The sequence below is a fragment of the Homalodisca vitripennis genome, chromosome X (genome assembly GCF_021130785.1).
Source record: "Homalodisca vitripennis isolate AUS2020 chromosome X, UT_GWSS_2.1, whole genome shotgun sequence".
In the NCBI taxonomy this organism is placed as follows: domain Eukaryota; kingdom Metazoa; phylum Arthropoda; class Insecta; order Hemiptera; family Cicadellidae; genus Homalodisca; species Homalodisca vitripennis.
Genome location: NC_060215.1, coordinates 47,700,559 through 47,844,737, shown reverse-complemented (window position 1 = coordinate 47,844,737; position 144,179 = coordinate 47,700,559). Strand labels below are relative to the sequence as shown.

Below are 144,179 nucleotides of genomic sequence, written 5' to 3'. Positions count from 1 at the left end.
CTTTATTACAATGTCTCTAGTAAGGTGTTGTTATTAGCTGGCAACACCACTCTGTTCTCTTGCATAGAGATCTACAGTTAACTCAGTCTGCAGTACATGATTTGTTTAAAGTTGCCCCATACTGGTTCAAGGGTAATAGGCTAGTTCTAAATAAAACTCAAATGCAGGAAATTGTATTTAGCTCAACCAAGGACTGTCCACCTTATGATTCAATTAAGCTTATTAGTTTTTTATTGGATCTTAAGCTAACATGGGATGAACATGTAAACCATTTCTGTATAAAATATATAGGGTGCTGTATTTGGGACAAATTACACTTGAATTGACATCCTGTTATTTTATACAAGCTTTCGATGCTTTTTTCAGAACCATGTCTTTTTGGCATTAGGTTATTGGGCCATGCATTAAATATTAATAAAATTCTTCTTTGGTAGAAGAAGTCTATAAGGTTCATTTCCAATACAGGCTACAATGATCACTGTAAACCTCAATTTGTACATCTCCTTGTCCTGACTGTTGATAATTTGTATATCCTATTGTACGTCTCCAATTCAAACCAAAATTTCGAAAAATTGTAAAGAAATAGTTTATTAACAACCCATTTTATTCAAACTGTGAATTCATTGAGACTGGTGCCGACACGATGTTAATGTGCCCTTTAACGGAAAAATCATAGCTTTTGCGGACGATATTGCCTTTCAATACATACAACGATCATGGCAAATAATTTTGGAAAGTATTAAAGTAGATTTACAGATACTAAGCTCATGGTGTGAAATAAAATTATAATTAACACTAACCAAACTCATGTTGTCATTTTGAACTTAAACAGTTTTACTTTCAAGATACATTGAAATTTCACATTTAGGCCTCTTTCGATGAAAATGTTTCTTCGAAACAACATATTAATCAGTTACATGCACAATTACGAAAGAGCGTAACAACATTCTAATTTTAACAAAATCTCTTCAATGACGAACTTCTCCGAGCTTTATATTTCTCTTTAAGACATTCAAGATTTATATATGCCATTGAAGTCTGGAGTACGGCTAACATATTGTACTGCAACCAATAGAACTAATTCAAATATATTTTTTAAGAATAATTACACGTAAACCTCCTACATAATCTTCCATACCTTTATTCCGATTAACTAATATCCTTCCTCTCAAACACCATTTCATATTTAGTTTTGAGAATATTCTACATCCTCCAGTTTTGAGAAGTAGAAAAGATGTAAATAAACCATTTCAATTCTACACTCATGCTGAAGCCAAATCTGTTTAAATATACTTTTATTTTTATGCATCCAAAACTTTTAATACGTTACCTCACAGCATTAAAACTCCAAAACCTTAAACATTTTACAAAAAACAAGTTAAAATATGGCTACTAGAAAAAGAAGACAAAGATTCTGCACTGAAGTTTGACGTTTTTTTAATGAAAGTTTTTTTTTATATATTTATGCTGCTGTATTTTAAATTGTTATTATAGTACAAACATGTACTAATTGCATTGTAGAATACTTTATTTCTTGGGTTTGTAAATATTATAATGTTAAACTTATTATATTATTAGGCCTAGTATTCGTTTATAAGTGATTTTTATTTCGTTATAAACACTGCAGTGGACCGCCCAGTTTTAAGTTTACTTGGATTGTAAGAGACGTTTTTTATGCTAGCCATCTTTACTGGATGCGATGGCAAGAAATTCATAGCCCATGTGTGATTGCACATAAAACTATGTCAAAAATGAGTGGAATAGACATATTTTAATCTTTTATTTGTGTAAACTAATTAAAAAAGGATGTTATATATAAAAGATCTAATAAAAGAAATAGTATACTTTATTTATTCCAAATAAAAGGTACATACACTGATTACAATGTGTTACGCATAATAATATTACTATATATTGCTTGATAATTACAATAGTAATTGCCTATATATTTATATCGTGTATATATATATATATATATATATATATATATATATATATATATATACAGGGTGTATATTATGTCTGGAAACACCCAAATATATCCTTTAATAATTTAAATATAAATTTGAAACCTCTTACAATCGTGATAGAGATTGGGCATCTACTTTTTGGAACAATGTTTTGTTATGTCACACCAACGGGGTCGTCCTGCCGAGGGTATCGTGAATATTCTTAATGGAAGCCTATACCTTGTGATACATAATTTTAAAGGTAATAGCTTACTGAATTGAATGCCACAAACCGCATCTCAAGGGAATTATTCTATCAGAAAATAGAGCATTTTTAGTATTGAAAATTTACTGATGTTCAACAATGTAATTTTAACATGGTTCTTGCCACAAAATGTGTTACACTAATTTTTTAGCATTTTTTTAAATGTTCAATTAAATAAAACAAAAATTTCATTTTAAGCTGGTTCTATTAGCACAAATTTGCCAGTTTTTATTACAGTACAATTATGGAAATACTTATGTTATTGATTTCTTATTACAAATAAAAAATAATGTATGCTGTTAGAAAAGTCTTACAACAAACGTTTTACCTGCATTTGGTGTCAAAGCAATTGTTCGAACTGTGTTCCTTCTACGGTTTGACAATGAGCCAATCTTGTGTAAAATGATTCGACAGAGTTGCCTAACATTTCTTCAGTTATCAAAGCAATCTCCTCTATAATCCTGTTTCTTAGGTCTTCCAAATTATGAGGCTTTCTTCTATAAACATTGGATTTTAAATGACCCCATAGGAAATAATCGATTGGTGACAAATCCGGAGATCTTGGAGGCCATTCGATTTCTCCTCTTCGGCCAATCCATTTATGAGGAAACCTTAAATCCAAATACTCTCTTACCTGTCTCCCATAATGGGGTGGAGCACCATCCTGCTGAAACCATACATTATCAAAGTATTCTCCTGATGCAATTTGAATAGCTGGGATTATTTCATTTTGGAGCATATTGTAGTAAAGTTCGGCATTTAAATTTCCATTGATGAAAAAGGGTCCAACAATTTTGTTACCTAAAATTCCACACCATACGTTCAGTTTTTGTGGTTGCTGTGAATGGGACTCAGTAATCCAATGTGGGTTTTCACTAGCCCAGTAACGGCAATTGTGCCTGTTAACATTGCCATTTAGGAAAAAAGTTGCCTCATCAGAAAATAGTATGTTGGTCAGAAAATCTCTATTGTCATCACATTTGCGCATCACAAGTTCACAAAACTCAACTCTTCTGTCGTAATCATCCTCACTTAACTGTTGGACTAAATGAACTTTAAATGGTTTGTATTTATTAATTTTCAAAATCTTACTCACAGACATAGGGTGCATATCATGTTGCTGTGCAGCTTTTCTGAGCGATGTATGTGGGTCTTCAATAAATGTTTGCAAAACATCTAGTGCATGTTCTTCATCTGTTGCAGATTGTATCCTACCCGACTTTGGCCGATTACGTACACTCCCTGTCATTTCAAAACGCTCAATAGTTTTTGTTATTGTTGAAACACTTATGGGATTCCTTTCTGGGAAAGTGTCATTAAACAAATTACAAACTTCCCGATAAGATCTTTGACGATCGCCATATCCTCGCATCATCAACAGAGTAATTCGTTCTCTTTCAGACAATTCCATTAAAATGCCAAATAAAAACTGAACTACTGTAATTAGATAACTTGTTGACAGCAATGCTTCAGAGACACTGATTAACTCGACAGGAATGATATGACCTTTGTCCATTTGTAATTCCCAAGCTTAGACCTGTCTAGTGAAAGCTCCATGCTCAACAAACTGAAACCTGTAGACCAGATGATTAATAACACAATAATGTTTCTCATAGGCTAGTGACCTTTGTCTCTTTAAACCTTCCTGCTGACTGGAAAACACCAAGTACAGATTCATAAGTAATCAGAGAAAGTGACTCATAAGTTTTATTCATTGTAATAAAAACTGGTAAATTTGTACTAATGAAACCAGCTTAAAAATAAATTGTTTATTTTATTTTAATTGAACATTTAAAAAATGCTAAAAAATTAGTGTGTAACACATTTTGTGGCAAGAACCATGTTAAAATTGCATTGTTGAACATCAGTAAATTTTCAATACTAAAAATGCTCTATTTTCTGATAGAATAATTCCTTTGAGATGCGGTTTGTGGCATTCAATTCAGTAAGCTATTACCTTTAAAATTATGTATCACAAGGTATAGGCTTCCATTAAGAATATTCACGATACCCTCGGCAGGACGTCCCCCGTTGGTGTGACATAACAAAACATTGTTCCAAAAAGTAGATGCCCAATCTCTATCACGATTGTAAGAGGTTTCAAATTTATATTTAAATTATTAAAGGATATATTTGGGTGTTTCCAGACATAATATACACCCTGCGTAAACATTACAATACAACTAGTATATCACTTATAATCATAGAAGCATATAAAATATTTTGCCTCAATTCTCTTTACATATAATTATTGAAACACATATTTAGTAAAGATGTGAAGCATTAATCACGTTTTACCCACGAAAGTTGATTTATATCCCCATCTATACCAAAGATAATAATCAAAAAGCACTAAGAGTACATTATTCGCACAATTGGTTGACTTACCGAAGAACTAATTACATATTATAATAATTACTTTTATTAAACTTAATGTATGTACCAAATATTACTCGCATATTACTTTTAATATGCAGTATCTCCTACAACGAGCCTGCAACTTGCACTATTTCCAGGATAACAGAAACAATGCATTTAATTAGCAGTCCAGATGGGTCTGGTAATAATAGGCGGGTTTTGATTCTGTTATTATTAGGCATATATGCATTCTACTACTGAACTTGTCTGTTTTAGATCAACACAATAAAATAATCGTATTAAACGCAGTACACAAGCTATCTAAAGTCTTAAGCAGGTTATGTTGCGTTCTGTCCATCAATGCACAACGTTATGTAAGATGTTTAATGTTTTCTTAAAATAAATTTACTTGCAAAAAGAAGACATAGCTAGTAAACACATAAAAAACAACTTATCTATGACAGTAGTAAAATATATTAATAAGTTTTTAATAGTTAGAACTTTGAGGATAGTCTTCTTGTGAGAACACTAAAAAACCGTTCAGCAAGAGTAAACTAACCTATTCTACTAAATAATTTCGAAAGGCAACTGCAACAAATAATATGTCTTGTTTAATATATTCTTATATTTTAATATCTAGGTAGATATAATTAATAAAGTTAATTTTACATACACTTTATAGTATACTAGGAAATTCAATCTATTTAAATTACTGTTCTAGTCGTTGTCAGGCCTTTAGTATGTTTGAAATAAATAAATTGGAATAAGTTGGGAGTCCATCCAACAAATACACCACTAGCTTACATTTCTTTGCTAAAGTTCCCCGCCTAACGAGGATGTTCAACCCTGTCCTATCTGGTCTTGTGGACTTCCATAGGGAGTCCATGCAACAAATACACCTCTAGCTTACATTTCTTTGCTAAAGTTCCCTGCCTAACGAGGATGTTCAACCCTGTCCTATCTGGTCTTGTGGACTTCCATAGGGAGTCCATGCAACAAATATACCTCTAGCTTACATTTCTTTGCTAAAGTTCCCCGCCTAACGAGGATGTTCAACCCTGTCCTATCTGGTCTTGTGGACTTCCATAGGGAGTCCATGCAACAAATACACCTCTAGCTTACATTTCTTTGCTAAAGTTCCCCGCCTAACGAGGATGTTCAACCCTGTCCTATCTGGTCTTGTGGACTTCCATAGGGAGTCCATGCAACAAATACACCTCTAGCTTACATTTCTTTGCTAAAGTTCCCCGCCTAACGAGGATGTTCAACCCTGTCCTATCTGGTCTTGTGGACTTCCATAGGGAGTCCATGCAACAAATACACCTCTAGCTTACATTTCTTTGCTAAAGTTCCCCGCCTAACGAGAATGTTCAACCCTGTCCTATCTGGTCTTGTGGACTTCCATAGGGAGTCCATGCAACAAATACACCTCTAGCTTACATTTCTTTGCTAAAGTTCCCCGCCTAACGAGGATGTTCAACCCTGTCCTATCTGGTCTTGTGGACTTCCATAGGGAGTCCATGCAACAAATACACCTCTATCTTACATTTCTTTGCTAAAGTTCCCCGCCTAACGAGGATGTTCAACCCTGTCCTATCTGGTCTTGTGGACTTCCATAGGGAGTCCATGCAACAAATACACCTCTAGCTTACATTTCTTTGCTAAAGTTCTCCGCCTAACGAGGATGTTCAACCCTGTCCTATCTGGTCTTGTGGACTTCCATAGGGAGTCCATGCAACAAATACACCTCTAGCTTACATTTCTTTGCTAAAGTTCCCCGCCTAACGAGAATGTTCAACCCTGTCCTATCTGGTCTTGTGGACTTCCATAGGGAGTCCATGCAACAAATACACCTCGAGCTTACATTTCTTTGCTAAAGTTCCCCGACTAACGAGGATGTTTAAACCTGTCCTATCTGGTCTTGTGGACTTCCATAGTGAGTCCATATAATAAATCCACCTCTAGCTTACATTAAATTGTTAACGCTTTAATTATTTTTCAATAATATGAAGCTTTATTAATTTTTTGATGTGATTATTACACACAAAGAGTGATGATGGGACATATTCTCAGAAAGGGTCCGCATTTTTTTCATAACTTAGCATGCAATACTAATTTTTCATAAGCCCATTAAGCCTTTTCTTGGATTTTTCTATTCATTTTGACCTTTTCATGGAATGCCTGTTATGTTGTCTTCTGAAGTATGCCTTCCAATTGCTGGCATGTAAACCATGTTTCCAGATTTAATTACAGCCCACTGTCGATTAATTTATTTTCTTATTCTATTTTAACAGTCACTAAGTTTTGCTTGCTCTTTGTAGATGCATTTGATGACTTTTCATTTATTAGTATAAGTTTTATATATTATTTTGAAATGAATACCTGACATTATTTCTTTCTTTGGCATTTAATTGAAAATAAAACATTTTTTCATAAACAATTTCTTCCGCTTATTTCAGCCCTCCATAGCTGACTATCTTTACCTAAAAAATTTGTTTTCAGTACAATAATGAAATGAAAGCTTCCTCATTAGTTTTTAATATTATCAATTGAATGCTTTGCTAAAAATATTGTTCATACATTTTCTAATTTTGAGACAAAGTAAAATGTACGGTTGTTTTTTAATTATGAAATATGTGATAGTTATTGTTATTGTACGTAGATGCCAAACATGGAATGATCTTAAATTATTTTACGTATAAAAATATAAAATAAACTACTTTATATAACTAACATTAATCGCTTATGATCAAATAGTATTATGATCGATAAGTGATTATGTTATTAAGTGAAATCATAAAATCAGTAAATAAACAAGAAAGTATCCAATTCAATCTCTTCAAATTTTATTATGAACCTTATATTTTAGTCTTAAATACATTTAAAATAGTGTAGACTAGTTGTTTTATGCATCACTTACTCTTTTGAAGTATTACAAACACGTACTCTGTATACACATTTACTCAATTCATAGGGTATTTCCAATAATCAACCGATTATCATGCCAATAATCTGGAAATATGTTCGTCTAAAGAGATAAAAAAGAGTCTACTAATAACTCCAAATTCCAGGAGTGAATTCTGTGACAGCGTGTGATTCCAGTCGCTGCACTTTGAGGAAGGTAGACTGGAACTAAATTCAACATTTACATTGAATCAAGCCTTCAGACTATAACTACGTTAAGTGTAGAAGACATGGTTGCTCCACCGCTCTTAGAGATCGTGTCTAAAACATCGTAGTGCACTCAATCGTGCACCTATGAGACAATGAGAATACCTCTTCACCTAGAGTACACTATATTCAGTCACAACTATGTAAATAGGTCATTTTGAGCTTCTACGTCGCGTAATTTTTTATCTCTTCAGGATTACATGGCTTCAGATTCCAGGAGTCTAGTCTGAGAGCCCCTCCTCAGCACCCTTCAATATAATATTTCCCACAACTTGTTCTGTATTGCACGTTAAATACTACAAAAGCTTATATCCCGATTAATCAGAATAAAGCCTTGGTTTGTATCTGCTATGTCGACAGAGCAATATGTACTAGTATACATCCACTTTCTCTAATAGTAATACAGAGTAAATAACAATGAATTAACATATATAGTGTGATGTAAAAAATATTATTATTATTATTATATTATCTGGTCAAAAATATACTTTAGATTCACACAGTAAATACTAAAAATAATGATTATATTTTATCTCTACTACTAAACATAATTAGAACGACTGGTGTAAGTTAAGATTTTAGCCATTTGTGACTTAAGTGTTTCAACATATTTTGGTTTAAATTTTTCAACAAATGCATGCCCTTGTATAACGATAAACTGTTTGACTTGAATATCAACAGTGAAAACTGTTCAAGCAACAGAAAGAAAACGATGATATGATTTTGATAATCCACTTTAGAATTTAATATTTTATTGATTATTCATTGTAAAACTTTGCATTTAGCAAAAAGGTATTACACGTTTAAAACTAATTTAATGTTATATTATGATATTAAAGATAATACTAAAGACCTTTTTTAGCAATAATTAATTCGTAACAATAATGCACATGGCAATAACTTATGTAATTATTATTATTAATAAGTTTCATTGTACTTAACTAGTTGCATTCAGGTCATACAGTAGGCCTACTACTATATATCAGAATGTGTTTAACAAAATTAAATAATTGCTTAGTTATAATATGTTTGTGAAGAGTCTTAAAACTATCCTAAAGTTATTCTAAAAAAACTATTACAGGTATTACTATTATATATTATACCATTATTATTATACTATTAATATATTATAATACTATTATATTATATTATTACATCATATAAAAATGCCTTTTTAATTGTGGATTTTTAAATTTAAATAAAAAGGGACGCTTTTTATCATTGGTGTTTCAGGCTTTTTGCAGGCGACGAATTAACTTTCTTTTCCAAATGTTGATTACATTCATTTATAAATTTTTATGTAGTAGATATGTAATTTATATCTAGAGTTACATTGTTTTATTATAAAATGGGATGGACTAATTGTGAACGAAAAAACATTATGCGTGATTATAGAGACAATGCTAGGTCAAAACCTCGAAAATCTACGGTCGTTTGTTCAGCTCTTTAAATATATATTTTATTAAATATATATATATATATATATATATATATATATATATATATATACGAATGTTATACGTGCATTTAGTATTGCTTAGCACTAATTTTAATTTTATTTCTTACTGAAGCCAAAATTTAATTGGTGTACTTTACGTTGTTGACTCTTTATAACATTGGGTTTTATATGTTTATTATAGGCAAATATTGAACTGTTCTTGTCAGCATTAATCCTGATAACATTCGAGTGAAATCCAGTGAACGATTGCCATTAGTCATGGTTACAATGACCCTGAAAATTATATGGTTACTACCAGAGTTTGTTAAATGATTTGAGGGCAAGTTGTTCTAGGTTAATTGATAAATCATGATTTTTAGCACAGTTTTAATTCACTAGAGGAAACTTTCGGAGAGTCTTTACTTTGCCTTATGTGTTTTGATTTCTTCATGTGACAGTGATTCGACAGAGTTTCGAATGTTTAGGTGGTTGAGATCTTGGGCTCTACTGAAAATACTTCATGTGACACTTGTTCGGCAGATTTGGATTGTGTAGGCAGACGAGATCTCAGGATATACTTAGATATGTTACTTTCTCAGACACACCTGTCAGAGAGATTGGAACATGTGTGCAGCTTGGATTATAAGCGCTACTTCATGAGCCTTGGCAACATTTGAAGCGGATTGGCAGTTTAACACTTTCGGTCGTTACCTTTGATACTTCTTTGGCCAACAGAGCGCATGGACGAAGTAGACTCGTATAAGAGGAGATTTCAACCTCAAAATGAGAAAGGATTACACAAGGATAGGCAAGCTTCCATGATTATTATGAAAACCAATAACTTACAATCTCAGTTGAATTTTGATTAACAGATTCTGATCCTATTTTCCATAACCATGGAACTACCACATATGCCGAGGTTTAGCTGGTTACTCCGGTGATAAATGGGCACTAAGTATGGATTTCTTTGGTCCCGTGGAGAGTCGTGAAATAGTATGTCCAAACATATTTCTACTAAAAACATATACATATTGAAACGTAAAAGTAGCACATGTAAGTAAAAAAGGTTAATAGAGGAGTATACAATTTGAGACACTACTTTGAACGTAAACAATGAAGAGGAATATTTTTACGAGTCTACAATTAATTCCATGTCTAACTTAAATTTATATGGCTGGATTAGTCAGTACTAGTTCTAAGTTGTTAAGGTTTTAGACTTTAAGGGAAAACACATAAGGATAAAACCATTCTAATAAGCAACTAACCTCTACACATGCACTACACGTTAATATTTTGTTATAGTCACCAACTGTCAATTTTCTGGAACAAAGTGTCACTGACTAGTTACATTGATTCTTCGCACGTTAGAAGAATGCAAATTACTCCAAATAGTAAAATCTTCCACCCATGTATGACCAGGTACGTCACTGGTATATCAGAATTGAAGATACGTCATGGTCACTGGAAGATAATCTAACTTCATGTTACTTTGCAGAATAATTCAACTTTAAGTTTAAAGAGCAGTTTTGGAGCTCTTAAGGCGAAGAGTGAAACAGTTTGAGAGATTTATTAAGTCCGCAGTTGTGTTAGTGAAATTAGTTATAACGTAATATTATGTATCCCAATGATGATTTTAATTGGAAGGAAAGATTTTTAGTATTCCATAGTTTATTTTTAAATGGTTTAAAAGTTAAACAAAATTTGCACTGGCTATTGTATCACGTTTAGCGCGTGAAGGAGCTTTTCTGGTTCGAATAAATTGTATATCACACAACATACTTCAGTTTACCTTGTAGCCACGGTCAAATATATATATATATATATATATTATATATATATATATACATACTTCGTCTTAGAAGCCTACTTTAGTCAATAGTTTACTTTTGGCCTTTGTTAGTTTCTTCCGGTATAGGTGTTGTCCGATGCCCTTGTACCGCTTGCACTGATGCCCCGGTCAAAAAATTATAAACATATATGGAGAGTTTTGTCTATTAAAAAGCATCTAATTCCACTCATAGTAATAAATTTCGAATTGAGGTATTTCCGGTTCCGATAGTCTGTTGAGAGCATACCACAAATGTGTGTAACATTTAAATTTTATAGGAAAGCGTGAAGTTAAAAATCAAAGTAAAGTCTTCATGTGTTTATACTCTTCTTTTAGCCCCTATTAATGGTTAATTTTCGTTAAAACCTTTAATTTGTCTTTTGAGGGCTACAACCAACACATTTATTTATAATTTCATCGTTCTAGATCAGCAGGACTTTGAGAAAAGTAGTTATTCTAAGGTTTTCTATTTTAATTCAAACTCTAAGTAATGTTGAAATATTTTGTCCATTGAGGTCTCGAGACACATACCTGTATGCGTAGAAAGGTCATCGTTGAAGATCATACTAAAGTTGAAAAACCAAAGTATAGGTCATCTTTACTTCAACCCCAATTGATGGTTATATCTGAATTAAAATGCGTTTTTTATGTTTAAATCATATATGGCCCAAATTTCAATTCTATGAGATATCCAGAAATTGAAGATTTAGTAAAGAACAAGTGCGTGAGTGAATTACTGAGGTCTGTGCCTTTAACATGTAAATATACTTATTTAAAGATTTCTTATCATCTGTATGTATGCTGTAAATAGTTAGTACATTAATATTGTCTACCTTCTACTATATATGGCATCAGTGACATATTCAACCATTTACCTTATTTGGATACATTAAATTAGTTTCATTTGATATTGTGGGGTGATTATTCACAGTAGCCGTAGGAACAAAATGGAGAGTCCTACGACTAATATGGCTCAATCAATGAAACATTTTCTGATTTAAAATTCTTAGGTAGTTTGTAGCTTATACGAAGTATGATAAAAACATTCGGTGAATGATTTTGTATTTGAAAAAGTGATGAACTTACATCAATTTAAACTCCTATAAAATACGCCTTGGCTGGAAATACACTCATTCCAACGGTTAATCCATAACTATCCAGTGCTAAATCGAGTAAGTATGGAGGATTTGGACAGACAGGAACACTTGTTTCGTCCAAAAACTTGTGAAAGGAAAGCGAAGTCTGGCACGGTGCATTGTCGTGATGTAGAGGAAAGCCATTCGCCCATGTTATGATCTCTTTGTTCATATGTCGTTTCGCTAACGTTGCAGTACGCCCATATACAATTTAGAGGTTGCAGTTGCTCTTGATTCGAACTCTAATTACACTATGCCATCACTATCGAAAAAAACAATAAGCATGACCTTGAAGTTCGATTTTCACTGACGTGCCTTTTTATCGCAAGGATATGCACTGGTTTTCCATTGGAAACTCTGTATTAGTCTCAGGGTCATATGGATAGACCCAACATTCATCTCGAGTTACGATTTTAGCCATGACGTCCAAATCTGCTTTTAACAATCCTTCAACTCTGTGTAGACTGGCGCACGATTTTACTTCTGTTTATCACCCAAAAGTCTTGGAACATATTTTGTACTCACTTGTCTCATTCGCTAATTATTGGTTAAAATGCTTGAATGAAACTGTACAATATATTATAACTTATGATACATAATATTATGACCTTCTGATAGCTTTCGAATAATCATTCGCCTATTTAAACGAACCTTAAGATTTCGTGAACACAGTTTGTATAAATATATATGATTGAGTTGAGTACAGTTATTGAAAATATTCTAATCAAGTTAGATCACAACTCTCAGCTATATCACGCTTAACAAACAATTGAGAGGGATGTATACTAATATAAGATTTGTTGCATTAATATTATAATCCAAGCAGTAACTATGGACATCTGTTTGAAATTAAAAGATAAATTTTGAAGGCTGTATCGTTATATAAAATTTTAGATTTACGTGAAAATCGCATGGTGGTTTAGCTTTGCATACCTCTCTGCAATCCTCTATTTTGCTTGAGGCAGGCTTTGTACTCTTCCTTCTCTATGCAGGATTAGGACATAGGCGCCTCCATAGTACTCCTGACGTATCCATTGCGTGGCTTAAATGTCCGCATAAAAAAGGACAAAAATTCTCTTCTCTGAGGCTATAGGCATTTTGCATAGGTTATACGTACTATTAAAAATAGATTTTTGATCCTACGATAACAACCCTTCGGAATATTTTCCAAAGCTTGCATTATGGCATGACTACAATGGCAGTAGGCCGAAGGCGTACAGGGGGTTTAAGTACCCTCAAGCTTATTCAACTGAAATTACTTTGATTGAAGGCTAACTCTTTTGTGGATGTTAGGCCCCTCACGCTATAATCTGGCCGGAGTGCTTTCGGAAGTTTGGTAGGTTCCCAAATTTGAAGTCCGTAACTAAAACGTGGTGTTGCTGAATTTGTGCTTGACATTAGCAGGTGACATTGTTAGTAAATAACTTCGACACTCTAAAAGGAGTGCTTAAATACTGTCGTAAGCCGGCTGAGGAATCATAGATATAATTCTGCAGCTTTGCTTTACGGTATTAGTGGCTGACATTTTTCTACACGGAAAAAACTTCAGATATATATTTTGTATTATATTATATATATATACGTATATATATATATATACGTAGGACAATAAGAAACTATTGCATGTTAGAATCGGGTTAATAGTTTATTTTTCTGTATCTGCTTGGCCTACAACAAATTCCAACCATTAAATCAACACTCAGAAACAACTATCATCGTTGCTTACTATAGCATCTTTTGCAGTTCTAGGAGATTCCAAAAGTCACACAGATACGTTTATTGTTTTGTATACACCATACTCAAGATGAACAGTAACGACTACTACAAGTAATGGGCCTTACAGGTAGGTAGGCCTAGTATTCGTTAATAAGTGATTTTTTATTTTGCTATAAACACTGCAGTGGACGGCCAAGTTTTAAGTTTACTTAGATTGTAAGAGACTTTTATTGTGCTAGCCATCTTTACTGGATTCGACGGCAAGAAATTCATAGCCCATGTGTGATTGCATATAAAACTATGTAAAAAATGAGGAATAGACACATATTTTATTCTTTTATTTGTATAAACTAATTTAAAAAGCATTTTATATATAAAATATATAATAAAAGAAATATTATACTTTATTTATTCCAAATAAAAGGTACATACACTGATTACAATGTGTTACGCATAATAATATTGCTATATATTTCCTGATAATTACAATAGTACTTGCAATTAAAATGGTTTATTTTAAGATATGTTATTCAATCTTATTAAATAAAGAATATGTAGTATATATATATATATACTTTATACTTATTTATATATATATATATATATATATATATATATATATATATATATATATAGGATCTGTAAGAACTAAAATAAAAAAGCATATCATATACGTAAGACAGTACTTCTATAACTAAATTGAAAAAGCATATTATATACAAGCAACATGGTGCATTCATAACACATTGTTATAGAAATATATTATACATTATATATTCTTAAAAATAAGTAAGAATATTTTATACAATTTGTTACGCATACGATTTGTTATATATTGGCTGATAATTACTCCATACTCAAGATGAACAGTAACGACTACTACAAGTAATGGTCCTTACAGGTACGGTAATAGAAGAGTATTGCCTCTTATAACTGGGTTGTATACTTCTATTGCCGGACTTGTTTGGTCTCGAACACCAGGATAGGCATCCAGCTATTGAGACACGTCAACAAGTTTTCTATACTACATGTAAGGTATGTGCTATATAATACGTAGTATATATGTATAATGTGATGTTAGGTTAGCCTGGGCGGCTATAATATATTTTCATAATGATGAATTTATAATATTGTTTAACACTTTTTTAATGCACACACGCAATATTTTTAATAAAATAATTATAAAACATTAGTTGTAGATTTTATAAATTTTTTTCAATTTTTTAAAGATCATTAGTGTAAAAATATTCAGAAAGCTATTTATGTTTATCTAATTCTTGGTCTACCTAGAGATGAGACGACTGTCTTTAAAATTATTAAAAGCTAATTGTAATAACTTTGAGCATAACCCGAGTTTCTACTTACGTAGACTGTTTTACATCCCCATCTACACCTATACTAAAATTAATAATCAGAAAGCACTAAGATTACGTTCATCGCGTAATAAACTGACTGATTCAAAAGCTAATTACATATTATAGTTACTAATAGTTACTTTTCATAAACAGAATGTATGTATAAATTATTATTTAAATTAATTCGAATCATAGATCAAATTAATCTGAATAATTAAATTTGAATCGCTTATACTGTTTTAATATAATGATTTTGTCAATTTTGTTCTTTATGCAACGTTTTCCTCGGTCCTTAACGTATCAAAAATATGTATTTACGAATAACACTAATGTAAAACTACATTTATTTCTTCTCTTTTGTTAGAAACTACGTATTTTACTTATTTGTAGTAGGTCCTACAATGAGTCTGCAACTTATACTATTTCCAGTTTAACAGACACAATAAAATCAATTAGCAGTCCCTATGGGTATGGTAATAAATAAGATACTTAGATTCTGTTATTATTAGACACATATGTCTTCTTTACCGAACTTGTTTGTTTTAAAACAATATAAGAAAACTCACACAACATCTGACTAACGCAATAAACAAGACATATAAAAAAACTTCCGGCATGACTGGTGACAGTGATATTTGTTCGTCCTGCAATAAATCAAGAATCAACAATAATTTATTTTCCTCAAATGTAGGTATAAACAATACATTGCTTACAATAATTCCTTTCTACCAAAACATTCTGAGTTCTATGCCAAAACTTTACCCACGCAAAAGGAAAACAATAGGGCCTCAAAAGCAAGCCTGTTATGAGGTTCCTTCATATTTAATAGCATAAACTGCTGTCATCAGAAATAAATAATGGTACCATACTCTTTAGATATAATCAGTGCAGTCTTAAATAACAATTTGTCTTTGTAAAACTCAAACTAGACCCAAATAGAAAAATAAAATTTACAAAACAATACAATACAAACAATTTATATAACAGATACAATGACCAAAAAACAATAAAATTTAATGATACTTTTATCACCTAAGAAGTTATATTTAATTCAGCAGATCTTCTATGTTGCTTATGGTAAACAGCAATTTTAAAATGCCCTTCTTAAATTTGTTAAATCTTCTTTCATTTTTTAAATCATATTGTCGCAAGTTGTACATTTATGGTGCAATAAACATGTAATTGTTTTATAAAAGGTTATGAATGGTCTAGGGACATAAATATTTTCCCTACTTCTTAATTGATTTCTAAACATATTCAACTTTTGTGGGGAATTACCACTCTGCTTGTAAAATACTACCATACTTTAAAAACAAAATGATGTCTTAATGGTAGAATTCTCAAGCTAAGGTACAATGGCGTGATGCTCAGAAACTGTTTTTCTTGTCATAACTCTAATTAGATATTTTTTCTGGATTATCAATGGCATAAGGTTGCTGATTTAAGTTCCACCCCAGCATACCAATGCATACTCTATTCTACTTTGTGCTAACGAGAAGTAAACAGATCTTAAAATATCTGGAGGACAGATATCTCTCAAAATATACATAGTTCTTATAAAATTATTTAGTTTATTTTTTTTTAATTTTAAATTTGTCAAAAATGAAGATAAAGCAGTGCTATGTGATTTTGTTTGTAAAAATTTGTTTCACCGTGGTTGTTTTCATTTCAGTGAAGAGGAATATGAGTGTATGAAGGTGTTGGCTGAAACATTTAACTGGGTCTCTGAACCATGTAATGTTAGGTTAGCCTGGGTTTTTTTCAATCTGAATTGATCTGTTGACAAACTTATTAATTTAGTAAATCACTGGGAACATTTAACTTAATGATAAACTTGACAAATTAATTTATAAACAAAATAGGCTACTAACATATGTAAAAAAACAAACTAATACTAAGTTTGGCATTATAGGTAAAATAGATATCGATGACAGTGTTATTCAACAATCGATTGATAAATCGAACGTCTTGGTCAAATCGCTAATTCTGGATTATCGAAAATTTTGTTTATCTGTAAAATCAACTGATGGCAAATCAATCAAACATCATGACTATAACACTTAATTTTTTCCTCTACCTAAGAAATTATTTTGTAATGACAAGATCAACGAAGTTGGTATACAGTTTCCCGGAGGAAATAAAAAATGCCTCAAAGCCCGCTAAAAGTGTTCTTATCGTAGGTTTAAAAACTTGTGATGTAAAAGGCCTGGACCCCAATAAAATCATGGCTGTTGAAAGACGTAAGTAGCTGATTATTTCTAGATTGGTTACAGATGTGATGAAAGTTAACGTGTTAAATTATTTGACTGAGTTTAATGGGGGTGCTAATTATATAGAACTAAAACCTAAATTTAACATTTATAAATCATTTAAGGTATTTTTTTATACGTATAATTTTTACCTTTTAAAGAATGTTACTGAATAAAATTATAATATGTAGTATATTTGTATGAACTAAGCTGAAATAGCATATTATATACAATCAACGTTGTGTTTTTATAACACAGTGTTATATAAATATATGAGCTTTATTAATTTTTAAAGTGGTAGATATATTAAGTACAATGAATTACGTATAAGATTTGTTATATATTAGCTGATAATTACTCCATAGTCCAGATGAACTGTAACAACCACTCCAAGTAATGGTCCTAACAGGTACGGTAATAGAAGAGTATCACCTGTTATAGCTGGGTTATGCAATTCTATTGCCGAACTTGTTTGGTCCCGAACAGCAGTGAAAGTTAACGTGGTATTCGTGGTTTTCAGCCAACTACTGAGACACATCAACAAGTTCTCTATACTACATGTAAGATATATGATATGTTGTAAACTTTAATTACAATATCATTGCAGATCTGCTAAATTGTGGATCAATATGGATACGTTCTTTGCACTCCTGGAACAATGTCTTACATAGTTACTTATATGTATGTATACTGCTAATGGTATTAATTAAAATATTATCTTGGTTAAAACCAGCATTGACCCTCTGAGTTTTCTAATATTCTAAAGGGTTTTAACATTTTCAGCTCAACAACTACGCCCACTAGAGGGAATGCTTCCCTAAAACCTTTAAGACTATATAAAAAATCTTTTTTAAGTCTAGTACTAATTTACTAAGTTTAACTTTCACAACTTGAGCCAAGGCAAGAATATTAAACCATCTAGAACATGACCTACATCGTAAATGTTTCAAACTTTAAACCAGAATAATTTTTAAAGTGTGAACCCTTCGTGGTCAGATTTATGGTATTGTACTCTGCTAATAAAGACCTTTAATTTGATGTACTACTCGACGTATACTCTCTTTCAGATTTTCTTCTGACATGCGGGCAACCCCCTTGACATGCAAAAATCGGTAGGTAATTCAAAAAGTACATTTATACGAACAGTGATGATTCTCCAAGTTTTATTGCTTTACCTGTAATCGTTCGGGATTTACCAAGAAAGTGCGGGACTTTTTTACATACTGTATAGTTGTTGTAATGAATAGGTTTTAGGCAACCAGTAGTAAAGACGTTTATGGAATAATACCTATGCTCCTAAAAGAAGTAGTATGTGTTTTGGGACCTATGCTGAGGTTTTTTTGAACAATTGTTTGGTGAAATTGATTTTTACTGATGTGCGTAAAGTAGCAAGAACAGTTTCTATCTTTAAAACAGGGTCCCGATGTGAGATTGCTAGCTAGCATGCTATATCGCTGATCTTTGTTATTGCCGAAGTTTTTGAAGCCATCATGTGTACACAGTTGTGTAATTACTTTCAGTAGCACAATCTTCTTGTCCCTGGCCAGTACGGTTTCAGAAGTGGTAAATATACAGTTCTTACTGTTGAGACCCTTCTGAAAGTATTCTTAATTCCTTTGAATTAAATCAGTCAACCTCTGTCTAGCTCTGCGACCTCTCGCGAGCATTTGACTGCATATCGTATAATATTCTTTTTCACAAATTAAATAAATATGGCCTGGGGGACGGTGCACTCAGAGTAGTCAGATCCCATTTAGAAGATAGAACCCAAGTTGTTAGCTGGAACGATGTTTGCTCTAACCCGAAAATTGTCAAACAGGGCTCTGTTTTAGGTCCTCTACTTTTTGTAATTGTAATCAATGATTTGTATTATAGTGTCTCAGGCAAGATGTTATTTGCTGACGACACCACTATGTTCTCTTGATTATAGGTCTTCAGTTGGCTCAGTCTGTATTACTTTATTTTTTTAAAGTTGCCCCATACTGGTTCAAGGGTAATAGGCTAGTTTTAAATGAAACTCAAACGTAGGAAATTATATTTAGCTCAACCAAGGACTTATGATTCAATTAAGCTTATTGGGTTTTTATTGGATCTTAAGCTAACATGGGATGAACATGTAAACCATTTCTGTATAAAATATATATGGTGTTGTATTTTTGAGAAAAATTACATTTGAATTGAAATCATGTTACTTCAAACAAGATTTCATTACTTCCTTTCTTAGCCTTGTCTTTTATGGCATTAGGTTATGGGGCTGATCTTAGTTATGCATTAAATGTTAATAAAATTCTTCTTTTGTTGAAGAGATCTATAAGGTTAATTTCCAATGCAGGCTACAATGATCACTGTAAACTTCTCTTTGTACACTCTAATTGTCCTGACTGTTAATTTTTTTGCATTTATATACGCATATTGTACGTCTCCAATCCAAACAAAATTTCCAAGAATTTTTAAGAAATAGCTTACTAACATCCCATTTTGTTTAAACGGTAAATTATTTGAGACTGATGCCGACACGATGACTGTATTTTAACATAACCTAAGACATAGGCTAATCAATTACTGCAATCCAAACTTAAATACTAAGGCAGTACCCGGCGGAAGAATCATAGACATAATAAAGCAGCTTTACTGGACGGTTTCAGTGGTGTCCGTTTACGACAGACCTAATGGTAAAGACTAGAGAAAGACGTTAGGGAATATTGCTGACATTTTTCTGGATTAACCGAACAGCATTGGAATATACGTTTTATGTATACGACAATAATGGACAATAACCCAGCTAGAATCTGGTTAATGGTTTACATTAATCTAACTGCATGGCCTTCAATGTTTTTTTTTATTTGAGTATTAGTTGCAACTTATTATAGTACTTCAAATTTATTTTGTATTTTGTAATTATAACACTGGTGTATATACCATTATACCAGTTTATACAGTAGTACCAGTTAAAATATTACTAAAAGAATGTTTAATATAATGATGCTATGAAATACTAGACTAATAACAATAAATACGTACCTATGTCAAACAGTTTAAGTTGTAGTCGTGCACTACTATAGTTTCAAATTTTAATAAGTCATTTTCTGGTATCGGTGTCAATAAATAAATCGAGGATTATCCATCTGAAGTCTTCATAGTTTACAACTCACGAACATAGTTTAAACGCAGTGAATAAATCAATAGTTCGAGACAAACAACATTTGATAGGCCTATCACACACAAAATATTAAACATACTATAACATCATGGCTGACAGAAGACAAAACAATAAAACCGACACCAGAAGATGACTTATTAAAAGTCGAAACTATAGTAGTGTACGACTACTGTTTGAACTATATGACTAAGGTACGTACTTATTGTTATTAGTCTATCCTTAGTTCAGGACTATACGAGTATAATATGGGAAATATTAAGATGTAATATGTAAACGTAAATTTTTAGTGGAAACTTTTGTAATCATATGTATACATTGTATTTAAATTATTGTAATCTCAATGTTTAAATTAAATTTTTGAACAACTTTCAATTGTTAATGTATTAGATAATGTTGTCACATAGTGTTGTACAAACAACGAATTTATGTTTAACCCTGTTTCTTGTTTCAATATTTATGGGAAGATTTCATCCCATTGTCCTCTTTCAGATTTAGTTCGAAACCTGCAGCAAATACATAACAACTTTCGTGTTAGTAAGACGTATTCCTTTTATGTTATAAGTACATCCATGCAATTCTTATTTGTTCGATACTTGCTATGTGATGGGAACAATAGTGATCCTCTGAATTCAACTGGATTTAATTTATCTCTTGAAATAATTTTTTATTATAAGTTCTTTTCGGTAATCCATTCATAGTGTTAAAATGCAGGTATAAACATGTCCAGTCTCTACAACTTAACACCACTTGAAATATACCCTTACCTACTAATATGTCCAGAGAAGGCAGTCTGGTTGCAATTCAACATAATTTCTTACCTTTTAAAGAATCTTTCTGAATAAAATTATAATATGTTGTATATTTATATGAACTAATTTGAAATAGCATATTATATACAAGCAACATGGTGTATTTATAACACATTGTTATAGAAATATTTTAAAAAGAGGTAAATATATTAAGTACAATGAATTACGTATAAGATTTGTTACATATTACCTGATAATTACTCCATACTCGAGATGGACAGTAACGACTACTCCAAAGTAATGAGCCTTACACATACGGTAATAGAAGAGTATCACCTGTTATAGCTGGACTATGCAATTCTATTGCCGAACTTGTTTGGTCCCGAACACCAGTGTAGGAATCCAACTACTGAGACACATCAACAATTTCTCTCTACTACATGTAAGATATATGATATGTTGTAAAAACTTTAATTACAATATCGTTGTAAATCTGCTAATTATAAATTAAACACCTAATTTATTTTTTTATTTATAGCTGTTAATCGCTTAAAAACATTACAATACAACTAGTATATCACTTATAATTAGAAGCATATAAAAATTAAAAAGCATCCTATAACTATAACACAGTGTTATAGAAATATATTTTACTTTATATATTCTTAAAAAGAAGTAAGTATATTTAGTAAAATTTGTTACGCATACTATTTTACATTTTCTGATAATTACTCCATACTCCAGATGAACATTAACGACTATTCCAAGTAATGGTCCTTACAGGTACGGTAATAGAAGAGTATCACCTGTTGTAGCTGGGTTATGCAATTCTATTGCCGAACTTGTTTGGTCCCGAACACCAGTGAAAGTTAACGTGGTGTTCGTGATGTTCAACCAATTACTGAGACACATCAAAAAGTTCTCTATACTACATGTAAGATATGATATGTTGTAAACTTTAATTACAATATCATTGTAAATCTGCTAAAATGTGGTTCAATATGGATACGTTCTTTGCACTCCTAATATTTCAAACAAGGAAATATATATCATACATTTTGTAATACCTTTTCAAACTTGTTTTAGGTATGATTAGCGTGAAACATATTCAGTATGGTATTATTATGTTTATTTAATGTATAACATATAAAACATGGAATATTGATATACATATATTTATATATAACCTAATCAATGCTATCAAATTATTTGCATAACTAGACATGGGATAACTATTTGGTAAAGTTATCAAAAAGTAATGTAATGGTACCTTTGATTGTTTTGGTATAAAGGGATAAATTGTAATAATTTTTAGCATTAACAGGGTTTTTACTTACTTAGATTGATTTAATTCCTTACCTACCCCAAAAATAATAATAAAAAATCACTAAGATTACGTTCATCGCACAATCAGTTGACTTATTCAAGACCTATTTACGTATTCTAATAATTACGTTTCTTATACTCGATTTATGTATCCAATATTACTGGAATATATCTTATAGTATTTACTAGAATGATTGTGTAGATTGTATTCTTTATACAATTATCTCTTCATTTCTTAACTTATCATATACATACATTTATTTCACTATTGTTGGAAAAAGATGTATTTAAATAAAGGAGATTTCTTGTATATGTCCCTATATTGATTCTTCCACTTTGATTATTTCCAAATTGACAGAAACGTTTAATTTTGTTATCAGTCCTAATGTATATGATAGTAATAGCTGAGTTATATTATGCCATGAACTTCATAATGATGTTACAATAGAGTAAACCTAACATAATTCTCTATTTTCTTTTATCATCACAAATTCTTTTGCACTAAATAATAATAGATCAGGAATGTTTAGTATATTCACTAATGAGTATGTTATATAATGTTATTAAAAGTATAAGTTTTAAGTTATAAATAGTAAGTAAGACTATAATACTGTTAGAATTAGTTAAATAGCCTCTATTGCTGTAACTGTCTGGCCTACAACAATACAGTGCATTCGATTATGTAAGAAACAAAACAAAAAACCTCTTTCTAAAAGTACAATATAATATGTATTAAATATCTTCATCCTTATTACACCCGACTCTAAGTATCAGGAAGGCAAAGCTTTATTGTTATAACCACCTGGTTTACTCAAAATGTGTTGAACTCTGGACATTTGACTAGCAACTTATTCTAGTCCTATTAATCAAAAGCATGTGCGCAGTAAATGATAAATGGTGTTTAAAACCGTTTTTCATTATTTTTAACTTTTCATAATTATATGTATAGTCTCTGAATTATATTATTGTTTTGTCTCTTTATAAATATACTGATTAAACAACTTTATTGTTTTGGTGACTGGACATTGTTAAGTACACGAATCGCACAGTGTTGGACAAATTAAAAAAATGTTCAAGAATCTTCTTGATGAGAAGATCTCAGCTGCTCATTCTATTTCAGTTAGTTGTTTTCATTTAGTCCAGAACCAGTAACATAAACATAACAGCTATCGCCTAAGAGGGTGTTACCTTTCTGCTTTAAGTACAGTAGAATCATATATTCCGCTTACCTTAGCATCGCAGTTGTGAACAAATCATTGCACTCTACTGTTTAAGCTGATTCGACTTAACATATTTAGAAGGAAAATGGTTTTGTAGTATTTGTAGTTAAAGCATGCGCTTTTTATTTTGATTTCAAATTAAAATACCGACATTGAGACGAACTGTAGAGATATGTACGGTAGTAGTGGACTGGAACCCTGTTAGAATCAGGTATCCAATCTGGTATTGCTGTAATTGTCTGGTCAACAACAACAAATGTCCATGCTATCATTTCTGAAAGAACAAAGTTTGTTATAGAACATCAATTATATGTTTTTTATACTTTAATCCTTCTCGTAATAACAGAATCAAAATTCAGAATGCAATCCTTTTTTATACATGAGTTTTATTTCAAATTCGTTAAATACTTAAGCCATTTAAACAATAATTAGTAATTAACCTAGCATTATTCATATATCGTCCATTTTGTGTTCCTTTCTCATATAAAACACATTATAACCCTACTGTATTCACATCTTTGCTTAAAATGCTCATCCAGCAATATTAGATTACATTTGGGTTGTCAATTTTAAAAAGATAAACATAGTTCGTAAAACTCACAACTTCTCATACACAAAACTATTTATAATATGTATATAACGTTGTTGTAATCTGTCATTATAAAGATAATTATTAACATGTTTTGAGCTTTTCCTACCACTAAAAACTTATTTTATTCCTATTGTTCGTGTTTTCTATTTTGTTTACCATTAAATTATGTTGGTATCCAGTTCTTCGTTTGAAGGTTATTTTTGATGAAGAAGGGATTATTAAGGAAACAGGATTTTCCGAACATTTGCCATTGTTCAGTGAAACAAGAAATCAGTAACACTACGTTTCGAGATCTGCAATCTGATCTCTTCTTTAGATAAAGAACTAACCTAATACATAATTACAAACTAGGTTAAAATAAAAAAATCTTACCAAAGCGTTGTGGCACGCCTAAGTCAGAATCACAACCACCATGTTGTTTGTCAACTTCACGAACTCTATAACCATGCACTTAATAAAAAACTATATAAAACACTAATCATTATAACTGAACTACGGAATACAGGTCACAATACGTCTTCATTCGTCTACTAACCACCTACGACTCTAAGATCTCGAAACGTAGTGTTACTGATTTCTTGTTTCACTGAACGATGGCAAATGTCCGGAAAAATCCTGTTTCCTATAACACAGTGTTATAGAAATATATTAGATTTTTTTATTTTTAAAAGAGGTAGATATATTAAGTAGAATGAATTACGTATAAGATTTATTATATATTAGCTGATAATTACTCCATACTCCAGATGAACTGTAACGACTACTCCAAGTAATGGTCCTTACAGGTACGGTAATAGAAGAGTATCACCTGTTGTAGCTGGGTTATGCAATTCTATTGCCGAACTTGTTTGGTCCCGAACACCAGTGTAGGCGTCCAACTACTGAGACACATCAACAAGTTCTCTCTACTACATGTAAGATATATGATATGTTGTAAAAACTTTAATTACAATATCATTGTAGATCTGCTAAAATGTGGATCAATATGGATACGTTCTTTGCACTCCTGGAACAATGTCTTACATAGTTACTTATAAGTATGTATATTGCTAATCGTACTGATTACAATATTAATTTGGTTAAAACCAGTACTGACCCTCTGGATTTTAAAATATTCTAATGGGTTTTAACATTTTTAGCCCAACAACTACGCCCACTAGAGGCAATGCTTCCCTTGATCCCTTAAGTCTATATAAAAATATTTTTTAGGTCCAGTATTAATTTACTAAGTTTAACTTTCACAAATTGAGCAAAGGGAAGAATTCTAAACCATCTAGAACAGGACGTACATTGTAAATGTTTAATTTGATGTACTGTCTAACTCTGCGACCTTTCACGAGCATTTGACGGCATATCGCCTTATATTCTCTTTTCCAAATTAAATAAGTATTGCCTCGGGGTAGTGCACTCAGACTGGTCAGATCCCCTAAGTTAGAACCCTGATTTTTAGCTGGAACGTTGTTTACTCTAACCCGAAAATTGTCAAACACGGACTCCCACAGGGCTCTGTGTTAGGTCATGTACTCTTTGTAGTTTTAATCATTGATCTTTATTACAATGTCTCTGGTAAGGTGTTGTTATTAGCTGGGGACACCACTCTGCTCTCTTGCATAGAGCTCTACAGTTAGCTCAGTCTGCAGTACATGATTTGTTTAAAGTTGCCCCATACTGGTTCAAGGGTAATAGGCTAGTTCTAAATAAAACTCAAATGCAGGACATTGTATTTAGCTCAACCAAGGACCGTCCACCTTATGATTCAATTAAGCTTATTAGTTTTATTGGATCTTAAGCTAATATGGGATGAATATGTAAACCATTTCTGTATAAAATATATAGGGTGCTGTATTTTTTAGACAAATTACACTTGAATTGACATCCTGTTATTTTATACAAGCTTTCGTTGTTTTTTTTTCAGAACCATGTCTTTTATGGCATTAGGTTATTGGGCAATGCATTACATATTAATAAAATTCTTCTTTGGTCGAAGAAGTCTATGAGGTTAATTTCCAATACAAGCTACAATGATCAGTGTAAACCTCAATCTGTACATCTCCTTGTCCTGACTGTTGATAAAATGTATAAATATATCCTATTGTACGTCTCAAATTCAAACCAAAATTTCGAAAAATTGTAAAGAAATAGCTTATTAACAACCCATTTTATTCAAACTGTGAATTCATTGAGACTGGTGCCGACACGATGTTAATGTGCCCTTTAACGGAAAAATCATAGCTTTTGCGGACGATATTGCCTTTCAATACATACAACGATCATGGCAAATAATTTTGGAAAGTATTAAAGTAGATTTACAGATACTAAGCTCATGGTGTGAAATAAAATTATAATTAACACTGACCAAACCCATGTTGTCATTTTGAACTTAAACAGTTTTACTTTCAAGATACATTGAAATTTCACATTTAGGCCTCTTTCGATGAAAATGTTTCTTCGAAACAACATATTAATCATTTACATGCACAATTACGAAAGAGCGTAACAACATTCTAATTTTAACAAAATCTCTTCAATGACGAACTTCTCCGAGCTTTATATTTCTCTTTAAGACATTCAAGATTTATATATGCCATTGAAGTCTGGAGTACGGCTAACATATTGTACTGCAACTAATAGAAGTAATTCAAATATATTTTTTTAAAATAATTACACGTAAACCTCGTACATAATCTTCCATACCTTTATTCCGATTAACTAATATCCTTCCTCTCAAACACCATTTCATATTTAGTTTTGAGAATATTCTACATCCTCGAGTTTTGAGAAGTGGAAAAGATGGAAATAAACCATTTAAATTCTACACTCATAATGATGCCAAATCTGTTTAACTATATTTGGAAAATATTTTATTTTTATGCATCCAAAACTTTTAATACGTTACCTCACAGCATTAAAACTCCAAAACCTTAAACATAAAAAAACAAGTTAAAATATGGCTACTAGAAAAAGAAGACAAAGGATGTTTGAGATTCTGCACTGAAGTTTGAAGTTTTTTTAATGAAAGTTTTATTTATTTTTTTATATTTATGCTGCTGTATTTGAAATTGTTATTATATTACAAACATGTATTAATTGCATTGTAGAATACTTTATTTCTTGGGGTTGTAAATATTATAATGTTAAACTTATTATATTATTAGGCCTAGTATTCGTTAATAAGTGATTTTTTATTTTGCTATAAACACTGCAGTGGACGGCCAAGTTTTAAGTTTACTTAGATTGTAAGAGACTTTTATTGTGCTAGCCATCTTTACTGGATTCGACGGCAAGAAATTCATAGCCCATGTGTGATTGCATATAAAACTATGTAAAAAATGAGGAATAGACACATATTTTATTCTTTTATTTGTATAAACTAATTTAAAAAGCATTTTATATATAAAATATATAATAAAAGAAATATTATACTTTATTTATTCCAAATAAAAGGTACATACACTGATTACAATGTGTTACGCATAATAATATTGCTATATATTTCCTGATAATTACAATAGTACTTGCAATTAAAATGGTTTATTTTAAGATATGTTATTCAATCTTATTAAATAAAGAATATGTAGTATATATATATATATATATATATATACTTTATACTTATTTATATATATATATATATATATATTATATATATATATAGGATCTGTAAGAACTAAAATAAAAAAGCATATCATATACGTAAGACAGTACTTCTATAACTAAATTGAAAAAGCATATTATATACAAGCAACATGGTGCATTCATAACACATTGTTATAGAAATATATTATACATTATATATTCTTAAAAATAAGTAAGAATATTTTATACAATTTGTTACGCATACGATTTGTTATATATTGGCTGATAATTACTCCATACTCAAGATGAACAGTAACGACTACTACAAGTAATGGTCCTTACAGGTACGGTAATAGAAGAGTATTGCCTCTTATAACTGGGTTGTATACTTCTATTGCCGGACTTGTTTGGTCTCGAACACCAGGATAGGCATCCAGCTATTGAGACACGTCAACAAGTTTTCTATACTACATGTAAGGTATGTGCTATATAATACGTAGTATATATGTATAATGTGATGTTAGGTTAGCCTGGGCGGCTATAATATATTTTCATAATGATGAATTTATAATATTGTTTAACACTTTTTTAATGCACACACGCAATATTTTTAATAAAATAATTATAAAACATTAGTTGTAGATTTTATAAATTTTTTTCAATTTTTTAAAGATCATTAGTGTAAAAATATTCAGAAAGCTATTTATGTTTATCTAATTCTTGGTCTACCTAGAGATGAGACGACTGTCTTTAAAATTATTAAAAGCTAATTGTAATAACTTTGAGCATAACCCGAGTTTCTACTTACGTAGACTGTTTTACATCCCCATCTACACCTATACTAAAATTAATAATCAGAAAGCACTAAGATTACGTTCATCGCGTAATAAACTGACTGATTCAAAAGCTAATTACATATTATAGTTACTAATAGTTACTTTTCATAAACAGAATGTATGTATAAATTATTATTTGAATTAATTCGAATCATAGATCAAATTAATCTGAATAATTAAATTTGAATCGCTTATACTGTTTTAATATAATGATTTTGTCAATTTTGTTCTTTATGCAACGTTTTCCTCGGTCCTTAACGTATCAAAAATATGTATTTACGAATAACACTAATGTAAAACTACATTTATTTCTTCTCTTTTGTTAGAAACTACGTATTTTACTTATTTGTAGTAGGTCCTACAATGAGTCTGCAACTTATACTATTTCCAGTTTAACAGACACAATAAAATCAATTAGCAGTCCCTATGGGTATGGTAATAAATAAGATACTTAGATTCTGTTATTATTAGACACATATATCTTCTATTACCGAACTTGTTTGTTTTAAAACAATATAAGAAAACTCACACAACATCTGACTAACGCAATAAACAAGACATATAAAAAAACTTCCGGCATGACTGGTGACAGTGATATTTGTTCGTCCTGCAATAAATCAAGAATAAAGAATAATTTATTTTCCTCAAATGTAGGTATAAACAATACATTGCTTACAATAATTCCTTTCTATGCCAAAACTTTACCCACGCAAAAGGAAAACAATAGGGCCTCAAAAGCAAGCCTGTTATGAGGTTCCTTCATATTTAATAGCATAAACTGCTGTCATCAGAAATAAATAATGGTACCATACTCTTTAGATATAATCAGTGCAGTCTTAAATAACAATTTGTCTTTGTAAAACTCAAACTAGACCCAAATAGAAAAATACAATTTGCAAAACAATACAATACAAACAATTTATATAACAGATACAATGACCAAAAAACAATAAAATTTAATGATACTTTTATCACCTAAGAAGTTATATTTAATTCAGCAGATCTTCTATGTTGCTTATGGTAAACAGCAATTTTAAAATACCCTTCTTAAATTTGTTAAATCTTCTTTCATTTTTTAAATCATATTGTAGCAAGTTGTACATTTATGGTGCAATAAACATGTAATTGTTTTATAAAAGGTTACGAATGGTCTAGGGACATAAATATTTTCCCTACTTCTTAATTGATTTCTAAACATATTCAACTTTTGTGGGGAATTACCACTCTGCTTGTAAAATGCTACCATACTTTAAAAACAAAAAGATGTCTTAATGGTAGAATTCTCAAGCTATGGTACAATGGCGTGATGCTCAGAAACTGTTTTTCTTGTCATAACTGTAATTAGATATTTTTTCTGGATTATCAATGGCATAAGGTTGCTGATTTAAGTTCCACCCCAGCTTACCATTGCACACTCTAACTTACTTTCTGCTAAAGAGAAGTAAACAGATCTTAAAATATCTGGAGGACAGATATCTCTCAAAATATACATAGTTCTTATAAAATTATTTAGTTTATTTTTTAAGTTTTAAATTTTTCAACAATGAAGATAAAGCAGTGCTATGTGATTTTATTTGTAAAAATTGGTTTCACCGTGGTTGTTTTCATTTCAGTGAAGAGGAATATGAGTGTATGAAAGTGTTGGCTGAAACATTTAACTGGGTCTCTGAACTATGTAATGTTAGGTTAGCCTGGGTTGATGATGATAGTTTTTTCAATCTGAATTGACCTGTTGACAAACTTATTAATTTAGTAGATCACTGGGAACATTTAACTCTATGAAAAACTTGACAAATTAATTTACAAGCAAAATAGGCTACTAACACATGTAACCAAACAAACTAATACTAAGTTTGGCATTATTAGTAAGATAGATATCGATGACAGTGTTATTCAACAATCGATTGATAAATCGAACGTCTTGGTCAAATCGCTAATTCTGGATTATCGAAAAGTTTGTTTATGTATGAAATCAACTGATGGCAAATCAATCGAACATCATGACTATAACACTTACTTTCTTCCTCTGCCTAATACCCTTAATGGTTGTGAAAAGATCAACGAAGTTGGTATACAGTTTCCCGGAGGAAATTAAACAATGTACCAAAGCACACTAAAAGTGTCCCTATCGTAGGTTTAAAAACTTGTGATGTAAAAGGCCTGGACCAAAATAAGATCATGGCTGTTGAAAGACGAAAGTAGCTGTTTGTTTCTTGATTGGCTACAGATGTGATGAAAGTTAACGTGTTAAATTATTTGACTGAGTTTAATGTGGATGCTAATTATATAGAACTTAAACCTAAATTTAACATTTCTAAATCATTTAAGGTAGATGTACATCCTGATTTGGCTTTCTCTACCTTTAATACCGGCTTTTGAACAACCGCAACTCTTGTACGTGGACTTCTTCCGAAAAGTAACAATAATGATGTTTTGTCTGATACAAGGGGATATGGCACTGAAATCATGGAACATTTTCCAAAAAAGTGATTTTTTTTATTAACGTTATTTTATTGTTTATAATGTTAAAAACAATAAAAAAGTGTCAAAAAAATAAAAAAATAATTTTTTTTCGTTTTTTAGGCGATTTTTTGAATTGTGGAACAGGCTCTTGAAAAAGCCGGTCGGACAACTTTTTTCAACAATATGATATAACTTGAGTTGTAATTGTTAGATTTTAATGATTTCAACGTTAAATTATAGGATATAATGTCCTCTAAATATTTTTAGGTAGCTTGATAAGTATAGTCCAATAAATAATAAATATTCAAGCTAATTTCGAAAAAATAATGTAAAAATTGATAAAATTTTTTATATTTTTTATATGTCTTTTTATCATCATATATGACTAATTCTACCTAAATATGTACATAAAAACAGCCCAATCATATAAAACATTTCAACAATGTAGCTCAAATAGTTTTTCAGTTATATCAGTTTGTATAGCAAAGATTTTTAATAAATCGAATTCGCTTGGATCGCGTTGCAAAGTAGCCTCAAACTGTAGTTAGAAAATATTTGTCACTCAAATATTTTTTTATATGCATGTAAATATAAACACTATTATGTAGGCCTATTTTTATACATATATATATATATATATATATATATATATATATATATATATATTATATATATATATATATTAATTAGAAACTAGGAAATTGTTAAATCCTAGTGCCTGCCTTTATTGGTCAGCTGATGAAACAAATAACATGAAATATTCAGAGTATAAAAGAAAAGTTAGACAAGCCCAAATGCGAGAGGAAGAGAGAAGAAAAGAAATTGAGGGACCTACCTATGGAGCTGGGGAGTTTTAAATAATGCATGTTTAGCAATGTAAGTGCAGTATGCATGTTAGTATATGTACGTTAGGCCTAATTTACAATAATTTTCGTTGTGTCACAATTACATCTTTCCTTTGTTTGAACAAATAAAATTGTATAACCACCTGAAAGTGTTGCTAATACTTTTATTTATTCCCCATAAAAGTGCAACAATAAAAAAAGTACATACTGTATAAAGTAATATGTTTGACTATAACACTCTAGTAAGTCATAAAACCGTGGTAAATTTTCAACGCGCGATTCCCGAAAATCGTTATTAATTTTTAAATTGATATATCTCAAAAACTATTTGTACCACATGATTCAAATTTTTACCAAGGGTTTAGGGTATTGTAATCTACATATTTAGGTAGAATTATACATGTATGGTCATAAGGACAAAAAACATGATTTTTTATAAATGTCAAATCAAATTTTTAAACCTAAAATATTTTTTAAAATGACACCACAATTTTGTTTATTGAGATAAAATTATAATTCTACCTAAATATTTCAAGGCAGTTGTAAGCTACAAAATGATAGTTTATTTGTCAAAATCTATCTAATCAGTATAACTGGAGTTATATCAAATTTTGGTAGTTACCTAAAAATTTTACAAAAAAATTATATTTAATATATGTATAAAAATGTTTTTTTTTTTTTATTTCGTATTTGTATATTCTTATACTCAAGAAACACACATGCCAAGTTTCAAAGGCCTAGTGATAACCTTATTAAAGTTAGTAATTTCAGTGCCATATCCCCCCAGGTCAGAAAAGCTTTGAACTCTTGACACTTACACCTATACTAGACTAACAAGTATTAGAAGATGAAAAATTTGTAAGTTAGTACTTATTAGAAGATGAAAAATTTGTAAGTTAGTACTTAAACTCGCTTTTTGTTCCCACACAATCCATTCTTATTTAGTCGATACTTGCTATATGATGGGAACAATAGTGATCCTATGTATTCAACTGACTGGATTTAATTCCTCTTTAAAATTATTTATTGTTATAAGTTTTTTTTTTTTTTCAATAATCCACTCATCGTGTTAAAATGCAGGTCCACACATGTCCAGTCACGACGTCTGAACACCACTTCTCAGAATATACCCTTAGCTATTAGTATGTAAGAAGAAGGCAGTCTGGTTGCAATTCAATTTTTTACCTTTTAAAGAATCTTACTGAATAAAATTATAATATGTAGTATATTTGTATGAACTAAGTTGAAATAGCATATTATATACATGCAAAATTGTATTTTTATAACACATTTCTTTGTTTGAAGGTTATTTTTGACCTTCTTGGTTCAGTGAAACAAGAAATCAGTAACACTACGTTTCCAGATCTGCAATCTGATCTCTTCTTCAGGTAAAGAACTAACCTAATACATAATTACAAACTAGGTTAAAATAAACAAATCTTACCAAAGCGTTGTGGCACTCCTAGGTCAGGAATCACAACCACCATGTTGTTTGTCAACTTCACTAACTCTATAACCATGCACTTAATAAAAAACTATACAAAACACTAATCATTATAACTGAACTACGGAATACAGGTCACATACGTCTTCATTCGTCTAGTGACCACCTACGACTCTAAGATCTCGAAACGTAGTGTTACTGATTTCTTGTTTCACTGAACGATGGCAAATGTCCGGAAAAGTCCTGTTTCCAAAAACACAGTGTTATAGAAATATATTAGCTTTATTTATTTTTATAAGAGGTAGATATATTTAATACAATGAATTACGTATAAGATTTGTTATATATTAGCTGATAATTAATTACTCCGTACTCCAGATGAACTGTAACGACTACTCCAAATAATGGTCCTTACAAGTACGGTAACAGAAGAGACCTCTCGCGAGCACTTGACTGCATATCGCATAATATTCTTTCTCTGGGGGACGGTGCACTCAGAGTAGTCATATCCCATTTAGAAGATAGAACCCAAGTTGTTAGCTGGAACAATGTTTGCTCTAACCCGAAAATTGTCAAACAGGGCTCTGTTTTAGGTCCTCTACTTTCTGTAATTGTAATCAATGATCTTTATTATATTGTCTCTGGCAAGATGTTATTTGCTGACGACACACTATGTTCTCTTGCATAGAGGTCTACAGTTGGCTCAGTCTGCATTACTTTATTTGTTTAAAGTTGTCCCATACTGGTTCAAGGGTAATAGGCTAGTTTTAAATAAACCTCAAACGCAGGAAATTGTATTTAGCTCAACCAAGGACTGTCCACCTTATGATTCAATTAAGCTTATTGGGTTTTTATTGGATCTTAAGCTAACATGGGATGAACATGTAAACCATTTCTGTATAAAATATTTAGGGTGTTGTATTTTTGAGGCAAATTACACTTGAATTTTCGTTATGTTACTTTAGACAAGTTTTCTTTACTTCCTTTCATAGCCATGTCTTTTACGGCATTAGGTTATGGGACTGATGTTAGTTATGCATTAAATATTAATAAAATTCTTCTTTTGTTGAAGAGATCTATAAGGTTCATTTCCAATGCAGGCTAAAATGATCACTGTAAACTTCTCTTTGTACACTCTAATTGTCCTGACTGTTAATTTGTTTGTATATATATATATATATATATATATATATATATATATATATATATGCATATTGTACGTCTCCAATCCAAACCAAATTTCCAAGAATTTTTAAGAAATAGCTTATTAACATCCCATTTTGTTTAAACGGTAAATTATTTGAGACTGATGCCGACACGATGACTGTATTTTAACATAACCTAAGACATAGGCTAATCAATTACTGCAATCCAAACTTAAATACTAAGGCAGTACCCGGCGGAAGAATCATAGACATAATAAAGCAGCTTTACTGGACGGTTTCAGTGGTGTCCGTTTACGACAGACCTAATGGTAAAGACTAGAGAAAGACGTTAGGGAATATTGCTGACATTTTTCTGGATTAACCAAACAGCATTGGAATACACGTTTTATGTATACGACAATAATGGACAATAACCCAGCTAGAATTTGGTTAATGGTTTACATTAATCAATGTTTTTTTTATTTGAGTATTAGTTGCAACTTATTCTAGTACTTCAAATTTATTTTGTATTTTATAATTATAACACTGGTGTATATACCAGTATACCTGTTTATACAGCAGTACCAGTTAAAATATTACTAAAAGAATGTTTAATTATTTTTTTTAGGGAGAGGCAGGAAAAATGCAATTACGCACGCAGGTGGCCAGCCTGTAGTGTGGGACTCCCCTAAAAACGGGTTTACCCACTAAAAAACCTCCTCTACTCTTTAGGATTCTAACCTGGGATTGTTTATCACATTACTTCAGGCTAGACCTAAATTTGGCTTAAGCCGCTCGGTCTAGGGATCTGGGCCACTTCGCGGTCCAGATCGGGTTTCTTTTCCAGGAGGATGCCCCGGACGAACTGTGACAAACAATCCCAGTTCCCCTCATCCAGCATTATCTTTTCGCAGACCGTATCCAGCGAAAAAACCCCGAGTTTCCTTAAGGTCTCCAGGCGGGGCCTTTCCCAACGCAGACAGCGGAAGAAGATGTGTTCCGCGTCGTCGGGAACGCCCGGGCAGTAGATGCAATCCAGTGAACCGGTCTTGCCCATCCGGTTCAGGTACGACTTGAAATAGCCGTGATCTGTCAGGAACTGCGTGAGGTAGTAGTCCACCTCGCCATGCCGCCTTTCGACCCATGGTTGAACCTGCTCGATGAGTCGCGCAGTCCATCGTCCTCGGGTTTCGTGCTCCCAGCTGTGTTGCCACTGCTGGAAGGTTCGGGCACGCTCTTCGGATCTTGCTGCGTCCTTGCCGATCTCGCCTTGTCTCTGATAAATCGTCTTCCTCTCCCCTGCCAAGAGCTTGACAGGGATGACTCCGGCAACTACCAGGACGGCAGGCTCGGATACTGTCCGATAGGCGGAACACACCCGGAGCGCAGCTTGACGCTGAACCCGGGCGAGTCGCAACCTATAACATTCCTTAGTAAGAGCGCCTGCCCACACCTCTGCCCCATAAAGGAGCACGGACTGGACTGCGGACATCAATAACCGTCTTTTGCTGGACCGAGGACCCCCGACATTGGCCATCAGCTTACTAAGATAAGAGACCACCTTAGCAGCCTTGTCCGCTGAACGGAAGATCTGGTCTCTCCAGCTTAACTTATTGTCCACCATGACTCCGAGGTACTTGGTGGCACGCGTTGACTGGACCACTACCCTTCCCACTCGCAGCGGGACGACGGTGTCAATTCTCTTCTTTGTGAGAATCACGATCTCCGTCTTGCTCAGAGCAAGCGAAAGACCGTGACCGGACATCCAGGCGTTGACCACTCGCAAAAAATGAATGAAAAAAGAATGTTTAATATAATGATGCTATGAAATATTAGACTAATAACAATAAATACGTACCTATGTCAAACAGTTTAAGTTGTAGTCGTGCACTACTATAGTTTCAAATTTTAATAAGTCATTTTCTGGTATCGGTGTCAATAAATAAATCGAGGATTATCCATCTGAAGTCTTCATAGTTTACAATTCACGAACATAGTTTAAACACAGTGACTAAATCAATAGTTCGAGAAAAACAACATTTGATAGGCCTATCACACACAAAATATTAAACATACTATAACATCATGGCTGACAGAAGACAGAACAATAAAACCGACACCAGAAGATGACTTATTAAAAGTCGAAACTATAGTAGTGTACGACTACTGTTTGAACTGTATGACTAAGGTACGTACTTATTGTTATTAGTCAATCCTTAGTTCAGGACTATACGAGTATAATATGGGAAATATTAAGATTTAATATGTAAACATATATGTTTAGTGGAAATCTTTGTAATCATATGTATACATTGTATTTAAATTATTGTAATCTAAATGTTTAAGTTAAATTTTTGAACAACTTTAAATTGTTAATGTATTAGATAATGTTGTCACATAGCGTTGTACAAGCAACGAATTTATGTTTGACCCTGTTTCCTGTTTCAATATTTATGGGAAGATTTCATCCCATTGTCCTCTTTCAGATTTAGTTCGAAACCTGCAGCAAATACATAACAACTTTCGTGTTAGTAAGACGTATTCCTTTTATGTTATAAGTACATCCATGCAATTCTTATTTGTTCGATACTTGCTATGTGATGGGAACAATAGTGATCCTCTGAATTCAACTGGATTTAATTTATCTCTTGAAATAATTTATTATTATACGTTCTTTTCGGTAATCCATTCATAGTGTTAAAATGCAGGTATAAACATGTCCAGTCTCTACAACTTAACACCACTTGAAATATACCCTTACCTACTAATATGTCCAAAGAAGGCAGTCTGGTTGCAATTCAACCTAATTTTTTACCTTTTAAAGAATCTTTCTGAATAAAATTATAATATGTTGTATATTTGTATGAACTAATTTGAAATAGCATATTATATACAAGCAGCATCGTGTATTTATAACACATTGTTATAGAAATATATTAGTTATATTTATTTTAAAAAGAGGTAAATATATTAAGTACAATGAATTAAATATAAGATTTGTTACATATTAGCTGATAATTACTCCATACTCGAGATGGACAGTAACGACTACTCCAAGTAATGAGCCTTACAGGTACGGTAATAGAAGAGTATCACCTGTTATAGCTGGGTTATGCAATTCTATTGCCGAACTTGTTTGGTCCCGAACACCAGTTTAGGCATCCAACTACTGAGACACGTCAACAAGTTCTCTAATCTACATGTAAGATATATGATATGTTGTAAAAACTTTAATTACAATATCGTTGTAGATCTGCTAAAACTGAATATATTTTTTCTATATTTTCTGATAATTACTCCATACTCCAGATGAACTGTAACGACTACTCCAAGTAATGGTCCTTACAGGTACGGTAATAGAAGAGTATCACCTGTTATAGCTGGGTTATGCAATTCTATTGCCGAACTTGTTTGGTCCCGAACACCAGTGTAGGCATCCAACTACTGAGACACGTCAACAAGTTCTCTATTCTACATGTAAGATATATGATATGTTGTAAAATCTTTAATTACAATATCATTGTAGATCTGCTAAAACTGAATATATTTTTTCTATATTTTCTGATAATTACTCCATACTCCAGATGAACTGTAACGACTACTCCAAGTAATGGTCCTTACAGGTACGGTAATAGAAGAGTATCACCTGTTATAGCTGGGTTATGCAATTCTATTGCCGAACTTGTTTGGTCCCGAACACCAGTGTAGGCATCCAACTACTGAGACACATCAACAAGTTCTCTATACTACATGTAAGATGTATGATATGTTGTAAACTTTAATTACAATATCATTGTAGATCTGCTAAAATGTGGATCAATATGGATACGTTCTTTGCACTCCTAATATTTCAAACAAGGAAATATATATAATACACTCGCCTTCGGCTCGCTGGGGGCTACGCCCCCAGGCCCCCATGATGTACGCTTGCAAATTCGGGGATGAGCGGTTAAATTCACGCTTGCAAATTCGGGGATAAGACAGATTTGGTGATTGTTAAAATTCGGACATGAGGTCATGCCAGGAAATTCCCTGGGGGGGGGGGTTTAATGTTACTGGGGGTTAAGACATCAGGGGGTTATCTGGTTATAACAGGAACTTCCCAAGGGGGGTTAAGAGATTTGGTGATTGCTAGAATTCGGACATGAGGTCATGCCAGGAAATTCCCTAGGGGGGGGGGTAATGTTACCAGGGTGGTTAACACATCGGGGGGTTTAATTTACTCAGGAGATTATATGGTCATACAAGGAAATTCCAGGGGTGTTCGGGGAAATTCGCTAACGCTCAGCCAATTCACGATGTGCTCCAGTAGACGTATACTAGTCAGTCGTTTTACTAATTTTAACCAAAGTTTTGATTTAAAGAGCATTTTACGGCTTAACCGTTAGAGATACGACAAAAAGTGACTGGACCTTTCTTGTCGGAAATTTAATTTTGTTTTTCGATTGTGACCTCAGATTTGATCTACGACCTATGGTTTAGTCGGTACAACGCTTGGGATAAAAGTCTGCACCGGTCAGCTGTTGTGTAAACAGATTTAGTGTAAATAAATTTAAAACTGCCTTTATTAGATTATTAAGTTGATCAGGGGGTTTGTTTTAATCAGGAGTGCATCAACCAGGAAATTCCCGGGAGGGGGGTTAATGTTATCGGGAGTTATTAGAACGCGTGGTACTTTTCTGGAAAATGTGTGTCTGTGCTACGAGAATATGTGTACAGTAATTTTTATCAAAATAAAACGTTGATGAGGGGGTTTATATTACTTCGGAAATTTTCATTCCATACCAGAGTGTTGATAAGGAATCACTATTTCATTTTAAAAATCACTCTGTCCCTATCTACTATTGAAGCTTCACTAACGCTCAGCCAACTCCCGATGTGGAGGGGGGGGGCTATAGTCACTCGTTAACGGAGTAATAAAAGTCCAATCTGGAACCAGCATGAATCGCACTAATTATAGTTGCAAAATTTAAAACACCTAAAATTGACGACAAAGAATTAGCCATTTATAGCATTTATCAGGCTTACGGAAAGATAAACGACAGAAAGCTACTGGAGCTTTTTTGTAGATCCTATAAATAGCTACTTACAAAAAGTTTTACATTTAAGCTAGGACCAACAGTTCGGCCACTATCGAGCACGAAAAGTAAGTTTTTAAGTGAAATTTACAATATAATTACGTTTTACGGCTAAATCATGGAAGATAGAGTAAAAGGTCACTGGACCTTTTGTGTAGATCGCATTATTTTGTATTAAAATCAAATTTTTACTCTGGGCTAGAACTAATGTTTTGTCTGAAATAGAGCCCAGAAAACAAAATCTCACGTAAAACTCAAAAAATCAAAACTTTAAAACGCGTTATGCGGCCAAACCGTTGAGGATAGGGCAAAATGTTACTGAACGTTTTTTGTAGATCACGTGATTTTCTAAATCGACATGAAAATCTGATTTGAGCTACGACCAACCGTTTAGCCGCTATCAAGCCCGGAATGTAAATTTGTAGGCGAAAATTTCCAAATATTTTCACTTAATCGCGTTTTGCGGTCAAACTAATGGAGATATAGTAAAAAGTCATTAGACCTTTTTTGTAGATCATATTATTTCATAAATCTAACCTTTGTTTTATTTTGACCTCCGACCAATTGTTTCGCCGCTATCGACCCCAAAAACAAAGTTTTCACGTGAAAATTACTAAAAAATTGCACATAATCACGTTTTTCGACCAAACTAATGGAGATAGAGCAAACAGTTACTGGACCTTTTCTGTAGATCGCAAAATTTGCTAATTTGATGGGCCAATCAGATTTGAGCTACAACCTACCGTTCGGCCGGTATCGAGCTCGAAACTTTATTTTAAGCGAAAAAATCTCTGGAATGTCAAATGTTCAAGCGTTTTGTCGCTTAACCATGGAAGATAGAGCAAAAAGTCACTGGACCTTTTTTGTAGTTCACTTCATTCCTGACCATGAATTTTTCGTCAGATCCGAGCTAGCTCGAACGGTTCGCCCGCTATCGGGCTTACAAAAAATGCCTGCAGGGGTGAAGAATGCGCGATTTTTTGGGAATTGTTTTGAGGGGTTTAAAAGTAAAAAAGTCCGGTTTTCAGACTTTTCCTCCGGGTCATATTGCAAAAGGCATGCCAAATTTCAAGTTTCCAGCACTTCTAGAACTATGTTAGAATTTGTATCTATATATCAGTGAGTGATTCAGTCAGTCAGTTTCACATGCGGCTGTATAAGTATTTAGATTTTGTAATACCTTTTCAAACTTGTTTTAGGTATGATTAATGTGAAACATATTCAGTATGGTATTTTTATGTTTATTTAATGTATAAAATATAAAACATGGATTATTGATATACATATATTTATATATAACCTAATCAATGCTATCAAATTATTTGCATAACTAGACATGGGATAACTATTTGGTAAAGTTATCACAAAGTAATGTAATAGTACCTGTGATTTTTTGGTATGAAGGGATAAATTGTAATAATTTTTAGCATTAACAGGGTTTTTACTTACGTAGATTGATTTAAATCCTTACCTTCCCCAAAAATAATAATAAAAAATCACTAAGATTACGTTCATCGCACAATCAGTTGACTTATTCAAGACCTATTTACGTATTCTAATAATTACGTTTCTTATACTCGATTTATGTATCCAATATTACTGGAATATATCTTATAGTGTTTACTAGAATGATTGTGTGGATTGTATTCTTTATACAATTTTCTCTTCATTTCTTAACGTATCATATACATACATGTACAAATAAAACTTACTCGAAAGAACATTTATTTCACTATTGTTGGAAAAAGATGTATTTAAATAAAGGAGATTTCTTGTATATGTCCTATATTGATTCTGTCACTTGCACTATTTCCAAATTGACAGAAACGATTAATTTTATTATCAGTCCTAATGAATATGGTAGTAATAGCTGAGTTATATTATGCCATGAACTTCATAATAATGTTACAATAGAGTAAACCTAACATAATTCTCTATTATCTTCTATTAACACAAATTCTGTTGCACTAAATATTAATAGATCAGGAATGTTTAGTATATTCACTAATGAGTATGTTATATAATGTTATTAAAAGTATAAGTTTTAAGTTATAAATAGTAAGTAAGAATATAATAATGTTAGAATTAGTTAAATAGTCTCTATTGCTGTAACTGTCTGGCCTGCAACAATACATTGCATTCGATTATGTAAGAAACAAAACAAAAAACCTTTTTCTAAAAGTACAATATAATATGTATTAAATATCTTCATCCTTATTACACCCGACTCTAAGTATCAGGAAGGCAAAGCTTTATTGTTATAACCACCTGGTTTACTCAAAATGTGTTGAACTCTGGACATTGTTAAGTACACGAATCGCACAGTGTTGGACAAATTAAAAAAATGTTCATGAATCATCTTGATGAGAAGATCTCAACCGCTCATTCTATTTCAGTTAGTTGTTTTCATTTAGTCCAGAACCAGTAACAAAAACATAATAGCTATCGCCTAAGAAGGTGTTACCTTTCTGCTTTAAGTACAGTAGAATCATATCTTCCGCTTACCTTAGCATCGCAGTTGTGAACAAATCATTGCACTCTACTGTCTGAATACTTAAAGTAAACTAGAAAACATTTGAAGATAAATCATTTTAAGCAGGGGTGCGAGTTTCTACTCTCCTGCTGATCCCTCTTTATCTATTCAATTTTGATGTATTCGTTGTGTCATATGATGTAGAAACATTAGTGTCTGTTCTGGGTCAGCTAGTTACATTGCGTTCAAATCATCATATTTTATTTTAAGCTGATTGAACTTAACATGTTTAGAAGGAAAATGGTTTTGTAGTATTTGTAGTTAAAGCATGCGCTTTTTATTTTTATTTCGAATTAAAAGAACGACATTGAGACGAATTGTAGAGATATGTACGGTAATAGTGGACTGGAACCCTGTTAGAATCAGGGCATCCAATCTGGTATTGCTGTAATTGTCTGGTCAACAAGAACAAATGACCATGCTTTAATCCTTCTCGTAATAACAGAATCTAAATTCAGAATGCAATCCTTTTTTTATACATGAGTTTTATTTCAAATTCGTTAAAAACTTAAGCCATTTGAACAATATTAGTAATTAACCTAGCATTATTCATATATGTCCATTTTGTGTTCCTTTCTCATATAAAACACAATATAACCCTACTGTATTCACATCTTTGCTTAAAATGCTCATCCAGCAATATTAGATTACATTTGGGTTGTCAATTTTAAAAAGATAAACATAGTTCGTAAAACTCACAACTTCTCATACACAAAACTATTTATAATATGTATATAACGTTGTTTTAATCTTTCATTATAAAGATACTTATTAACATGTTTTGAGCTTTTCCTACCACTGAAAACTTATTTTATTCCTATTGTTCGTGTTTTCTATTGTGTTTACCATTAAAATATGTTGGTATCTAGTTCACCTAGTATTTAGATTTGTTAATTTTAGTATTACAACTCATGTATGTATTCTATGGTACAATTATTAGACAACTTAATAGCTATCTATACGGGAGGGTGTTGTCCTTCCTTAGAACAGATGTAACCAATATTTGGTTTGTTTTGGAAGCGCTAATCAGAGAAGAACCTTTAAATTCTGCATCCCAAATTTCCAGTTAGTTAGGATGTGTTTGTTTTTTGTTATTTTATTCGAAGCTTTTGCCTTTATTAAAATACATGTCTGTCTTGACAGGTACAGTCCTTTTAAGATTTCATAATTTTTACGGAATCTTCTTTATAGATCATGATGTATAATATATATAAAAACTTGCATTGAACCTAAATTTATAAAGCATTATATTCATGTGATATGTTATTTTAATAAATAGCTCTCAGGATTAACAGTTTTGTAGAACATTTCCAATCCAATAAATTTGTGAGTTTATGTATATATATATATATATATATATATATATATATATATATATATATATATATATATATAACTACTTTAATATAAGGTAAATAATTCTTTTGACACTTTTCTACGCGTAAAACTTTCAAAGGAGTGCCTGCTAATTGTCGCTATCCAGAACAACAGTAACGACTACTGAAATGCGTTTTCCTCACAGGTATGGTAATACGGGTAATAATAACGCACGTTATAGTGTGGTGAGAATCTTCTATTACCGTTCTCGTTTGTTCACAATCACCGGTATAGTTATCCACATCTACTGAGACACGTCAACAAGTTATCTACGCTACAAGATACGGCATGTGTTTTGTTATAATTGAAATTGCTGCAATATAATGGTTATTCTATGAAGAGATAGACTAGTTGTAAGTCTATCATATCGTTTTAGTCAGGAAAGTTTCAGTACTATAGTTTAGTTTCCTACTTATTCTATACTGGCTAGGACATTACTCGAAGAATACTCGAAAACTCCTCAATCTTCAACTGAGTACGCTTTGACACAGTGATAGCTGAAACCTGTTGTCTATCTGTGTTTGAAGGTAAGAACAAATGTCAGAACAGCTTCACTACGTGGAGTATCTACTCCTTTGCTCAAACCAAGCGCATATCACAGTGTGGTGCTCCGACGCCTTGCAGCCAATATAATTAAAGGGCCACATAGTTTTTGAAGGGGAAATCCGATTTAACTCTGAGAAGTATCTCTGGACTCAGACTACGGAGAGAACCCTCTCTAGTGAGCAAGAAAACCACTAGAGCTCGACCAGGCAAGGAAGACTTCCTTCCCCGGGTAGTATGAGCAATAGGTGCTGAGAGCTGCCTTGGTATGTGGCGAACCAAAGTAAACCACACTGATGTATTTTTATGAGTCAAGGATTGTCGTATTTTTCGGTCATTAGAGAAATCTCACACATGCAGATTTATTTACCGATGGGCACTGCTGCCACTTATTGATCTTGGTCATGAGACCTGTCATACTAGTCTCATTTTCTCTTATTCTTGTCTCTTGAGCGCGAGCTTGTTGGGGCCTTCAGAATATGTAAGAGTCTGCTTATTAGGGCTGCTCAGTATAATATATTTTCTGGGTCTTTATCTATGTCCTGGGGTATGGCTTCTTTTTTGTGATCGTTTCTAAAAGTTTGTCCTTTCTCAGATATTTATATGTCTATCCGAACGCCTTTACAAATATCGTCTTTGTCATATATTAAAATGATACAATAACACTCGGAAATCCTTTTACTTTTGGAAGCCATATATAATGTTTGTTAAGTATTCATCATTAACTAAAAATGTTTGTAAGGAAATAAAAATCCCTGAAACAACTTTTCCTCTAATTGCAAGATGTTTGCCTGCTTGTGCTAAAGAAGCGTGATTTACAGAATAATAATTTGCTCGTCCAACAAAACTAGGTAAGAGTGCGAGGTCATCTTTTAAAAACAAGGAGGCGGATTAAAGACCCAAGTACAGTAGGGCCTTGCCATGTTTGTTTTTACCGTCTATTCTACTCAGATTATGATATTTGGAGCTGTTAATTGAATTTATGATGCCTCCAGCAGATGCCATTGTCGGTATGCACATAGTAAAATCTTTGAGCAAATACATTCAGAATTTAGCTGAAAATATATAGGCATATTCTTGATCTTGCCATTGAACTAGGCTGGCTTTGAGGTGCGTGGGAGATATGAGTGTTTACGTCTTACTATACAAATGCGATGGACGATGTATGTTGCAACGATCTCCCCTAGAGGAATTATGCAATTGTCCGGTATCACTCAGTGGAGAAAGGGGTGGTCCTTGCCAGCGCGCTGTAAGGGTATAGGGTAACCTACGATTAATACTTCTTCTTCTTTAATGAGGGGTGAGGGAAAGGGCGCCACCTTGTTATAGGACAGGTGACAGGCAGGGCTCCAACAAGGAACAGTACCCCTGCTCCAAGGAAAGTACCAATCAGGCTCCCTACTACCATACACTAAAGCTATGTTTTGTCAACCAGGCCTTTGGACTACACAGATAGTTGTATTGAAATATTCTGAATACAATGTTCAAGATAGACCCCTAATACTAATACGATGTTATCTCAGTCTAGTTACTAGGACTGAAAAAAAGAAACAAAACACTCCAATTTTTGCAATAAACTAATCATTTAATGTGCAGAACCTGTATGGCACTATCACGAGTAATCCAGCCTTACTGTAAGTAAATGCGTTTAGACAAAAAAAATATTAAAACAATATGGCGAAGATACAATGTTACCACTTATTAGAGAAAATTACAAATATGGCTAAATGAACTCTATTTATGGTAGAGAGCGCTCCACTTCTTCAAAACAACATGCAATTTTCAATAAATGGCCTAGACATGTAAATAATAGACGACACAAGTAAATACACTAAAGATACACTATAATGCACTAAGGTGTGCAGTTAACGTCTGGAGGGAAGCGTTGAATCAAATTTTAAAGGCTCCTTCCACAATACAAAGGCTGCTGGGCCATAATTAGACATCAGTCCGCGTCCGATTCACTAATCCATAAGAGCACTCTGTGAAATAATCCAAGTCTTGTACTCACCAACTGGGAGTCACAACGCAAAAGGCCTACTACGTCCGGTCCAGACCGTGGCGCAGAAGGGCGCGGCGCGGCGCGACGCGAGCGGATCCGCGGTGCGGTGGTAGTGGTAGGTGTAAGGCGGCACGGCTAGGAGCAGATCACAGTGTCGGGGCAGTGCAGGCTGGAGTACCCACTAGCGGCTCGGCAATAAGTCCACCAGGCTCCGGGCGCAGTCCAGAGGTGTACCAGGACAAAATCCCAAAAAAAGCCCTTGAACACATTCACTCAAAAATAGTTATGGGCCCATCAAGCTTCTTATCGATAGGTATATATCATATAATTGGTTAATTTTATTATGAACATATGAAACCTTAAATCAGGGAAATGATCCAAGTTGACAAGTGTAGTATCATCCAACCAATTAAAATCAGTTATTTTTCTTATAGTTGGTTAATTAAATTACTAAAATTAACATATAAGATAACAACAGAAATAAATTCAAGTTTCCTTTGTTATAAGAATAGTGAGATCATATCAATTTATACAACTTATCTTTGCCATTTATATTTAATAGCAATATTTAAATTCTGTCATCAAATTTATTAGGAATTTTAAGTAAGTCCACCATGCTCGCACAGACAAACGTTCACCTCGCTAAGGGATATTTACTTCTCATGCGTGGGTGTTTGCTTCTACGATGCTAGGAATTTTACTACGTTAGGATCCATATCCCTGAATGAATAGCCAGCAGATCATGGGTCTTCATCTTAAGGATAACACGGTAATATAAAGCGCAACAAGTGCTACACCTAGGGTTGAATCCTTATAAAATCGTATCCTTATAAAAGTTTTATAAATCGTGTTCGTTTATCGTAGCCCAATTGTTAACAAGGTATTTGGAGCCTAATATCTACCAGCTTAATAAAAATCACATAATTTAGCAAAGCAATTTCAGAGTGAAAATTAGGAGTTATACAACCGGAATATTAAGTTAGCAGAAATTAACTTAGAATAGAGAATATTGAAAAAGAAACCATTCCATCAATACTAATGTGTTGGAAGAGTTCTGGTAGAACATAGTGCTGTAGCTTTTGGATAATAGGCCGGATGATTACAAATATAGTGAAGCAAAACACCATGTATATTTGGCCTTTGGTTTTGCTATAGTAAATTGAGATATAATAATATCTGGAAGACACTGGGGAAAATGCGTAATCACACTATGACTGAAAAGTATGAGTCTTATGAGTCCAGAGTCTTCTTACTTGAAAAAAGAGCAACTTGGATAATTAATGGACCTTTAAGTTCTTGCAAGAGAGTCTTTCTTTTAGTAAGAGAAATCACAAATACCCCACCAAGCATGGGGGTGACCTCCGCACTCCAGCACACCGTCTTGGACTCTCAGAGAGGGAAGTATCTCATACTGGAACCCTTTACTTCAACAAATTTTCATCTGAATTAAAATAAAGTAAAAAAATTAAATTTTAAAGGTGCCCTGAAAAAGTATTTATTGAACAATTAATTTTTCAGTATTCCTTTCTACCTGGGGCTAAAGATTATCAGTCTTAACTACTGCAGTTCTTAGTATGTAAGTCAAACGTTTTGCTGTTTGTTCTTTAGTTATAAATTGAGATTCTAATTTCTGACGTCTGGGTCGTATATATTGCATAAAATATATACATATTTCGAAAAATAAATTAATTGAATTCAGTTATTGGCATTGAAGGAATCTATTGTAAAGTCAGTTACTTATTGCCTCTTCACGAAATAACTATTTAATCTGATTACTCAACAAATTACTGTTTTTATAGTGGACTGGGAGCCGAGAAGTTGTCAGTGAGGATTGCATCTCGAGTTGGCAGAGATTGAAAAGCAGTGTTTTCTCATCACCGTTGTAGAAGATTAGACCTTTCGGATTATTGAGGTTACTTATAATTCAGGCTGAGGTAAGTGTCAATTTAACCAAGTTATTATATTTCCATGTTTATTTATTGTGATCCACTTTGTTGTAAATAAACACTTGTCACGTCTAGGTTAAATGTATAATTTCTCCAAAATTTAGTTTAATTTTTGAGAAAATTAACAGTCCTCTTTATATTTCTGTGATACCTCTTTATTTTTAAGTATTGAGAATTCTTATTTTGTTTTTAATTTATTAATTTTTTTAAACTTTATAGGTACTGTATTGCATATAAGTAATCCTGGAATAGCAGTTTTATCAAAGTTCACTACCATTATCGCTACCATCATGGATAATGGTGAATCTTCACATCTATACTTTCATTATACATATTTTTACAGGTATCCATAGTTATATACATGCAAAAAGAACGAGGCCGATGGTTCAAAACATTGATAATAAAATCTTAATGTTAATATTGTCACAGTACAGCATTACAAAATTCACTCTATTTTGGTTCATAATTGTTCCATGAATACATGAACTCATTCTGTAGTGTGACATTGCTTGACTTGGATTGTATCAGTGAAACATATGTTCGAAAGGACAGGAAAAACACATTAATAATGTAAATAACTCAATAAATTTTCCAAAGGTTTTAATAGTTGTTCCTAATAGTGCTAGAGGTGTTAATTTGATAACTAGGAACTATGACGTGTATTTGTTATTATTATGTATTTTTTCACACAAGTATAGATGAGAATTATAAATTTGTTTTTATAAAAAGATCAATTTGTTAGCGTAAAGTTATAAGAACTCGTGAATAAAAAATAAAAGCCCGTTTTATATGTAATTTTGGAGTAATATTTATTTATATTTTCTTAAGTATGCGAAAATGTAAGTCACTACTATGTCAGAATATGACAGACATTATAACAGTTTTAGCATTGTTTCAGTTAGTAGAATCGACATATAAACACGTAACTTGCGCTGCACTGGTTACTTTCACAATGGCAGTTGCTATGTATAATAATTTACCACTTTGCACAGCTAATAGCCAACTATTATATAATTGCTCTACAAGCGTTTAACTATTTCAAGTGTATAAGCTCGGATTTCCCAAGAGTTAGACTGTGTTGATTATATTTTTGATGAGAATCCCTGTATCTTAAATTTAATTAATTCTAGCACCTCTTAGATACACCATATCATGTAACTAATGTAGTCTGTTCTGTATTATATGTGAGATTAGTATATCCCTTTGAAAATTTAAACAAAAGCCGATGTTTTTAAATTTATGAACGGTATGTATCTCATGAAAGTGGTCGATCTGCTCTGAAGTCAATATAATGTGAATAGTTAGAATGTGGTTGACTCTCCTACATCATGCAGTCCAAGTACTACTAATATAAGCTCTTACAGAAAGTATATACTTCAGAGTTGATAAGTGAGTTTTTTATTCCACAGGAAACACACAAACGCATAAATGTGTTTTCGCCACAATTCGCTTACCAATGGCTCCTCTTCATAAATATTTCTCATTTCACTCTCCTTTAGTAAATTTAATTTGTGAAAATCATCAAATAAATATAAAAATTCCTTGCATAGTTTTCTATATATAATCTATCAAACTGTCAGAGTGGAAGTCAGCTTCTTTGAATTTATTTATTTATTCCAACGAGAGTGGTGTGTTTAATGCCATTACACATTGTGTAGTACATACATAGTAATACAGTAATATACGTAGAAAAATACTTCGATATGTTGCAGTCTCGGGTACTTAGTTTGCAAAGGATAGTTTAGTCCCAGAAATATTAGCCACCAGGCCAGTCCTTTGAAAATTAATAGATACAGTTTTATATACAGTTATAAATTCGTCAAAAACAGTTATGTTAACAAAGAACTCACTTGTTCTATTAATATTCCCCCTACTTAGTATACTACTTAGATTGTAAGGCGTGATAAATTATCTAGACTATATTGGTGAATAACATGTCTCTTTTCCGTAAGTTCAGTAAATTTATTTGGATTCTCCAAGCCAAGTGTCCATTATATAATGCAGTGCGACGCTACTGTGGTTGCTCTTGGAATGAAATTGTTTGTATAGCCATGTATGTTTGTTAGTTCTATAAAAACTGTTAATGTAAAAGGTTCTGTTAGAAATTGTTTAATGTTTTTATAATTATGATTATATTTATTAAAAATTATATAATTTTTAATGTGATTTAGTTATCTCATTCCATCCCAAGTTATCGTACGATGAACAATAAAGATAAATCCAAAACGTCTGCCTCAAGACCAAAACTAACAGAAATGTCGTTCTACTCCACGAGTTTTTATACCTTGTTTAAAACTAGATGTTTCCAGTAATCTTGAATTAAGAATTTGTAGGTTTTAATGCTATATTCGTTAAACTGTAACTCAACATGATAGGTTTTGAATCTATGTAAGCTCCTTCATGTAAGTTTAGAATATGAACTTAAAAATAGCTAATGTGCAGGGTTGGTACTAATAGAGTAATGTATAAAATATCAAGTCTCTACCTACCATAGCTTCTTAAATATACTTTCCTAAAGATATAAAAACTTACAGGACAACGCTAATAAAGTTTACGGCAAGACCTTTCTTAAACCCACTAGGTGAGTAACTTTCACCTTCACTGTCTTCTCCTTTCCTTTTCAGTTACCTTCTTTTGACTTTCTTCCTCTTGTTGTCTTCCTTGCTTCTTTATCAGTTCTTGTTACTCTCTCAGAATTGAATCTCATTAGCCCTGAAACCGAAAATTCTCCAGGTCGAATGTCTTGCCTATACAAAATATTTAGTTTTCTTTCTACTCCTTCACTAAAACCAATTATTGCATATGATGTCTCTAGTTTAAGTGTATTGAGTCCTACCAACACAGTTTTAGGAATCCTTTGCCATATTGAACTATTAAAGCTTTCGTTCGGGGTTTCCCATTATAACAGCGTTCAAGCAATTCTTCCTTGGGTTTAATTTAGCAATGTCTGTAAACGAGTTTTATTTCCTCTCACACAGATTCAGGCATTGGATTACTGTGTATGTATTGTTTTCCTTCTGCTTTGGCTTTGTTGAACTTGCAGCAAGAGTTTTTTCAGGAAGACAAAGGTTGTGTTGTGTAGACATTCGATGAAAATAAGTGGGCCAGATTACTTGTTTCATTGATTTTAAACTGTCCATACTAGTTCTTACTGTTATAGCAAGTCTGCAGCTGATCAATCTGCGGAGATTGATCAGCTGCGTATGCGGATCTAAGAGTCGTCCTTTCTCACATTAAACGTTACCATCAATGAGCACATAATTGCATAAAAAGCGCACTTTATTTCATTGTCTTTCGGTTTTATTTACCTCGAAGGGATCATGGTACACCATATTTTATTCAGTCGTCAATTCTAAAAATAGCCGATTCAGGATCGATTCGTATTTTGTAATTGTTGTACTCTATTATTAATACAGATTCGCCAAAAACTCGGTGTGGTGTACTAAGTCTCAGAATTCCAATACAAAAGACCCATCCTTCACCGTCACTGCCTGTAGATCATGGAATTACTCAATAAACAAATTGAGAGCCGGGGACGGTTTGTGGTAGAGCTGAGACAAAGATACGTGGACCGGATACTATTTGAATCGTGGCTGTGTGAATGGAAGAGTGGATGGAATACTGTGTTAGTAAAGTTTAGTTAGATAAGCCTTTTTTGCACTATTAAGATTATTTTTGTTTAAGGGGTTAAATGTAAGAAAGGACCATGTGGTCCCAATTTCGCCTCACTAAAGAAGTGTTTCTATTTCTATTCTATATTTCTTTATCACTAAGAGGTTTTTTAAAGTTTTTTTCTGCTTTCTTATTCGTGACCGACTCTCTTTTGGACGTGTCCAACACATCTGGGTTTTGTAATGGTGAAGTCATCGCCATAAGGTTTGCTTTCCATTACAGCAGCAAATACTGCTGATAACCCTTGGAATCACCGTCACCTAAATACTCTTTGTACCGTAGGCTTAACTTCTGCCCGGAACGATTGCAAAGGGCGGTACCGTAGGCTACTTCGATACCATCGCTTGATCCAGAGTAATTAGCATTACAATCTTTCTATGTTCTGCAAACTTTTCAGAGGAAGGTGTGAGATAATAGGTAAAAAAAAAACAAGATGAAGTCATGTCAGAAAAGTTTGACATATATGATTTAAATAAGTGTTGGGTTTTTCTGGTCAAATAAGAAAATGAAATAAAAGAAGATTTTTAATTCGCAGCTGTGAGTGAAGATGAGGTTAAGTCTGCTATGAATTAAGTTTGTAGTAGAGCTGTGGGGATCGATGACATTTCTATACACATGATTAAGGCAGTGAGTTCATAGGTACGAAGTCGTATTAGGGGCTATTGCTCATTTAGTAAATAAATGTTTAGGGACTGGCGTCTTCCCTAAAGAATGGAAGAAAGTATTGTTCGTGCGCTGCCTAAAGTTAAAATCCCCAAAACCAAGCAGAAATTAAGACCCATCTCCATATTGCCGGTAATTTCAAACATTCTAAAAAAGATACCAATAAAACAGGTTATGCCTCATATCCAAAATCAAGATATTTTACCAAAATGAATGTCTGGATTTAGAAGAAATCGCAGCACATATCCTACCCTCACAAACTTGTTTAGTGATTTCAATGAAGCTACAAATAAAGGCAAATGCAAAGGTCTTTTGTAGTAGTATATTGTTCCCAAGCCTTTGACTCAATCAATCATGAAATGCTTCTAGCCAATATGAACTATTGTGGCTTTTTGAGGGTTTGATTTCATAAATAAGATCATGTCTTGCAAGAAAGACAGGAGGTCACAAAACTTTGTAATGACACATCTCAACCTTTTATAATTGCGTGATGTACCTCAAGGCAGCTGCGTCTACCCGATTTTGTTTAACTTGTATTCATCAGAATTCCCGCTGTGTGTGCAAAGATGCACCGTCCATTTTCATGCAGATGATTGTCAGCTGCATTTAGCTTATTAACCGGATATGAAACGGCCCTATCAACATGATCAATCAAAATATGGACTCAGGCTCAATATAAGCAACAGCACATTCCTGCATATTGCTTTGCACAAATCTGTTACAGGCCATTAGTAAGAGCGGAATGGCGGTGGTACTCGACGAGGCTGAGTTTGCGGGTATGCTGCACGGCCGTCTTCTACCGACGCACATCCACACAACGGAATTACGATTGCAGTAAGTAAACTCATTCTCACATGAAAATATTTTATTGTGGTAATATTTCTATTTAGCACAAAATTTAGTCATCTAGTTATGCTGTCTGGGTTCCGATAGCTCCTATAAAATTGACAGTTTATGTTTGTTTACTTTTTGATAAGTAACACTTGTAGAATTTTAAACAAGTAAAACAAAATATTTTACTCTTCTTTAAATACAATTTCAAAACATAATCTAATGATAATGTATATAATGAAATTAATTCAATTAAATACTTAAATGCAGTACTGTAGAATATATGAGGTAATATTTGGTCCATAACAAAGTATTGGCAAAACATGTTTTACAAAAAGTTTAAGTTTTAAAACAGGAATAAATGTGACCAATCAGGACTATGATTGAATTAACTGGTTTTGACAGTTTAATAATAGAAGTTAACTTAGTGGTTGAAACTCTATTAATGTGAATTTTATGTGTTGAGTTGTAAAAGAACATTAGACTATATGCCATATTGGCAATTGCAACATTATGTAGCAGCATATGTATACTTTTTTGTGGACCCGCTTTTGTGAAAAGCTTAGAGTAATAATAGATCTAAACACTATGAACTCCACATGACTTAAATTAGTATTGGGAAAATAGTGCTCATTAAGGTTTTGTTATAACAATTTAAGTATACTATTTTAAAGAAGGTCTTGCTATTATTGGATTTATTTGGGTAATGTCGGCATTTATTAAAATTTGTTACACTGTTTATGCCAGTATTTAATTCCAATAACTTTGGTAGCGTCAAATTTTCCATGTTTTGGCTAGTGCTATCAGTATAACTATTTTACTTACATGGGAATTATAAAATCAGGCCGAAGCCAGATTAGTGGACGCTCGGCTCTCTCAACTTGACAATGACTATTGACAGATTTATAGTTTATCATTGTATAATAGGATTTATTTTATTATATGTTTTATCATTCCTGTATGCCAGCATAACAGCTCGTACCTTATGCAATACCTTACTAACGATAGCAGAAGAATACACAATACCATATATGAAGAACAACATAGACGTTGTTCTTAGTTGTTAAGAAATTCAGTTTATATGCACCATTTATTTATGCACGGGTAATGATACAACAACACTTTACAAATCACAAATATTTAGCAATAAAGGTTTATCGTTATTAATAAGTTCAAATGCATTTCTAATTAGATATTTGGGTTCGTCACGATTTTGCGGTATTGAAGCATACACAGTCTCCTTTATACCAAGTTCACAGTGAAAAATCACATGGGGTCAGGTCTGGCGCGCGCAGGATAATCTATTGTATCACGGCTACCAAATCCATTCATGAAATGTGTTATATAAAAAATCTCGAATTTGGATACCGAAATGTGCTGGAGCATCATCTTGTTGCCAGATGAGCGAATTAATATTGAAAACAGGATTGTTTCTGAGCTTGGGAACTACTAATTCTTGCAGCAACCGTAAGTAACTTCTGAGTTAAATTTCCTTGAAGAAAATAAGGACCTATTAGTCTAGTACTCGAAATAACTCCACATGACACGAAGCACATGAGTTCTACTTGGATTACATTATGAGGATTTACATCCCACAAGTGCACGCAATTATGCCGATTAACGCGTCCATTTACTTAGAAACATTCCTCATCACACCACAAAATTGATCGCAAGAAATTTAGAACAGCCTCTGAGCGGATAATTATTGTCTCACAGAATTCCGATCGCCTATCGAAATCATCCTTGTGAAGCGCTTGGAGTAAATATGGACGGTATGGCTTAAATTTTAGTCGATTTAACATTCTTTGCATGCTTTTTCTTGATATTTATAGTTCAGCAGATGCCTTGCCGGGACTGGTTACAAAAGCTTGAGCAACTGTCTGCAGGTTCTCTTCGTTGCAAATTTATCGTGGACGACCACACTTCGTGGCTTCCTGAGTTTTCAAATTTCTTATTTAACTTCTGCTTATACTGTCGAGTGGGTATCATGACACCTGGATATTTACCACTAAATTCTTCAATTATTATATCAGTATTTTTGTTATACTTCCACCACAACTGAAGGATGTAAACTCGTTGTTGGGTTGTAAACATTTTAAAAACACACACAAACAAATAACAGATGCAAAGAGCTTCACTTTACACTAGCCACTCGAACAGGCAACCATGAACTTACTCCGTGTTCCTGTAAACTTAACATTGTTACCAACCTACCGAAACAAAATATCCCAGTTTATGGGGAAAATGACGTATGTACTATACTGTATATTACCATTTATATTTTAATATCACATTATACTTTTTTATTTAACACTTAATAATTTTTATTACTACGTTCATATATTTAAGACAACAACAAATGTATGTAACTTATTGAAGAATAATAAACTCAACTATACTTTTATTTAAATTGATTCAATATTACGTTTAAGAAATGATACGTAAGTGTATATCTAAATGTTTTCCTTGTTTTATTTCAGGCACTTTCAATTTAAAATTTAACATGCTTTCTTATTTCAGGAGCCATGTTGCATAATAAATGACGGAACTTTTGTTAGATAGATTTCAAAATATTAATTATTATATTAAATTACGATATTAAATGGTTATCACAATTCAACTCATAATAAAAAATATATTAAAATTATAGTGGTATAATTCAATTCACTTTCAAAATATTGAAATGAAAAATGTTTCTACTCTAGGATCAAACACAATTTAGATAACCGAGTTTTCAACAAAATTGCAAGTAGAGCTACACAAACTGATCCCATTAATTTCTTACTTAATAACTTCCAGAACTTTTCATAAGCCAAACAATATTATTTTTTAAGGATACCTAACTCCTTGAAAATGAGGGTTGCTAATTCAGTGCTTTGTCTGTATGTATACGTTAAATAATGACACCCCAACCGTTAAAATAATACAGTAAAACCAATCAAATATTGAAGATAAGTTACCTATGTCTTATTATCTTTATAATCTCCATGTGATTATAATATAGGTTCGAATCCGAATTTAAACAGTGGTAATCTGGTATCTGAATTACCCTTTACATTGTGTTAATTTAATTATTCTCCAAGTAAACTTTCTTATATTACTTATATAACATTATTTCTAAATTCTCTATAGGAGTTTAGAGAGTAGAACATTTATGTGGAAGTTGTATTAGTTAATCTGGAAATGTGCACTGCATAATTTAAAACAAGGCATCTGTAAAACATATACTTTTTGTAGAACGATAAGGAGAATTCCATCCCGGTACGATATCGCACTGAGGGATGTGGAGGAAGATGAAAAGCTGCACATACACTACAGCTGGACACTGTTTGATGCTGTCAAGCATCTTTCTCGACCGGTAAGTGGAGGTGGTATATTCTGTTAGATTTGAGAATTTAATGTATACCGACAGAGAATCAGAATCACACACACACACAAAATCCTGAAATCAACTTTTAATTTAATTATGGCATTAAGTAGATTGAATAATAGAGCATATTAATAAAATTAATATTTTCTCAATGGCTGAGCTTTTGCTTTGACCGATTATCTGCTTTATTATAACATATTTAATAGCCTTCAACTTGATATAATTCAGTAATAGGCTAATAGTCATGATTCTTTCAAGTTATTCACATTGCACCTAAAGTTACTTTTCCTTTATAACACATTTTGTATGGTCAAATACAATATGTGTTTAACTAAAATGTTACTAAATACACATTGTATGTTTTAAAATAAAACTGAGAAGTATGGGAAACTGTTCTTTAATTGTATGTTAAAATAAAATAACCAAAATGGTATTTAAGCAGTGCCTCAATATATAATGCCTTAATACAATTACTACTCTACTTTGACTGAACAGGATTGGATAAGTGTAGTAAAAATGTATTCCTTATCATCACTTTATAAAAAAAAACAACCGTAAAACAATGTTTGTCATTTTACAAGCTATATTTTCCTTGTGTTATGAAAATTCTTTAACATTTTAAAATTATACAGTACAAGTTCGTTGGTCACATTGGTACGCCATTTTACTTCAATATAACGGACCGCCTTTCAAACTTTAATTTTCAACTCACCTAAAAATAATGGATTTTTGCAGTATATAAAAGAAATTAATGTTATGAAAATGAAGTTGGAAACCAGTATTTCTACTATAAACCGTATTGATATGTCAGTTCTCACAAAATCTACCCACTTTTCCGATTGAACTGGCAATTTAATTTCTACTCGTTCCCTCTCAATCAAGTATAATAATATTTACCTTTAGTAGTTTATTATGTTTTTTATTGGATTTTTGTGGTCTGAAATTTAACACTAAATGTTGAAGTAAACCGAAAAAGTCTTCATAAAGTTATATTTAATATTTTAGTATTTATGAGTATTTTCACTCTTATATAATATGTAAATAATACATGTTAAAGTTGTACTTATTTGCGACGTGCATGATAAGTACGTTATATTGTCCCTATAGGGAGGATATAACATCAACTTCTTTGACTCGGTGTAGGTAACATATACCGATAAATTATAAAAAGTTATTTCTTAAAGAATGCCTTTGTACTTTAGAAGTGGTTGGGTCAAAGATTGTATTTCAACACTGTAAATGTTTATGAATACTTGCCACCTAAAGAAATTTAATCACGGTTGGTTGATTCAGTTGCAGCCGACTGGCGTGAGATTTCCTCGAGCAACGACGACCGAAGAAATTAGGGAAGCCCCATGCTTTACACAGGGCCAGCACGTCTGGGAGATGGACTGGCCATCTGAGACTCGGGGCAGCCGTGCTGTGGTGGGTGTGGCTACAAAGGGTGGTCTGATGTACCCCGTGAAACGAAAGGTGAATTACTAGTAACAGCAATACATGAGTTACCTTTCAACAATGTAATAATTTCCCAGCTGGAGCTCAAAACTGATTTTAATTTTCAATCTGCATGACTAAACACAGTTTCAAATTAGTAACATATTGGTAATTTTCTAAATATAATTTTGTTTATGTATAAGATTTACATTTCAGAATGAATTGAGAATGACATGAGAATGTATGAGATATTTCAAATATCTTCTTAAACATTTAGTAACATTATTATTATTAACACATATTAATATAATAATGAAAAATAAGGGTCTAGTGATGATGATAAGAAATATTTAGTTTTATATACCATATTAATTTGTAAATTAATGAATTTACTTGACACCAGTTATTGATGGGCAAATAATCCACGCAAGATTGATTCGTGATATGAATATCAAGTAACGTAATTGTACTTGTTTGTGTTACGTTTGTGTATGACGTACCTCAATGATAAAATATTAAATAAAGTAATGTTATTAGTACTAAGCATGGTAATTCAATCTGGTTATCTTTATTTATTGTTAATTTTATCATGTAAACATGACTTAATAAGGGAGAATGTGTTGAGAAAAGAACTAAAATGTTAATTATGAATATCCTGCAGGCAGATGGTGAACATTCCAAATATAGATCCTGGGGATGGGATCTGGTCACCACCAAGCTTATGATGGACGGCTTTGTTCACGATGGCAGTGGTGATAGGTGTTACCCCCTCCAACAGGGTAACATCGTGTACGTTGTCCCTGATAAGTTCCATGGTGAGTATAATAGTTGTTATCTCTTTACAAATATTATGAATTCAAACCATTTAAATATTATCCATATTCAGAAAAATGTTGCTGTTTGTATAAACATGCCCAAAGAAATTAAAATTGATGCTTCTTAAGAGTGAAAATACTGTTTTAGTAAAAAACAATGTGCTGTGTAAATGTTGTAAACTCAGTAAATAAATATAAAAATAATTGCAGTGAGACAGCCATTGACAGTATGACAATCTGACATGATACAAATGGTTACAGTCGTGTAATTAACGAGAATTGCTACATATTTATAAGACTAAACACAACTATATCACTAATATTACTGTTTCGTTACAGTTGTGTTGGATATGTCTGACGGCACTTTGTCGTTTATTGTGAATGGCAAATGGCTGGGGATAGCGCTCAGCGGTATGGCCGGGCACTCTCTGTACCCTTTCGTCACCTCCAGGCGAGCTAATTGCCGTATCTGGCGATACCTTAAATTGTAATTATGATCTATTAAGTAAGTATTTAGTATAAGTCTGAAAAAAATTACGTTCACAAATTTTAGGTTCGAAAAAATTAAACTAAGAGGAGAGAATGAGATTATGAAGGAGACTTGAGTTAATAATTTTTATAACGAAAGGTGAGTTCATCAAATGAGTAATTCCGGTAGATAATGATTGTAGTTTTTACAATCGTGTCAATTTTATTGCACCTTGTAAAAACTCCGCCTCAGAAGACAGGAAGTCCCACTGTACCAGAGTGTCAGATCTGTGATGTATAAATTTATGGTGTTGTCATGGAGGAATAGTCTACTTGGACTTCGGAAAATTCTAGACGCTAGAGATCGGGTTAGGGCTGCGGCAGATCGGGGTAACCCATACAATTAAAGGGTTTTGGTTAATAACTGTATGAATACAATTAGGGTTACATAATTCCTAAGATAAACAATAATTATTTTAAGAAAAAATGAGTGTCTAGTTTTAAATATTTAATCTTGTAGGAAATTATTATCACATTTCTTTTTTATAATAATAATTTATAATACAAATTTCAGCAAAGATATGAATAAAGCACTCAAACATGATTTTATATCAACGAGGTACGTTTCGTATTTCTCTCGAATAGTCAGAACCTCTCAGACACAAACTTGAGTCATCTCTTCATCTACTTGTACGGTGAACAGAGTGGTTTAGATTATATATGGAATACTTAAATTTACTAAATTAATATAATATTTAATTTTGACATTGAAGACATTGAAATCGTAATATTTGGTTATCAAAACTAATTATTGCCATTTTCTAATGAGATGAACGCATCTCGTGAGAAATAACTATTTTACAAACTTCTGTACTTCAGAATGTTATAAAAATAACAAATATAAATGTTACAAATAATGTTGAAATTAGCACCTGTTAGCACTTTTTTACATTAAGTTAGCCCTTGCAATCCCTTACAATCTCTGTACAACTGTAAATGGGTCTGACGGTTTTAAATATCATTATACTAAAATTAGTATACATTTATAAGAATGAGAGAGAGCTACTAAATACACTTTACATCGTTACTCGTTATTAGTTAATATAAACCACATCCGATGTTCTTGGAACTAAATTCTTGGTGGATTAATAACCTAATTGGCACGCGTATTAATTTGTTTCCGTTCCTGCCGTTTCTGCTGTTGAGCAACATCTCGCGCGCCTTGTCCGTAAGTAAAATGTATATTTTCGTATTATAAATTATCTCTTTCATACGAAAATATAATTTTGAATGTAATATGAAGTAAAATAACTTACATTGGTTTATGTTTTATTTGGCAGATTAATATTGATAATAGTGTGTTTATGTCCTTCTGACGAAACCACGTTAGCATGAATCTTAATTTGTCTCGATAGATGGCTAATATTGTCGTGATTTTGTTTTTGGCGAGTTCAACCGAGTTTCTTATTTTAAATACGAGTCTCTGAATCTGATTTCAACTTCTATTTTTAGACTTCTAGTTTACTAATCTTCACTTTTTCCGACTACAGCTGCAATGTCGAGCCAAGATGCTGAGTTTTGAATAATTATTAAGTTCGTATGCAAAGTTCCCATAGAACATGGGAACCATTAAGCCACACCCATGATATAATTTAGTTCTTTATCGCCCGCTCTATTTGGCAGTAACGTGGCAATACATTACTTTATTTTTTAAATCTAGAAGTGGTGCTTTTATGTTAATTTGCCATAACTAAACATGTAAGTAAAGTTTGCAAATCAAGTATGCATTACTGTGACCTCAGCGGTATCCAATCCCACGTTTTTCGTCCATTCGGTCCAACTACAGTTTTTATGAACCAGGCTTACAGAATATTTCCCAGGCATTGATTACCGATTCGTCTTTCACCACATTCTTCAGTCTAATTAGCACATCTTCTCTTTTTTATATTATTACTTCAAGCATCTGTTAGAAATAACGTTGTAGTATAACAGTTTAGTAGTTACCTATCATATTCATTCCTATCGCTGCTATGTTGCTGTACTTTCCTCAATATTTTTTTAATATCACAATTTGATTACAAATATCAACATATGTAAAACGATTAAACGGAAAATAGCTGTTTCGTCTCAGTCGTAAAAATAGCTAGATTTCGTTATAATAGACATATTATTAATTTATTCTCATATAATTTATATGTACTCCGTAGCTCGAAAACCATGCAAGATACAAAAAATAGGTCAAAACAAAAAGTTTAAGAAATGAAGGCTACAAAGCCAACAAATATTTTTTTCTCAAATCAAATCAATCAAATTTTTTATTGTCGTAGACATTGTACATGCATAGACACTGTCAATAAGCCGAAATACTACGTCACAATATTTAGAAACAAATTATAGTTTGAGCTAACTTAAAATATAATGAACCAGTTAAAAATTATACACTTTCTTACACATTACAACATGACTTTTTTGAAACTTACTTAAACGACAGTGCTGAAAACTAATTTTATCTTTATTGCGGGTATTGTATGAGTGTATATTTTCATTTAGGACCATGCCAGGTAGTATTTTAAAGGAATAGACAGCCAGTTCAAATATGTAAAGGTTAATTACTGTATTTATTTTTAATCTTTTAAAAATAGATAATCTAAGGGATAAGATGGAGTTGAACCGTCAATTATTCTAACGATTTTTTTTGGAATTTTAAAATTTCTATAATTCTTGAAGAGTTGCCTCACACAAGTAAGCAATACTTAATTATTGATTGGAAGAAAGCAAAGTAAGCCATTCTAATATATTGAGATGTTACACAATTTTTCAATTGTCCCAACAAGTATACAACTCTAGATAGCCTAGTTTTGATATAGTCTATATGAGTACTCCATGCAAGCTGATGATCAACACTTACAACTAAAAACTTAGTACTAGTAACTGTTCCCATTTCCACTAGTTCTTCATAATATGGCCTTAAAGAAAAAAAATTATATTTTCAGTTTTATTTTTGTTTAATACATAACCGTTTTAAGCTCTAAACCAGTTTCCCGATTCCTCCATTGAGTTAATTACCAAATTTTTTAAGTCTAGGAGGCTACTGGAAACATTTACAAATGACGTATCATCAGCGTAAAGAAGAGTACTACTAGTAACATTGTGAAGTAAATCATTAATACTAATTAAAAATAACAAAGGTCCCAGGACAGATTCCTGGGGAACACCAAATCTCAAGTAAACTTCTTGTGACTGGTCACCATCAATGCACACTACCTGCCTTCTATTCCTAAGATAAGACTCAAAGAGTCTCAGAGACACACCTTGGAAGCCATAGAAATGCAACTTTGATCAAAGGTCTGAATGGACAACAGTGTCCAAGGCCTTACTCAGGTCACAAAAGGTGACCTGAGCAAAGGACCTTGCCTCAAAGGCCTGCAGGATTTGTGATACTAACTCTGCAATAGCATCCAGAGTACTCTTACCGCTCCTAAAGCCAAACTGAAAACTGGACAAAATATAATTTGTTTCTAAAAACAATATAACCTGGTTATAAATTATGACTTCAATAACTTTTGATAGTAAAGGCACAAGAGACATAGGACGATAGCTTTCTGGTTTATCTTTGGGTCCCTTCTTAAAAAACAGGACAAACTCTAGAAATTTTAAGCTCGTCCGGGAAAATCCCTTCTTGTAACATACTATTTACACAAATTGCTAAAGAAGTTGAAATGCTTGGAATTATTTGTTTTAAGAAATTATTTGACATGTTGTAAAAATCATTACTGTTAGTTACTGACATGTTTAACAGCCTTTAAGACATCGTTTTATGTAACAGTTTTCCACTCAAACACACACATATTATCAGGCCTATAACTAGAACGTCTTAAGCTTACATTTGTGACAAGATTTTCAGCCCCTATAACGGGCTGTGTAATATCTCTTTTGATTTTTTCTACAGCATCAATGCAAAAATTATTAAACACATTTGGTTCAATCAATGGTTTGCTTTCATTTGAAAGATCTTAATTAAAGCCCAAGCTTTCTTACACTTATTTTTGCTTCACTCTATCAACTTACTATTATGAGCAACTTTAGCAGCAGAAATCAAGTCTATAGGTACTCTTTTTTTTTAACTGACCTTTTACTACTGTGCTTCCTGTGTTTTTAAACAGATAGTCAAGAGACAACAATTTTTCCTTCATTGTAACTAGTTCAGGTGTGTACCAATTACAATTTGTTTTTCTACTACCTAATTTAGATTTATGAGGTTTTAATTGTAAGAAAAAATTAATAATATCATTTAAAGTTGAGAAAAAATATGTAAACATTGTTGCTGCATTGCAAAAAATATTTAGGGGAAAGGAAATACCAGTTGACTAGATTCAGTTTCTCTATTATATTATAAGCACAGTGCTTGGGTAGCACCTATTTAAAACAGTTATTTCTCTCAAAGGAATTACTTGAGTCTTCCAATGGCGCAAAATGATCTATGGCCTTGAGTCCTATAACCAAGCCATCATGGTCGGAATAAGGGATGCTCTTAATATTACACAATGTTCCATCAGAGTTACAGTTAACAAAAACATTATCTAGGCAACTGTTACCTCTCGTTGAACTAGAGTTTAAGCAGTAACAATTAAACTGCCGAAGTAAGTTGAGGAAATCAGCAACTGTCGCCTTTGTAGTAGTTATATCAAAGTCTCGTTAGTTTTGATTTCTACTTTAGATTGTATTGGCAACACTGAGTTTATTTGAGCAGAAGTTTTAGGTTTTGTGCTTTAAACAAATTTACTGATAGTGCACAAGATACAGACACTTTTATATTTGTAGTACTTTACAAAAAGCATGGTAGTTACTTGCCTTTGCTACAAGAAATATGATAATGTACAATGGAATATGAATGTTTACACATGTGACTTTTGTGCCTGCAATATAACCAAACTTTACCCTGTTGTGTTGGTTGAATAAATACACTTTATGTTTGTGTTTTTCTTTTAGATAATGCGTTGCATTTTAAGTGCCATAATGAGTGGTAGTGATGAAATTCAAATTAATGGCTCTGAAGTCAACAGTGAAAGGATAACTAAAAATATAATTGTTAGGAAAGTATGGAAGATGGGATGAAGAAAATGAGAATAGTCAAGCATGAGATTGATAATGATTGTAGATGTAAGCGCCTTACATGTTTTGAGAGAATTGATGAAAACCAAAGAAAGAACATTATTACAGATTTTAAAAACACAGTCTCACAATAAGCAATCGCTTTATTTTGCTAGCCTTATCTCCTTTCATTAAATAAAACTGGGACGATCTAGGAAGCCTGAAATTACTGGTCAATTTAATGATAGAAGCTATACTTACAAGGTAAGAATCAAAGAAGGGGACAGAGAAAATGATAAATCCATTTGCTTCAAAGCAGAGAGTTTAATGCACGGAATCAGAGGAAAGAGATTGCAAAACATCCAAAAGGCGCTTAAGGACACTAGGAAAGCTCGCACTGATAACAGACGTAAACATGACCACAAACATTGCAGAACTTCTGAAGATATAAAACACAGTGTAATAGACCATACTAAGTCTTTAATACAATAGTCAACCATTATGGTATTAAAGACTATGGTATTAATACCCAAGTCTTTTAAATGTCGATCTTGTCACCAAAGCCTTTCTAAAGCCAAACAGGTTTACCTACCTGATACTTGAACATCAGCATAATATGCGAACCATGTATAAAGCGCTTAGGGCTAATGATAAATGTGTTTCCTATGAAAATTATAGACTAATATATGAAACCAACTTTAACATTTCATTCGGATTTACAAGGAGTAATACTTGCTCAACCTGTGACAAGTATCAGGTTAAGTTAAAAGTTTCACATATGGAACTACAAAATATGCATCATGTAAGTGTGGAAAATACTGTAACAAATAAAAATTTTAAGAAACCAGAAGAATATTCATACGAAGTTTAGAATAAGAATTCATTACCATGGATTTTCAGAAAAACCTTTCTCTACCAAACCTCAACACAAACACGTTTATTACCGTCATCAGTTATTTTTCTACATATTTCATATTCAAAGCCTTACTTCAGTTGATACAGTATTTTATTCTTATACACAGATTGAAGGGAAAAAAGGAGCAGATGAAGTGTTTTCCATACTTAATCATTACATTTTTATAAATATTGAATCTAAAGTTAAACATTTACACATTTTTTTGTAATTCGTGTTCTGGGCGAACAAAAATTACACCTTCATTCGGTTCTGTCACTATGTCGTCAATGCATTGCAAAAATTAGACTATATTAAAGTAGTATTTCCAATAAGAGGACATTCCTTCTCATTGTGTGACGTGCACATGGTAGTAATAAATAAAAAATATGCCGCTACATTGCCGGAAGATTGGGTAGAGCTAATAAGGGATTGCCATGTAAAACATTTCCCTTTCGAGGTTTCCGTGACAGATTTACCTATTTTTCGTAAATGAACCCATTATCCCAAACAACACTCAAGACTTGTGGAACACAGAGCCTCCTATACTGGATACTGGCAGTTTTCTCCCTTGATTTTAAAACAAAATCTGAGAAAGTTAACCCTTTAACTTCACTACCATGATATGATGATAGTTCGTTTTATCTCCCAACCCAAAGGCGCTTTGGTAAGTCAGAGTGTATTTTAAATCTTGATAGTAATACAGAAATACAGTAAATATTATTCACTCTGTTTGCTATACAATACCTTTCCATTGAATGATTTTGATTATCAGAAGTATAGTAATCAGATTTATACGGAAAATTACTTTTGCAGACCTTGCTCCAGTGAGGAAGCCTAAATACGATGACCTCCATAATTTAAAAGTTTTGTGGACCCAAACCAAGTAATTTCTATGGTGAACTTCCACAAGAACACTAAATACTGTTGAAAATTTGTTCTTATTAAAAAGCTCGGTGGCTGAATAAATGACATTCATATTTTTGGTTTTTGTTGTAATTTCCTTCTTCTATAAGCTCTACATACTTTTTTCTAATAAATATAGAATTTTACTTTACAAAATTCAACCCTAAATTAAACCACTGACACTGAGACATATGTTCCTATTAGATCCTGATTAAAAGAAAAAAATATCTAGGTAGTAATTACTATGTTTAAAATGACATGCAAGGATAGCTAGCCTTATTTAACAATATATGAAAAACCCATCTTTCATTAGATAAGGTCTGGCACAAATGATATATTTGGTTTGGATGGTTTTTTAAGTGAATTTGGGTAATTTACTAGTTGGAAGTGATTTCAGTATATCGTTTACAAATCAAGAATATGCGGAAATGCATTTTGTGTACAGTTTCTATGGTAGCAATGCTAGTGAGGCTCAAAGGGAGTACACTACCAGATATTCTGGTCAGCGAGTTCCCATTACACAAGTATTTGCAAGGCTGCATCAGTGTTTGGTGGAACGAGGATCTGTCCACAAGGAGAGGAGTGAGTTGAGGGCAGCAGCCTTGGATTTGAACACAGAATAAATATTGGACAGAGTTAGACGAGACCCGGAGATTAGTAGCAGGGATATTGCAGGTGACATTGGCGTGAGTAAAAGTACAATTTTTAAAGTTTTACAGAAGAATAAATTCTACCCCTGTAATTTTACTAAAGTGCACAGCCTTGAACCTAATGGTTATGCTGTTAGACGAGACTTTTGTCGCTATTTATTAAATTGAACAAAATATCCATTTAAAAAAAATTATGGGGAGACGATGCTCTTTTTACAGAAGACAAGGGGTATTTAACTTTGACAACATGCATTCCATAAACGGAAAAAAATGTTGCATGGTTATTTTTTTATATTCCTACTGAAAACCCAAAAGCTGCAAGAGAGCAGAAATTTCAAAGAAGATTTAGTACTAATGTTTAGGCAGGTGTGATTGGCGATCGTTTCTTGGGACTTTTCATGTCCAGATAATTTTAAATGGAGTTATGAATCAAATGTTGAATATGTTTAACCTTATACAATGCTAAGATAATATTTATAAACAACATTTGCGCTCCTCCTCACTTTACTATTGACGTCCGAAATTGGCTAAATGCTATCTATCCAACATGGATAGACAGAGAAGGTCCTGTACCTTTGCCTGCAGGATCTCCTAATCTCAACCAAATGGACTTTTATTCTTTTATGGATTCCTTAAGTCTGAGATATATGCAACACCTGTAAATAACGAAGAGTAAGATGAACTTTAGAATAGGATCCAAGCTGTAGCACAGAATCTTAGGGAAAAGCTAAGCCATAAAGTGGCTGCTCAGTAATGAAAAAGAGAGCCAGAGCCTACATGATAGAGAACTGAGGACAATTTGAAAATAAACTGAAATTGAACTATAAACTGGAATGTAGTTTTTTTCAATAAAAAATCTATGTCTGATTTATTAATTTGTATGTCAATTGTTAGAGATGTAATAGAATTTGTGTTTTGCTAGTAAAATGTTTATCATATCGTGTTTTACACTATTGAAACTTATCTAACTATACTTAAATTATTACAAATTAAACAATGTATCACATTTTCCAAAATCACAGGTTTTGAAGTAGTTTCTATGACATTTGATAGTCTCTAGCATGTTTATAAAAAATTGTGAATGTCAGCTTTTTCTTTTAATGTTTTCAAAAAATGAGAACTTCCCAGTTTAAGTCGATTTAATTAAAATTTCTGGAGATTCAGACCCATTAAAAACTATCCATATCCACCCAAAAATTAATTTAGAAAACAATGGTGGTAAATAAATCGATAAAATGTATCGAAATGGGATAAAAAGTTTACATTTCTTATAAAAAGTTTATGTTTTTATTAAAAAAACCAAAATAATTTTTCGTTGGGTATGTGTGAGTAATAAAAACTTTTAATTTCCATATTTGAGTCACATTTATGTTTTATTACCACCCACAAAAAATTTATATTAGGTCATGGCCACCTTGAATAAGGCATTGAGGTTAAAGTCAAAGACAAAATACTCTGTTCTGAAAAATCATCATGATTTGACTATCTCCTTTTTGCTTTGTGGTCTTCAAATGTTGTAAGCTTTTTAAGTGTTTTCATTCTCTATCTTAAAAATTAACGGAGTTGTAAATTTGTTGATATTTCATCAGCCATCATATCGTTAAAATAATTATCATCAAGTTGGATAATCATTGATCTGTTTAAACCGAGACATTTAAAATATGGATTTTTATACGAAGTTTCGATTTTGTAGTCTTCTCTCTAGTTGTAGCAATTTATATTGCAAGTTTTGTAAAAATGTAAGGTAGGAGTACACCAAACCACTTGGCATATAATAGGCTTCCTCGAGGTAGCATGCAAAATATATAATATATCTCATTTAATTCTAGATATGTTATGCAGGCAGATAGACAGACTGATAATCACACAGGAAAGAAATGTTAACATACAAATTACGCTCAGCCAAATTCAATGGTTATACACGCACCACTATTGACCACATTTTTCAAAATTCTATGTAGACTCGAAGGTTTATGCAAATCGTTCTTGAGATATCTTGCCACATCATAATTCAATTTTTTGTTTATTATTGTTTTATAACAAAAATATTTATTTAGTCAGTTGTTAAAAATTCATATTACATTATGTAAAAATTAGTGGGATGAACAAATTTTTTCTAAATTTTAATTTTTTGTAGTGTACGTTGTTACTTAGTTTAAAGAGGGAATTAAGGAGGGGACGCTGCTTTAGCACCCCCCTGGAATAAGCACCCCCTCGGGGCTCTGACGTCACGGCAGGGGGGTGCTAATTCAGCACACGGACACGGACCAGGCACGGAATTAGCACCCCCCGGCTACAAGGGGGTGCTAAATCAGCGCATCAATGAACATGGTCGAGGCCCTGAATTAACACCCCCCTGTTCCAAGGGGGTGCTTATTCAGCGCATGGACATGGCTCAGTCACTGAATTAGCACCCCCTAGCATTCAACCAGCAAAAAGGGTATTTATCTTTTACATATTCAATTCAATCATAAATATAATAGTTGTTATCTGGATTTTTGTGACGCTGCCTCTTATAAGCTACTATCTACGATTGTTTTGCAATTTCCGATGAACGATTAAATAATATAATAATCAAATATGGCTACTTTCTCTTAAAAATTAACCATAGACTTAATATTACATAATAATGCTCCGACTAACAAGGCTAATAGACCTTAGAACTCCTCCCTCTCATACGCATTGTCATATTTGTGTAATAATTTTCACTCATGACTTTGCTTTCTTAATTTGTTCTATATATCACCTATTTAAAATAATAAATTAAATCATATCCTTCATTTATTCTATTTCAGTTTATTCTTTCAGTTAATATGTTTGTAAATTTAATTAACGCACTGCTAAATATATATTTAAAAAAACATAAAATTCTCGTCGATTCTGAGTCGATTTTTGGAATATTACGGAAGGTAAAATGTAATTATGGTTTTTTATACACAATTAGTCTAGTATCTTTGCTGTGTCATTTTTTATTGTACAGGTATTGAGTACTGGGCGTCCATACCAATGAAAGATCTAGTCTACTCATAGTCTAGTTAAGGGTATTCACTGAGCATTAACAGTTCAAACTTAACCCAATCGTGAAAACTCAATGAAACATGTTTCTACATATAATTAAAACTATGTTATTTGTATATGAATCCATAATTAAAGTATTTTATTTCATTTAATAGCTTCACGGAAATGGAATCTTCTTTTTTTAGTTTAATTAACTCAAATGTAAAAAACCATTACAACAAATAATTTTGTAAACAATTTAGGCTCGTATTTTAGGCAAAATAGTTCACTGTCACACAGTATAGAATTTTTCTCTGCGGCATTTTTGTTTCATATTTAATTTTAATTAAATTTCAAATTAGGTTTATAGAATGAAACAGATGAAGTATAAAATTACAGTTTTTGACTTGTCATTTATTACAGAAATAATTTTTCAGTACCTGCCCATAAATAATTACTCGTAACCATCTGCAGTAAGAAACTAGATTATAATTTTTTTATCTTATGCACTATTATGCGTATAGTGAATCATCCTGCACAATGGAACAGCTACATAGACTTAACACTACACAAAAATCCGTAGAATGGTACTCACAAAAATATCTCAAGGTTACGCCCATAAGTATTACTATTGCTTACGTGTAAAATATCCTCTATAGAATCATTGCCTAACTATTTTTCATGATTAAAGGAATATATTATAGAAACATCAAATACATTTCACATGAGGCTACAACTTGAAGATAAATTATTAGTTTATGAACTTAACACTGTGATAAAAAACTTATGGATGAGGCATTGGTAGCTAAGGATGAAGTATATTAATCCGCAAAGGTTTCTTCCTAACTAGTTAATGTAAAAAAATGTTTGGTCGACTTCTGTCCATCTTACTTCTAGCAGATATATCCCTCTGGTAAAGGATTATACCCTCGATTATATTACTTTTTCTAACGGTATCGATGATAATTAGTGTAATATTACGAGAATGAATAATAGAATTCATCTTGGGACTTTTCATATTAAGTGATATCAAACTATTACATGTAAAGTATTCCCACATATATGTTTTGTTGCTCCTTTTATGAGTAACCCTATTTTTCAAATGTGGATCATAAATCTTTTATTACCTACAGTACTTTAGGAAAGGAGGGATCGTGATTTTTAATTACTTAGAACATCAGTTCAAAAAATCATGGAATGTCGCATTGACATTAAAATTGGAATATTTTCCAATGACCATACTTTATTTCATCAGTAGTATGCCATTTTTTTAAAGACATGAAGGAGATGTCTATGACGTACCAGTTTATTCTAGAAAAAATTCCGTACGAAGGGGCGGGTATCAGCTAGTAAACATTTAAAAACTTGAACCTCGTTATTTTTGCCTTAACATTGTTGCTCGTTATATATTGGCCGTCTACCAAATATGAAATATACAGAGTGAAATCAACCTGCAAATATCGATTGTAGGACTGTAGGTCCACACATAATTTTTGACGAAGCTGACGAAACCCGTGCGTGCACTACCGACCCTACTTTTCAAACTGATGTGGCCGTATCGAGTGGTTGAGTAATAATATCGATGTTATTCTCAGTTGTTATTCCTATATTAATACATAACTTATTATGTATAGTGAATTTGTTTGATGAAATTTCCTAAAAAATATAATAAGAAATCAAACAATGTTTGAGTGTACAGGCCCAAGGTGTAGCATATTATACTCTCTAGGTAACGGATACTTTTACACGAGTAAAGAGAAAAGATAAACTAGAACACGGTAATGATGTATGGACAAAAACTGAAAATCATCGCCCTTTTGTATGCAGTTAAAAGAATATTTAACTATAGTGTGTTAACATTTAGTCAGACGTGCACTTCTAACCCCATGTATCTGGAAGTGTCAAACTTAAGAATGAACATTCTTACAATATTGTAAAAAGAAGAGTGAAATCTCAGTGAAGTCTTTAATAAAGCGTCTATAAAAAGGTAAAATTTAAAATTACACTTCAGCTTAGCTGTACTTTTATTTTAAAGGCTATTTATATCGGAAAGTGTAGGGAATTTTGTTACACTCTAATTTTCAATTCGTTGTAATTTTTATAACTGATTTGTAAACTAGGTAGTAAACAGATGTATAGAAGCATAAATATTACTTCATTAATAATAAAAAAATACTACACAAATATACATAATATTTCATTTTGTATACAGTAAACTTTTATATTTTTTTAATGTTTTATTTTCCGGGTAGAACAAAAATCTTCAAACCTCGGTTAGAACAAACTTAACAACTGCAAACAAATAGCAATCTTTACTGGTACATTTAAGCATCTACGTTTAAACACCGTAATCAATAGCATATCTACAAACTCCGTATAAATTTACAAGCCCAAAAGTAGGTCTGATGTCTTCCATTTAAAAACAAAATATTAAATAGACATATAATAAACTACAAAGACATTTTTAATTTTTGGGTCTAGGTAATCAACATGTATTAGAGTGTTTTTTTCTGACGTCTCAATCAAAAGAAACTTTGTTTAGAAATAATTGAGAATATTATGACCACAGTTCAACAATGTAATGTTAAAATCACTTGATTAGAGCAGCTAAAATCAAAACAGCTGATTGTTGCAGCCCACATTCAGTCATATAATAAAGGCGGATATTGTTTGGTAATTGGTTTTAAAAAACAGTAATTGGTTTTAAAAAAACAGTAATTGGTTTTAAAAAACAAACTTTCTCCCTTATTTCACAACCAACTTTTAAAACTTGGTATCGTTAGATTTTTTATTAAAATTGTGTAATAAATTTAGATATTTTTTTTACCATATATCGCTTTTAAGATATTTACGCTTAAAGATCTTTTAGAAATCACTATTTTGAAAATAAAGCTTGTAAGAAATTTAAATTTTTGATTTTCCTTAAGGTTATAAAGGTATATACAAAATTTTAAACCTAAACAATCCATCAAATATAAATAGTAAAGTAAAAAAGACAAAAACAAAACAAAATTGTGGCTATTAGAGTAATTATTGAGTTTTAGAAAGGTGAATATGATTGTTTTTGCATTTGGTCCATGAATAATGTCTGAAAATATTGGTAGAGATTGTGGAACACTCTCTATAATAATTTTATGTACAGAGTGTCCTGTAATTCTTAGGACAAGTCTATATACCGCAACTGCTCAGGTCATGGCAAACGCATTTCAGAATATGGAAATAGATCTTTGGGTGCTTAGTTTCCTATCCGATAGTCTGTATGTGTTTTTTATATACAAATTCGCTTTAATACCTTAAAACGAATAAAACAAATCCTACCTAATTTGGATCAAATATTTGTGGTAATAAGGCCAGTTATAAACAATATTCATTAATACTTTCGAAAATGGCGGCCATTAAATCTGATTAACTTTGAATGTCTTAAAATCCAGCAGGTATACAAGAATAAATCTGATCGTGGATTGTATCACAAATCTAATTACTCAAATACTATTTCAAACTAATAATAAATAACTCATTAAGAGCATCTTTACTGTAAAAAAAAAAAACATGGTTCGTGAAAAATAAATTAATATCAACTTTAGAGTATCTTATCCCTATTTCTTTTATTTTTGTGATATATTATGCAAAACATTTGAAATACATGTTTCAGGCCTATCTAAGGATAGAATACAATCATATATATTTCATGTTTAATGAATTTATTTTAATATCTGTTGTTTTAGGACATATTATTTACGAAAATTTTAGTCAAGCGACAATCAGATGTATTTCCAATAAAACCGCTTATCTTTGATTTTGTCATCTATAAAAGCATTATTGTCTGAATATTACTGTACGAATTTTCTTGTTCTTTATTATTCTTAATATATAACAGATAACCTAGTCACTTTATTTAGTTTTTTCACATATATTGTGAATAAATTGAAGCTTTATGATAAAATACAACAGTTTATTATTGTTAATTAAGACATTTGTTTTTGTCCTTCATTGTTCATAAAAGGCGTTCATTGTTGATACATTTGCAATATCTCTAGTAGATTTTAATTTATTAGAAAAAAAGTTGCTTGGCAACAGATATTAATGTATTTCCTGTACTTTAAATGAAGGGACTAAGATGTGAGCACGATTGGCATAAGATATTCTGGAGCTGCCGTTTACTCGATTTTTGTATTGTGACCTACTCGTTGAGATTTTCCAAGATATTCCATTTTTAACAACAAAAAAACGCACACTAACCGACAGAGGGGAAATTAAACAATGTAGATCCATAATACTCAGTATATAAATGTATGTTTTTGACAGCAATAACGCTTTTGAAAATACGGTAGTATATTTATTGCTACGTGTTTTAACATTGTTTTCAACTTTTTTTTTTTAATTATAGTTGAACTAACTGATATGGATATAACTGAATGATATTTATTCTTATAGATATAAAATAATATTTAAATTGTTTGTCAAGTGTGTTTGAATTATACTATTCAGTTTAGTTATTAGTTAACAATAGTATAATTCAGTTTATGATGCGTCCTTAAAAATAATTGGCTCTTAGCCGTCGCAAAATTACAATTTCACGGTTCTAATTTTCCCGCTTTTGATTGGTATTCGAAAAATTAAAATAAATAAATAATTGTTTTTAAAGTGGTTAATAGGTTGATATAATCTCTGACCATGTATATTTATTACACATGCCGGATTTACGCAATATCAGTTCCTCTTGCGTTGTTCGTACCACGATTTCAAATTAATTTTACTTTAAAATAAACCTGTATTTGAATGCCTAGAACCTAGTTTTTTACTTAAGTATATTGATGCATAGTATTTTTTATAATTGGTAATGAACTGTTTGTTTTTGAAATTTTAAGTTAAACCACAGCAATGCAGTAAATATACTCATTGCAATATATATATATATATATATATATATATATATATATATTATAATATAATAATTATATATATATATATATATTATTTTATTTTATTGAAAAAATAAATCGCAATATGGTTAAACGTTTATTACTATATTCCGTTGGAGTAATTATTCATCTCATCAATACGCTGATTTAGCAGCCCCCAGATTCAAGGGGGTGCTAAATCAGCACATGAGCACGGTCAAGGCGCTGAATTAGGACCCCCCTATTCGAAGGGGGTGCTAAATCAGCACATGAACACGGTCGAGGCGCTGAGTTAGGACCCCCGTATTCCAAGGGGGTGTTTATTCAGGGCCTGGACACGGCCACTGTGCTGATTTAGCACCCCCTTTCGTGACGTCAAAATGACGTCAGTAGCGAGGGGGTGCTATGTCCAGGGGTGGTGCTAATTCAGGCGCACCATTAAGGAAACCTAGTTATATATATAGAGTAAAGAATATTTTGGAGGTGTGAGGATGCTTCTCGCCAGAGGCTCTTCGGGCATTTCTATCCCGAAAATGAGGACCACGGATTAAGAACCGTTTCCAGGATGCATAAATGTACAATTTTGTGTTATATTGACATAGACTAAAATCATTTTAACTGCATCCTTAGATTAATTTTTAAAAGTTATTACATTCTTGGAAGGCTTGGAAATCGTTTGATTGAAATATATTCAAATTGTGATCTCTGATTCTAAAATCTTTTTGATTCTTTTAAAACTTGGAATTCTTGCATTTTCGTATTCTAGGCGAGTAAAAAATATATGCTCTAATTTTTCTTTATTACCTAAAGAACATTTCAATCATAAGGTGTGAAATATTTTTCGGTTCTGAAAAGATTACTAATTGTTTTTGCATATCCGAATTTATCTTTGCAGATGTTATTTATTTCAAATCTTTTTAATATGACATTTTTATACCCAGAATATTTTTGTATTGAATTTACAACTGTTTTGTACCATTCAGCTTTGTTTTGACTTTAAAATATATGTATTAAATTTTGAGGAATAAAGTATTTTTTGAAGCTCTGAAGTGATAAAGTGGAATATGATATTGTTCTTTTTCATTATCCTCCGAAATAGCTTCTTTGGCAAAACTATCCACATCTTCACTGCCCATATATAATATTTGTATATATGCTTGTATTCTAGCTGTATCCACAATAGGTGAATTGATATGAATTAAATATTGAAGGGTAGGATCGTTATGTCTTTTTCTATAGAAAATTACTATATTACTCTTACTAGGATTTAATGCTATGTATAAAAGTTCAAGAAAGTTAAGCAATTTATTAATGCCTTTTTGCATGTGACTGTGCACTGACTCATAACTGTTATGTAAAATATAAAAGTAAGTTATCTCTATATTGCGCAAATGTTATCTGAGATGATCAGATATGATTTATGTTTGATATATACAAAGAAAGTAATACAGAGCTTACAATACAGCCTTGAGGTAAGCCTCTGTTAGTTATTCTTGTAACATTCGTTCGGTTAAAAAACAGCTTTTTATGAATAACCCAGTACACTATGAATTTTGTTGGGGTGCCTAGGCTAGACTTTCTATCCATTAATGCTGGTATTGAAACATTGTCATGAGCACTGGATATGTCTAATGCTGTAGTGACTGTAGTCACTTATAATGAAGTGTCACTTGTACTAAGTGACTCCTGTTTCATTACAGGTGTAACTTATAAAACTTATTAGATAATCATTACAACCTTTCATTTTTCTAAAACCATATTGAGTGTCAGGAACTAAATTTAATTTTCCTTCAAGCCATTCTAACCTTATTTTTACCATTGAATACATAACCTTGGCAAGACACGGTATCAATGGTACTGATCTGTACGATTCTTGCAAATTTCTATCTTTATCTTGTTTAAGTAAAGCGATAGTCCGGAAATGCTTCCATGCTAATGGTATGTCTATGTCCTCATTCCTAATATTATTTAAAATATCCATTTTAGGCATTAATAATAGATTAAAAATAAATTCTGAATATCGTTAGTTCAAATGATTGTAAAAACTGTTATTGTTGGGATAAAATTCCCACATCAATAATAAGGTTAGCAAGTCCCTTTACAGTTAAAGCCATAACTTACATTTCAAATTGAATTTTTATACTGGAACCTTACCCACAAATATACCTATTATAAAGCCACTGTTAAAAAATGTAATAATGGTAAGATTGAAAACTACCATCCAACAGCCCTTTTTCAACTTCCTTTAAAAGAAGGCAGTTTCCCTTAAAACTATGGATGTTTGAAAAAATGAATTACGAAATTGTGAAAAATTCTTACTTCGTAATGGTAGGAGCACCCAGATGACAGAGTTTAATCTGGTCACAAATGTAATGAGGGCTGAGCACTAGGCACATTTTGTGATTTGTCGAAGGCCTTTTACAGTGTAAACCATGAGCCATAACCACCTATAACAATAAAAATATTGAAACATTTGAATTTACTGACAAATCATATTTATTTTTCAGTCCTACTTAAAAAAAACAGATTTCAGAAAAAATTCAGACGCTCAGGGTAATAATGTTTTCTCAAACTGGATACCGGTGACTGCGGTGTGCAGCAGGGCTCTACATTTGGTACCATTCAATTGTTAATGTTTATAAACGACCGACCTAAAAATAATTAATGAATAATGATACTTCTCGCAGATGATTCTCCTTGTCTGACAATGGATACAATCAATTGTCACTGAAAAAATCTACTGAGAATTCTATCACTGAAATTTATTGTTGGTTTCAAAACAATGGTTTCAAATTTATCAGTTCTTAAATTTGTACAAATCCCATTCCAAAATTTATGCTTTTTATGATATTAGATTACCAACTGGAGATATTTGCGCAGTTTCTAAAATAACTTTATTTCCATGAACACTACTGAATTACCCCCCTTAACTGGTTAGTATTCAGATTAATATGCTTCAAAAAAGCTAAGAAAATCGCTATTTGCGATGAAGATTATATCTGAGGTGACAGACAGAAGCCAGACCACATTAGCTATATACCATAATTGTTTTATTTATATAATTAGGTATAGTATTATCCTTTGGGGAGAAACCTCAAATATTGAATAAATTATCCCTCTTAAAGAGAATGTATGAGACTATTTCTTGAATAATTATTAGAAAAATTAGTAGGACTAAATTATAGAGACTCGTGCAGAGACATCTATAAGACAAAATATGATTTATTCCTGCATTATACATTTTATTTACAGAAACTCTTCTCAATCATGTCCACAAACAATTGATATAAGACATAATATAAATAATGCCCTGACTATGCTGGAATAAGCTCCATATTACATGGAAATTATACTTCAACAAATTTGTTTTATTAATCACCAAAACATCGTTGTTCCTCATTGCAGCTCGATTATATAAAGTTGAATAATTTGGTTTACATTTTCATTCCTAAAATAACCCCACTACCACTTTAATAATATGTACTACTGTTTAATATATAATTATTGCTACTGATATTTGCACCATTTATTAATTTTAATTACACATGCTCTTTACGTGTCATATATAACAGGAGCAAAGCTCAAACCATGTATAATTGTTATGTATAATTTCGTGTAAATTATTTGATTTTATATTGCATGTACAATTCTACCAAAACTTTAATTTCATTTAAGTTTTTATTGTATTCAGAAAAGCGAAGGAATTTTACTTGTGTATGTGATATTACTCTTATTGGTTTTATATTGAGTGAAGTACATTATTTATTTAATGTAAGTTATTATTTCAATTTGTCAGTCGTTATTAAGTTACATTTCACCACAAATTAAAATTAAATCTTTATCCCGTATGCTACAACTTATAAACGATGTCATACCTATAAAAAATGTAATCCTTAAAAAAAGTTTAAAATTAAAGACGTTCATGTCTTAAAAATATTATTAAATAGCCAGTAATTTCAAGATGTTATATGTCTGTCTAGTCACTAAGAATGTGCATGACTAACAATTTGTTAATCAAGATAATATGGAATATATTTATGATCTTTGGTTTATACCATTGTATTCCACTACGGTGTAAATTAGATTCCTTCCAAAATACAACTATTTAAAGGATTGGGGTGTAATATATCGTTTCCGTAAATTCTCCATTACAACTTTTCTGTAAAAATGGAAATAGATCGTCTTATTTCATGTGCGAAAACCAACAATTGGTTTTCTAAAGAGAAGGGATATGAGAGCGTATGACCCGGGGGTTTTTGATCTCGAATTACAATTACACTGAATACATTTATATGGCAGATGTGGTATTTGGGTTGTTAAACTATAAATTGCTAAGTTTACCAAAATGTTTTTGTGCTCTATTTTTTTTTATTGTTTAAACAAAATACCATAAAATAATTTCGTTATTTTGAATAAGCATATTTATTATAAACAGGTAATACCTGTGAGTTTTCACTATTTAGGTATACAATTAGATTATGATTTTAAACCTGAATTATTTCATGATTTCATAGGAGAAAAAGAATGATGAATATCTTGATGAAAATAATTTGTATTGTTTAAACAAATTGTTAATAGGCGTCATTATAGAGGGTATAATGTCACCTTTTTATCACAATTTTTAAAATGATTAGTATCTTAAATAACAAATGTACTTACTACATATATGGAGTTCTTAAAAAATTTGAATAAAGTAGGCAATTTAATATTTAAGGAATATAAGACATTAAATGAATTTTAAGAAATAGAAGTGTAAAATTGGAAATTTAGAAAAACTTTTAGATCAATTCGTATTTACAATGATTTCAGGGTTGCAGGAATTAAAAAGCTTTTGCCTAATATATGATAAAAATATTAGAGAAATTAATAAAAATTGATAACTTCGATCAGATGTGACTGTAAAAAGGATAATTATAAAGATATTATGCTAGTGGTAGGTCATTTAGTATCAGTAAGCAAGTTATTTCCAAATTGTATAGGGCATGAGCACCATATTCTTCATTATCTTCCTGTTGCCGGCATCGCATCTCCACCACATTTGTACAATCCTCATTGCTGAGACAGTGAGACTGCTTACAGGCAAACTGTCAAGAATGTGCGCTATTGTATCCTGCCATAGAGTCATAATGGAGGTAGGAGTTCATCACCAGTAATGCCCAGTAACTTCCTCCACTTTGCATATCTTCATTTAAGCAATAATTTATCAGAGGAAAAATATACTCACTTTTTGAATTGCTTGGCAGTCACAAGTAGTATGCTCAACAGCATGATCTGTGTTATTTTTAACGAATGACTACTGAAGGATCAAGCAAATTTCCTCATCAGCTAGAGTGTAGCATGTACCAGAGGAAGAGAGATATTGCTAATTATGCTGTATTTTTCTAAGACGCATTGTTTTATCTTCAGCAGCTTTACCATCTTGAGATTCCTGTGATTTATTCGCCTCCCATTATCTGTAATTATTTCCTTATCTTCAACTTATATCAGTCCACTAAACCTATTTGACGTCGGCACATTGAAAGATGTAGGATTATCACTAATTGGTGTAATATTTTAGCAGATGTGTCTGTCCATGTTTTTAGGGTTTCTTGTTTTTTGACAGGTTACCATGTATATTTTCTACCTGAAGAAATTTTGCTTTTTTATCTTTTCACCAAATGCTCCAGTTTAGCCTTCAAGACAACCTTTGCTCTTCATGAGCTTGTTTGTATAAGCTAAGTTCTTTGTCTTCTCTTCTTCTACCTGAAGAATTATGTCACCTTTGAAGGTGTTATATATTTTATTTATTTCCTGCAGAGAAAAGATCTTATTTTTTAATTCCTGTTTCGTTTTATGATTTTTTTCAGTTAAACAAGAAATGTAATTTTCCATTTTTTTAATTGTGTCTTCTAATTCTTGTTTAGTTTCTGATATGAACTGAATGAATTGATTTATTTCCCAAATATATGTACAATATTACAATCCAAACTGTACAATTAACTTCTAAATTTTTATTACATTTCCGAACGGAGTTTGAAATGAGAACAAAGAATAAACATCATAAGAAATAATCATTATAGAATAAACATGATAAAAATAACATCATGTATAAAACATTGTCCTCGGGAATGAGCCTGCATGGGCTATGATGCCTGTGCGCAGACTCGAGTTGCTCACGCCTGACGAAATAACGGACTGGATATAAATAAAAAAATGAATATAAAATATAATACAAAATAATACACTATTTTATACCACATACATACATACATACACACATACATATCTACATATGCATGCATACACATACATACACATACATACGTGAATATGGAATTAATATATTAAAAGGAAAAAACCGTGTAATTTTAATATGTACCTGTTTTAAAGAATTGAATATTGTTAATTTTAAAAACATTTACGTATTAGCAACAAGGGTAAATAAGCAGGGTCACCGCAGATTATAATGGGGTAGTGATAATGAATAATGATGGGACAGGAGTGGTGGCTGTTCACATGTCAAACTGTCCGCCCGTAGTTCGTAGACAACACTGCCTCGGCCTCCTCAGTAGACAATGATAATAACCACTGGGTAACTTTCCTTTTAAAAATAATTGTAGAAATTTCATTGAAAAAACTAAAATTTGGAAACTGTTTACTTATATTTATAAAAAGCACGTGAGCTAGATAGTATGAGTTGGTGTTTGAATAAGATTTAGTTAATTGCAGTGGTAGAATTCCTGTTGATCTAGAATAACGTGTGTTATGGGTGTGTTGAGTTCTTTCAAATAAATCATCTAAATATTTGTACATGTGTATTAAAAGAAATTTTATAAAAAGTTGTCTTATTGTAAACATTTTAGTTTCTTGAAATAAAATGGATATTGAAAAACTATGACATTTTTTAAAAGCTATTTTCAAAATTGATTTCTGAACCGTAAACAGAGGATCAAGATTTGATTTATAAGCTGCCCCCCAAGAAATTATCCCAAATGCAAAAAGAGATTGCACGTATGCATAATATACCATTTTCATTTCTTGAACAGCAAGAATATCCCTAAGGTTCTTAAAGGCAAAGATATACTTTCGGGTCTTTTGTTTGAGATATTCAATATGATCTGACCATTTCAAACGGAAATCTATAATAACGCTAAGATATTTATACGAGTTAATTTTTTCGATTGCTTCGCAATTACAGGTACTGTTACTATGACTTCCACAATTATGTATGATCAGATTTCCTAAGACATAATCCGATTGAGGATTCAAAGAGATTGGCATAAATTTTGTTTTAGTTAATTTAAGGAAAGAACATTCTGATCAAAACACCTTTTCAGTAACATTAAATCGCTTAATGTTTCTCGTCTCACATCCGCCCATATATTTACTTTCAGAAAAATAATTGTGTCGTCGGTAAATAATGTTATTTTTCCGTTTAAATTTAGCTTGGCAATATTATTTATATATAATAAGAACAGCATTGGCCCAAGTGTACTCCCTTGAACTACACCGTAGTCTACATTAATTGCATCACTACTAACATTACAAATTGAGACATATTGTTATCTATTGGTAAAATAACTTTGGAACCAAGTAAGGGCCATGCCACTAACACCTAATTGTTCTAATTTGTTCATTAACTTATTTCTATCAACAGAGTCAAAGGCTTTTTTAAGGTGTAAAAAGATTAGCATTGATTTTTTGTTTTCTGAGATTGCATTATTTAATTCTTTATTTATATCAAACAATGCATCCGAAATACTCCTGTCGTCTCTAAACCCATACTGACACTGAGAAAGTACATTGTTTACCTGGAAAAAGTGTACGAGCTGTCCCTTAACTACCTTCTCCAGTACCTTAGCAAAGACACTCAAGAGGGACGGAAGTTGTTTTTATCAGTAAAGCTGTTTGACTTGTGCAAAGGGTACACTGTAGCTAACTTAAAATTATCAGGGAATATTCCCTGGGTAATACTTAAATTGATCAAGTATAGGAGTGGTTTCATAAAAGTGCTTAAATTGTCCTTGAGGACCCGTGCTGAAACGCCATCATGACCCAGGGCAGAAGTAATTTTATCGTTAGTAATGTTTGAATTTGTCGGCAGTAACTTTCGTATTGGAAATGTGTCCCTGGTTTGCACCCTACCCGCCAATTCATTTACTATTCCCCAAAACATTTTAGAGTCTTTTCTGTTTTCAGTAATTTTAGAACGATAATATTCTCTCTTAGCGTGTTTTAATGAAGTGCTTAGAGTTTGTCTATAGTTGTGGTAATAATGTTTTAATGACACATTAAAAGGTTGTTTTTTAATTCTTTTACTTAGCTTATCCCTCGCTCTTATTGAACAAATCAATCCCGCAGATATCCAAGGCTTCAGCTTCTTAGATCTAGTAGATATTTTATTACTTAACTTTGTGGCATTCTCGATTGATTGCTGTACTATATCGTTAAATAGCTTGGAACAAGTATTGACTTCCAAGGACTCAAGTACGGGATCCCAGTGGGCACGTGTCAGGTTGTCAGCAAGTAACATTCGGTCTACGTACGTAGCTGTATCAGTCTGTTTCAGAACTGTTATAGATAAAAATAATTCTGAACTTCATTTTTTTCGGTAGTTTCGATAGTAAACTTCCTGCTTCAGTGGCCAGGGCTAGAGAGGTATCAGGTCTAGTTCATCACCAGATTGTAACCCATCAATGTTTTCTATCAATTCACTCATACGTGAGTGATCAAAATTTGTGTTACATTTGTTGCACATCGGCCTTAAGTTCTCTTCTTTGCAGATTTGTTTTTTCAGAATCAGTCATTGTATACATTTTACATGTAACTATAAGTTTCATGTACCCTTACATAATACAACTTTTGACCTGACATCTTTGCCGTATATCCCGCATAGATATCTATTCCTCATTTTACTTTAGATTATTTTTACTGAGATATGATATTCACAAATTACTACTTATTATTTTATTTCGTTATACAATTATTATTTATTTAATCATTAATAATTGCTATTTCCCGTTAGTTTCTTCTTACATCTACTTCAATTCAGTGATAAACACAAATAATATTACATATTGAGTATTAACCTTAAGTATTAATTTAATATAATCAGTTTAATTAGAATCAAAATGTCCTTCGAATCAATGCATACTGATAAGCGGTTCAGGCAGATATATAAATATCAGTATTTAGTGACAGGAAATAAATGACATCTAAGTGAACAGACTGCAGGCTGGTAATGCCCAGGTACAAGCCATTATCAGTCAATGACCTTGAGCCAATTCACCCTTTAATTACTACTGGAGCTGTCTCATAAAAACAGGAACAGCTGATTGAATAATGAAGGTTAACCTGCAATTGACGTGAGATACCAAACTGCCTGTTACTACTGGAGTCACCCAGTAGTCCACTTTCTGTTAACAATCAATCAGTAATAAGTTATTATTATTATTTTGTTTTATTTGTATATTGATTATTTTTTATATAAATTACAAGTTTATTATTAATAGTGAGTGTTTAAGTTAAAAATTCAAGCTATGGACCGTCCCAACATATTTAAAATTGTTATTACAATAATGTATATAATCGGGTCTGGTTCGATTGCTCCACCGATAATTGGCCCAACGACCCAAACATTATTTTAATTTTAAATAAGAGGATCGTTAGCCCAACGATCAGTGGTGTAATCGGACCTATTTGTTTGATAAAGCAAAACATAACTTAAACGGGTCGCTGGACCAACGAACCTTATTTATAATTATTAAAATAGAAATTTCACAATCAAGGTTCGTTAGCCCAACGATTCAAAATGTACTTACATACAGGGTGTACATAAAGTCCTGCACAGGTATAATATTTTCTGAACGATAACAGATAAATCAACCAGATTTGGTACATCAACACTACACCTAAAAATCTACTTTTTGAAGGAACTATCAGTATTCTGTAATATCATGGGGACGTCCCGCAAGGACTCAGAAGGAAATCTTAAATAGGAGCATAGGTCAATATGCGCATCATTTTAAAGGGCTTATCTAGCAGAGTTTAATGCCGCAAACCGCACTCAAAAAGATTGATCCAGTACAAAATGGCGGCCATCATACATAAAACAGGCTCGTGTTGCTTTAAAACTCGATCTTTATCAAATCAAACATTATTTAGAGTGTCAGCGAAAACTCTTGGAAAGTTACGCATAAGTTGACTATAGTACAAGAAGCCTTTGTAGTTACCCTCTATGTAACAGTGAAGACAGCAACAGTGTGTATTGTGTTCGGGGGGTGGGCGTGATGACACTGTGATGTGGCCTTAAAAGCGCTTATTGCTAGGTCGCTTCTATATGATTTGATAACATCTATGTTGTGCAGTTCACACCACGTCGAAACGATGCTTACCCTATTAAATTCTTAAAATGTTTTGGTCTTGCTGTGGAAAACTGTCTTCAGACAACAGATCTTAAACCGGAACAATATTGTGACTGAGAGTAGCTTTCCATGGTTAGACCGAAATATTTCAAGAATTTCGTTGGGTAAGGATTATTTTTTATGGTAAATTGGCAAAGGCATATATTAGTTATGACACCGGCCGTGTAGAACTAATCCTTTCCTATCTTTTCTGATGTAAATTAACTGAAAGAAAACCACCAGGCTCAATGAAAACAGAATATAATCATGTCAACACATTGACTGCGACTCCATGTTACGGTCGACAGTTGTCACTATTCTCATCAGCTATCACAGCGTAAAAAGCTACAACGAAGACGCCAAAGAAAACATCTACTTCAAATTAAAATTATTGATAATTATAACAAGGTTTGTCACGGAGAAACCAATTAAAGTTTGCATTTTTCAACTTGGAAGAAAGCTGAGGAAGACACCACCAAAAGAGTAATCTTGACTCATGGGTAATTAAAGCTCTAGTAGTGGTCAGTTGCATGTGAAACTTGAATTCTTTTTGCGACATCACTAATAACATTGTATTTGTAATATAGTACCACAAATTACTCTATTCTACCTATACCTAAGAGCCTAACAGTTGCATTACGTTTTTAGATTGGGTTTTATATTACGTTTTTTTTACCTTTCATTGAATTTCCGGTATAAGATAATGTAATGCCTTCTCTCACATCCCATTAAAAATCTACATTATTTGTTTAACGGCTTCTATTTTAAAGTTGGCATAAAATTCTCAATTCAGTTTTGATGATTGATATAGTGGTGATTACCACACTAAATAATATTGATTAAATATGTAAGCAATTCTACTAGACAAATCTTGTAATACCTAAACTGTAACCGATTCTGAAACCAATACATCCTCCTATGTGTCACAATCGTTAAATCTGTTTTGCATAGCATTTACACCGAACCAAAGTGACTCTTAAGGCAATGCATTGTTTAACCCTCTCCCATTGAATTACCGCAATGCTCTTCTAGTGCTACTGAGCTGAAGACTGTTTAAGTATATCACATTCCATTTTTGTAGTTCTAACAAAAAAACTCTTACATTCCATATACTGTTTTAAGGTTTATTAAATTCTCTGTTATTTTTGGTAATATTATAAAACGATTAGACTCATGAGGTTCAAGTAAATAAAATAATAATCTACATTTTCATATAATATTGAAATTTGTGTGTATTGTTCATATTATAATTAAGATTATATGCTAACCTTATTTTATGATATGAATTACTGTAAACTTAAAACTAATATTATTTATTGTTATTGTGAAATATCTACTCCTTTTCACTATTTGTAGTTAAAATTGACAGTTTTACTGAAAGGAATGTCTTACTTGTAAAGGATATATACCATATGTAAAATTAGTAGGCTAACCATTTTATTCCCAGGTATTTTTGATTTTGTCTTTCGTTACATATAACAATGGTTAATTCAATGGTTCTTGAAGTTAACTTTGTTTCTAAAATCTTCTAGATTTAGTTTTTAGTTCCAGTTATTGCCTTCCACCTTTTAGTTTTTGTCATATGAGGTGTAGATAGCTTCTTGCCTTTGAGACCCTGTTAGGTGAACTTTAGTTACTTACATCTGTGGACTGAGGAATTATTCATAAAAGCAAAAGCTGGTTGCCCGCTTCTTCAAAGTCCCGGGAAGTTTTAGTGGTTTCTAGCTTGTGTAAAAGGTCCTTGTACTTCTGGAATTAATAATTTAGGCTCTTCCAATTCAGTAATAAACTGCAGCAAGCAAACCGCAAATACGTTTTACTAAGAATAATGTTAAGAATCTAAATATGTATATCTCTTTCATCAACAGATTTCTATATATACTAGCATAAGCATATACAGCACAGTCAAAATGTCAAGAAAACAGACTTGGCTGGCTCTTTCAAGCACATATGTAATTCCTGTGTTATATTGTGTATTGCAGGATCTTTCTTTACCTTGCGTTAACTTTAGATTTCCAAAATGAACGTTTATATGTATTTTATATTTATAAAACTAGCTGGTTTCAACTTATTTTAGAAATATTTTGTGACAGGAAAACCTGATTTCGGTGATATACTGTTTCTAAAATTTATTATAAGTAACGGTGCGAACATATAACACTTTTTCTGAATTTAGTTAAAAGATGTTTAACTATTTCCAATTTCTTGTTCTTTGTTTTTATAACTGTGACAAACAGATTCATTTGAAAAAATTTTCTTTGCATCAACTTGCCACTATTTGTACATTAATATATGGTAAATAAAAAGGTTTTCAATTTATTTTAAAAAGTGAATAGAACAGGCAGCATAATAGGTAGTTGGTGTAACTGAGCTTGTAGTCACAGGTGGAAGGGGCTCAATGTGAAACCATCGAGCTACAGGCAGGCCAGCTCTTGCCATTTCACAGAAGAATATCATTGACTTCCTACAGCAAGTATCAATTATCATCTTCCAAATTGATAGCAAAAATATTCTGCTCAGAGGAGAGATAATTCTTTATACTGAAGCTTGTCAGTACCATTATTCCAGGTGCATAGTTGAACGATGTTTCACTGTCTCAAATCGATTGTGAGAGGACGGATTATTATATAATGGTTTCCCCTTAAAATTAATAGTTGAGAATTACTAAAATATGTTTTCATGCATTTTTAAATAGACGGTGTGCCATAATCTGGAGTTAAATTCTTGTGTTTTAAAATGTTAATGTACCTAATTAAGTTCATAACTTTAAAGGTAAGCCAACACTTTGATAGAAACAAAGCTTAATTATATTTCCCATTTTGAAGTGGCATATTCACAATAGATATAGTAAATAAAGTATATATGTAAATCATTTTATTTTCATATATACTTTCACAATAAATTCAAGGTTAATTTGTGAGGCCTTTTGGAATCAAAGATTCCATCGTCAGGTAACTTCACAAATATATAAATATTTACATGTTTCTAAATAATAAACATTAATATAACATAATAATTTGGAAATATTATGGTTAGCCAGTAAAAAATATTTAAAAAGAATTACATTTTAATTTTATTATTAATTGAGATGAGAATATAATTGAATATTCAATTGGTCTGACTTCACTATTGATTTTTCTTGATTCTTGTTTAGTAAAATGTTTCCTAAGTGTTCAAGTGTGTTGTGTTTATAACTTATTTGAATAATCGTAAATGTTATTAGAGATAATATGTCCAGATTCAATGCCGTGTTTTGCAATAGCAGATTTTTCACAAGCAAATTGTTCTTTATGTTCCTTTTTGTTTAGCCAATGTACAATGTATCACTGTTGTTGCATTTAAATTCATAAATTCCTGATTTGTTATTAACGAGTTTTTGTCTTGTAGTTCATAATTTTTGTGATAAGTTATTGTTTGTTTTGTAAGTGATAAGTTTTCTGTTATTAATTTGAAATCTTACAGTACAGTATGTTGTACAAATGAATACTTATTTCTTGTCTTGAAGAGGTAATAATGTTGTTCTAGATTTTCTTGCTTTTTTTTATTAATTTGTGAAGTATGTTGTCGATAAGTTGTCTGGTGTAACCATTAAATAATTAATCATTAAATAGCAATATCTTTTATGTAGTTTATTCTTTATTATAGCTGTCAATATTGAGTGGTTTATTAGGAAAGTCTGTAAATCATCGAATTAAAACTACTCTTTTGTTGAAGTGAGTGGCTAGATTCATTAGCAATAAATCTATTTGTATGCTTCGATTTCCTGTAAATATAAAATTAAAATTTTGTTTGGTCTCTAATGACTAAAACATCTGAAAGTGGTATACTATTGTTTTTTCAACTTCATGTATAAATATAATTTTAGTGTATAATTAATTTAGGGTCGAGGTTAAGTCTAGAAGGTTTTCATTGTTATTAAGTATTGCAAAATATCATCAATGTATGTATCGTATCCATTTTCTTGGAAAATGTTTCATTTTATATTTTGCCATAGTTTCAAAATAACTCATAAAAATATTTACAATGAAACATGAAAGAGGATTTCCCATTGTTGGAGCAAGGGCCGCCTCCTGTCGAGATCAATTAGGAAGAATTTAGGGCATTAATCTCAAGTTATGTCCCTTCAAAAGAATGGGAAGCCAGTTCTGAACCAGCCTCTCCAGTCAAAGCAGGTACCCAACTCCAGCAGTAATTTCCCGCAGTAGACAAGACCCAATGAACTACCCTTGCACCCCTGAACCTTGACATTTGCAGTTCTTCCTCCTGGGGGTTTTGAATTTTACCACAAAAAACTAATTACTTTAACTTTTTTAATTTTCCTCTTGTTTATCACTAGCTATGTGCAAAGTTTAGTATATGTAGCTTTACTAGATCTAGATATAATAAAGCACACAAAATAAGTACAAAATGGCGGCTAGTGGCTGAATTACAAATTTCTTAACCTATTTTTACAGTAAATTTTAGTTCGAAATGATAAGTATTTTCACCCACATAAGTATGTCGCAACCTTTTCTGAACACCCAGTACTAACGTACTTTTTAACTATGTGTGTACTTCATATAGAATATTTATCTTACATGTTTTTATATACTTACAGAAGGTTGATTTATAATGCACATAAAATGTTTTAATTATTCTTTTTTACCAATGTGATCATGTTTTAGTCTTACAGGTTTAATAGTTTAATATATATAGTACACACAAGAGGATGAATTTTAAGCCATTTATTTCAATATGTTAATGGGTATTTTTTATACTTATTTTAAATTTAACATTCAATTTTTAATCACAAAAATCTTAATATTTATTACTACTTTTACTGAATTATTTTGATTGTAAGCAAATCAACTTGTTTATTTGAATGCTGTATATAATGGTTTTGAAATTTAATATTACAATATAGGTAACAGTAAAATTATTTAATTTGTAAAACTAACAATTGTATAAGTACTTTTAGTAAACATTGTTTTTATTTTTTGCAATTAAATATTGTTAAAAAAAAATCAGGAAAAAAAAGAAAATTTTAAAAACTAATTTTTTTGCTAAATAGAAATACTGTAATTCACCACTACCATGTGACATTACATTTACGTTATTGAGAGAGATAGATGGAATATCACTACTATCACTATTAGGAATGGTTGCAGCAAAAGTTTGGATCTTTTCAGTTATCTACACTCCTTGGATATGATAGGTTTGGTTATAATATGAGCAGGAGATGGATGGTATTAGATATGAAAATATGTTTCCTGAAGGAAAGTTGTAATAGAAATAAATAATAACCATAATGATTATGCACCATTGTTTAACAGATTTCATTTTACATGCTCTAAACTAGTGTAAGAAGGGGATACTTATTGCTGAGTAAATTATAATGTAAATTAAAATCTGAAATTTATAAATCATCTTTCAAAATTACAATAGTAAACATGAAATTAAAATTAATTTAATAAACAGCAGACTTGTTAAATTGTCATCAAATTTTAATCATATGCTTCATAAGAATGAGAAAGCAGTTCGTAAAGAAGATTGCCATTGCCGATAAGTAGAGATACTAGTCTGGTGAACTGAGAGCAACACTGGCACTGTAATGTGGAAGTGGCTAATGGGAGAACTGAAATATGGAATTTATTGTACTAGTGGCCCCTTTTAATGAGGGCAGGTGACTTTTGTAACATTTTATAAGTAATGATGCATTAGTATATTCTTAAATATAATATAAAAACAAACTACTTTAATATAAATATTTAAATCTGTTGGTTTTTTTTAGTTGGTGCTTCAGGATATTGCAGATACTACAGATTTAGATTTGCACTACATTGAATTAACTTACTGAATTGCAAATGGTATCATCTTTTTACTGATAGGATATGTAAGTTTTTACATTCCTTTTGCTACTTTTAAATGTTTAATTATTAGTAAGCCAATATCCAATGTTGATACCAGCTAAATAACATCAGCAAACTTACCTAAATTTAAGATTCACTTATTTAAATGTTCTCAGTTGGATGAGCCAGGTCTTTAACTTTGGTAGTTGCTATACTAAACAAATATGTGGGCTTACCTTAATTTAGGAATCAAAAGAAAAACAATGACTGTCTGAATGTTTTCTTCATCCCAAGAACTCCTATTCTGGTTGATCTTCAAACCATTTCACGAGTTGCTATTTGTGTTATCTGGTACTTGCGTCAGGTGATCAGGCAGGGAGTTAAAACAGATGGTTCCCTTCAAAAAACTAAGGCATATTACCACTTAGTTGGGTGCTAAGGCATAGAGGATATCACTTGCTATGCAACTTGGCTCCCTTGGAAAACATTGTTTATGCCTACTAAAGCTGTTTCGACGTTGTTTCATCTCTTCAGACAAAGATAGACAGCAGATATCAGTTGTCACTGTACTACAGCGTACTCAGCCAAAGATTGAGAGCTTTGCTCTCTCTTCCAGTACCATCCCAGCCATTAGATTTAAAATCCATAAATTTCAAATTTGAATAAATTATTTTGATAAATATTTACATAATACTGTGCACAGCATGTTTTAGTTAACTTTACATAAGGTACACATATTTTATCCCTGTCTCATGTTGAAACTGTGCACATAACTTCTCAAATTAAGTTATTAAATAAATACTTTTAAAACTAAATAATCAATTAAAAATATATAAAAAAAACAACTGTTAAAATCTTAAACTTGACAAAAAGTGGTCTCCAATGGTCAAAGAGGTTGGCTTCTGCCATAATGTGGATAACCTTCTTTTCAATCAGCAGAACACCATCATCAGTATTGAACTGCAACTCCAAAACACAATGCCATAATTAAGGACAGCTTTCATATAATTTTCCGGAACCAATTTATAGTTTCCAAATTTTAGTTTTATTAGTGAAATTTCTACAATTATTTTTAAAAGGAAAGTTAACCAGTGGTTGTTATTATTGTCTATGGAGAATACAGAAGCAGTGCTGTCTACAAACTACGGGCGGACAGTCTGACCTGTCTACGGCCACCCCTCCTTCCCATCATCAGTCCCATTGTAATCTGCGGCAATCTTACTTATCCTTAATAAAAAAAAAACCATTATTTTTTGTTTCACTGAACGAAGGCAAATGTCCAGAAAAATCCTGTTTCTTTCACAATCCTTCCATCGTTAAAAATAAACTTCAAACATAGACTCGACAATTTATTCTCATCAACTGGTCTGGAAACTACAACTTGACATTCTTCAAGATCCATATTTTCTATCTCCAGCCAAATTAAGTGATGGTCCGAAAAAGGACAGACATCGGGTAAAAAGAAAGGTGAGTTTCGTACATAGACCTAAATCATGATCCCAATTTCCCAAAGCCTACAGTCAAATCCCACATGGTGATAAAATATCGCTAACATTTCTGACAAATAACCGACATGATTTGGAATCACAACAGCAATAGCTACTCTAGAAAACTGGGTGTTAAGGCACTGACTGATCCTGATAATAATATTTAATGTACCAGTATTAACGTGAAAAAACAAAATTATTATATTTATGTATGAAAGACACAAAATAAGCATGATTATGAATTCAGTGGATTCATCCTATTTTATTCTAGTAGCACTACCAGCATAAAACATTAAATAAAAATAAGCAATAATTACACTGTCACTCAATTCCCAGAGACACTAAATCTCTAAAATAATACCTCTTAGTATAAAAATAAACACAAGTAAAAATCAAGTTAAAATTTCTTATTTGATTATTGAATAAAAGTTAAGGAGCCGTATTGAATGTAAAATCGAACTGCTTAAATTGGTTTATCACCAAAATGAAAGTAGCTCTACCAGGGGTAAGTGCAAAATAAAAAATGTTGTAACTGAAGCCCTGAAATTCTCTTCCACTCTGACTTAATATGGCATTTATACAAGGTAATTCAAATTTGGCTTTATAATGAATACTCTGAAGTCATTCAGAATAACCATTTTTGACTTTGACAGAAAGATTTCTAATTCTATTAAAATTATATTCTAGGACTTTGGCTATATATCCTGCCCTGTAGTTGACAATAATTCAAATATATGAGAACAGGCTAATGCACTACTTTGTTAAGATGTACTTACCAAATGTAGAAGACGGTCGACTTAGCATGAAATAGCTGGTGTGACTCTAGACTTGCAACCGACCTGCCACATTCCCAGGCCTCGCTACTGAACTTCCCATTTGCTACACAACTGTAATGCACTCCCCACATCACTGTCTGGATGGAGGTTACCTGGATGGGGGTTAAACCCACCCTATGGGCTGATTTTGTCAACTTAACTTCCCTCAAATTTTGACCCGTTACAATCTTGTAAAAGGTTTGAATTTTAGTTATATTTTCCCTTAACTTATGAGTCAGCTAATTCTTGATAAAATATCTCAGTTTTACTGATATACATTTTTTTCTTCTCATCAAACATTTCCTCAACTTTTACCTAACTATTTGTCAAAGTAAAGTATATTTACCAGTTTTAAATGAACTGAATGAAATAAAAAACTAATATAGAAACAAAGTTAGGACTTAAAAGTCCTCAACAAAACCAAAGGGATTTGGTTTGTATTGCAAATCTTTTTGCTTGCATTCTAAACAATTAACGCTTTGAAGAAGTATTTATTGAGGCCTATGCACCACAGGTAGCAGCAATTAAATTGGGGAAAATGTAAGGCTGTGATTAAAGTCCTGTTACAGTTTATATATATATATATATATATATATATATATATATATATATATATATATATATATATAGAGAGAGAGAGAGAGAGAGAGAGAGAGAGAGAGAGTAGTAGTAGTAGTAGTAGTACGCTCACCCGGGAAGTAAGAGATCCAGGTTCTAGTCGCGGTAGTGCCAACATCATTTTTTGTGATTTAATCTTTTTTGAAATTATACTTATTATCTGAACAGTATGTCTGAATACTGGTTTTGAAATATATGTTAATGGAGTTAAAAATATAAAAACTCTCTGATATATTATTAACAAAGAACCTTCAAAATTTAGTAATATCGTTCATTTTTTGTTGCAGTGAAGCAGGAATAACTTTTGGCATCATTGAAGCCCCGCAGACCATCAAATACCTGAAGATACCATTGTTAGCCAGTACAAAATTGCTACAATAAGTGTAATTGTTTTTTTTTTACTTTTCAGTTAAAGACATTTTTTTATAATACATTTTAGTAACCTTGAATACGGGTCCTTAATTTCTAAAATAACATGTTGGTAAAATTAATCATCATCATCATCATCATCATCGTCAGACGTTTCCGTTCTCACGGTCGTCGTACACAGCCTCCTCCACTTTAGTCTATCGTTTCCAGGTCTCCTCTTCATCCACCTGTATTTTCTGTAGTCCCCTTCTCTCTATGTCTTTCCACACTTGGTCCTCCATCTTCCTCTCGGTCTTCCTCTTGGTCTTCTTTCCTCCTTCCTCCTTCTCCAGTGCTATTCTAGGCATTCTCTATTATCTCCCATCCTCTTCACATGCCCCATCCACTGTAATTCTTCTTCCTTCCATTGTCTCTTGCAGTGAAACTACCTTCAATCTTTCTCTAGTTATTTCGTTCCTTATTCTATCTCTTCTTGTAGTCTTCTCTATCCCTCTTAAAAATCTCATTTCTGCAGCTTGCAATCTGCTTAAATCATTTTTAGTCCACGTCCACGTCTCTGCTCCATATAATAAAATTGGTTGGAAATAAGATTTATACATCAATACTTTTGATTCTTTCCCAATGTTCCAACTCCACACAATCTTCTTTACCATATTGAAAAACTTTCCACTCTTCCATATTCTGTTTCCTATCTCTTCTCTTATTGTGCCCCTATCTGTTATGATACTTCCTAAATAACAGAATTCCTTCACCTTTTCAAGTCTTTTTCCTTCAACTAACACGTCTTTGTTATTTCCATCCCTTCTCTCTACTTTCATTACTTTACATTTTTGTATGTTCATCTCTAAAACCATATTTCTTCGCCACTTTTTGCCCATCTTGTTTAACTCTCGTTCTAACTCTTCTTCCCTATTTTCCCATATCATTATGTCATCCGCATATGCTATTGTCTTAAGTTCTTCTGCTCCTCTGTTTCCTTGTACTTCTAGAATAATTTCATCCATTATAATATTGAAAAGGAAAGGTGACAATATGCTTCCCTGCCTTACTCCTCTCTCTGTTTTAAAAGTATCTGTATATTTTTCTTCAATTCTTACCCTGTTTTTACATATGCCGTACAGGTTCTTTATTCTTTCTACTATTCCCTCACGCAATCCTCTCTTTCTCATACTCTCCCCATATCCTTTCTCTCAGTACCTTATCATATGCCTTCTGTAGGTCTATAAACGCTACCATTGTATCTTTTCCGTATTCCCACCTCTTTTCTAACACTTGTCCTCATCACAAAAATAGCATCCACCGTTTGACCTACCTTTCCTAAAACCACATTGCTCCTCTCTTCCTGTTTCTTCCAGTACTGGTCTAATTTTCTGCAACAGTATTTTTTTCATAAATTTTTTTGTGTATGGCACAACAAAGTTATTCCCCTGTAATTCTCGCATTTTTGCTTATTGCCTTTCTTAAAAATCGGCACTATTATTCCCATTTTTCCCAGTCTTCTGGTATCTTCTTTTCCTTCCAAATCACTCTCATCACTCTGTACAACCATTGAATTCCCAATGGGCCCGCCCGCCCTTTATCATCTCAGCCGTCAGCTCGTCTATTCCCGCAGATTTCCCCTCTTTCATCTCTTTAACCGCTTTTTTCCAATTCGCACATACTAAAATCCTCTTCATCTTCTGTCTCCTCTGTCATATCTCTTCTTTCCTCTTCATTTTCTGTTCCTTCCAGTAGTTCCTTAAAATACTCTTTCCACGTCTTCAAAACCTCTTTCTCCTCCCATTTGATTTCCCCTGAAACATCCACCACCTTAGTCAACATTTTCTTTAGGTTTCGTCTTGTTCCTTATCACCCCATAAAAAATCTTCTTATTTCCTTTGAAGTTTGATTTCAGTTTTTCTTCAAAATCCTTCCATGTCCTCTCCTTTGCCTCCTTCATCATCTTTGCTGATGCCCTTGCAAGTCTCTTCCATTTATCCCTCTTTTCATTTGACCTATCCTTAAACCATTCTCGCCAAGCTCTATTTTTGTTTTTAACTGCTTCAGCAATTCTTTCATTCCACCAAGGGGTCTCTTTATCCCTTCTTTTACCTGAAGTTCGTCCACATGTTTCTTCTGCAGCTTTGACTATAGCATTCTTGAAATTTGTCCATTCCTCCTCTCCTGTTTTGACCTCCCCCTTGGGTATCGTTCCTCTAATGTTATTTACAAACTCCTCTCTAACTTTCGTATCTTTTAACTTCCATGTCTTGATTCTTGTTAGTCTTTTGCATGTATCCTTTCCAAACCTCATTCTTTTGAAAATCAGCTACCACCAGCCTGTGATCTCCTCCCATACTTTCACTGGGTATAACTTTTACATCTGCCATGTATGGCTGCAGGCATTCCTCACTAATATATAATCTATTAAACTTGGCTGTTCACCATTCCAATTGTATCTTGTGTATTTGTGGCTATCCCTTTTCCTTGTTCCAGGTGTTCCCTATCACTATATCATTCCTTAAACAAAAATCCAGTAAATTTTCTCCTTCTAAATTCCTTGTTCCTACTCCATAACATCCCATTACCTCTTCATATCCTTGTCTAAACTTACCCACTTGTGCGTTAAAATCCCCAATTATTATTGTTCTCTCTTCTTTTACTTGTCTTTCCAGATCCTCTTCAAACTCTCTCTTCTCATCGTCCGTGCATCCTGTTTGTGGTGCGTATACCTGTATTATGTCCATTATCTCCCCCTCCATTCTGACCGTAACCTTAATAATTCTTTCACTTACCACATCCACTTTCATCACTCTGCTTGTCATCTTTTTGTCCATGACTATAGCTACTCCATTTCTTCTTCCAATTTCTCCTCCAGACCACCAAATCCTGTATCCCTGTCCCACTTCTCTACTTCCACTACCTTTCCACTTTGTTTCACTGATTCCCATTATGTTTATTCTTCTTCTCTTCATCATCTCTACTACCTCTTCTAACTTGTTCCTAAGCGTCACAACAATTTATTGTACCAAATCTTAACCTTAAACAATTGCCGGTCGTTGCCGTAAATTTCCATCCTAACTATAAACTAATAAACTATAAACTTGGTAAATTAATAAACTCAACAAATTAACTGTGTTAACTTTTATCAGCTGGCTATACTCTAATATCTTCAAATTAAGATTGATTTATCAAATATCCAAACTTGCAATATCCAAATTTTTGTACATCTAAAAATGTTCACCAAAATGTTTAATATTCAATGTGGTTCATTGTTTTCACTCCATACACAGTGCAAAGTTGTATGTGGATTTCTGTTGCTGAATACCACTTGCCTGTGAAAAATCATGTAACAGTATATACCTCACACTTTGATGAATTTTCGATGACAGAAAACGTTTTTAAAGTGACAGAAAACGTTTTTAAAGTGACAGAAAACTAACTAGTACAAGGACAGCCTTCATTGTACCACGGCTAGATGTCAACTAACCAGTCATGCTACTCCCTCCACTTCCAATACAGTAAACAACACAGATTACATTCTTAGCAGCCTTCAAATTAAGGCATTGAAAATTTAAGATAAAGTTCTTTTTTTCTTTTACAGGTTAAATGTGTTGGTTTGTGTTTCTGCTCATGGCAGAATGCTATAAAATATTCCACAAGAGTTTCTTAACACTCTTTTTTTATTTCTGTAAAATTAGTTATTACTTTTATGGATTGGTTAAAATGCGGTTATGCCTAACCGAACCATAAAAACTGTGTACGTTATATCTTGTCTTTTAATTTCTTTGTGTTAAATAAAAAATGTTGTCTCTTAAATGCAACATATTTATATACATATATTTACATTTATATACATTTTTATATTTGTGTTCAAAATAGTCCTCTATGGTGTACAGTCTAATTTTAACTTATTAGATCAGCCACTGTAACATTGCTGTTAATTGACTGTTCAAGTTGTCTTAGTGTTAAAATTGTTCACAACAATATTATTTAAGCTGTACAAAATTCATTTTAACCCTTTACACTGAAGTTTTTTTTTACCCGCCTGCCCTCTTAAATATTTATTTTGGTATATTTATAATGAATAACAGCTGTCTACTAAACAATTCATTATATCTATACATACACTTATATTTGATGATTTAAAATTCTTAACTTAACTTATTGTTTAAGCTATAAACAATAGATACACTGAAAAGTTTTGTATATCACCATGGTATGATATCTCTCAAAACACTCTAATGGATGGAGTCAAACATTTTTTGGGCATGATTTAAAGTAGTGCAAGGTTTCTCTTATTTTTCCTTGTGTCTTCCTATTGCTACAGACAGCACATTCTTTAGTTTTCTTTATAGGATAAAGTGCAAGGAAATGAGGTTGTTTATTTAGCCTTTCTTCCTTTTCCACTGATGAAGGATGACCCCACTTCAAATTCATGGTGTTGCAGATATTCCCAACAAGTTGAGTGATGAGGACCTCTCTAAATGTTCTGTGTTGGATTGTTTTCTTCCTGTGGTTTTGTTTATTCATGTTGAACAAAAGAAAACTGTTAACCATTGCCATTGCAACCTCGTGTCGTGGCGACCGGAAGAGGGCACCTTCCAGAGGAATAATAACCGTGGATCCGCCACTAGATTCCCTCTATCCAAAACCTAACCAGCTTTGATGATTAAATATTAACTAATAATTTTGATATAGTTCCGAAAGGTTCCCTAACAATTATATCAAGTCCCAGGCCACGTACACTCACTTTACCCGTCCGCTCTACCCGATCGCTGCACAACGACTCTGTGCACAACCTCCGGTCTCAGCCTGATCACCTAGCAGGAACCATCCTACCAGAACCTGTCCAGAAGAATTCCGGATGGTAGGAGGCTCCTATTGTTTGAGCTAAGGGCTAGAGGTCGGCGCAGCTGGCTATCACGTTCGCGGCTACAGAAGGATTACGCGCGCCAAATTCAAATCTGTAGCGGCACTCGCCGCATCCTCCCCTCCTTCTCCGAGGAGTTCGAAGGCTTAGCCATTAAGAGTGGTAGAAAGGGTGAGAGGAAAGTTATCTGGAAGTGGACCTATATTGTTCAACTTATATACGTCTGACTTCCCAAGTTGTGTTCAAAGCTGTGCAGCTCACCTGTACGCAGATGATTGTCAGTTGCGCTTGTCATACGAGCCTGGCTCCATTGATGAGGCTATTGAGAAAATAAATTCCGACCTAGTGAACATCAACACTTGGTCGGTTAACAATGGCCTTAAACTCAATATAGGTAAGTGCATTGTCCTTCATCTTGCCCAACACAATCTGGTGCAGGCCCTTGGTCAGAGAGGAGTGAGAGTAAGGCTCAGTGGGGAGAGCCTGTCTGTCTCTGAGTCAGTCAAGACTCTCGGAGTTGTGCTTGACAGTAAGCTCACCTTTTCTGATCATGTCACTCATGCTATCCAGCGTGCCCTTGGTAGGCTGAGGGGTCTGTACAGATTTAGAAGTCTGCTGCCAGAATCCGCTAAGCTCCGGCTTATGAGTTCTCTTGTTCTGTCTGTATTTTATTACTGCTATCCTGCATACGGCAACAGTATCTCTAGGGGAGACACAGATCGGATTCAAAGACTGCAAAACTCTGCAGTTCGATTCATTTTCAATTTGAGGCGCTTTGATCATGTGTCACCCTTCCGAGATGCTGTCAGTTTGTCCCCCATGGAAAATGTATGCAGGATCCTGACATGTGGCATGATCCACAAGGTGCTTGCGCTGGGTGAGCCGCGGTACCTGATCGAGAAGCTCCAATTTCGGGAGGAGGTCTCTCAACGCAGTGTCCGCCATGGTGACCTGCTTCACTTTCCCAGAGTCAAGCATGAGTTTGGGAGGAGGAGCTTTTCTTACTTTGGCCCAAAGTTGTACAATGACCTCCCCCAGAACCTTAAACAGACTTCTGTTACTGTTTTTAAAAGTAAACTAAGAAAAATGATTGTACAGTAATTTATTTGTCTTGTTTGGGTGTTTTTTTTTAGTCTATAGGTTTTAGTTTTTATTTTTATTTCCCAGTATTGTAAATAGTGTAAGATATGACAAGAGTTGTTCTGTAAAGCAGTTGTTATACTGAGAAACGTTTGCAATAAAGGCATTTTTATTTATTTAAGTGAACCAGTTATAGTTAAAATGAGCCAAATATCTTAAACTAGAACACAGGGCTTACAATTTTCAAAATACACTACCATGCAGAAAGGCGGTGCAGAAACCGCGCCCGTTCTCGCTGAACAGCTCCAGTCCTCAACCACAGACAATTTCAACCCATAAGTGGAAAGCAACTAAGATCTATCTATCACCAATATGTCACATACCTGCTATATACTTCTAACACTTCCAAAGTTAAGGTTGGGCTACTTTAAAAAGTTTAATTAAATTATAGAAGATAATCTAGGTCAAAGGAATCAGGATTCTGGATACCGTGTTTGACTGAGAATCACAACCTTCATTAAGCCCCATCACCAGACTCAGATTTCCCTCCAAAAATAGGCCAAGTAGGAAAGGAGAAGATAAGGATAATTTTTCTTGTGTAACTCATTAGAATATTTCTTCCATCGTAGCTGGCTATTATCCTAGTCCTGTACCCCTTACTTCCCTCCCCCCTCCCGCAACGGAAGACAAGCCTGCTACCAACAAGCCAATCCACCGGACGCAGAAGGAGAGGGAGTGAAAGGTCCCCATGACCTCTCTGGAAGAACATATACAATTGTTTTGTTCATTTTCTTTCAATATTTGAAATACAGGAAAGGTGGTGAAAAGATGATATGGCCATTGGAAAAATAAATCCAAATCTAAATGATGAGGTCTCCTAGAGACTACAGTCATAAGAGGCAAGGAAAGAGGAGAATTGATCTTCTAACACAGTTATCTAGGGTTATCTACCCTATTAGTTTCTCAAGATTGTTTGGTGACATATGGCGAGTAGTTTTCCCTAAATGGAGTGTTCAGATCGAGAAAGGATGGGCCAACAAACAATAACTCAAGAGAAAAAAAAACTGTTGGCTCAGAGTTATGATAAGTTAGTAGGCCAGGATAGGATTGGTAATAACCATTAATTTGTGGAGAGGATAACCACTCTATATAACTAACACATACAAATAAATATACATATAACTGACCATTATAAGGTCGTAACACGCATGCTCGAAAAAACAAAGTAATATTTATCAACGAAAAACCATACACGAACACTAAATTACACAGAGATAAACATTTATAGCAATAAATAACGATTGACTAACTGGCGTGAGTGCTTCACTATAGCATTAGCCTAGTTGTATATAGGAGAATACTTTGTTGAAAAGTCGACTATAGGGAAATGCTAAATAATGTCGGTTCTAAAGCATTTATCGATACAAATTATTCTCTATCCCTAATTGCCTTAAGTTATAACTTAACAAAAAAATAAATGAATAGGATAGAGATAGTTAAAGATGTATTAATGAAGTGTGTTTGGGGTTGCGCATAGGAGGCAATGAGACTGTCGCTGCTCCCAAAATTAATTACAGAAAAAATATATAAATAAATGCTAATTCATGGAAGCTGTAAATACTTCAAACAAACAAAAATCTAAACGGCAGATCTCATAACCACCCATCCCCGTGTAAGTGTATAGTAGACAGTTTGGGCCAAACATCAGAATTGCCAAACCCAACAATCTATTGTCTCAGATTCTGGCAGTTGTTTCAAATCTCATCAGTTCAAAAACATGTGCGATGAGCTTGAGATTAAACACATTAGGACTTCTCCTTATTACCCGAAAAGTTCGCACGCTGAAAGTGTGAACAAAAATATCGGAGTTGCCTTGCGAATTTTCCACCACAAAGACAATACTCAGTGGGATGAAAACCTACATTATTTTCAAACCGCCTTTAATTCTTCTAAACACGAGAGCACTGGCACATCACCCTCTGAAATATTTTTGGGATACACTATCCGTACTCCTTTGGAAAATAAATGGAATCTTGACCAACTTCTAGAACCTAATTCTGAATCAAGAAACATGGAACAGAGATGGAGTAAAGCTCTAGACAATCTGATCCGTGCTAAGGATAAAGTATCCAAACAGTATAATAAAGGTCGAGCACAGGTTCCCTTTAGAGTGGGTGATACAGTAATGTATCGACTATTTAACCTGAGCAATGCACCCAAACACATCTCAGGTAAGTTGCAGCCTATGTGGTCTAAACCTTTGGAAATTGAGACCTTTACCTCCCCTGTAACAGTTGCCTTGCGTGACCCAAAAACCAAGAAATTTGTGAGGTCAGCACAAGTATCCCATATTAAAAAGTGCATTCTCCCAACTCCACAACAATGATCTGCCACTAGATATTTCCTCTATTCCGAAAAAGCCATTGTGATATTAGGTTTAATTTGAGTTTATTTTCATTCTTCTTTCTTATTACACCTTACAAAATAACATTTAATTTTCTTCTTCTCCTCTTCTTTGGGACCCTGCATTGGTGGCTCTGCCTGACACCGAAGTGGATTTGGCTAAGGAGTTCACCTGCGTGTGCTCTCCTCTTGCTACCTGGTGTTGGGTTTGGCAATTCTGATGTTTGGCCCAAACTGTCTACTATACACTTACACCAAGCTCACTTGGAATACATGCGTGCAAGAAGAAAACTTTATACAATAAATAAGAGCAAGTGCCACAGGTGGGAAGAGCTTGGAAATGGCGTTAACACCCATTGACCCATGGACCCATGGGGTCTGGGATACAGGATAGTAATACGAAAGTATGGATTTCTATCACCCAGCCACATGTTGGATACTGAAAGGATAGAACACGTCGTCGTCACTCTCTTTCCATTTCCTTTTATGAGAGATTTGGAAGTGCATGCGGTGCCGGTTCAAGGCGTGCCACTGTTTACAAAAGAAGAATTAAATATAGCTGTCAGAACACTTCTAAACAAGAAAGCTCCACTACCAGATATCATACCCGGTTAAGTGCTTAAGGATGCTGTAGAGGTGTGCCCGGAAGTGCTCCTGAGGATGTACACCTGTGCTTGGAGCAGAGCGTTTACCTAAAAATATGGTAAAGACAGCGTCCGGTCTTGATCACCAAAGGCAACGGGGACCCAAGTTCACCATCAGCGGACAGGCCTCTGTAAGCTCCATGTTGCAAGGAAGCTATTGAAGAAAACTCTCCGGCCACACCTGATAAAGGCGATCCATGAAGCTGGTGACTTCTCCGCATGGCAGTATGACTTTAGACAGGAGATTTAACCATTGGTGCCATCAAAAATTACATGTGGCACAGCAGAGGAACCACTACTCCAGGGGGATAGAACTGCTGTTCCCTCTGGATCTCAAGAATGCTTTTAATTTGGCAAGATGCACTGACATACTGGAGGCCTTGGAGAAAGATTTCAGGATCCCGGAGTATTTCTACTCATCATGATGCAAAATTACCTGAAAGATCTGCAGCTGGTCTTTATAGCATCATAATATGAAGAATGAAGGAGGGAGGTCACAAGCGGGATTGCTCAGGAGTCCATCTTGGGCGCTCGCCTGTTGCTCGTAGCATAGAAGATGCACAGTGCACAGTTGGTAATGGTAATGCTACGAGTGAGCTTCGAGAACATGGGTTAACATTAGCGACTGAAGAGACTGAGTAGGTTCTGCTCTCACGGAAAAGAATTCCTACAGCCATCCAACTCTAAGTTTGAAATGTTGAAATACGAAGCCTGCAGTGAAGTACATTGTTGTGTACCTGAGTACTAAGCTCTCATTTTGGAAGCTTTTCACGTATCAGAGACAGCTACCAAGGTTTACAGCAGCATTGAGCAAACTTATGGTGAATATCGGGGGCCTGACCACAGGGCAAGAGCGATCCTTTATGTCGATTACTGCCTCCATCCTACTCTATAAGGAAAGGAAAGTATCGAAAGAGAATGCTTCTGTTCAGAGAAAAGCCGCTCTGAGGGTCGCTAGCTCGTATTGCAAAGTCTCTGAGCCAGCGGTTCAGGTGATCGCAAATGTAATGCCCATTGATTTAAAGGCGCAAGAACATAAGTATGTTTTTGACAGTACCGGTAAGGAAAACCTCGGAGTTGAAGTAGCAGAGCGATTTGCAGAAGTTGTGAGAATGCAGAAATGGCAGTTTGCTGGATTGCTGAATCCGCAGGAGTTGGGCAAAAACGTTGATCGGTATCATCACAAAGTGGACGGAGAGTGTAAATATCTCATTAAGATCTCTTGACTGCAGATGTTTGGTATATATATATATATATATATATATATATATATATATATATATATATATATATATATATATATATATATAGTCTCTTAGAGCAGTTTCAAAAGAAAACTACAATTTTTGTATGTACAATATTTCGTTGTAATTAACAACTTTGTCAAGTACACTTTTAAAACATACACAGAATAAAATAAACAAACAAAAGCCTTTCCACTAGTAAAGGAGGACTTGCCAAGTTCATTATTCAACAAGAGTTTTTCTTTAGTGGACTTTGGCTGATTTAAATATTATTGAAAGAAAAGAAGATGAACCTTAATTGAATTATGACCGTTGGCGTACGAGCTCCTCATGCAGAGAAATGGGGTGATCAAGACAGGCGGAGAGAATGAGTGGGGGCAGAGCCGAGCAGTACCGATAAATACCGAAAATTCGTCGACTGGTCAAAGCCAAGCAGTGCCGACAAACCCTGAACATGCGGCTGATAGCGACCTCAGTTCGGAACGGTCCTAATTTCTATTATCTTACGAATTAATGAGTCGTTTTATATCCGAACATATCTGCAAAACATAGAAATTATATCGAACTAATTATATTAATACCTATTGAACTTTCTTTATAACTCCAAAGACACTTTACAAAATGTGAGATGGTGCACAAGGAATAAAATGTCATAATTTCATCATATTTTGCTTATAGGCTTAAAACGACGGTAAATATATTTTTTGTGCTATTGGAATACATTCAAATTATTAGGGCAAAAGCAGCATATTATAATGTGGAGTTCTTAATTGGTAGTGAATAAATTAATAATTACGCTACAAAATCTGTATTAAGAGTTATGTAACAGCTGTAATAAACTAAGGGGATTAAAAAAGAAACTTTCGACTAAATATTCAACCAAAAACCTAATTATAGAAATATGACAAAATCAATGACAACTACCTGACTTAAATACCTAACATAGCACGTGACATCATTAATAGATACAAAATTGTCCTAATTATATTATATTACTGTAACTGACAAATTCAGTTTAAAATCATATTATATGAGTATATGTTTGGTTTACAGTTTTGAACACTTATATTTATGTAAGAAATATTACACTTATATTACAGAAATATTTATGTAATATGTAATATTTATGTATAGATGATGAAAATAATTTAGTCCTACTGATCTCTAATGCTACGAATATACAGATTTACGATACAAATAAAATTAAACTAATTTATATAATTTATTGAAGTAAACATTGTGAGTAAATATTCAACCAAAAACATAATTATAGAAGTATGACACATTAAATGACAATTACCAAACATAGCACGTGATATCATTAATAAATACAATATTTTAATAACCTCAAATTATTACGATCAAGTTCTAACTTATAGCAGCAATAGCTCTCTGTCTGTTTGTTGGATATATTGAGAATGAAAAATAAGCTATAGACTTGAAATTGTGCATGCAACTTCGACCAAGCCTGATATGTGTCATGTGTCGTCTGGCGTACGCAATTATAATGCTGACCTGATCTACAGTGCATGGCAATTATCGAATAATTTCTAACTAATAGTAATGTAACCTACAAATTATATTTATTTGATTAAGGCAGTTGGAAAATGCAATGAACCAATTATAATGTTACAAAACAATTTTATTGGTTTACATTTTAATACAAAAGATGCAATTAAAAAACTCAACTTAATTGTTGATTTTGTATTTTGGAGACCCTGAAGATCATTATTTAACTACTATGCTAAGAACACAAGTCTCGAATCTTTTGAAAAGTTTAAATGTTTGCAAGCATGAATGCTTACAATCACATTTGAGTAACTAAGAAAATTAAAAAAATACAATTAAATTGAGAATTCACTTGTAAACAAACAAATTTCTAAATTTTGCGAGTAGGGCTCTTTTTAATCCTCCTGGATGTTTAAACCACCCTCGAATGTTTTCTAGCTACGCCACTGAATGTAACGAGGTTACTTTGTTACATTATACTTAAGTCTTTTTGGGTCTTTCGATACTCCGTTGTATTGGTTTATTTGTATGTAGACAAGATTAATTGCCTGTCATTAATTACGTTGTAAAATCAAGGTTTAATGAAATAAATTTAATTGCTCTGCATCCTGCAGCATCCAGCTTTGAAAATGTAATATATATGTATGTTGTACCAAATTACAGAAAGGTGTTTAATTCAGAGTAGAAGCTAAAAACACAGTGGTACATTTTAAGAGGTTTATCACATTGATTGCCTGCAATTTAATTGTGCTGCATCCTGCAACATCCAGCTTTGAAAATGTAATTTAAATATATGTATGCTGTACTAAACTACGGAAAGGGGTTTGAAAATACAGTGATACATTATAATAGGTTTGCCAGGTACTGAACTAAATTAAAATCAGAGGAGTACGGAGCGAGAATGCGCGGACTGCTCATTCCACTATTCCAACGGGCTATCTGTAGTTGGCAGGAGGGGCCCCTCAATCCCCACTCTTTCTCTCCGCCTGCCTTGATCACCGATCACCCCATTTCTCTGAGCTCGTCCGTTGGCGTTAGTTTCTTCTTGATTGTATTGTTCGAAGTTTTGTGCGTGTCGTTAGGCTTACAAATTAACATTAAATGATTTAATTTGTTTAAAAAATGTAATGGTCTAAATAGTTTAATTATTGTTTATTAGTCTACTGTCTTACAAATATGTAGTGTGATTTTGTGCTGATGTGTAAAATTGACATTTAATAACTCTAGTAATGAATTTCACCAAATATGGCTGCCAAGAAGAGTGGTAGTTTATTAGGTATGTATCCCATTATTAACCAGAGTAGCAAATTATTATTTTTATGTTATTTCCTTACTGAAACTTAAATTTCCTGCCAATAATACTACGTGTAATGGGGTAAAAAGCCTAATAATAAAATTGTAGAACATTAAAAGTGGAACTACTTTCCTCGCGAGAAGTAACATTCATTCTATATCTGCACCATGATCGTGCTCGAGCCAGATATGTAAGCGTCGTAGTGATGGGCTATTTAGGCAATTACTTTTTTGATTACTAATTTGGAGTAATAATAAATTTTAAAAATACTACTCTTACTAAAATGAGAAAATATTTGGGTATTTATTTACATTAGCGTGACCATGGAAAATGGACTTTATTTTCATGGGTTGGGCATTTATAGCCAAGTATTATTATCACAGGTGCATATGAACTGGGGGGAAAGTATATTATTGTATTATATTGATGCCTTTCGGACATTATTGCGTTAAGGAGCAGGGGCATCGCGTGATCTGGGATTCGACTTTTGCAAGCTCGAGTATTTTTTTTTTTTAAGAGCAAGCAGTGCGCAGCATTGTTGACAGGATTAACGTATAAGTCCGCATCAAAAGGTGTGCCATTACCACTACTGAACTAGGAGGTTAAGAATAGACGCGGAGGAACAACAGTAGTTCAAAATGGCGTCCCTTCTTTATTTGAGAAGGCGCGGAGTAATACCAAACTGTCAAATATGGATAGTGTTGCCAGAGGTACGATAATTTCATTGATTTTACGATGGGTAGTCATTATCGTACCATGAAAGACTTTTGACAAATTTATACAAGTTAATTATAAAATAATTTATTATACGAACATAACATACTTTTTCATTAAATGTGTTTTGTATGATTATTTTATATGAAAGTACGATAATTTCTCGATGTTGGTATGATAATCGGTTTTTAAAATCTGGCTATGCTGAGTTTGAGCAGACGCGGAGTTATAGGAAACTGTCAAAAACGGAGTTTTCAGAGGATTTAAAAAAATCGTAGCTCCTTTGATTTTCGTTGCCGACGAATATTTTCTTCATTATTGTTTTCAGGGGGAAAAAATGAACATACCTTTCCATGGTCAAGTTAATGTAAATTGATACCAATATTTGTTCATTGTATGAACAATACTTAGCAAAGTAATTAAGTTTTATGCACACATACAAATTTTACAAAAAGTAAAAAACTATGACTCAATTCACATTATTTTTGGTTCTATGTATTAAAAACACATTTAAAACAGTAAGATAATGTATGTAATCTTTGGCTTATTTCGGTACATAAAACATCAATATCAATTAACTGTGTTTTAGACTACATTACACCACACCTGCTCAAATACAGAATTCATATGAAACTCAGGTTACATACAGCAGAATAAAAACTAGAATGTAAGCAGGATATAAAATGTATCTGAGAGTTTTTTTTTAATGTTTTGTAAAAATTCTGATTTATTCGAATACATCATGTGAATCTGTACCATACATTAGCGATGGCAATTGTTTACAACAGTGATTTCTAGAGAAAAAAAATATTAAAATAAAAAGATTAATAAGGAGCAGTCCTAGTAGCCCTAATAATATGAATTATTTAAATGAGTAGCCTACTTATTTGAATATCTCACAGTAGGCTTATTTGATGAAGTTTTTCAATAAAAAAATATTAGCTACTTGAATATTTCATTACTAAACCCCCGAAGACTGCCAGATGAGAGTCATTCACTTTAAATCAAAGTGTCAATCTAGACACTGTAATGGGAATGGCTTGTCATGACTCACAAACAAAAACACCTCTCTTAATTTGTTAAAATTTTAATCTAGGTCTCCGTGTTGTTTTGTTGAGTGACGAGAAGCGCTTGAAAAATTTGTGGGTTTACACATTTTTAATTATTTATTTTGTTTATTTTCTTTTAAGCCTTAGCGTTAGCTATACTGGCTTCGAAGTACACTGTTTTATCGGTAAATTACACTGTTTATTCGTGTCTATACATGATTGGACCTCCCAAGGATTTCAAGGAAAGGTTTGTGCATGAAGTGCCACTTTTGCTTAATGAGAATCTCTATAATTTGGTTCGCTCAACACAGACAAGTGCACAATTCGTTATGTGGCTCCACACTTTATTGCACAAATCCTCGGCTAGAACAACCTACGGCTGTGTAGTCTGGTAGTGTGTGACAAAGTGAACACGTTCTAAAATTAGGATTCACTTAGTGACTATGTAACATAAGCTACACATTAGGTAGGTTTCCACGTTCCAGTGTTATATATAAAGAAAACTGAAAACAAGCTAGAAATTAGGCCTTATACTGTAGTTTTATGTTTTTATTGAAAATATATTCTACATAGAAAACTAAGTAGGTAATGTAAATAATGTTCTCTTCACTCATTATTATAATATAATGAGTGATAAAATTTGGTCAGCTGTAACTTACTCTTAAATACTAAAAAAGATTTTAGTTTTAACTGTTTAACGGTTGGATGGTCAGTAGTGCTGATTATGGTCTTCCTGGATTTTAAGCACAATTGCCATTCAAAAATTTGTTTATTCTTTGTAGTTGCTGTAGAAATGAAAGATTTGTAAATGAAAGGTAAACTTTGATACCACTAATAACATATTTTCGATAACCTAATGTAATCCTACTTAAATCACGTAAGCAGTAGATGAGGACAGAGTCTCCGCATAATAGAAAAGTAATGGGAAATTGACTATAAATATTGCAGAATGTGTGTTGTGTGTTATCTTCTCTAAGAAAAATCGTGGAATTTATGTCTTTTTGGTGACATGCAATCAATATAATTGGCCCATTTGGCGGCAGTACGCATATGCAACCTGTCTTTGTGAACAACAAACATTATTTTTAAACTTAATTATATTCCACTTTTCTTTATTTTCAGTCTGTAAATATGTTGATTATCTCATCAAATAATATGTATGTTCTTTAATGTACAATGGACACGATTAAATTTATAAATATATGATGTTTCATAGGGGTTTTTAATTTTAAATTAAGCTCGCTGAAGCTCTTCTCACCTGAAGCAACAGAGACTGAAAGGGTAAAAATATTTGGAGAGCTGATATCATGTATTGGTAGCCTTCTTCCATGTAATGCTCATAAATAATTATAAAAGTCGATTTAGCCAATTTTTTTTATCTAATTTGTAAGTAATTAAAATTGATTTTGCTTATTTGGAAGCAACTCAAAAACCCATATATTGTATCTTTGTAAACTATTTAAATCTTTCAATAAATGTAATGTACTGTTCATCTCGCTCAAAATTCTGTCAAGAATTTCCCATTAGAGAACTTCGGTATTTATTTACAATACCGTGACCATGGAAAATGGACTTTTTTTCATGGGTTGGGCATTTATAGCCTAGTATTATTATCACAGGTGCATATAAACTGGGGGGAAAGAATATTATTGTATTATATTGATGCCTTTCGGGCATTATTGCGTTAAGGAGCACGGGCATCAGGGGCATCACGTGATCTGGGATTCGACTTTTGCAAGCTCAAGTTAATTTTTTTTCTAAAAGAGCAAGCAGTGCGCAGCGGGCAGGCATCGTTGACAGGATTAACGTACTAGTCTGCATCATTTCAGTAACTTATCACTTACCTTAATGAACATCCAATACAAAGGTGTGCCATTACCACTACTGAACTAGGTGGTTAAGAATAGACACGGAGGAACAAAATAGTTCAAAATGGCGTCCCTTCTTTATTTGAGAGAGCCGTGGAGTAATACCAAACTGTCAAATATGGATAGTGTTGCCAGAGGTACTGTCAAAAACCGAGTTTTCAGAGAATTTCAAAAAATCATAACTCCTTTGATTTTCGTTGCCGACGAATTTTTTTTCCACTATTATTTTCAGGAAAAATTGTAATTTACAGGGGAAAAAAATGAACATACCTTTCCATGGTCACGATATTGTAAATTGATACCAGAACTTCTCTTGTCAAATGAAATTTTTCATCTTCACAGATTTCTCCAGGCATCTTTCTCTTTTTTATCTTTACAGTCAGTTTTTTATCTGTTTTCTTCTGCTATTATTTTTGTATCTGCAATACCTTCCGCCCCTAAGCTTTTTTTTCTTAGAATAAAATAGTTTTATTGAACCATATATTTTTACTTTACTGACACCTTATTGACGGCATCACTTGACTTTAGTACTACACACTAATTTAAAATCTTTCATTTAATTTTGCAGAGCTCTAACGTTAGTTTTAGTTGCTGATGGAGGTCTATGAATATGTAAATCTTCAACCGCCAGAAATATTTTATCAGAATGTTTGAAGAAGGTTTTTACAACTCAGGTCATGCTGACCACCTTGTTTAGTTTCTGTTTTTAGCATTAAGAGGATTAGTATTTTAAGCAATTATAATCTTGAAGTTTGGCACGCTAAAATAGTTATAAAGGGAATGTAATACACCAAAATAATGTTAAGTTGAAAGACAAGTATTAGTCAGCGAAACATTGACTAAGTTTAGAGAAGGAGCTGAGTATGGCACAAAATATGTGAAATTTTTCTCTTTTAATAAGCTTGGACTCCTTGGTACTTTCCAGCCATATTATCATATCATATGTCCTCTACATAACTTTGTATTCAAGTTATAACATCATCTACTTTTTTGTGATTTCCTGGAAATACCTTCCCCAGTTTTGTCATAAAGAAGAAAAATCCATAACACTCAAGACAATTATTATTGAGATTTGACACGTCAGATTATCACTTGTTTGTTCATTGCGAGTGCGAGTTTAAAATACAGTCAAACATTAAGAAAAAATATTTTGCTTTTTAACATTTTGCATTATATCTTCTCTTATTTCGTTGGTGAATATATAAAGAAATACATCCTGATTTCCTGATGAAAAATGGCTCAGGTACCCTTTCTTATGGCATTCAGTGTGTTTTATAAGTGGGCCAAAAGAGCAACTGCATTAAGAATCTTTCCTGTTTTTAGATTCTTAAAACATCTTTCATTCTCAACACATTCAGGTAAAGGTGGTAATATGAGCCCCTACTTTCTTTTTTGTAAATAATATTTTTTTTATTTTTACCAAATTATTTGTGTTGGACTTCAACTAGAACATTAAGTGAATATATTTATAAATAATGCAGTCAATTAATTAAACATAAAGTGAAATCAAAATTCAAAACAAGACGTTTAGTTAAAAAGATGTCTGTGCTGATATTATGTGCCCCTAAAGTAAATACATGACAAAGAGTGTTAAAAATGATATTCATACAAAAATATCCTATATGAAAATTGTATTTATTAATTACAAAACTTTAATAGTGTAAACAAGGTGAAAACAAACAGAAAATATTTTATGGTCTGCAAAAGTTACAAACACACATCTTTTTCAGCCCCAGCACAATCATTGTGTGCCCACATTTCACACATCATGCAGTGGATCCTCAGTTCTCCTCGATGATCGGCTGAATGAAGTCCTACACAAAACATAGAGGGCGTATGCTCATCTCCGGGATTATCAACTCCCACAGGCATTTCCAAAACTGACTCTCCGGAATTGACAGAGTCCGATTCATCTGAGTCCTTGTCTTTGAAAATTTTCCGTTTTACAGACTTGACAGTGTTTTTTTTCTTTGTTGCAGACTGGATTTTTTCCTTTTCTCTGATTCTTCTTTTTTAGCGTCAGTCAATTTCTTTTTTTCCGCTGCTTCTAGCAGAGCATTTTTGTAGGGTAATGATGTAATCAGAGCAGCTATTGACGGTTTCGATCCTTTGTTTGAAACCTTTTTCTTAGGTTTGGGCACAGGCCATATATCCTTTGGTAACACAGCAGTTGTTGAGCCTCATTGTTTTCCACATTCACCGGATGGACCTGCAAGGTCTAGGTCTTGATAGATGTGATGGGTTGTTGGTGGGCCTCGGTCTCGGGCGGGTTATCCTCATTTAGACTTTGAATAATCTCTTCAGGATCATCGACGTCCTCCTCTGAGTGTTCAAAGTTGTGTACCGTTTGAGGCTGTGTCGGCTTTCTCTTTCTTGCTTGCAGTAGGGTTTCCATGTCGAATGTCTCTTAAGATGATGGTGCAAAGTCTGCACCAGTGAAGACATTCCTGTTGCATGGATACAATCCAGTTGTTTTAAACCCATTCACAGCTATCGATCCTGTCTGGCAAGCTAAGTATGCTTGTCCTAGAAGCTCCGCAATGTCATAGGATCCCACTTGTTTATCTCCATGTCGAATATACCAGCGTATTTGTTCACTGTAGTGGTGTTTCAGTGGCCCCAAGAATGACTTGTCTAACGGTTGTAGCTTATGTGAAGTGTGTGGGGGCAAACTAATGATTGATACGAAGTTATCCCTCACAACATTCACAATATCTATGTTTTTTGTGTGGGAGTTGTGACCATCAAGGATCAGAAGTACAGGATCTTCTTTTGTTGGCTTAGTCTTCTCAATAAAATGGCATAGCCAGTCTGTAAACAGGTTTGATTGTATCCACCCTGAAGGGTGGCACCTACCAATCACCCCTGGTGGAGCACCTTCCATAAGCAAATCTGTCATGTTTTCCTTGGAAAAATTAACATGGGCGGAATGAAAGTGCCCCCTGCACTCATGCAACAGATGACAGTCACAAGAGAGCCTTTCAGCTGAGCTAAGAGCTTCCACTTGTCTCTTTCCCCGTAAACCAATTACTCTGGGAATTTTACTCTGAACCACAGATATCCCTTTCTCGTAACATTGAAAACTCTGTCGGCTGGGTATTTGTGTTTCCTATACTAAGCTTCTAAGGTATCGAAGCAATTGTTTACTGCCTCTTTACTGAATCCATTTGCCCTTGAAAATGAAGTTGCTGAAGGTTTCAATACAGATAATACATCCTTGTGCCGTCTCATAAAGTGGTCGAACCAAGCCCTAACAGCCAACCCCTGTGTTTTGAACGGAATTTTGATCCCGTTTCTTACACATATTTGGTAAGCTATTCTGCAAACATCTTGTCTGGTGAGACTATAAAACTTGCTCTCCATCTGAAGCAGGTACTCAACAAGCTCAATTTCCAGCTGGTCTCCCATTATAGTTTTCCTTCCCAGACGAGTGGCAGCTGCTTCTTCTGGTGGCTTGTCACCTCGAGCAAGTCTTTTTGCAGAGTCGGTCTTGGGACAGAAAATTTCTAGGAAGACTTTTTCAATCCCATTTCTTTGTTCCTAATCGCATTTATTGCCATGACCATGTCATCGGTATTCCATTTTTTTCTTTTAACCCTTCCCACGCGGGAAACGTGGTAAATAAATTGTAGTTAATAAATTTAATTGTATTGTAGTTCCCGTGGAATCCGCTAGAGTTCAAGGGAGTGTTGAATACTTGTTCCGAAAAGCAGATGTTACAGTTTGAACCTCATTGGCTCGTCACAGTGGTGGGAGGGCGTGACTTTGTCCCTCGTGGCGTGATTTAGCCTCAGTCTGCGGCGAACCATTACACGGTAAACGGATATTTCCCAGCACGGCATATTTTAGTGTTTAACACTGTTTTGCCATATTTCCTTATTTACTGTTCGTGTTCCTGTTGTATTTAGCATTATATTATCTTTTTATTTTGTTATTACTTTATTTGTTGTGTCGTTATAGGCCTATATTGTTATATGCAATGGCGTGTCCTGACGATTTTTTGTAAAATTTTAAAATTTGTTAAAAAATATAGGGGTCTGATTATTTTGTGATACTGTATTATTATTTATTCGTAATAGCCACCACTAACTAAAAAAAATATTAGTGTTGGTAAAATGTAAAAAAAATTGTAAAGTTAATTACACGTTATGAGTCAAAATTAAAAGATAAATTTCGCGTGGGAAGGGTTAAGTTTAGGTGCCTTGCTTAAACTCTTTCGTGGCATCTGAAACAATAAAAGTAGGAACACAAGTTGTAGTGCATGTAAATATGGGGCTCATATACCAGGCACAGAAGGGGGCTCATATTACCAACATCGCCATATTAAATGTCCTCCTTCCATACATAATCTATCTTTGTTACTGTCTGAATTATTTATCACCCACAATAAATTAAAGCTTAGATTACTACTCTATTAGATTACTTAGCCTATTAGAGTTAATGCAATCGAATAGTAATCATAATTAATGGGTAAAAAGTATGTTTTAAAGTTTCTTAGTTGAAGTAAATACGAACACCTGTTGCAAACATCAACTGAACCAGAGTGCTCTAGCGGCCTAAAAAGGAACTTAATACAGTGTTTGCTTTATGACCAGATGTATTGGGGGCTCATAATACCTACAGAGCTCATATTACCACCTTAACCTCTACCAACTAAAGAATAATAAGTTGTGCTAAAAAATAAATTACAGTTGTACACAGTCTCTGTATAGAAAGTGATTTAGTCATAGTTTATTGCATTGATCTGTCAAACGATTCAACCACAAGAAATTGTGGCCGGGTGGTCTGAAACACCCGGGATATGTAATGAGGTGCACAGCTCCATTGAATATTACAAAGTTGCTGAGTTGCAATGATCTGATTACGGTGCCCAAAATATCTGGACAATTCTTGTCCACACTAAAATGAAATTAAATGTTGTTTGAAAAAATAACTAGTCAAGAATATCTCAGATGAATAGAAAATCATCTTTTAGTTAATTAAATTTTCTTTATAATTCAGACGTTTAAATTGTTGTATTAATGTGCATGTATCTGTAAGAATGTGTGTCTAATTATTTTAAAATTAATTATTTAAAAAACAAAAATTATGTTCAGCAGGATTGGCTCAACAATAAATAGATAAGTTTAATTTCTCTTTCTTCTTCAGCAACTGCTATAACTAAAATTTAGGTATTTTTATCTTTTTGGAGAAAGAAATCCCTTCCTGAGTTCCGATATAGGATTGCCAGATTTTCTTCAACCCTTGTCTTCAGTTGTTCTCAGCTGGCCTGCTAAATGTTCTTTCTTCATGCCTCCTGTGTCTCAAACTGTATTTAACTAACTATTGACAAATAGCTTTTTCATTGAGTGTGTTTTGTTTTGGATAAGTTTCCTGAAAGTTATGTGATGCTGCACACTAAGAAATGAAATAAACTTAATGTGTGAAAGTTGCACTTGGTCTATCAGCCAGAATGGTGGGACACTATGTCAAGAATTTTTTAGTGCATATCAAGGTCAAAAGATTGCCTTATCATACATATTTATTTTATTTTAACTTTGGGAGTACTAAGTTGATGGTATTGTTTTGAGGCATTTTTTAAACATCTCTACATAGTAGGATATGAGTAACTTATACAATGATCTTAAAGTTATTGTTTTATGTAATTGTAATGATTTTATGTTCCAGAATAGAAAAGATCTGTTTATAAATATGTCATTTGTGGAAGAAACTATAATGATGATTACTGAGGAAGCTCCATTAATTTTTCTAGTAAGCCTCACTTCACTTGTGATGATGGGTCTACAAATACTATTCTCCAGGCTAATGATGGTAAGACTTGTCAGACCAGATTTCTGTGGTTTCTACTCACTTAGTTACTGACAACTTAAGGACTTCAAATGTTTTTATGCTGAACTTATTAAAACTATTCATATAATTTTTGCAAGTATGTTTAACATGAGTATTTTAGGTTATGAAATGATGACAGAAACTTTTATTCAGTATTTTAAAATTATTTAATTGCAAGTGAATTTTGACAACTCTGGAGTAAATACAGTTAATATACTTAAAGTGTAGAACGAAAGATTTTATATGGCACACATTTTTTTATAAAAACCTTTACACAATATATAGCACTATATAACCACCCTAAGCAGTCAAACACAACCTCACCTAGGTTAAATTCTTGTATAATTTTTTTGTATCATTTTGACATTCTAAAATTAACTTTTAAGTATTATATGTTCTTTATAAGCTTGAACATATTTATATTATTTGGGATTATTATTTAAAACTTAACTCTGAATCTAATGTTTATCAGTAAAATTTGCATGCCCATATAACAATAGGCCCTTAAGATTTGAAGCTGAGATATATGCTGTTAACAGAGAACCAATTTCCATTATTGTAATATATACGTTTGTTTAATTCAATGAAGAAAGTTCACATAAGTAAGAAGTGTACTTTTAACCAAGTTATATTTTGTGAAAGTTGATGTGGCTATAGCAATAAAAAGGTTAAAATAGAATTTTTCCTTAAGTATATTTTACCAGACAAAGTATTATTTCATTCGCTGTGGCTATATGGCCAGCTGTAGATTAGACAGACGGGCGATGAGTGGTGACATCAACCGTGACGTAACGAAAGAGCAGCCATAACTGTCACCTTTACACCACTGCCTTAGAAATATAAAAAACACAATTTTTAAGACTATTTTATTAATTGCATATTATGCATTGGTAATGTATTGAACGGTAATTTAACAAAAGTGTACGTTTAAATAAATTAAAAAGAAGAAATATACAACTAACAATTAACCATGTACCAGAATCTACACTTCGTAGTTTATTAAGATATAGTTTTGTTTCTCACAATTTTTCTGGAATTTTTCAATGAATAGTCATTAAGAGGAATCATAATTAATTATAAATAATTTTTATCATATTAAATATATATGTCATTAAATAGCATAAAATAACTGGAACATTTGTTTTATTTACTAATAACACTCAAATGGTTATGATTTCATTGTATATTGTATGTAAGTGATAAGAGGGAAATCAGTCTCTCGTCTTGGGCTATTTTGAAAATTAATTCTTAAATTTACCGATTAAAAATAGTTTTATTATTAATCACTTATGTATTATCGGACTAAGTTCTTATAGAAGGGATCTTGGTACAGTTTAAAGTATATAGCATACAGTCTACATCACTACCTAACTTTTCTAATGTTTTCGGCAAAATACTGTCAGTTATACAAACGTCTGGATGAGTCAGACAGATGTAAAGTAACACTTAAACTGGAACTTGAAATGTTTTACATCAATGTATAATTCTCATTCATTGTTATAAAACACAGGGATGTGTCATTACGATAACAGATAGGATTATCTGGAAAAGTTGGCTTCTTATAAGAAAGAATTTTAAGCTGTTAACCTACCATAAAAAGAAGCCTGAATATTTTCATTAAGATGTGACTGGCCAAAAACGGAAAATTGCGTTAAAGCAATAACAGTCTAGAGAACGTTATAAGAATTGTATACGACATCTCAACGAAATAGTAACTGATGGCATCTCACACCCAGCACAACTACTGTCGTAGATTTAATATATTTAACGTGGATGATACAGACAGCTCTTTTCATTACCACAATCCCTTCCGCTTTCCCATTACTGTACAATAAATCTCGGGGACTGATGTTCCTCAAACTCAAAATTCTTATTTAACAAAAATCGATCATGAAAATTCCTAAAATTGACTCTAAATATGAAACTTGAATTATTAATTATAATAAGGAGAGGCAATCTAAAATAAAGCCGTAGAATGCATTATAAGACAATTATTAAAATGGAATTAACTGAGAACTTACAATATTTATTAACTTAAAAAAATGAGTAAAAATAAGTAATTCACTTAATAGAGTTGTAAGAGGGATTGGACGTAAGTTACCAATACGGTATAATACTGTTACTAAAATGAATAATTTACAATGTCAAATCTCATCATTAATTACCAAATGAATGATATTTATTATACACCACAATAAAGTGCTAGAGCTACTTCAAAACCTTGACGTCCCAGTCTGTGACGTCATAGTCGTTCCCGTTCTTTGAAACCAAGACCGGTGACCGGGCATATAGCCACTCCGTATTTCATTGCCAATCAAAAGAGAAAGTCATAAAAAAGTCCAGTCAAATAGTGATCCTATCCTTTTTGCTGAGGTCATTTCACTTTTATGTTCATTTTTCTTAAGATGGGTTTTAAGTTATAAAAAAGTAACCTATGAAAAATATTATCATTTAATATTGTAAACATTTACAATATTATATGGTAATATTTTTCACATTTTTTATTCCTTATATTTTTCCCCACTAAAACCACTCTTAGTTTTTTTCCATTAAATTACTCTTGTCTATCATAAGTTTCTAGTTTATACATTTTTAAAGTTGAAATTTCTTGGAAAAACTTCAGAAACTGGTACATAATTTTGAACTTCTCAACATAAAAACTGGAAATTATTGTTTGTATGTCCAAACGCAGACATAAAAGCTCTACTGGTTAGTTTGTGATTAACTTTCGAAGTGTTTAAAACACCAAATAATAAATTGTTGATGGGTCTCACTTTTATAGCTTGAATCACTTAGAACTATCTATCAGACATGTATTAATGAAAGTAAATCAGTTAGCCAAGGACCGACAATTTGGCTGAACTTGATGACTAACTTTCTTGGGTGATAGTGATACAACTATTATTTTATCTTTTATCTGACAAGTGGTTTTATCAGCACTTGTAAGGTTAAAATATATTAGTTATACTTTGAACAAGTAGGCCTAGCGCTGTAATTTTTAACTAAGCTATTATTGTTATTCTTTGTTTCAGTTTGTGTTAAAAAAGTTGGAGTTTTCTTCATATGACACGAATTTTGTGATCAAAGTTGCCTACCAACTTTGTTTTGTATTGATGAGCAGTATCACCATAATATGTATGGTGGACACGTCTTTTGCCGACCTACTCTATCCAACAATAGCAGGCAGTATGAATCTCCAGACACAGTTTGATGTGTGTAAGAAGCAGAAACAAGTTGAATCTGCAATGAAGATTTCCATTATTCATTTGGCATATTGTATCTCCTCAATCGTCATGGACATAATTAACATGTCCATGACCATGGAGACATTGAGGATGACAATTATGTGTGCCTGTATTGTCACTACAACCTATGCAAAGTAAGTTTTTATACATTAGATGCAAGACTCTAATCATTTTTGTTATTGCTCATAGTTAGCACTATTTAAGCTCTTTAGTATTAAATATTTTAGCTTAAAATATTTTGTATTTTTAAACTTCACTTAATCGAAAATGTTTTATGACTGTACAAAACTTGTACATCAACAAACATCTACCAAATGAGTGTAGAGACGTCAGACTTTTGATCTATTAGTGTTGGTTCACTGGCTCTCCTTCATATTCTGTTTCACAAAATCCTTGCTCAGCCCTACACGAGAATGGGCAGAATAAGGTAAAAAATGAATCAGCTTAAACTCATTTTATTAATCCTCCAAGTGGTAAGATTCGATATATTAGATGCTGCACTAAGAGGAAGGAGAACTGGAGCTAACCTCAACATTCACATTGAATCAACTTTTCCCACCATAATTACGTTATGTATAGAACATCTTCGGTATTATTATGCATAGTTTTGTCTAATGGTGGATGCCGTTCATAAGATAGCTTTATAAATTAAGTACTTTATTGGCCATGCTGCTGCTGTACAGTCAATCTTTTTTGTTTGGTTGTGCAGGTGCCCACTATTCGGACTGTTTGTCTTGCTAATATCAAATAGAAGCTCATTATGGCAATTGATGAGTAAAGGATGCATTCTCATCGGGCGTTACACAGATTCAGAAATATTAGCCCATTTTTCTGTGGGTTTTTTTATGTACTATGGTGTTATATGGTAAGTAAAACATTTGTATTTTTACACACTTAATGTACTTTTTTGTAACTGTTCTCATAGCTATGTAGCAAATATTATTCAGAAAGTGATGATTTGATATTTTAATAACCCTCCAACTGATGACCGATGTCACAGACGTTCATCAATACCGCTTGTTAACTGATAAAGACAGCACAACTGTTGGTCAACTTTCTGCTATAATTACGCGAAAACCATTTAAGTTATAAAGATGCACAAAGAAAAAAACCAGTGTATCATTCTGGATGTTTCTTATTATCAGTCGGAGGGTTAAAGAATCTTGGGTATCTAAAAATCAGTTTATGATATTTAGTATTAAAACTAGTTTATTTATCCTATATTAGTGTACTTATATACAGTAGAAGCCCAGTTAACTGACCACTTACGAAACCACAACTTGGTCTGATAAAGGAAAAGTTCATTTAAACGAAAATTACCACTACACAATTCCTTAGGCTATAAAATATCAATACAAGCCTAATGTTATTGGCAGCTGTTAATATTTATTTATTTGCAAGTTTGTATTAAAAAATTGCAAAAAAATACCTTTTTTAATAGACATTATTTACATCATTTTTCAGCACATTAATTAGGATTGATCTAATTGTTTTTTTAAATTATTATAAGTAGTTAAAAAAATAACAATCTCTAGGTAGAAATGGCAATAGTCCATGCTCATTTAATTTCTCTAAAATTACAAAATAAAAACTACTTAATGTAGAGACATTGTAAATAAGTACTTTTTTGTATCTGGTAAATAAACTATAGACAATGCTACAACCAGCTGTTTACAACACTGTTAAATTGCTGATGCTTCATTAACACACCACGGGAGGTTTAATTTTTGTTTTATAATTATATGCATGCACACACAGGTTCAAGCAGATTAGGTGTCCCAACTATAACAAAAGAATGATTAAAGCTAACACAAAATATAGCCCTCTTGCTTCCTAAATCATTGACAGAAAATCTATTTAAAATAGTTTTCATCAATTTTACGTACAGTGTGAGTGCATATCAAAATTGATCTCAGGTTTCAATCTAAAAATTTTCAAATGTCAAACTGAAGAGTTAATTATTTTTCCATAAAATATCACTTTTTGGGAATCATGGTCATCGTTGATTGACTTATCTGAAGTGCACGTTCTCCTTGATCCAATAATGCAAATTGTGACTATTGATATCATCGTTACTTTGAAAACAGGCTTCATCACATCATAAAACATTCTGCAAACTTGCCCCTATCACTATTATTGTTTAATTAGTTGTTTTAATTTGAGCCAAAATGGCAAAATTCATTTACCTCCATCTAATTCCCGATGTATATGAATGCATTAATGATGCATTTAGAAACATTGTTAGAATGGAAGAAATTTTAAAAACTTTCAGCAGTACTTATAAGGCTTATAAAGAAATTTTATTATAGAAATTCATATGCCATATAGACTAATAGGACACATTGCAAATTTGTAGATTTCATTGTAAAGGTATTCCATGTTTTGTAAACCACAATTTTTATTCATATACACCCATTGTATTAGATATAATATTTCAGAAAAAAGTTTTAAACATTTTTGCAGAAATGATTTTGTTTGCAAGAGACTTGTCCAATGAATTTTTTTAATGTGAAGGTTATAATTTACAATTTATAGACTAATATAGCTAAATGTCAAACTAACAGTTGTTACAAGATTACCAACATTACATTATTTAACTTGAAAAACACTTGGGAAATCTCTTATGAAATCAATTTAGTAGTTATCCATTAGAATACAGCACAATAAAAATCCCAAAACAATTTTGTGTGGCCAGTATATCTGGGCCATATGGGCATTCACAGAATTTTATACTTTCCAATGGTTCTGCCCATCCAAGGTGTAAGGACCAATAATACAAAAATAATTCCAAACTTACAGAGAACTAGCTAAGGCTAGTATGCTAACGCAAAGGTTTAAGTAATCAATGTGTCCTTTATAAAGAAAAATCTATTATTTATTTTTACTAATAAATACTTGGAAGAGTTAGATGGTTAACAGTGTTTTTACGAATACAAGCTCTATATCTACTATTAAATTTTCTTGCATTTACAGCCTCAACTTCTGAAAAAAGACTTACCATAGCTTTTTAACATTTTGTGCTTTGTTTTAGGCTCTTATCATTCCTTGCACAAATACCAGTGTTCCTGACACACAACAAACCAGTCTTCAATGAGTTTAATCTCCTGATTATGATACAATGTCTTGTGATTACGTATGTGATTGTTTCTTTGTTTGAAGGCGTAAGTAATTTTTAAACATTTGTTTTACAATATATAATTGTTAGTGTTTAGTTTGTTTTAAATTTATATTTAGTTTTACATTTATATTAACATAATCCTTTCAATAATGAACCATTCTTAACCCTTTTCCTCGACATTGAATTTATATGACTGTCCCTTTCAACTCTCTGGGTCACACCGGGTGGTTATGGCTGTTCTCTTGGTCAGGTCATTGATTTATGTCCCTCAGCTTAGCGGTTCACACTTTTTTCCAATTCAGCTCGCTGGACCACCAATTGTGCCCAATGTATTGTGCAGTTTTATAATTATTTTTTTTTACAACCTGTCGAGCGTTGCTGGAAAGTGCTGTATGTAACCTATTAGCAGAAGTCTGAATTGTGTCTATATTTCACAACAAGGCTCTAATATCACAATAATCATTATTTTATCCATTTCATTTGCACGTGCAAATACCATTGTGGATGCAATAGTGTACACTCTCATTTCATTTCAATATTAGTGCATGTATACAGTCCAGTGATAAGTATATAATGGGATCCTGCAGTGAACCTGTTAATAATCCCCTTCTAAACATTTGGTATAGCATAAAAATCATGAATTAAAAAGAACTTTTATGAACCAAGTTTATAATATAGTATCCCAATGAAAGGAGTAGCTGTTAAAATGATTTAATATAGGTACTTAAACATTTTCATTCATTCATCTTACATTATAAAATAATACTGTATATTGGCAGTATGAATAACAAAACATTACTTTAAAATGATCATTGCAAATCTTATGTATACTAAGTAAAACAAAAGTAATGTTAGAGGCTTACAGATGTACAATGAAATTTTTTTTACGGTTTATACAAAGAGAGAATGTAAAAGAGAGTGTATGTTTCGAGAGTTGGCAAATCACAATAGCACAAATTTTACCCTGATTCATCAGTGTCCATGTTTTCTGGTCAATCTAATGGGCAGTTCACACAAAGCTTGAGCTCAGTGTGCTCACAGAGACTGTAGATTGTACATCGTGCACATTTAACTATGGGTTTTCTACTTTGTTTACATTGTCTATGACTAGTTCCTTCCTTAGGAAACTTTTAGCGTGTTTAGTATATCAAAACAACACTAAAAATATAAAAAATCTTAAATTTGCATGTGAAACCTAAGTGAGTCAGAAAAAATAAAGGTTTCCATAAGAAATTTCACAGTTGACTGCTATTAAAAAATAGCAGCCGAGTTTCACAATTTTAAACAATGTAATTTAATAAACATAAAAAATAAGACAAAGTTCCCAATTAAAAATGTATTGTAAAATTAACACTTTCTGAGATCCTAATGGTGGAAACTTTTAGTTAACTCTTTGAACCCCAGGCGACGTAATATCGTCACCATGGTATATGCGTTTAATACATATTTATGATTATTTTAGTAAAATACTAATTTTTGTTAGTAATATAGTGTATTTAAAATAACATTTATGCTCAAAAAAATATATACCTACTCTTTGTTGCTACAGCTGTATTTGTTTACAAAGCGGTCTAATGTTACGTATATTGTCTTTGTGCGTGTGAATTGAGTTAAATGTAATTGAGGATTGTTTTTAGTCACTTTCTCTTTAGTTTTAATCTTATAATAATAATCAGTACTGTGAACAATGAGTGACAACATTGTAAATCACCCGAGTGAATTGGACAGACAACTGGATGTTGACCTATCAGATGACGATTGGTCTGACGTCTCATCAATTTTCAGTGATGACACTGATGTTGATCCTACCTATAGGCCAACTATCTCGGACTCAGATGACGAAGAAATGCCATTTAGTCAGCTATCTACTTCTCGCGGTAACGCCGCCGCTAGGCCTACTCCAGACAATGACCAACCGGCGTCAGTGAGATCGCGGTTGCAAAATCTTTATCTTTAGAGATATCAATATAATTGTTTTTGTACATACATAAAACTAAATTTAGAAAAATAAAATGTGGGCGCCCATGGTAAAAAAATTTCTTATTTTTGAATTACAAAATCTTAAAATCTATTTTTTTACCTAAAAATCTATAAACATATTATATTTTAAAGTTATTTTAACGTTGTTAAACAATTTTTTATGCTTCGGACTAAAATTTGTCTGTGTATACAATTTCATTCTGGACATTTTGGTGTGTAATACAAGACAATATCATAAAAAATAGCAAAAATATTAATTTTTTACGAACAGTATGCAATACAGCTGTTTCTGCTCCGGGGATTCTCTGTAGTTCTTAGGGTCAAATGGTTTTGGTACGTTTTTCCCACCATCAATATTTTGGTCTGGGGTTCAAAGGGTTAATCACCCTCTATACTATTAGAGTATGTTTATTGTTTTTGGTTATTATTTATTACTTTTATTGTTTGTATGTATTATGACTATTTATTTACATTGTTAACACAATTGTATTTTTACAGCCATGTTCACGAATGGTAATTGCTTATGTATCCAATGCTCCTGATGAGGAAAAAAACCTAATATTCTTCCTATTTGGAACTAATTTAACACCCAGGTATGTAAAAAATATTATAAATATAATCCTGGCAAACACTAGCTGGTAATGAAGTATTGGGGATGTTTTTTAAGTGGTTGGCATTGGATATTTAGTATAAAGTAAGTGAATGTCAAGACAAGGCATAGATTGTCAAACCCCGATTTTCACAGATCAAAAAGTGCTTTTAATATTAATTTATCAATGGAGCATATGTATAGTTATAAGTAAAAACTATACAACAAAGAAATATTTTTCATCAAAAATATTTTCTTGTTTATAAGGCAAGTAAAGTATAAACATTTTGTTGATGTGTTTAAAGTTATATCACGTAAAAAAGACTTAAAAGTCTTTTCTAAGAAAGATAACTTCCTAAAAACAAACTTTAATAAAAACAGAGATAATACAAATAATACTCTCTATAACTTGAGTATTTACTTCAATTTGGAAGGAAGTATTGATAAATGACTACACAAGAAATTAGTATATATACAGTATACACACACAAGTGTAGTGTTCTGAACACAATAAGCTCTGCATTTTATTTTATCAATCTGCTGCATGAGCTGAAAGTAGAACTAACTAAATTTTTTCAAGAGGTAGCTGCAGCTTTGGCTTCAATACCACCATTCCACACTGAACAGGAGTTTTTAATTTGGAGAAACAATAATTCTACACTGGACTAACATGACATTTATTTTATTATTATGTTCTCCTTAAAGGCACTGTACAATTTATTTATAGTTAATATTTATAAAAACTGTTAACAACAGATAATTATATTAAAGTTAGTTTACATTTTGTCTATTTTTCATTTTTAGAAGGACTTGCAGTGTGTCTGAATCCTTCAGACTAGACACAGGAAGGAGAAATTCGAGAGCATTTATGCAAATTATCAGAAGTAAGTAAAAGAGATGTCTCAAGTGATCACTAATTACAGCAATATTAGATAGATTGGTTACTAGAAGTCAAATTCTAGGACAATGTACATACACTTAAATTTAATTTTGATTTGTATACCTTCATTTTATGTGAATTCAACCCTTAAAATGCTAGACATATATTTATTTTGCATCCTTAAATTTTCATCCCTTTAACCCGTAGCAGAGCAATTGCATCAAACCACCCGATTTTTTTCATTATAAACAGCACATGGTAATAAACTCAACCAAAACAATAAAATGCTAAATTAGTTGCTGTTGTGAAAACGGATGAGAAAAATATTACATCAGTGGGTGTACATAGCAGAGAAGAAATTAAGATGATTCTTACATACAACTGCAACCTATAGAATAATTACAAACTTTTTCAGAAAAGAAAAGAAAGACAGTTGTCAAAAATATTCAGTAGGCTAGTAATAAAGCTGACGCTATCTAAAAGACATTATTGGAACTATTTCAAGGTAAAACTAAAAACATATCTCTTTTGAGACCTGGGCTCATTGCTATACCTAGCTATCACATGACAATATATTTTCCAGTGATCTGCAACTCGGCTCATATCACATTTTGATATTTAAGTTTATTAATAAATTGATAAGATACAATGTAGCAATTTCAGTGGCACTGAAACTCGAATAAAAAAATTCTAAATAACTAAAACAATGGGATTTATCTATCACTATTGTGTTAATGAGTTGATTTCGTTTTATTTCAATATACTTTTTAAATGTGTAAGAAATAATATTTAATTATATACTTATATACTTTATTTATATTATAAATAAAGTAGTAGTCTCTCATAAAAAAGATACTGACGTTATTTATGAAGTTAATGGTATATGTTATACATTTATTGATGCAAATGAATTACATTATACATGAACATTTGTTGTAGCAATGGTAGGTTCAGGTGCGTACAGAAAAATTCTTCCAAATCAATTTTATAGTAGTATATAAAAACCTAATATTGACATCAATTCCATAATTACCTATAATAATAATGTACAGGATGAGCTTTTTTATTTTATTAACCTTTAATACTTAAAATATTTAATTGTTAGTTGAATTAACTACATAAATCATTATTAAGTATTATATATTCCATGTTTATGGGCATTTTGATAACACCTAAAATAACAAATGGAACACAAGTATCTTATTGTTAATGACTTAAAGTAGAAACGGGATGCGAGTAAACTTGTAAAATATTTTTGCATACATACATGAAAAAGTAATCAGTTCCGGTTCCCTCTCCTACTTGGATTTGTAAATAGAGTTGTTGGATGGATCTTTTTGCTGGTGTAATAGGCGGAACAATTGGTTTTAAGATATGTATTTTCCCCATACATCTTAACCCTGTTAGCGCCAAGCCAATTGGGCAAGTCACGTTGTATGACGCCAGAGTTTCTGGTCCGGATCGTCCCGTTGAGCACCGGGCCTTTGATACGGGGTACGTCGCAGTAGCGCCAGGCGAATTCAGCACTTTTTACTCGTGTACACATAAACAGTCATAGTTTTGTATCTTTGGTGATAAAATTATGTTTTTTACTTTGTTTATTTCGTTATTAGTAGGTGTATGTTTATGTATACGCACATTTAAGATATCTTGATTTAAAAGAATCGTTTTGATAAGATAAATGTGAATTTTTAAAATCATGTTTCAATTTTTTTACTTTAAGTTATTAGAAGTACATGGAAAAATTTTGTATATGAGAAAATTTCTATATTATATTAAAGTACATGTATTTAGTAATGCGATGTTTAAGTTTGGAAAAATAACAATACAATTTCACAAATATATATATATATATATATTTCTTATAAAACAAAGTATAAAAACTACTTTTGCCATCAAAGGAATTGATCCCTTGGTTTTTGAATTTTAAGAATATTGTAGATTACAAATGTGTTTTAATTATATTAATAAAACTTATCCTACAATATTTAAAACATAAGGTACTATTGAAAATGATTTGGTTAAAAAATATTATATGAAAAATTGAAATCCTTTAACGTAAGAAGGAAGATTAATATTGTATACCTATAATAACGAGTTCTTATAATCATGTTAACAAAAATAATCTACTGTTAGGAAAAACAAATGGTACAATTGATAAATAAGGCTAAAAGAGCTGTAAACTATAAAATAACAAAAATAATCTACTGTTAGGAAAAACAAATGGTACAATTGATAAATAAGGCTAAAAGAGCTGTAAACTATAAAATATAATAATAAACTAAAACAGACTATGTGCATCCTCCGGGTGCATCTCCACCACCTCTTCCTGTCAGCTTGTCAGCAGACAGTGACTCAATGACCTCAACATAACATCATAGCAAGTGAAAGGTTTGTAGATGTTTAGTTTATATAAAACATAAGAATTCAGGACCATCCATCCAATAATGTTAAAAATAACTTTTTTCCAGGGTTTGAGGGATTTACGCTTGTCTAAATAAGTATATAACATTTGGTTGGTCCCGTCAATTCCTCTCATTCCCATGTTATATTGATGTATATTGATGATCATCGGCTTAGTTTTGATAATAAGTCTCCTGTTTCTGTTAACTGTATATCTAACAGTTTTTGCTTCACAGTTGGTCGACATAACAATAAATTGTGATTTGTTGGAGCAGTAGGACGTGTCGTGTGGCAACCAGTGCCACTGTCTTCTAAATAATGCAATTTTATTCACCATTTAAACTTAACACAGTAATGAAAATATAATAAATCAAGAATATTCTTGAAGCAAATATTGGTTTGCAACAACTACATTGATTTTATATTAAAATTGGTCGGTAAATTGTCGTGCATTTAACGAAAATGTTGAGAGCCAATATAGTAGCCCTCGGCGCTCAAGGTCCAACCCTGCCTGAGCCAATATATTGGCCTATGGCGCTCCACCACCAAACTAGCTAGAGCCAATATATTGGCCCTTGGCGTTTCATGACTTGACCAGTAGGGCCAATATATTGGCCCTTGGCGCTAAAAGGGTTAACAGTATTAACGTAAACATACACATGCAAAATCTTCTCCATTTGGTGGCAAATTTCTGTAGTTTGAAATCATCAGTAGAACATAATTCTAACAAGAAAGGCAAACTAAGTATGTCTATATCGAAAGTTATGCAATACTTAATTTACGCCACCCATAACAAATAAAAGGTGTTCTAGCATCTAAATATTTATAAAGGTCATTTGAATGATAATGGACATTGTACAAAAAAAATTGAATGGTATAAGTTCAACTAGTGCGTGTCTCAATAATATATTCTGGCATCACCCAACAGCACATGTGTCTTCCTCAATCGGATAACTTTTACAAGCTCTGCTGTCTTTCTGCTGAAAAATTCCTGTCTTCAGCCAGGCATTGTAAACATTAAGAGGTTGACTTTCACAGATGGTTCAATAATGCTAAAGGATGTTATTGCACGTGGGACCTTTTGGTTTTATAAAACAAACAACAAAAATGATCAGCTCAAACAAAACAAACATGGAATGTTCTCAAAAGTCACCTGGAATCCTTGATTGGATAAAAGATACACTATTTTAAATTCTGTATTATAAATAAATAAGAAGGTATACCAGTGTTATAGGTACTTTCTTGTTTTGATTCCAATAACATTTTGTAACACTATGTAGGCAAAATCCTTGGTAAGAAATCAGATTATATTAGCCTACAAATTTAAATCTTACATGCAGTCTACTAATATATCATATGTTATTTTCAGCCTCAACGATTATGAGGCGTAAAGCCAGACAAGCCCGTCGAAGATTAGAGAGTAGAAGAAAGACTGAGGAAGCTGCAGCAATAGCCGCTGCCCAAGCTGCAGATTCTCGAGCACAAATGGCTATTAGAAGAGCAAAACATGTTGGAGCCCCGCGACTCTCCAAAAGATTTCTTAAAAGAACCTCTGCTCAACCAAGACCGGTGAGACTCTCTCAGATAGATTTTGTATCTACCACTGACATTCAAGATCCACAACCTGGACCTTCTTCTCAAGTCTCTCAGATGGATTTTGTATCTACCACTGACATTCAAGATCCACAACCTGGACCTTCTTCTCAAGTTGAGAGGATTCCACCACTGGATGAAGAGTAACTGTTACCACATCCAAATAAGTGTTAATAAGGAATGTATTATTTGATAAGAAACTGTCTGTGTAAGTCACCAGTCTTGTCAGTCATTCACAGCCACATACAGAACTTTATTATTTATTGTATATGTAAAAAGTGTTTCTGTTATGTAGTAAATGTTATCTTGCATTTTAGTTTAGACCTCACGTTGTCCTACTTATTGTGTGTGTTCCATTCAAATCATTTACCAATTTTAGTAATGGAAATAATCAACAGGGTATCGTGGCTACAGGTCAAAACAAAACCCAGCTGTGCCAGAAGATTTTTTATATTCCTATTTCATTGTAAAATTTAAATTTTCAATATTATTTCCTATTTCAATATTAAATTTTATCTTTTAAAATGTGTGGGAGTTATATTTTTTGATGTTGTAATGTAATGTTTGTGTTTATGTTATGTGATGTTCAATATCTTATAATTTAGTTAATTTCAAAGACTTCATGTATTCTTAATGTTCTGATTTGTAATATAACTCAATTTACTAATATCTTATAATTTAGTTCATTTAAAAGACTCCATGTATTCTTAATGTTCTGATTTCTAATATAACTCAATTTACTAATATCTTATAATTTAGTTCATTTAAAAGACTTCATGTATTCTTAATGTTCTGATTTCTAATATAACTCAAAGTACTAATATCTTATAATTTAGTTAATTTAAAAGACTTTGTGTATTCTTAATGTTCTGATTTCTAATATAACTCAATATGACTAACACTGTTGTAAAATGTAAATAAAGTTACTTAAAAAATAATAACAAAATGTTTATTACATGATTTACCACCCATGTAACCCAAATAATCAGCAGTATGTTGCGGCCACAGGTCGAAAGAAAGCCAATAAAAATGCAATTGGGATAACCGAGCTGTGCTAGAGACTGAAAAAGAATGAAAAACACTGTTCAAAATATATTTTATTAAAAATGTAGTGTTGATGTAAGAATTAGAATAGGAAAATTAGTGAGAATTTTTAAACTTGAATGTTGGTGACTTGAGTGTTAGTTTTAGTTTATGTTTCGATGCTACATAATGTAATTTGGATAGCTTTGAATGGGAGGCAACTGTTTTAATAGACATCATAACTCTGCAAAATTATTAGGTTTCAATTATTCTTTATCAGTAGAGGAAGTAATTATAAATAAAAAATACTTACAGATTTGGCATTGTAAATCTTAATCTTTTAAGCAGTTTTAAAAATAATAAAGCCCTCTATGAGATGAAAAGCATAATCACGACTTTATTTTATACCATATCCAAAACTAACAGTGTGGAATAAGTCAATATAAAAATTTCTTTAATTCATATTAATTAATTAATTAGTGACTGAACAGGAAATAAAACACTGTAATGGTTTCTGTAGTACCTTGGAAATGGGAACAGGCACATTAGAATATTACCAAACAGCTTGAGCTTAATGTCATGACTCTTTCCCAACAGGGCTGAATTCAAACACTGAGATAAGAATACTCTATTTTTCTTATTAGAAATATTTTGTGTGGAGTATACAAAATAAATACAATAATAATTATTACAATTACTATCAATTTTTATTATTTCACTGAATATGTTAAACATATTTGCCATATGTGAATAATTGCATAGCTACAAATAATTATTATATCTTTCCTTTACCTACATTTGTTGTTAAACTATATAACTTGTTACTGCAAACAAAAATCCCTACATTTTCTTGTTCACACAAACCAATTTCCCGGACTCTAGTTTGTGAGTGCTGGGTTCGATCAGCAGCAGTACTTAGTAATGGTGAGTGGAAATTATGGTATCAAAAAAATGTACTAACATGACTAATGGAGGATTTAATAAACTAAGTAAAAACATTCAAACTACTGGAAATGTTTAAATTGCATTTGTAACTTAAATCATCATAATGTAAATATCAGTTTGGACAATTAAAGGAATATATACAGAACCTTAGCAATGAAAGTGAAGTTGATATTAATTCCACTCTTAAACTCTCTACTACAGCTGATTCTTTATTAGTAGAAGGAAAAAAAAACAAAGCAACAAATTTTTCAAATGAGAAATTGTGAAACTAATGTGAATCCAGAAATTAATTATAAAATACAGGAAATGGAAAATGATATTAATATCCTAGCAAAGGAAAAGGTGAAGATGGAAATTTAATTGATTGGTAAAAAGTTTCTAACTGGAGAAAGCAGAAACTGTACAGAATTACAGAGCAACCTTATTTTTCAATTTGAAGAGGATAATCATAAATGTGCAGATAGATTGAAACATGTCCTTCAAAACATAAAACACTTTTAAATGCTTGTGAACAGTGCGGAAAAACAGAAAGGTGAAATAATTTCACTCCTAAGAACTTAATAAACTTAAAAACGTAATATGAATAGCTGAAATTGCTTCTGAACTCTTCCAAGGAAAGGTTTATACTGCCAATACGCAAAAAAATAAATGGAGTGTTACAAGTCAAACCACAGACAGTAGTAGTTACTGTCTTGCTCATCGGGGAATGAATTAATAACCGACAATATCACAGAATTGTATTTCAAAACACTGAAAAACTGTAAAATTGAAGCTCTCAATGCTGCTTTTGTTGACCCGGGGGTTAACTATGCAATCGGGAGTTTCACTGATATCAGTTTGGTGGTATCTTCGATGAGGACAAAAGAAACATTTTAATTCCAGTTAAGAATGCGGTAGCAGACAGTGAATGTTCAGGCTCACACTGTAGTCTCTTGTTTTATCTCAGAATTGGCAATGCTTTATACTAATTGGATTCAATCTAACAATACAATTTAACACTGGGCATTGAAGTGTTCTATACCTTACCGAAGTGTGTCTCTTCTAAAAGGGCTACCTGCAAAAGTGTGGTTTGTGTCAGTAGAGCAATTCATTTGACTGCGGCAAGTATATGCTGCTGTTCGTTGACTACCTGATGAGAGGAATCATTGAAAACAACATCTCAGACTTGATCATAAATAGTTCACTTTGCTACAGATACATGAGAGTGGCATACTAATGAAGAGGCCATATCATCTTGCTTATTTATGGTTTATTAACCAATGTTTGAAAATTGATTACAGCACAATAAAAAAAACTCAATCTATTTGAATTACAAATAAGTGAGTCTCTTTTGGTCCCAAAGTAAAGGTAACAAATTATTGATAGCATTATGTTACCCAAGGAAAGTTCATAATGAATACATTTAACAAACAAAAGAAGACAATAACTGTTATGTGCCCAGAGAACATTTAACACAAGTATCTAATCTTTGGAAAATGACCGAACTCACATTAAGAGAAACGCTTACTAGACTTCCGCTCACAGGATTACTTAAAGTTAAAAACAGATCATAAAGTGAAACTTTGACCAGAAAGAAGATGGTACAAAAACCATTTTAACTCCAGATATCTTTCCTCCACTTAAGGTGTTGCCTACAGGAAAGATCACATACTTCCAGATAAAAAAAAAACACTTATCAACAGTGCCAATTTTAGCACTACTAGTGCCCTGGGTGAGATTTCTTCGGCACCCCCTAACTGCAATTCAATTACATACGAAAAAAGGCAATGGCGCCCCTTTTTGTCTGGTGCCCAATGTTCAGTACTAAATTTTAATTAATTTTTGCTGTCACTTATTAACACCCACTACCACAGGCCCCGAATCTGAAACAGGAAAGTTCTATACTGAGAAAGAATGCAGCCTGCAAATTCTGGACTGCAAACTATGTACATATCTGCTTTCATGCTAGTAGAACAACATTGTAGGGTCAAGGTAAGATCTACAATTGCCTGTGCTCATTCCACAAAGCAATACAACCTCTCCATACCAAATTCAAAATAATTTAAATCACCTGGTAATAATGCAAGGTATCTTTACTATTTGTTTTGCCCACTTATTTATTCCTTAAATTGAACCATTGATTTATTCAATGACCCATTGAACAACCTACAAAACCTTAAGGCCAATCATCCACCTTTTTCTTTGCGATACATCAAACAGAATAAGCCACAAGACTCAATACTTTAATACAGATAATTTAAATCACACTAAAATAGGCATTAGTGAAATAGCTTATGAAACGCTACAACACCTCCATATTTGCTAACTAAATACTGATTCCTTACTATTAAATTACACTGATCTATCTAAACATTAATCATAGACACAAACAATAATTATGACCACTTATTGTTGAACCATAAATATATGCTTCGATTTTTGTTTATCTACACAATGTCCTGTACACCTGCGATGTCACTCACAGTTCATATGCGCCGATCTTACCAATATCAGGGTCGCACTGCTGACTGCTACTCGCCTCGAAAGGTTTGGTATCCCTGACCCACAGTAGTTTCTTCCGTTATATGGCCACAATAGACAAAACAGTCAATGCTAGTGCTATTACTGACAGCACTTTTCTTAACATGTGCACTTCACTATGTTCCATTTTTACAACAGGAACATATTTTATGGTTTGTAGAAATTTTTTAACTATGCAAAATTCTGTTCATAAGCTGTAATATGATTAATTATGTGATACAGCGTAGCTAATTGAGCACTTGTAAATGACAAATTAAAATATTATTCCAGCACAATTCTATCTTCAAGTAACAAAAGAAATGGTAATTCTGGTAGTTACAAAGTGTCCGTTAAATTGTCATAACATATATAATGTCTACAAAATGATAACAACACAATTTTACTGGAATACGTGTAACAATTAGCCGCCTCTTGTAAAATACCAGCACCACATATTTTTACTGTAGTTTTCTTTAACTCATTAGACAGTCTATTGTAACATACAGGTCTTCACCACATATGGAATACACTCCATAACCTCCATTTACCACTCGAAACTTTGTTGGCACGTGACCAGGTGATGGACACTCTTCTCTTGGAACAGGAGGGCCTCATAATTCTCCTCTCTCCTCAGGTGAATTGGAAAGACAGGCTCAGACACAGCCAGTCTACCCTTGGTGCAGCCCATCAGATTGGTGGCAGTCAGCGTAGCATACCTCTGCTGATCACTTGCTACTACCAGGTAGTCACTTATCTCCTCAAGACTAACATATTTTCCAACCGTTTCCACAAAAACAGAGTAAGTTAACATTTTGTACAATATAAAATGATGGTATACAGACTGAATAGGAACTTGAAAAACAATTCTTATGGCGTCATCATATGCAACTGCATATCCTCTACATAAGAAATAAAACAGATGTACTATGCTGATGTCTACAGGTGCTTACACATCAATTAGGTTACTTAGGTTTTACCAAATGTAATAAAGTAATTTTTTAAGATATTGTTATACGGTCTTGAAGTTTACTTTTACATACTTTGATTATTAACTTAATTTTCCTTAAAAGTGTATCACTCTAAGTTTACTAGAGTAGTATTTATCCTCAGTACTAATCTCAATGGCATTATTTAGAATGTTATATAACATTTCCATACATGTGTCTGCGTTATAGCATAAAAAGAGACTCCTCCTATCAGTTATTTCTAATATATCCTTAACTTGTTGGTAGTTTGTTTTTGTTTTCACATCAATAGCCCTTCAAATAAATAGTTTCTACCCAAAAATTAAATTTTATACCACTAAAAATGATCAGACATTCCAGTATAACATAATTCTAATGTAAAACAAAGGACATATCTCTATCTAACAAAAGATTATGAATGAAAGTGAAAGATTATTTAATCTTGGTAGGCTGGTTTTAAACACTCACTAAAACAATGACAATTTATTAGCAATAAATAATTTTCTGTTTGCATTCTTTTTTTGCAAAATGTTTATGTTGATCCCCTAAATAAATTATATTGCCTTTGAATACCTTTAGCTGTTCTTCTCATTCTTACAGATACCGTTTTGATTGTAAATTCCTGAAGTTTATATCATGGAACTATTGAGAATATATATAGCTACTTAACTTAATATCTTCAGTTACTCAATCTGCTGAATTTATCTTCTCAACTTATTTTAACTTTTTTAAATATCTTTAATCACCATATTTATCATTGCAATAACAAGTAGTGTATCCTGGTAAATTGTATAAATTAACTTAATCATTTTTATCAATATTTCAGTCTACTAATAAATATGTAATACTAATAATATGTTGGACCTTTTACGTATGTTATTCATTTTTGCTTCCAATAAATTGAACTTATTTCTTACATTCAGGAGTTATAAATAAAGTAATTTTTTAAGATATTGTTAAGCTACAGGAATCAGCGGTTAGGACATTACTGTACAATAAAAGAAAATAGACAACTCTTGAGTAGTAATTAAATGAGTCATAATGACTTATGTGTAACTAGAGATTTTATACACAAAACATAATTCAATTGAAATAAATAAATAAACGAGATAGCTTTTCATTACTGTAGGAGCTAGTTGTTTCTACTTTAACAATGCTGTGTCTTTCTCAGAATCAACCTTAATAAATTTGTTTCTGTCATTACACCATACAAAGTTGTATCTTACATGTCTAGCCTTTTCATTAGCTAGCGTAAGTAAGTTCTTAGTCTCTGGAGTGAGGTGGTCGTTGACATAGATTCTACTTTTTTGGAAGACTGTTTACTTCGTTGGCATCAAGACACCTCTTTTTCTTCTAGGCAGTAACTAAGGCCTCCTTCATCCTTTGGTCCCTTTAATCCCTTTAATCTCCAGATTGGTTTTTATTGAGTACTACTCTGTGAGCCTCATCCTTCAAATGACGTGTGACGAGGCCCGACCTCAAAATTGTCCAAAAAACCGGTCTGTGTACGAGCTTGCTTCCTGCAACATTATGCACCACATCCTCACACTGATTACTGCTATCTGGCATTATTTCACCACTATTATAACTTTACATATTTTTTTTCTCACATTAATATTCACGGTGTCCCTGCTGACTTTTTCTGTCGCATTTACGCCTACCCTGCTAACCTTTTCATTTAAAACTATGGTTTCCCAACTATCACTCTATTCCATTCTACAATCAATCTAAAGTTCAATTACTAACAAGGAAACTTTGAACTGACTTCGTATCGTGACCCAATGAAGCCAAGAAAATTAAGACACAATAAACTCTACCTATCTAACACGAATCCCTGTAATAGTGAACACACGTGTAATACTCATTTAGTTCTCAAATTCAATAAAAAGTTTTGATTCTCTAACCCTTCTCACACATAGTATAATTGGAAAATCATTAATCCTCCTTTCAATTATTCTTGTGAGTATAGAGATCGCAACAAACGACTTCTCTAGTAATATGTCTGGATCTGGAATTGGTAGATAATAAACAGGATTACTTAGGCCTGATATTTATTCTAGTAACATCATAAATAACTTCACTAGCTCCCTTGTTATCTGACACGGTAGCGTAGTGTACTGCAATTTGGATATCGGATGTGGCGCGCATGTAGGAGCAGATGATTCTTTATTTTTACCAGGTACTAGATCAATGTGATAAAGATAGGCAGTGGAAGTGTGCGGAGGAGGGACTGAGTGTCAACCTTCTCCTACATCAAACCACTATAGTTCCATTCATATAATGGAGAAAGTTTAATTTACAGCCTCTGTCTTTAGGGAGTACTAGTGTTGTAGCCTTCTCCAGGGAAATCAAATATCTGGATTGGTGCTCAATAACAGGTGGGCCTGGCACTCACACTTGAAGTTGTTACTACATTGAGCAGTGGTCGCTCTTCATATCAGCAGACATTTAAGTTGGTTGTTTGGTTTTAAAAACCATTTTGAGGCCATAGCTGTGTTGTCCGGTAGCCGAAGGCAGAGAAAAATAACAGTGATTGCAGGACTTCAGGGTGTTCAGTCCCTAGACTGTCTATGTATTAGTGGAATCATGTGTTCCAGTCCTACGGTAGCCCTGGAAGACTTGTATGGGATGACTCCCCTCCATCTTTATAAGAAGTGTGAGGCAGCCTATAGTGCGGTATGACTGCTTCAAGGGACAAATCCAAGGAAGCCATAATACTTGGCTGAGCTTATGACCATTATCACTAAGTTGTAAAAGCCTCATATGCACATGTTCTGCTTAGATATAATGCTGAATCAATTCTGCTTTCATCACTCATTCCAGGTGATCATATCAGACATCAGATTATTCTGGTACATACAGACGGTTGCCCAGGCGTAAGTGACAAATAGATTTTGCTGTACCCAGTGTTGATTCAACTGTTAGGTATAAACCATCTAGAATTGAATGGGTTATTTATACCTTCATTCACCATGTCTTCAAAACATAAAGTTATGTTTGACAATAGTTTTTTATTTTGAAACACAATACCTTTGTGAAAAATGTTAAACTTGTTTTCAAATCAGAGTTTTACTTAAATTTTTGCAAGTCTGGCAATGAAAGTAATATTTTATGTTATAAGAACATTTACTTACTAATTTTTAATCCCATCGTAATATGTAAGGTTTCAGAGAGTTGGCCTTAATTTAAGGTAAACTTGTGAACAGTAGTGTTTAACCATATTATATTATTTAAATTGTACAGGAGCTTGCTCGTGCTTATTTGTTAATATTGAGCTTAGTGACCAAGGTTACACACGTTTTGTCTTGATTTGAACTAATTTTTTGAGCTGTGGAATTTCAATCTTTGCGTGATATTTTGTGAAATATGGCACCAACTTATTCAAGTGTCTATAACTTTAAACCAACGAGGTAATTATACAATTAAGTAACATCCTTAATAAGACAACTGGTTATATGCAAAGTTACAAGCTTTGAATTTAAAAGTGTATTACTGTTAAGTTGTGTAGTGTTGTTTGGATTTTTAAGTAACAAATCAACCAAGACATACAGTCGACCCTAATCAAAGAGAGATTGTATGTGGTGTAAGGAATATTTTTGTATACTGTAACGTATTTTATCATTTCCGTGTTGTTTCTCAAGTATTCTCTATTACATAGTATCTCAAATTCATATCACTAATGTAATTATTATTATCTTTTCTTTAATATGCCCAATGAAGCATCTCCAGTAGGTATTGTTTTACTCCATATTGCGTATCACTTCTCATTATTGTAATTAATGATCCCTAAAGCATGAAGTGATGCTTGTAAACAATTTCTCTTTTCATAGATCTATGAAATACGATATATTTGTTCTTACTCCGTTACAAACGGGATGAACTAATCATGAACAAAATTTAATGGAGTAATTTACTATTAGTAATAGTAACTCGAAACTGAAATAAAAGATTTGTGTTACAATACTACACAAAAATAACAATTGAATACATCCAGGTAAATCAGATATTAAATAATGGACTGTGTCAAAAATAAAGTGAATTCGATATAGAGAAAACATTTTTGAACCTGGTAAGTTGATAGATAATAACTTTTATACGTTAATCAATGTTCCATACAGAATAAACTCATTGAAATGTACTAATATGTAAGTCGGAAAACACAACCATACTATTTATTGTAAACATTTTTGTTTGGAATTAACTCGCACTTAATAAAGAATCATAAGAAAGGAAAGAATTAGTCAGTTAGTGGTAAAAGAACAATACGTTGCTTCGTTTATTTAAATTTTATTTTACTCATGATACTAGAAATTTGAAAATGATAATAATATGACAATGAAGTTTTAGGGAAGGAAAAGCATACATTCACAATTTATAAAATACTATTAATAAATCATTAATAATTATTAATTAGTATTGTTTATCATTTATTAAATAATAAATATTATTTAAATGGTATTTGAATGAAGATTAATTGTACTTCATTGAAATACCTATATTTTGTCTTTGTTGCTATATTTATATTAATAAACTTGATTAAGCTTTCTACTTAACATGATTAAAACTACTTCTGTTAGATTTTCTAAAGAAACTAATGTTTAACCACTTAATGTTTCGTCCAGATCTTATTAGTAAAACATTAAGTTTACCAGCGGTTAATTTTGATTGTTGGGTTTAATTTTCCAAGAAATTACGTTTACCAGGGTAGGATTTGAACAAATGGTCTGGGGTATTAAGTTGGCGAGAGAATTAAACTGATCTAAGGAATTGGTTGAAAATTCAATTGATCAGAGATATACATTAATTAAGTAATTAATTATGCTAAGAAGACAAGAAAAATATCAAGCAGTTGAGTTTGATATGTGATTAAGTTAATGTGGGACTAAATTGATTAAACGTAAAACCTTGACACCCAAATACTATAAACCTTGGTAATAAGTTCATTTTCACTGGTGAAGAAATCATACAAATGTATAAGATAAGTGAGGTATTGAGTATTCAAGAATTTAATTGCTTAGGGTGTTAGCGGTATCTACTTAAACGGCATGAAACTTTCCAGATCTTCGTGTTAACGTCATCTTCTTACATACATGTTATAGGATAGAGTTGTATGAGAATTTATTTTTTGGAATTAAACTACAAAAACAATGAATTCTGAAACAAACGGTCAAAACCAAAATAGCTAAAGTATCTCGTAATGTATAATGAAAACGTGCAAGATTTTCACTATTTTACTATGTAATTTGTGGCAGGAATGTATTATATTGATAGCGGAAAATATATTGTTTATATACACAGTTTTCTGTATGATTTATAAATTGTCTTCAACGAACACCAGCAAGTCTAATTTCACAAAAAGGAAAGATTCATATTTGAATCAACAAAATATGGAATATTTTTTTGCTAAATTATTAAATGCCTTTTTATATTATTTTACATTCTTTAGTATGTGCTATTCAATCGAAAACTTGGTATTTTCTCAACTAACTATTTCAATTTCAATTAGAACTAAATCTGTAGTTCTAGTAGTTAAATTTCGACCACTTTTACTATGACAATTGTGCTCTAACCATGAAGTCCAAATGCAGAAGAGAGAGGAACTAAACACAAAAGTTGAGTCAGGAAATAAGCTAGAGCTAAGAACAAGGTAGAATAAAGAACAAAAATGCTTATACAAGTGGATTAATAAATTATGGGTTTGTTGTATGGTTTACGAAACATCATGTTACATATTTAGTAATAAAATATAAAAGGACAGTAAAAATCTACTTTTTCAGTAATACCAAGTAAATTTTTTAAACTGTTATTGCACTGTTCTGAATCTTGAATTATTGTAACTATGTTCGTTGTGTAAAGGGATCACATAACAGGAAAGCCCCCTCCACACATTTACTCGGAAACAGTTTTAATATGACAAAAAAATACTAATTCAAATGTATTGGTATATTCAGTTGCTTCCTGGTGTAGTTTTAAATTTTGTTTAAGTTTTAAATGCCTTAGTAATTGATCCAAAGCTTTTTAGCTGTATTGAAGATTATGTCTTCTGAATGTCAGTCTTATATGAACAGCTTAATTATTACAAGATACCATGTGGACAATTTTAAAATCTAAGTTTTGTAACAAATTTACTTAGAAATACATTTATTCAAGACCCCTGGTACTTTTTATAGAAATTCCTTTTAGATCTATTCCCATAGTAAACCAAAAAGTTGAGACTTCAAAAAGTTGAGAGTTAAAGATAAACTTAACTATCTGGATGAATGCCTTCTTTAGTTTATACAAATGAAAACATGTGCACTCCAAACCTTATAATGTGTTGAGAATTAACTGATAATAATGTAATTTGTATTGTTTTTTTTTTTTTACTAAATATGGTACAGTGTCCAGATTGAAGGTGATATACTTTCTATACAATATATATACCTTGAGCATAATTTCTTTAATACGTGTCTTAGAAAATGAGAGATTCTGTGACAGAAATTTCTTTCAGGATTATATCAAAGTTTGGTACACCACAGCAATATTATCATAACTTTAGAGATATTTCTTCATAGTTACAACTCTTTGTTCACAATTTTCACTGTTCTGTACGCCTCAAACTTGCCATAAATTATTGAAATTATTATCCTTTTAGGTGGTTGTATTTAAATTGCATATGGCAAAGCTTTTGGTAACATTTTACATCCCACTTACTTTTATCCAAAGACAACTTAATTTCAGTAAAAAAAAAAACTTAAATTGAATGAGATATATAAAACAAGGAGAGTATGTAAAATTATACTTTGATCACTTAGCTTTACAAACAAGTGATATACATTTCTAATTTTTATAATAATTTGAAGTTTGTAAACACTTTGAGACATTATGAATGAGTCTATTGAGTTTAGCACTTGTAAACTCGAGTTAAACTTAACCTTCACACTGAATCAGCCGTTTCCACCATAGCTGAGTTGTGTGTACATTCTGTATGTTTATAAATCTATATAGCAGTATTTTATTGAACTACTAAATATGCTATTTGAGTTATTTTTAGTATGGGATAATTTTTTAACTTTACAACTTTGTTCAGTAGTCAGAATGTTTTTAATACATCATTTTAAAATTATTAGCATTATTTTCCTGAAAAATCCTCCTGATTATAATTTCTAACATACAGAGATTAATGTATAATCCATGCATACTAACTCTGAAACATGCACTTAATAAAACCAAATTATTATAATTATTAAAACTGAACTACAGAATACAGGTCAAAATAGATCTGCACTCACCGGCCAACCAAACAGAACTGACCAGAGGACAATAATAAATGGGGATCATCACAGTAGAAACTAGACGATCACATAAAAAGAGGGAAGGAAGTGGGTCTTTTTTATTATTGAGTGGCACTCCTTGTATCCTTCAATGCTCCAGTTTGGTAAGGAAGGGTAAGAGTGTGGGGATCAACACAGTCAAGGCTTTTGATAAGTCGAGAAATACATTTAGAATGTCTCCTTGACTTTCAATACTTTTTACTATCATATCACAGATGTATAATTGCGTCAACTCCCTATTTCTGAATCCTAATTGGTTCATAGATTACTTTTTCTTAAAATATCACATGCAGAGTAAAACCACCTTCTAGAATATTTTGTTGAGAACTGGTAGCATTGACATAAGGCTATAGTGAGATATGTACATAACAGATATGTCACCGGTTTCCACTTTATAAGGCTAATAATTTTAAAATGATGTATTAAAAATATTCTGACTACTGAACAAAGTTGTAAAGTTAAAAAATTATCTCACACTAAAAATAACCCAAATAGCATATTTAGTAATACAATCAAATACTGCTATATAGATTTCTAAACATTCAGAATGTACACACAACTCAGCTATGGTGGAAAGGGCTGATTCAGTGTGAAGGTTAAGTTTAGACAATAGACAATAGACAATATCCTTTATTTTTATATTCATCAAGA

The 144,179-nt window shown here is 32.5% G+C and overlaps 2 protein-coding genes across 2 annotated transcripts; both read left to right on the top strand.

The window, feature by feature from the left end:
* Positions 1-53,377: 53,377 nt before the first annotated feature.
* On the top strand, positions 53,378-101,160 carry LOC124369439 (protein gustavus-like). Its single transcript, XM_046827444.1, has 7 exons — positions 53,378-53,469; positions 56,704-56,824; positions 58,130-58,309; positions 58,932-59,085; positions 59,425-59,550; positions 66,888-67,024; positions 101,032-101,160. Exons 1-7 carry the CDS (start codon positions 53,378-53,380, stop codon positions 101,158-101,160), a joined length of 939 nt encoding a protein of 312 aa, XP_046683400.1.
* A 12,915-nt stretch (positions 101,161-114,075) lies between these two features.
* LOC124369438 lies at positions 114,076-130,930 on the top strand. The gene is made up of 8 exons (XM_046827443.1): positions 114,076-114,111; positions 116,814-116,957; positions 120,008-120,354; positions 120,930-121,085; positions 123,252-123,381; positions 125,817-125,911; positions 126,712-126,791; positions 130,560-130,930. Exons 1-8 carry the CDS (start codon positions 114,076-114,078, stop codon positions 130,928-130,930), a joined length of 1,359 nt encoding a protein of 452 aa, XP_046683399.1.
* Positions 130,931-144,179: the final 13,249 nt, after the last annotated feature.

Coding starts and splice junctions, on each gene's coding strand:
- LOC124369439 (XM_046827444.1), top strand. CDS start 53,378: ATGGCGGTGGTACTCGACGAGGCTGAGTTTGCGGGTATGCTGCACGGC. Junction 53,470..56,703: donor ACAACGGAATTACGATTGCA/GTAAGTAAACTC, acceptor TACTTTTTGTAG/AACGATAAGGAGAATTCCAT. Junction 58,310..58,931: donor TGTACCCCGTGAAACGAAAG/GTGAATTACTAG, acceptor AATATCCTGCAG/GCAGATGGTGAACATTCCAA.
- LOC124369438 (XM_046827443.1), top strand. CDS start 114,076: ATGAAAGTGCCCCCTGCACTCATGCAACAGATGACA. Junction 120,355..120,929: donor GTCACTACAACCTATGCAAA/GTAAGTTTTTAT, acceptor TTGGTTGTGCAG/GTGCCCACTATTCGGACTGT. Junction 125,912..126,711: donor GGAACTAATTTAACACCCAG/GTATGTAAAAAA, acceptor TTTCATTTTTAG/AAGGACTTGCAGTGTGTCTG.